Source organism: Aedes albopictus, chromosome 3, assembly GCF_035046485.1.
Source record: "Aedes albopictus strain Foshan chromosome 3, AalbF5, whole genome shotgun sequence".
In the NCBI taxonomy this organism is placed as follows: Eukaryota; Metazoa; Arthropoda; class Insecta; order Diptera; family Culicidae; genus Aedes; species Aedes albopictus.
Window position 1 is genome coordinate 163,219,332 of NC_085138.1, and position 144,179 is coordinate 163,363,510.

The 144,179-nt window shown below is 41.1% G+C and overlaps 3 protein-coding genes and 1 long non-coding RNA gene across 5 annotated transcripts; 2 read left to right on the top strand and 2 right to left on the bottom strand.

The window, feature by feature from the left end:
• The first annotated feature begins 9,230 nt into the window (after positions 1-9,230).
• Positions 9,231-10,323, top strand: LOC115271085 (uncharacterized). Its single transcript, XR_003899727.2, has 3 exons — positions 9,231-9,366; positions 10,130-10,196; positions 10,254-10,323. It is a non-coding gene; the product is annotated as an uncharacterized LOC115271085 (long non-coding RNA).
• Positions 10,324-12,840: 2,517 nt separating this feature from the next.
• Positions 12,841-33,463, bottom strand: LOC109401090 (polyserase-2-like). The gene is made up of 6 exons (XM_062857569.1): positions 32,675-33,463; positions 14,078-14,311; positions 13,936-14,009; positions 13,556-13,644; positions 13,261-13,499; positions 12,841-13,196 (listed from the first exon to the last, which is right to left on the bottom strand). Exons 1-6 carry the CDS (start codon positions 33,357-33,359, stop codon positions 12,841-12,843), a joined length of 1,677 nt encoding a protein of 558 aa, XP_062713553.1. The 5' UTR covers positions 33,360-33,463.
• Positions 33,464-47,213: 13,750 nt separating this feature from the next.
• LOC115260159 (prostaglandin E2 receptor EP4 subtype-like) lies at positions 47,214-118,303 on the bottom strand. 2 transcript variants are annotated; one of them, XM_062858811.1, is made up of 6 exons: positions 117,572-118,302; positions 76,804-77,020; positions 71,782-71,965; positions 48,074-48,345; positions 47,845-48,008; positions 47,214-47,633 (listed from the first exon to the last, which is right to left on the bottom strand). In XM_062858811.1, exons 1-6 carry the CDS (start codon positions 117,838-117,840, stop codon positions 47,555-47,557), a joined length of 1,185 nt encoding a protein of 394 aa, XP_062714795.1. In that variant the 5' UTR covers positions 117,841-118,302; the 3' UTR covers positions 47,214-47,554. The 2 variants fall into 2 exon arrangements, with proteins under 2 accessions (XP_062714795.1, XP_062714794.1); XM_062858810.1 differs by having other exon boundaries at positions 47,214-48,008; positions 117,572-118,303.
• Positions 118,304-138,099: 19,796 nt separating this feature from the next.
• On the top strand, positions 138,100-143,490 carry LOC134290428 (uncharacterized). The gene has a single exon (XM_062857570.1). It carries the CDS (start codon positions 138,100-138,102, stop codon positions 143,488-143,490), a length of 5,391 nt encoding a protein of 1,796 aa, XP_062713554.1.
• The last annotated feature ends 689 nt before the right edge of the window (positions 143,491-144,179 follow it).

The window sequence follows — 144,179 nt, forward strand, 5'->3', positions numbered from 1 at the left end:
TCCTTCGCAGGCCAAGCTCCGAGCTTCTACCCTGCGCCAACTGCTGAAGAAGTTTTGAGTGCACAACATTTAGCCGCCCGTCAAGTTGTATCCCGTGATCTTCCCAGATTTTCTGGTGATCCCCTTGCCTTGAGTGGCCAATGTTCATTAGCGCATATGAGTCCACGACGGCCATGTGTGGGATTCAGCCGGACGAGAACCTGGCCACGCTTCAGAAATGCTTGGTAGGAGGCGCCAGGGAGAAAGTTCTCAGCATCCTAACGTTGCCGGCTGCGCTACCCGAGATTATTGAGACACTGCGGGAAGAATGCGGACGACCAGAACAGCTGGTTCATTGCCTCCTGGTAAAGATTCGACACGCTCCTGCTCCGAACGTTAACAAACTTGACACGTTAATTAACTTCGGCAGGGAGATCAGGAACTTGGTAACCTATATCGAGGCTGCAAATTTGCAGGATCATTTGTCGAATCCGATGCTATTGTCAGAACTTGTAGGGAAGTTGCCCCCAAGTCTTCGGCTTGATTGGGGGCTTCATACGCAGAAGGTCCCCCAAGCGACGCTAAAAGCTTTTAGCGATTGTCACGTCAATTAAGGCTGCTGCGTGCAAGGTTTCATTGCCAAATGAAAGCAGTCAGGAGGAAAGCCGTCGTAGAAAAAAGGAGAAAGGTGGTTTCGTCAATGCACACTCCATCGATGAGAAGCGTGTGACCCAGTGCAGTACGAGAAACACGAATAACACATCGTCTTCTAAGAAGGAGTTTCTGCCTAGGTCCGAAACCTTCAAACCCAAGCCATGCCCTGTTTGCAACCGGAACGATCACAAGCTTCGAGAATGTGAAAAGTTTATCGGCTTCAATGTGGATCAGCGAAAGCGTCTTGTCGGTGAAATGAAGCTGTGCCAACGTTGCTTAGGGAGCCACGGCAAATGGCCATGCAGAATGAAGCAGTCATGCGAGGTCGACGGCTGTGCAGAACCGCATCATAAACTTCTGCATCCCTCGAAACCGAAAACCAACAGCAGCGTCCAACCAGCAGGTTCTTCTGGTGTTATTTCCGCCCACTGTTTACGGCATGCCGGCGTACTATTCAAGGTACTTCCCGTCATTCTCTCTAGTAACGGGAAATCCGTCTTGACCTTCGCTTTTCTGGATGACGGATCCAACCTCACGCTGATGGAAGAGGAAATTGCCGATGAGCTTGGATTGCAGGGTAACGTAAGTTCATTATGCATCCAATGGACCGGTAGCGTAACAAGGAAAGAACCGACCTCACGACAAGTTGAGCTGCGCATTTCGGGCGTCCATGGTGGACCGGAGTATACCATGTCCGAAGTTCAAACCGTGCCTCACTTGGATCTGCCTCAACAAAGCCTGGACTATGAGAAACTCTCCAAGGAATTCCCACACTCAAGGGGACTTCCAGTACGAAGCTTTTCGAATGCGGTGCCCAAGGTTCTTATTGGACTAGATAACGCGGGGTCTCCAGTTAGCCTAGTGTTTAGGGCTATGGATCGCCAATCCGGAGACGGCGGGTTCGATTCCCGTTATGGCCGGTGAAATTTTCCCGACTCCCTGGGCATAGAGTATCATTGTACTTGCCTCACAATATACAAATTCATGCAATGGCAGGCAAAGGAAGCCCTTCAATTAATAACTGTGGTAGTGCTCAAAGAACACTAAGTTGAAGCGAGGCAGGCCAAGTCCCAGTACGGACGTAGAGCCATAAAGAAGAAGAAGAAGAACGCGGCGTTGAAGCTGACACTGGACAAACGCGAGAGACGAAGCAGGGAACCAATAGCTGCCAAAACGAGACTTGGGTGGACGATTTTCGGAGGAGCACAAGGAGAACAACAACGGGCTGATCGCGTCATGCTACACGTATGCAATTGTAATGAAGACGAGACTCTTCACAATCTCGTCAACGACTACTTTTCGGTAGAAACCATTGGTGTTAACCCTACGATGCCTTTAGAGTCACCTGAAGATCAGCGAGCAAGGCAGATCTTGGCCCAAACTACTCACCGCACTGACTCAGGAAGATTCGAATGCGGCCTGTTATGGAAAAGCGACGACTTCGAACTCCCTGATAGCTACAAAATGGCGGAACGACGGATGGTTTGTTTGGAGAAGAAGCTCGGAAAAGACCCAGCTCTGAAAATGAAGGTGTTAGAGCAGATTGACGAGTATCTGGATCGCGGATACGCCCACAAGGCTACTGAGGACGAGCTACGAGATTCCGACCAACGTCGGGTATGGTATCTTCCCATTGGCATCGTCCAGAACCCCCGGAAACCCGGGAAAGTACGAATTGTATGGGACGCGGCGGCACGCATCGGAAATACATCGCTCAATTTAATGCTGCTCACTGGACCAGACCTTTTGACTCCACTTCTGAAGGTCATGTACGGATTCAGGCAACGACAATATGCTGCAGTTGGAGACGTACGACAGATGTTTCACCAGCTGTTGGTTAGACAGGAAGACAGGCAGGCTCAACGTTTTATATTCCGGACAGATCCGGAACAAGCACCGACAATCTACGAAATGGACGTCGTAGTTTTCGGAACATCGTGTTCTCCGTGTCTTGCTCAACATGTGAAGAATGCAAACGCTGAGGAGTACAAGGACCTGTATCCAGATGCGGCCTCGGCAATCATCAACAAAACCTACGTCGACGATTTCCTGGATAGCAGAGACAGTATCGAAAAGATGGTCCGTATAGTCAACGAGGTGCGCTGGATTTTCGACCAGGCTGGATTCGAACTTCGAAACTGGCAGTCCAATTCCGGGGACGTTCTTCGACGGGTCGGGGCCGACATCAACGAAACTGCGAAATCCTTCTCGGTGGAAAAATCTACGGTTGCCGAACGAGTCCTAGGAATGAGATGGGACCCCAAGGACGATTTATTCGTGTTCGATACACAATTTCGTGAAGATCTTCTACCGTTGCTGACAGGAGTCATCGTTCCTACTAAACGACAAGTTCTTCGCGTGGTTATGAGCCATTTTGATCCTCTGGGCATCGTAGCTACCTACACTGTGCACAGAAAAATCCTTATCCAGGACGTGTGGAGATCTCGCGTATCGTGGGATGATCCAATAACGGCGGAAGACTTCGAAAGCTGGCAGCGCTGGGTAAGTCTAGTTGCGAACCTGACGTAGGTTGAAATTCCGCGATGCTACTTCCCGAACTATGACCCAGCCAGTTACGATTCTATTGAAAACCACGTTTTCGTCGACGCTAGCCTGAAAGCGTACTGCGCCGCAGCGTATTTTAGGATCATCGACAATGTCTCGCCACGTTGTGCCCAGAGCCGTAGCGTGGGGTTGGCCAGGTTGGCCCCCGCCAAGGGCGCCAATCTCAGAGAGGCGCCGAAAAGGTCTAAGACTAGAAGGAAACAGAAGGATACTTAATATTGCTTTCTTGAATGTTATCTAGATTTGAACTGTTTACAGTATCTAAGATGATCATGTGTTTTCTAAGTCCTTCCGCATTTTCAAACATTAAAGATTTCTCTAGATTATTTTGCATCTTTATCATGATGTTACCTGGAAATTAATCTACTATTTAATTTGAGAAACTGTTTTAGTTTTTTTTATATATTTTTTTTAATTTTCGGTATTGTAGGTCTTTACACAACTAATTTATTTTTTTAATCTTCTAAAACTTACTTTAGAAATTCGACCGAATTTTCTGTTGGTAAGTCTTCTATACAATCCATTAAAAAGCAGAAATCTCTTACTTTACGCATCAAATCTCCCGTTGATTACTTCCGAAATTGTTCCATGTTCACTGGAGATTGCTCCATAAATTTTTGCTAGATTTCCTCTAGAAAACCCTTCCATGAATTTCTTCATAAATTCCTCCACAAAATCATAAATTTGAAATGCCTTCAAAAATTTCTCCAGGTCTTAAGTTAGAAAACCAGCCATTGATTTCATCCCAAATTTCTTCAAAGGTTTCTAATAAAAGCTGTCCATGGACTCCTTCAGAAATTCCTCCAGGGATTTCATCATAAAACCTCCTAAGGATTTGTTTTAGAAAATCCTCCATAGAAACTGTAAGAAATTTTTTCGGAGATTCCTTCAAAAGTTATTCTAAGTATTCCAAGAAGTATTCTTCCAAAATATTTTCCAGTGGTCTTACCTTGTTCCTACCTATTATTCCTTCAAGTATTTCTTCACGAACTGCATAGCGGTAAAGTCTCCCACAAAAAAAAAAACTGCTCCAGGAATTCCTGCAAGAATCACTCCATGAACTCCATTGGGTCTTGCTGAAATGTCTCTTGGATTTTCGTCAGGTATTTCTCCAAATATTCCTGCAGAAATTTTCTCTAGAGATTCTTGCATAATTTTATTCGGATGTTCCAGCAGAAATTCTTCCAGAGATTCCAACATAAAATCATATAGAGCTTTCCTCAGAAATTCTTCCTGGAATTCCTCCATGTTCATGGTTCGTCTAATGGCTTCTTAAAATTTTCTTACAGATCTTCTGCGAAATGTTTTGATTAAATTTCTGACCCAAGTAACACACTTGTCACAGAAGATTCACGGCGGCACAGATTTTTGTTGCGCAGAAGTCACTGTGGCTTACTTCTAACAAATAAACACTTACTTGCTAGAAGTAAGTCACAATGACTTCTACGCAATAAAAACCTGCGCCGCCGTGACTCTTCTGTGATAAATGCGTTACTTGAGGAAGAAACTTTTGGTGAAGTTCCTCAAAATAGAAATCTATGGTAAAACCAACAAATAAATGGCCAGAAATTGATAAAATAGATTGTATGAAGATTCTTGAAAACCCCAGAAACTCAATCAACCCTTCAGGACACGCGCCGTTGTAAAAAAAAGTACATGGTAGTTTAAGGATCAAATAGCCGCGTTCTGAAAGGTTTAATATTTTAGAAAACAAAATTCAATTGAACAAAAAATCAAGAAAAAAAAAACAAATACTGTAAGATTTCTTGAAGAAATTTTTGCAGCTTTTCTAATTATTATGCTAGTCTTAGTGAGATTTTTGAAATGCAAAATGTGTTCGTACTTATATTCGTGAAAATTTTTGAATGACTCCCATTGAAATCTCTAAAGAAATACACGAATGAAAAAAACTTTTATTTTCCAAATTAACAACGCCCAATTTGTCGTGGGGCGCCAATCTGGATGCTTGCCAAGGGCGCCATGGAACCGCGCTACGGCTGGTTGTGCCCTAGTAGCAGCAAAGACGAAAGTGACACCAGCGGCGTCATGGTCGCAATTTTTTCCGCAGTCAAGTTCGCAGATTGTGAACAATCCTCGGTACTCACTTTACGTAATTTATGTTTAGTCCCTTATTGTCAGAGCTGTCAGATCAGTGTAACACGCAAAATAAAATTTACACAAAAGGCCATTTACACGGAAAAAAATACACGGTTATGAATATTTATTGGGTACCGGACTGGTCACCGAAAAATTGATCGTTTTCTTTGGTACATCGAGGTCTTGAAATTAGTCTATGGTGACACCATTACAACCGCAATCAATTCCAAGAATTGAACTGAGTGCCGGAGTAATCGGAGTGCGACTGCTTAAAAGTGTTCTGGAGAATCACTCAATACCTGTCAAGAAACGGTACATGTGGACGGATGCAACAACCGTTCTGGCTTGGTTGAGAGTAGACCCTAGAAATTATCGGCAATTTTTAGCTTTTAGAGTTGCCGAAATTCAGACAGAAACACGCGTGGAGGAGTGGCACTACGTACCATCGAGTTTGAACGTTGCGGACAAGGGTACAAAGTGGGGAAGTGGACCCTGCTTCGATCCAGCCAGTCCGTGGTTCACGGGACCTGAATTCTTGTATCGCGCAGAATGTGAGTGGCCACGTCAACCAGCGAAGTTTGTGGAGCCACAGGAAGAAGTCAGAGTAGTCCATCACCACGCAGCAGTTTGCGATTTCGTCGTAGACTTTACGAAGTTTTCCAGTTGGGGAGATCTGCTCAAGAACGTCGGCTACTTGTATCATTTCGTTCATCGTTGTCGATCATCACCAAGAGTGATGACCAAGAGCAGAGTTGCAGTGTTGGAGCAGAAAGATTATGCGGCGGCTGAAAGAAGTGTTTGGCGAGTTATCCAAAGTGTGGAGTATACCGGTGAAATCGCCACTCTTCTCAAGAACTCCGAGCTTCCCAGCGACCAACAGATGCCGTTGGAAAGAAGCAGTCTCCTCAAAAAGCTGTCCCCATTTTTGGACGACGAAGGTGTGCTGAGGATGCGTAGCCGTATTAATGATGCTGCCATCTACTATTCCTACGACTTTCAAAACCCAGTGATCGTTCCAAGGAGAAATCACGTCACTGAACTGCTGATCTACAAGTGTCATCAACGCTATGGACACGCTAACGTCGATACCGTCGTCAACGAGTTGCGGCAACGCTATTACCAAAGATATCCGATTAACAAGATGGCCATGTGAGTGGGGTGTCCATATAAATCATAGGAAGCATGTCTTTTTTGTGATTGTGCTGCCACGTAGGGGAACAATATAGAACTATTAAGGAAACATTACAAGGCATACTAAGATTTTACTTGAAGCAAGTGACATTTGATTTGTTTTGAATCCGTAGAATTTTAGATCTTGGTAGTTCCAAAATACTTAATAGGAATGGGACAAAGCTTTCGGCAGGTTTTTCCTCAGAATATGGATACAAAATGTCTTATCATGTTTCCGATGATGCCAAGCGATGGTTGCAATCACTCGCATCCAAATGATGCTCGATTGTTGGAGAAGTTTCAAGAGAATGGCTGGCGGAATGATTTTAAATAAACAACATTTCTTAGTCTCGTGAGCGGCTACTGACTAGTACACAGATTATGTATGCGACATGACAACAGACTGAAGGTCGCGAGCGTCGCGAGAGTTTGGGAAATGATGGGATTCAATGTTCAGTTCGTCTCGCCCAAGCATGTTTATGCATAGCCATAAAAATATGTGTCCTTCTAAATCAATATACGCCCCTTGAATCAGATATTTCTATTTCGTCTCATATTGGCAAATTTTTATATTTTATTTAAATTATAAAGAAACGTTCATAATAAAATTATTTGAGTTTCAGAGTTCTTGCGCAGTTCTGGTATATTCCTCTCGAAACGAGTGCCACTTGTCGTGCGCAACGGCGTAGCACAGATGATCTGACACCTCCTCCGGGTTACTCCCACTCGCCAGGATGCTCCAAATTGTCCAGAGATCAGCTTTTTACTTCTTTAGCAACTCGACCTCAATGTAGCACTCACTTAGCATAAGCCTGAAATGGTTAAAAGGAAAGTTTTCAATAATAAATTGTTTAAATAAAACGAAGTTACAAACCTTTTCTTACCCCACAGAGCACAAACGTTTGATAACTGAAAACAGTGTTGTTTATTAGTTACTTAACCACCAAAAGCAAGGCACACTTCTACCCCTATACCACTATTTTGATTCTATATTCTTCCGCAAGCTTACTGATGGCGCTGCATTTATGTTTCCAGAAATGTATGTAAGTTGAGGGGGTCTGCTATTACATAGCCAGAGTTCGTTCCGTAGTGAAAAACGTAGTAAAGCAGTGTATGTGGTGCAAGGTTTATCGAGCGAAGCCGGCCGAACCAAGAATGGCGGATCTACCACATCCCAGATTGAAGCCTTACGTTCGTCCGTTCACATTCACAGGCCTGGACTACTTTGGTCCGTTGATAGTGAAGCATCGTCGGAGTAACGAGAAGCGGTGGGTAGCACTACAGTAGAAGTTCGGTTGGTGCAAATGGTTTAACTGCAATGCTTTTTAACTGCAAGTCCGGTAAGTGCAACAAATTTGCAGTTATCGCACCGCCAACCGTCAAAATGGTGCGCCATGTTAGCCCAAAAGAGCAGTTGGGTCACGTTCACGGTTATTTTATGTCGATTGACAACCTGTTGACATCGGTCAGTCGTTGCAGTTATCGAATTTCGTTCGCTAAGTGAAACGTAAACATGTTGCAGTTATCGAACGTCTACTGTATTTACGTGTTTGACCGTGCGGGCTGTACACGTGGAAGTAGTGCATTCGCTATCAGCAGAAGCCTGTAAAATGGCGATTCGCCGTTTTATTTCCCGAAGAGGTGCTCCGCAGAAAATTTTCAGCGACAATGGCACTAACTTTCGAGGAGCCGCCCGCGAACTTGTCAATGAAACAAGAGCCATCAATCGGGAACTTGCGGCTATATTTACCAACGAAGAAATCGAATGGGTTTTGAACCCTCCATCCGCTCCCCACATGGGTGGTGTGTGGGAGCGTAAGGTTCGCTCAATCAAAGAGGCGTTCAAATCATTGCACCACAGACAACATCTGAACGATGAGGAGCTTATGACCTTCTTTGCCGAGGCTGAAATGATGGTCAACTCCTATCCTCTAACATTTGTACCGTTGGAGGATTCGGCAGAAGAAGCAGTTACACCGAACAATTTCCTCACGCAAAAAAATCCGTTCCGATATACGTGAACTCTTAGTCACGGCAACGGGAACAAACGGGAACTATGCATAGCAACGATAACAACAATAAGAAATGTACACCGTGAACTAGATAGCACGGTTTCTAGAACGCCCATATTGACAGCTGGAACTAGTTCCAGTTGACGGTGTATATTTGCTTGTTCTCATATTTGTGTTTGTTTGTTCACGTTTATCAGAACGGATTTTTTTGCGTGCTGTTGATGAGTTCGAGTGGGGCCAACACGTCATCGAGGATACCTGTTGATGAAGAGGTGCCTCTACGGATAAATTGGAAGTTGATGCAACAGTTGTTAAACCAATTTTGGAAGCGTTGGATCCAAGGATATCTTCCGACAATTGCTCGTCGGACCAAGTGGTTCAGCGATATCCGCCCACTTCAAGTAGACGACCCGGTAGTCATCGTAGATGAAACTGTCCGAAATGGGTGGTTACGAGGCCGAGTTGTGAAGATCTACCCGGCAAAGGATGGTCAAGTAAGGAAAGTCGATGTCCAGACGTCTTCAGGAGTGTTCCATAGACCCGCGATCAAAGTGGCATTGCTGGATATCCTACAGGATAGTAAGGCCATTCAAGGGTAAGGCATTACGGGTCGGGGTGTTACGGGTTGCGCCCGATAGGCCCTTTGGATCGGATCTACACTGAAGCGGCGCGTACAATAGACGACGCGCTGCGGTAAAATGTCATCGTTGACACGTCGTTGGCAGATGACTCAAGGATGACATCAGCGAAATAGAAGATAATGATAAACAACCTTGTGCAAGCGAAGAGCTAATGGTTAAGCTAAATTAATTAAAATCTAAATATTTCGTTCTACCTCTTTTGAAAACGTAGTAATGCATTTGTTATTCTAAGCTTATGAGACTAAAAGGTTTGTAGTGTGCAAAGTTCGTGTAATTAATTGAATTTCATGCAAATAACACTACAACAAAACATGCCCACATGTATGATAACACAAGTTTACAAAATAAAACGAAAGTCGTGAACTTCTGTCAACGACCAAAATTTTTGAAGCACAATTTAGTGCTGATTTCGAAACCGACCTTCAAAAAATTTAAAGTAGAACAGTTTTTGAGATTTAGCTCAATATCGAGTTTTGCAACTTTTCAAAATATGTAATTTACTAAAATTCAAATATATTTTTGCATTTTGCATTTTGTTCAACCAATTTTAAATCTTTTTCCATAAATTAAAAGCTGAAGGTTTTGCGTCAGATTGATGAAATTCATGATGTTGGCGAGTTTTAGGGACGATCTTCTTAAATTTTAGCAAAATTCCCTAATTTTTTTGAAGAAATGTATTTTTTTCAATAAGAAAAAAACAACTTAAAAATTCTTTCTCGACGTTTATTTGACATATCATATGTAGGCGAAATACAGTAAAAAATTCAGCTCAATCGGAGCATTGATTACGGAGAATGAGGTGTGTGAAGTGAGCGACGTTGCTTAAAAATAGAACAAAAATCGATTTCAAATCATCAACCTTGTATGGAAAGTCGAAAAATTTTCCGCTCTACTGTAATTTTTTTCCTTCGCGTTTTCGAACTCAGGGCATGATTCTACACCAAAAACAATCATCAGCTTACCGAGTTCAAAAATGCTGTAAACTAGTGTAATCAGTTCTTAAAACTACAGCTTAAAATCAGTATTATAACTACAAACTATCTAAATTCCTTAATTGTAACCTAATTAGTACGGATATGTAAGTACGGAATGCTATACTCTTATGCAATATCTAATTGAAATCTTAATCTAATAGCTTACGTAACCTTCATAAACGGCAGCAGGAATTCTTATTGGATTTTCATATAGTGAGGAAACTAATTTGTAAGTAGCTTAAATTTATCAATGAAATCGCTTTGTTTATAAACTATCTTTCCAGTCGAGTTTTGCGGAAAATCCTGAACTGCGAAACAGATTTTATTACAGAGGCTGATGACATTAGCCTCATGGTATACGGCGAGTCGATAGAGGAAGTGGAACTGACAGCGGCGCATGCAATTGGCATAATCGAAGACTGGATGAGGTCTCGTCAGCTGGCACACCACAAGACGGAGGTGGTGGTGGTGGTGAACAACCGCAAGTCTGAACAACATGCGGTGGTCACCACAGGCGGGTACGAGATCAACTCCAAGCGCTCATTGAAGCAACTCGGAGTCATGATCGATGATAAGCTGAACTTTGGCAGCCACGTGGAATATGCTTGCAAGAGGGCAAGCATGACGATTATGGCACTATCGAAGATAATGTCAAATAGCTCGGCAATAGTCTCGAGTAAGCGTAGACTTCTCGCGACAGTAGCGGTTTCTATACTACGGTATGGTGCTGCTGCATGGTCGACTGCGCTAGAGGTCAAGCGAAACGTAGAGTGGCTCGGAAAGTACACACAGGTTGATGGGCCTTAGGGTCATCAGCGCATACCGTACGGTGTCAAAGGACGCGGTATGCGTGCTGGCGGGTATGATGCCCATAGCACTTGTGGTGTCAGAGGATGAGGAGTGCTTCACGAGACGTGGCACAAGAGGCGTGAGACGGATTGCCAGAACATCGTCGATGTTGAAATGGCAGAGGGATTGGTCACCCTCCAGCAAGGGCAGATGGACACACAGGCTCATACCGAGCGTGTCCAAGTGGACGAGCAGGCCCCATGGCGAGGAGAATTTTCACTTGACACAATTTCTGGGGTGCTTTAGGTGATATCTGCACAGATTCGGACATACAGGTTCTCCTAAATGTCCGGAGTGTGCAGACTGCGACGAGACCGCGGAGCATGTGCTCTTTGAATGCCCACGCTTCGTGGAGCAAAGGTCGAGTATGCAGGAGGTATGCGGTAGAGATATCACTCCCGACAACATTGTTGAAAGGATGTGTACGGGGGAGGACAAGTGGGATGCTGTTTCTTCCACGGTATCTCGAATCGTCCTTGAACTACAGAGAAAATGGCGAGCCTAACAACAGATAGTTGAGTTGGGTCCCCCTCCTCATCCAGGAGCTTGAGCCCAACGGGTAGTCTATGTACTAGCCAGGGCCCGAGCCTCCGGGGAAGAGCGTACAACTTAAGGCGGTAGCAGGTGGAACGCTTATCATTAGAGTGTACTCATTGTACGAAGTCATCCCCTTTCTCGAAGTCATCCCTAACGGGCGTATCGCGAAGGTACGGAAGAGTGAGAAAGAGGTTTTAGTGTCGACCCCACATAACCTGAGGACCCACCTATCGGGTATCTGTAGAAGCAGATTTCCTCTTTCTATAAAAAAAAAGAGGATCAGTAGGGATGAGTTTAGCTGCAATGCCGTTTCAACGGCTATCACCCATATCGTCTGGGAGCAGAGGAGGTGACGCGTGGACTCGGAGAACGGCTAGTTCAGATGCGGCATAAGAGGTGGTCCAGGGGTTCGGAGTCGGTCGGTCATACCGGTGCCCTGCGGTCGACATCGATCCTTACAGCGAGAGGAAGTCCTGGTGGCGTTGCTGTCGTGGCGTTGGTCTACTGGGTTGGAAAGGGGTCTCCGGTAAGGGCCAGGGCAGGTGGAGACCCTGCTGTCAGCAACCTTCTGGTGCAGCTGATTGGGCCTGGAGGGTAGTGATACTCTTGCCTTCAGCAGGTCAGATCTGGCTGCACGTAGGCTCAATTGATGTCTGCAAAACAGTTGGGCGCGGGTCCGGATTGATCCTGCCCGCCTTCCGAGGACAAAGGGAGTGATGAGGACCACTCGGAAAAATGGCTGAGCGCCAGCATGCTACCATGATGGACTCTCCAAAGCGAGTCATCGAAGTTCGTTGCTGCAGGCTACGCAGTTAAGCTTGAGGGTACGATGTGCAGTAGCCCCTCTCTGAAGCAATGCCTTCTTGGTGGTTCCGGAGAGACGAAGGGTTTGGTGACCATAGGAATGTGTTTAATGGATCGAGGAGAGAGTAGTACTGGCTTTTACTTTTGTTGTAGGAGACGACCTTAACTCCACACTACTCAGACCTTCCTGTTCTGATGTCTGGTGAGCAAATTTCCTCCCTATGGCTTAGAAGGAAAGAAAAGGTACATGATGGTAGGCTAAAACGAACGTGACCGGCTTCGTCTTCTAGACAGCAATGTCAATATAGACGGGGGTACCCCCAGGATATCCTACACTACCTTCGCCTACCTAAGATCTTCACTTACGGTGTTCACGTTGTACAGAAGCCAGAAGAGCAATAGACGAAGATACAAAGGAGTAGATCACTAAGGGGAGGCCTATGACTCCGCTGTAGGCCGTACACATCATGGCATTTTGAAGAGTCTTAAAGAAACGGATGGTCCGAATAGGACTGTTCATAATCCATGTATACAATTGCGTTCAACATACTGTCTTCTTCACTTACCTTTAGGCTGAACATTCCAGATTGAGTCTTCGATCCAGTCCAAATGGTAGGATATTCTGGCATACGCGTCCACCATAGGAAGGTCACTGTTCCTGGTAAAATATTTATCCGAACTTCTGGCTTTTACACCGACTACGGTGAACATGCAGGATCGCCTATTGCTCGACTGCAGTGCATCTCCAGTGGACGCACGTGTCCCATACGAAGCACGTCTCAGTGGATCGGTATTAATGACGCATATTGCGCTATCATTGTTGGTTTCTTCTACCATCCAGTACTCGAACATGGAATTGCATTTCTCAGTGGTTGTAATCCTGTTCTCGTCCGATTCGTATAACACTATCAGATCTGAAAATGATTATATTGATGGATAGGGCAGAATTTGAGTTTTTAAATTCAAAGTTCAGTTCACCTTGCCCCTCGTGCACAAACGTGCTCTGCAAAAGAATATCGTACAGGTTTTCCGTCCAGTCATTTGCCAAACAGGCAGGAATCAGACTGCTGGAGAGCGTGACAGCTCTGGACAATTTCAAAATCGCCAAGTCGTAGTGGGTTTTCTTGTCGATGAACTTCGGATGGCAGAACATTTCCGCCACTTCCACTTCGCCGTATGCTTCGATTCGTACCTTCACCGGTCGGTATTGCGCTGGACTGGAATATCGTTGCTTTTGAATGGAACAACGCGTTATTTCAATTTATAATCTTACCGAACGCAATTGCAAGTTGTAATGACATAGTTTTCTTCTACTAAGACACCATTGCACAGTAACTTTCCGTCAGGCTGGAGAATCATCACCTAATAAAAAACTTGGATTATTCATAATTTTGATAAACGTTTGCAGCTGTAATTTATGCTATATAAAATAGTTTTGGAATCTTTTAAAAAAATAGATTGCTCTGAAGACTATCTTTAAATCTTAAATATCCAATTTAAATTTTAACTTGTGCTAGCTCTATTACTCTCTATTCTATTACTATCAAAACATTACAACTATTTTGGAAATAGTCTGAACTCCAGTTGCAAACTTAGCTCTATTTCGAAATGATTTGAGTTTTGAAATAATAGGGAAATTGTTAAGATTCTCACATTATGCGGGTGTCTATTGTTGATACAATCGCCATTTCTTCGCTTTTTCGACAAACTGCGAAATCTGTCGCATTCTGAAATTTATCATAAACAATTCGTTAGTCATTCTCTCAACATCTCAATATATGTATGCTCAATATACCGCTTTCACTGATCCGTTTCTGCGTCCTGTCCCTTTGTGGTTCACTTTCAGCAAGAACTTCTTTTACCCACGTCAGATACTGTTGAACGTTAACGAACACGGTGTACTTGTACGGGTCCACATTGTGCTTCACTTCGTTCAGCTTTCCGAACGAAACGATACCTCTGAGAACCCAACGGTCGCCATCACTGACGTACAAGCCACCCCCACTGTCTCCCGGTCCCGGGCTGGTTCCTGTGGAGTACGGGAAATTGAGCAATTGGCTAACCCAAGCTACTATATAATTTGTCTGCTACTTGTAGTTGTCAAAAAGAATCCATCCGTTCACTCTACTATTGCTTTTCTTGGTGTTTGAAGGTCTTCAGCAGACCGCGGCCTTAAGGCGAAACTGGATCCATTTCCTCACTTTTTGGTTTGGTTATAAAATAACGAAGCAATATTTTCAAAATCGGTTTTCGTACACACGTGGAGTATGGATCAAGATATCCCCTGATTTTTTTCGTGGTGGATAATGTTTTTCGTTTTTGCAAAAACCATTTTTGAATAAAATTTTACAAAAAAATGGTTTCTGCAAAAACTTTTTCCATCACAAAAAAAATCAGAAGATACCTTGATCCATGCTCTACATGTGCACGAAAACCGATTTTGAAAATATTGCTTCGTTATTTAATAAAAAATCAAAAACCAAAAAAATGAGGAAATGCTTCCAGTCGTAAAAACTTGAAGTATTTTTAGGCAAAGTACGTTTAATTGACAAATTGAGAGATAAATTTGTGGAAAAAACCGCACCAAAACAAGTGGTAATTTTTTCACAAATTTATCTCTCAATTTGCCAAATAAACGTACTTTGCCTAAAAATACTTCAAGTTTTTACGTCTATTTCAGACATACTAGCCGATTGGTATAGCCGGAAAAGGGCACGTTGTCAATGCTTCCAGTTTCGCCTTAAGCACGGAAGCGAGCAACTACATCAGTCAATCCACCAGATTATTGTAAAGATTTGGGAGGATGAAGAATTGCCTACCAGCTGGTTGGATGACCTCATATGCCCAATATTCAAGAAAGGGCACATACAGGGGATGGCCAAAATGTTTGGGATAGGCAACTTTTTTTTCTTCCACAAAAATGTTCAACTTGTTGTAACTTTTCATAGAATGCATCAAAAATTCTGAAATTTTGACTGTTAATCTATTATATGTGCATGATTTGTTCAAATTTGAGCTCGACACTATTTTTAGACAATCAATTTTTGAACTGTCATATCTCGGAAACCAGTGAACCGAATTGAATGAAATTTTTAAATTTTATCAACAATATATTGATACTTGATACAACGCTATAAAATGAAATATTTTCTGACGATGAATAAAGTTATACCGGTTTGACATTTTCACCCATATAGAGGAAAATTAGTCAAATTTACAATGTCATACAAAAAATACTGAATGTGTTATTCTTTCAATCCAAATAGGCTCTAACATATCCATTGGCGTAGCTAGGGGGGGTTCCAGGGGTGCCTGGCACCCCCTAGACCAAATTTGGCACCCCCTAGAATTTTTCCTTGAAAGGCACCTTAAATTTAAAACTTCACACAATAATTCCAATATTTATCAATGTCACATTTGAACAAAACACACCTGGAATTACTTATATACCTGTTATATGCGTTTTGGATATTGATAAGAACAATGAACAGACTTCTCCATGGATTCCTCCAAAAATACCTCTATCTATTTATAAACTGATTTCTCTAGGCCTCCTTTTTGGATTCCTCCCGATATTTCTTCAATAAACTTCCCTTAGGTTCGGCTTCTTGATGGGGTTGTACATACAAGAAATTTCTGCAGAGAGATCCAGCAATTTCTCCGGTTATTCTTCCAGGAATTCCTTCAGAGATTTTATTCAGAGTTTCTTCCAGAACTTTCTCATGGAATTCCTCCAAGAGGTTATATTGGTCTTCCTTCAGGAATTGTGGCTAGGACTTCCCAAGCAACTCTTGCTGAGATTCTTCCAGCAATTTCTCTTAGAACGCTTCCAACAATTCTCACTCTGGTACCTTTAGGAATTCTACTAGGGAAGTTCTTCTGGAAATTCTTCCGGAAAATCTTCCTAGGATTTATCTTAAGATCCCTTCGATGATTCTTCCCGAGATTTCTTCAAAGATTTATCCTTTAAAAATTCCACAAGGGATTTCTCCAAGAACTTCTATTAATTTCTCCATGAATTCCAGCTGGAATTCCTCAAGCAATTCTTTTTAGAACTCCTTCAGAAATACTTCTAGGGGTTTCTTCTGGTATTCCTCCTGTAATTCCTCCCGAAATTCCTCCTGCGATTCCATTAGGGATTCCTCCAGTAAACTTCTACCGATTATTTCAAGGAGATCTGTAGGTATTCCTCCAGGCATTTGTTAGAGGAACTTAGGATACCCCCGACATTCCGGATTCAAGAATTTCTCTAGAAATTACTTCTATGATACCTTCCGAAATTCTTGGAATTCCTTCAGATATTCCAGCTGGGATTCCTCAAGCAATTCCTGGGGTTCTTCCTATGGGCAAGACACTGTGCAAACGAGAGCAACTCTGAGAATTTCTGAGTAACTCTTTTTAGCAATGATCGACGAAATTTATCGAAAGACATCCCCAAAACTGCAACTTTCATTCAGCACATGCAACACTTTGCAGTTTGACATTGGTGCCAGATCACACTTTGGCATAAATGGGAGAAATTGTGAGGAACTGTGAGGAATTCTGAGCAACACCTGGAACACAGATTTGCTCTCGTTAGATCTGTCCTGCCCCTAGTGTTCTTCCAGCTATTCTTCCTCCAGAAATTATAATTGTGGTATGTACTTCAGAAATTATGCTACGGATTCTTCTAAAGCTTTCTCCTGGCTTTTTTGCTGAGATCTTACCAGGTAATCTCCCTGAAATTCTTGCAGAAATTCATTTGATGGTTCTACCAGGGATTTCTCCAAGGACTCATCCAGTTATTCCTTTAGAGATTTTATCCAAAGATTCCTCTAGAAATTCCTCATGGAATTCCTTCAGAAACTTTTTTTGGCCTTCCTCCAAGAATTTTTCAAACAACTCCTCCTGCGGTTCTTCCAACAATTCCTTCAGAATTTCTTACTATGATATGTCCAGAAATTCTTCTAGTGTTTCCTATATGAATTTATCCTAGCATTACGGCTGAAATTCTTTTGGGAAATGTTCCTGAGATTCTTTCAGGAATTCCTCCTGTGATTCCTTCAGGGCCTTCATTACATATTTTTCCAGAATACCTCTACCGGTTCTTGCAGGGGCTTCTCTAGTTTTCGAAGGATTTTTTCTTTAGATTCCCCCAGGCATTCCTGATGGGGGTTCTCTAGAAATTCCTGTATATTTTACTCCAGCAACTCCTCCTAGGATTTCTGCTGAGATTTCTACAATCATACATCCCAGAATCCTTCTAAAAATACCTCCTGAGGTTTTTCTGTGATGTCTTCAGAAGCTCTCCGGTGATTCCTCCAGGTTTTTTTTTATTCAAGTTATTTTATCCAAGGATTCTCTCATAATTTTCTCATGGATTTTCTCCAGGAAACTCCTCTTGGCCTTCCTCCAGGAATTTCAGCTGGATTTCTCAAGCTATTTCTGCTGTAATTCTTGCAGCAATTTCTCCTAAGACTGCTCCAGAAATTCTTACTATAATACATTTCCGAAATCATCTAGGGATTCTTCTAAGAATTTTTACAGAGATTCCTACAAAAACTTACTGGAATTATTCAAGGAAATCTTCCTAGGATCCTTGCAGAAGTACCTTCGGTGTTTCTTCCTAGAAATCCTAAAGAGTTTTTTTACCTGGGATTTCTCCAAATATTTCTCATTGGATTCCTCCAGGAACTCCTTTTGACTTTCATCCAGGAACTCCTTCTGGGATTCCATAAGCTATTCCTGCTGCTTCTGTTTCAGGCATGCCTCCTAGGTCTCCTCCAGAATTTCTTACTGAACTACCTGCAGGAATCCTTCTAGGGATTTCTCCAGGCATTCTTGCGGAGATTCTTCTAGGAAATTTTCCTATGATACTTCCAGAAATGCCTTTGATTTTTTCAGGGATTTTTCTGAAGACTCAACCAAGAATTTCTTTAGAGTTTTTAACCATGGATTACTCTAGAAATTAATCGTGGTTTTACTCCTGGAGCTCCTCTTGGCCTTCTTCAAAGAATTCCACTGAAGGAATCCCAATAGAAATCTCTGTAGGAATTTCTTAACGAATTTCAAGAGTAGTTGGAATTTCCAGAGAAATCCTAGGAGGTATTACTAGACAAATCTCTAGTGAAATCCTATAGGAATGAACGGGAAAAACTAATTGGTTAGAAGGCAACGAATGTTGCTCATTGACAAATTGAGAGATGAATTTGTGAAAAAAAAAATCGCATTCTGGTGGGATTCGAACCTTGGATTCGAACCCACGACTCCGTATTCGCTAGACTTAGAGGGTTCCTTCGTCATGGTTGTTTTTTTTTTTTTTGAAAATTTCTGTGGTAGTCTTTAATCAGCAATTTCTTTGGATTTTTATTTCTATAATTTCAATGGCTATTCCTCTGAAATTATTTCATCAATGTATTTTTCAGTTTTTTTTTGCAATTTTCTTAGGCAATTTTAACGTGATTACTTTTGCCATTCTCTATGATTTGATTGTATTCATATATATTGCTTCCGTGAATTGCTGAACTGGAAATTCAGAAATTCTCAACTGGACTTGCTCAAAGAAAATCCTATGAAATTCACGAAAACCTTCCTGACAAAATCCCAAAGCAATAGGCTCCTAAAATGAAAAATATTTTTCCGATTTTGTTGTATAACACGAAAAAGCATGCTATTCTGATCTTAATAGATTTTTTTCCGAACTTAAACAATAACAGATTTGCTAATAAACTCGAAAATAGAGCTTGCTGACGTTTATTCACCTCTCTCTTTCAAGCATGCCGGCGGGACAGGATTTGTTTTCATCGGGAAACCTTTCCTGATGACAACAAATCCTATTCCGCCTGCATGTTTGAAAGAGAAAGGTGAATAAACGTCAGCAAGCTCTATAAAATAATGGTAAACAGTTCTTGTTTGACTTTCGAGGTCAACCTTGACGTAACGAAAGTGGACCGACGGGTTGCAAAAGAAATCACATTGGCTCACTTTTGACAACAAATGTTCCTGTTTGACATACACGGTAAACAAAATTTATTCAAAATTGAGTGCTGAACAAGAAGAGTTTTAAAAAATATGAAATTTTTGAAATAGTTATTTTATGAGCTTTACCTGAGCCTATTGCCTATTGCCGGAAAAAATTCCATCAAAATTACCTTAAAACTTTCAAAGTAGTTGCCAAAAGCATTTATATAAGAATTACCAGAGGAATTTTGGAAGAAAATATTGGAACTTTTCAATAAAATTGGCCAAATCCAATCTCAAAATAAATTGCCGAAATATATTCTAAAAAAAATCCACAAACAGTCACAAAAAAATCGAAGAAATTCTCAAAGAATTTTCCGGAATCATGAAAGGCATTTCTGAAGAAACTTTAATGTAATGCCAAAATTAATCGCCGTAGAATCACTGTGACAGAATTTTTAAAGAACTGGCAAAGATTTTTTTTAATAAATTCCCGAAGGAAGGCTCTAAGAAATTTCGCGAATGGATTTCCAAAGGAATTATCCAAGAAGTTCCCAAAGTAATAATCGAAGTTTCCTAAATTTCCAATAGAATTGCTGATGAAATTCCCAAATAAATTTATCAATGCTGTGGTATATCCAGTATTCCTGACAACACTTGCCATGCCATGCTGCTGCGATAAGCATTCGATGGAGTTGAATGTTTATGAACTGATCGAGTTTCGTCGTGTCAGCATTGCATGTGCGGTGCGGTCCCACGGTCTGGACTGACCGCAGTTCTAAGACACATCGATCGTATGATCGTCCAAGCCCCTCCCCAATCCAACTTTGTATGTGTTAGTAATTAAGTAGGTCTAAGAAATATCATGAATAAAGCACAAGCCATTATGGTCAGAACCAACGTAGAGTGAAGTCCGATTCTTCAAGAGAACTCCCGTGGAAAACGTAAACTACCTCAATGCAAGTAACATCGGAATTGCCGAAGATAGTCCAAAATCACCTGCTGCAGGAATTCCTTACATAATAACTGCAGAAATTGTATAAAGAATTATCATTAAAATAATAGAAGCAATTTATAAAAAAGAGTTTCCGAAGGGGTTCTCGAAGAAATTGGCGAAGGAACACTGATTAGCATAGATAATAAAAGTCCAAAAAATTGACGAAAATACCAAAAAAAAGTAGAATGACTTGCCGAAGACATTTCCATATAAAATGTGAGGAAGTTCCCAGAGTTATTGTCGAATGAATTACCAAAGACTTCACTAAAAGAATTCCCAAAGGAATTACCTGAAGAGTAATTTGAGAATTTTAAAGAAGCAAATATCAATAAAATTGCTGACATTAACAAAACAATGCTTGAAACACTACTAAAAAAATTGGCAAAGGAAATCCCGAAAAAACATTTCGAATGAAATAAAAAAAAGCCAAATAAACTCCTAACGGAATTGCCAAAGAAATTTCCAAAATAATTGCCAATGAAATTTTCAAAGGAGGTGTGAAAGGTGCTTCGTACCAAATTCAAATTCCAAACATATTACCAAATAAATTCTTAAAAAATTTGCCGAAGAGGATCCGAAGATATAACCGAATAAATTTACAAAACCCAAAGAAATTACTGAGAGATTACCAAAAGAAGTCTCGATTGAAATAAATTGCTAAACCATAGGTTCCCAAACTTTCAGGTCGCGCGACCCCCTTTTGCCAGCTGACGTAGTTTTCGCGACCCCCCATAGAAATTCCCTCATTTGTTGTCTGTTACAGTAAAAAAAATTACTGTCCCTCGCGACCCCTTGGATGAACGCCGGCGACCCCCCTGGGGGGTCGCGACCCACAGTTTGGGAAACCATGTGCTAAACAATTTCCAAATAAATTGACGGAAATATTTCCTGAGGAATTACCAAAAGAATGTTCTGCCGAGAGCACAAATTTCTTGTGTTATACGTATAAAAACCAGAATCAATTATCCAAAATGTATGGAGCTAAAAATTTGACTGATTACCACAATGTTGGTTTAACGTAAGTCAAAATTTTAGCTTTATACACCATTCCCTTCACCAGATATAATATCAATCCAGTCGAAATTGGAATTTGGTGTGAGCATCAGAACCCCGAAGAGAAAAATCGAAGGTTGCTCGCACCAAATTCCAGGTTTCAACTGGGTTGATAATATGTTCATGAAGCTTCAGAACGGAACTATAATACAAGTTACACGCAAATTTGTGGATATTTTATAATAGTTTCCGAGATATACACTTCTAATAATTGCTCTGAAAATATATTTTACGGACCTGATTGTTTTCTATCCTCAAAGCAAAGAGGTTATCGAGATAATTGTTAAGTTCAAACTGAAAATGCAAATTCCATGATTATACGCAATCAAGTTTTCAAACCTCACATGGCGGAGAAAGTGTTAAATCAGTACAATGGATTGGATTTTCCAAAAAAAAAGTTCTTTATAATACAGCGCGTTTAAATTTACGGGCTAATTTTTCCCGTGACGCAGTATATCATTATACTAAGAAATTGAGAGTGGATCGGTATTTCCCTTTAAAAAAACAAAACAACCTGGAATCCACTGAAACTGGCACCCCTTGGGCACCCCCTAGGAAAAAATCCTAGATACGCCAATGAACATATCTTATCAGAGATATCTTGAGAACAGAAGCGGAACATCTTTGGATCTCAACACTAAAATTTAATGACATTTGTATCGTTTACTTTACAACCATTTACCCTTTGGCTATTAAACATCAATCGTCTATCGTTATACTGCAAATAGCTTAAGCTACTCCAGACCCTACCAACATTATCCAATCCAAATCTGCTCGAATGTGGAACTTGAATGTGTAGGCGAGAGTAACGAAACTATAGTAAATTTCCACGACGCAGAATGATGTAATTGGTTCGCTAAAGGACACTGCGGATAACGATTAGGTTTCGTTAATTTACGGCGCAAATATATTTGAATGCCTACTCTAAAGTCTTGGGACTACAAAAGGGTAGCCATCTCATTCAAATCACTTTTGTTGGAGTGCTTGAATAGCTCGGATTGTTTTTAAGAGAAGTGATTTTTCCCAAATATTTAACACGTGTTCAATTTGTTTAATAGTAAAGTTTGAACTAGTAAAGAAAAGTAAGTGCCATCAAAACGAATAGTAGAATTTGTATTCAAATTAAGGCTTATTACGGCATCATCAGAATCGGCAGCCATGTTGGATATGTGGCTCGAAATTTCAAAGTGATATTCTCTGTTATTAAAGCGAATATTCTTATAAAAAAAGTATAATCCTTTATGCTCACTCGCAGTGATTACGATGATACTTTTTCTGCTGCGTTGCTGCAGAATTGACGATTTTTTATCACTTCAAAAACGCGAGGCAAACAATCATTGAAAAGCAAAAAATCAATGATTCGTTTGAAAGCTCAGTGATGCATCATAACACCTCAATATCTTTAAGGACAAACGTCTTGAAATCCCGCTTCAACAGAGCATCAGAACTTCAAACGCACAAATGTCAATAAGCAAGCTTCAAACAACAGTGCATTTTATTATTCTATTCTTGCTCACTTGTAATAAGCTTAAAATAAAAAGATCAAGTCCGCTGGTTTTGTTTACGAAAAGATTTGTGCGCTCGAAATCGTGAGTAGGTGCCAAAGTCGGCCATTGTGGTGGCCATTTTGGGATTATAACAAGTCTGTCCTTAACGCATTTAGGAATTGAAGGCCTGAAATAATAAAAACCTAACACATTTTGTAGAGTGAAATAAGCAACGGTTAAGAAAAGTCCAGGTGAGAACCGCGATGAGAAAATTCAAATAAGTTGCTTTACTGAGACCCCTCTTCACGTTAATAGATTTCCATTAACGTGGTAGCTGGTTCTGGATCGGATAATCCTCCGAAATCGGATCGGATTGTGAATTCCAGCAGTTCGCGCTTAGGCAGTGGTGGATTCGTGGTGTTTTATGCAACCAGCAATACAAACGAACTCCAAGCCTTGGGGTCCAAGGACACGGAAACGCTTCGAATCCGTGAGCTGTGATCAACCACCCACCACCCGTCGGAAAATTTGTTCTACTGAATTCCGATTAGGCGCCGAACTATTCTAACCTCTCTTCGTCAAGCCGAGAGAGTGAGCGAGTCGCGTAAGCGCCACGCGCGTGGGAGAGTATTTGTGGAGCGAGAACCTAAACCACACAAATAGGTGCGGAATTCGTTGCCCAGTCTCGTCGTCGAGGAGCTGTGTAGCCGAACAGGTGAAAAGGGTCTAATCAGATCAGTGGTCACTGTAGAATAAGAAATTGAGCTCAATTTGAATTTAGGAACCAATTGTATTAGAAAACCTCGTGTCTAGATCTCGAATGAACTATTAAACTAAATTGAATTACTAATGAATTCACGATCGAATCAGTGGCGTAGCCAGAAATTTGCTTTGGGAGGGGTTTTCGATGTTCAATATTACTTTTTTTTATTTGACGCTCACATTTCGTAAAAATATACACTGAATTTGAGCCATAGGGTCAAAGTAGCGGCGCAGCCGAAAAATTTTTTCATCACAGAGCGTTTTATACTGGAAATTTGTTCAAGAAATTTTGGCTCTGGGGGGGGGGGGGGGGGGGGTTAACCCTAAACCCCCCCCCCCCCCCCCGTGGCTACGCCAGTGGATCGAATAAATAGAATTTTAAATTGCAAGGTGAATTTGGCACTCCCACCGAAGTTATTGGGAGATTGGGAGTTTCAGGCCGGGCATCCCTGAAGGATCTTCCGCCAACGACCTCCATTAAGGAGTGGCGCATAAGTCGTTTGCAGGTTTTGAAAGAAATATTTCGTTCCGCATTTTCAGGAACTTAGCAATGTAACGCTCAGTCCGCAGTTCGTAAAAAAAGCGTTACACATTGATCTAAAAAAATACATTTTTTCAAGAAAGATCCAAAAAGTTTCAATTCATGATAACTTTTTTCAACGATCAAAAAGTACCTATGTTTTAATGCCATGAGAAGCATCAATGTACTGTTAATAAACGTTCAACAGTTCATTGAATTCGGTTCACTAATTTCCGAGATATGACAGTGCGAAAATAAGTTCTCTAAAAATAATGTTTGACGTCAGTGTATGAATAGACTAGGCAGAGAACACATCGTGTTTTTTTCTATCCGGCTATTTGTAGTCCTCTACGATATCCAATCGCGTTAAAAACTAATTTTCCTCACCGTAATTTTTTTTTTCGCGGCTTAGATACAAAAAAAATAACGGTCGTGACGGGAACAGTGAAATTATCAATCATTTTTGTGTTTGCAAAAGACGGTTCCACTTGTGGTTAAGGACAGACTTGTTAGAATCCCAAAATGGCCGCCACAATGGCCGACCTTGGCACCTACTCACGATTTCAAAAGCACAAATCTCTTCGGTAACCAAACCAGCACACCTGAGCTTTTTTATTTTAAGCTTTTTACAAGTGAGCAAGAATAGAATAATAAAATGCACTGTTGTTTGAAACTTGCTTCTTGAGATTTGTGCGTCTGAAGTTCTGATGTACTGCTGAAGCGGGATTTCAAGAAGTTTGTCCTTAACAAGTGTACGATCTGCAACCACAACAACCGTATGAAGAAGTCACCCGTGATAGTGCCATAGTGTGAAGAACAATCCGAACTGCATACAATGTAAATCGTTGGTCCCAGTAGTGTGTGATTGTTTTGTTAAAAAACTCTCAGTGAGTGTCCAGCGCTGGTTAGCACAAACTTCGGCTAGAAATAGAGAGATCAAAATAAACCCGATCTGCACAGTGAAACACTTCATTGACACGGTGGTCAAAATTTGACTGAAAACCTGATTTGGGGTAGGTAACAGGTGACTGTTACCCCTTTATCCGCCGGTTATCGGCGATCTTATCGGATGTCTGGTGAAGCAATAAATCTGTAAGTGGAAAGCTGGTAACGATGACACCCCCCAATGGGGGAGACCCCGGAGGGTCGTTAGGTCGCAGACTTCCGCTATTTATGGATCCTCGGAATGAATTCGGACGGATTACGATATTGCAGCTGACTGGTCGTGATGGCGCAGATCTTCCAATGGACCCATATCTGATCGGAAAAAGCGTCGAACAACTAGTTGGCGAAACGGCTATCGAATCGGCAACAAGCGAGCAACGTGGTAAACGGTACACGCTCAGAGTTCGGAATCCAACTCACGTTGAAAAGCTGCTTAATATGAGTAAGCTAATGGACGGTACAGAAGTCTGCATAACCCTGCACCCCATCCTAAACGTGAGCAAATGCACTATTTTCTGTTCTGATGCCATCCGCTATACTGAAGAAGAAGCACTAGCTAAGCTCAGTGCACAAAACGTAATTAAAGTGCAAAGGATCACCCGCATGGAGAATGGTAATCGGGTTAATACTCCGGTGTTAATTCTAACGTTTAACCAAACAACATACCCCGAGCACGTTAAGGTCGGCCTGTTGTACGTCCCTACCCGTCCATTCTATCCAAACCCACTCCTGTGTTACAACTGCCTCAACTATGGTCATTCGAAGGTACGGTGTCCAAGTTCTAAACGTTGTCATAACTGCTCTGCGGAATACCACGCAGACCAATGCGAACAACCCACCTTCTGCTGCAATTGCGAAGGTGATCATCGCCCAACCAACAGAAGATGCCCTGTATACCGGAAAGAAGCCGCTGTTGTGAAGCTCAAGGTGGATAATAATCTGACTTACCATGAAGCAAGACGGCGAATTGAAGAAAGAAATCGGCCCTATGCACAAGCCACTGCATAACCGCGGCTTGATGTACAAAAAATCGAAGCTCTGATGGAGGAAAACAAGAAGAAAGACGAATTAATCACCAAACTTCTCGCTGACAACAAACAAAAAGATGAAACCATCCAGAAGCTTTTCGACGATTTGAATCGGAAAAGTGAGCAGCTTGAAATTCTGACGCAGAAAGTGGACAACCTGCAGGCCAGTTTGAGCACACCATCCATCGCTACACCAGGTCCAGTCAAAGCTTCAACATCTTCAGAAAGAAGTCCTCCGAGGCAGCCTAAAAGCACTGCTAGAACCGACCGTGGAAAACTACGAGCAACACGAAACGTAAAAAGAGAGGATAAACAACTACGAAGATCAAAACGCCTGCTCTACGTCTCGCCGGATAGTCGAAGTCCTCCAGCCAAAGCTATTAGACCCGTTACATCCGACACCGAATTAGATTCAATCATCGAGTACGAGGAAGAAGTGGTTGATACCACCGACACCGAAATACTATCAGGAGATCAAAATTCACCAACCCAACATGTCGCCGACCCATAAGAAGTCACAAAACCCCGATCAACCCACTTCTACTGACCATAGCACCATCATCAACACCAATTCCACAATCAACACTACCAACCAAAATAGCTGTACAAACCCAAAGACCCCAGTCGTCAACATTTCTATGGGTTTGAGAAACCCTAGGCCATTCCCTGCACCAACCCTGACCGAGAATGTCCCACAATCCTGTGATGAGCTCTCGGCGGCAGTTGGTGTGGGGGGCCTGCTATCACAGGCAAGTACCATCGATATGAACCCAAAACCGTACAATACAATCCCGCGCAACTTTCCAGCTCATAATCACCATCAACAAACACCTACAGTGAGACCGGAAACAAGAAACCATTACAGAAATCCCATCACCTCAGTATCTGCATCCAACCTTAGTAATACTTGGATCACCAGCCCCGTCATCGATTCTATGGGTTTGCAAAACCCTAGGCCTTTCCCCATACCAACCCTGACCGAGGATGTTCCACAACCCTGTGACGAGCCTTCGGCGGCAGTTGGTGTGGGGGGCCTGTTATCACAGGCAAGTACCAACAATGTTAACTTAAAACCGTCCATTTCTATCTCGACCGACTTTCCAGCCCATAAGCAACGTGGCGAACGTCAAACCAACAGAACGAAATTCACGCAACGGCCCAGTCCCCCAAAAACTGTCCTCAGCCAAGATCGGTCTCAGACCCCGACGACTGCATCCAGCTTGCGAAACATCCGGAACAGCTTGTTCGTTAACGCTTCCATGGGTTTGAGAAACCCTAGGCCTTTCCCTGCACCAACCCTGACCGAGGATGTTCCACAACCCTGTGACAAGCCTTCGGCGGCAGTTGGTGTGGGGGGCCTGTTACCACAGGCAAGTACTACCACTGTAAACTCAAAATCGCCCAGTACAATCCCGCTCGACTTTCCAGCCTTCAAGCGACAGTTTCCTCGTGGCGAATACCAAGACCAGCAAAACGAAATTCAAGCAACGATCCTTCCCCTAACTAGACGTCCTCAGCCAGCATCCAACACAGACGACTACACGATGTTCGACTGAAACCAGACCATCCCGGTAACTCCATCCAACTCTTGCAATCATGCGATCACCAACCCCGTCAACGTTTCCATGGGTTTGAGAAACCCGAGGTCTTTCTCTGCACCAACCCTGACCGAGGATGTCCTACAACACTGTGATGAGCCCTCGGCGGCAGTTGGTGCAGGGGGTTCGTTATCACAGGCAAGTAACATCAACGAAACCCTGATTGCGCCAAATACAACCCACCTCAAACTTCCAGTCCCTTCGCAACACACTTCCGACTACGAGAGACATGATCGACAGGACGGCATGCGGACAACGAACTCAAATCGTACCAGACCCTCTCTGCCAGCTTCGGTATTGTGCGACGCTGCAGCCTACGACCGGTTGTTTCGGTGCCAACAGTTACCAGAAGCCAATCGACCAACAATAATGACTTCACAACCTGAATCGAACTCCACTTAGTCATTTTTGCCAACTTCGACCCCAGCTCAACGTTGCATTTCTCCACAATCAGCTGTATCCACCCTCTCTACTCGACCTGAAAAAGTGACTCGAATCGCACTGCAATGGAATATTAACGGTCTGTTCAACAACCTTGGGGACCTCCAAATATTGACCTGCAAAAACCCTCCTCAAGTCCTAGCTCTACAAGAAGTTCACTGCCGTGAATCAATAGGTCTCAACCGCCTTCTGCAGGGTCAGTATCACTGGTATGTAAAATCAGGCTCGACACGTTTTCAAAATGTTGGTATAGGTGTCCTCCACTCCACTCCTCACACTTTCGTCCCGCTAGACGCATCTTTCATAGCGCTGGCGGTTAAGGTTGAACTACCTTTTCCTCATACAATTGTTTCTATATATTTGCCACAATCGTGTAATAGTGACATGGGAATTCAGTAGAACTCGTAGAACAACTCGAAAGACCGTACCTCATACTAGGGGACCTGAACAGCCACCACTATGCCTGGGGATCATCTAAAACCGACAACAGAGGTGCTGCTATCCTTGAGGTTGCCGAAAGAAATGACTTGATAGTGCTGAACGACGGGAGCACTACCTTTAGTCGGGGTTTTTGTAGTTCCTGCTTAGACGTCTCTCTTGCCTCAAGCGAGATCGTAGGCCGTTTTAAATGGTCTATCCATGCAGATCCAATGGGTAGCGATCATCATCCTATTGAAATCCAAAGCAACGATCGTCCACCAGAAACAACTAGACGACGAAGATGGCGCCTCGACGAAGCTGATTGGATCAATTTCGAACAAGATATTCTCGCTCTAATCAACCCGAATCACACATACGAACCCGATCAACTTAGTGACCTGATCTACAAGGCCGCCGAATCCAACATACCTAGAACAAGCAACAAAACGGGATCAAAAGCACTGCATTGGTGGATCAAGGACACAGAAGCTGCAGTTAAAGCACGAAAAAAGCCCTTAGAAGATGCAAACGTACTCCAAAAACACATCCAGACTGGGGCCAAATTCGCCAGAACTATCAACAACTAAGAAATGAGTGTGGAGATGTCACCCGAAAAGCTAAAATGGAGTCTTGGGAGGCCTTCCTAGACGGTTTTGACAGTAGCCAACCTACTATAGAGTGAATGCGATGAGCGGAAAAAGGAGATCCCAAGGTATCGGGATCAGAAGTAATGGCGTTGTGTCGCGCGATCCAGCTTTTGTATCCGACACCTTAGGCGAATATTTTGCAGAACTCTCGTCTATGTCTGCATACAAAGATAGCTTTCTCGTTGCGCAGACTAAATTACAACGCACAACATTTAGTCCTATCCCAAATGGTGCAGAAGATTGTGACTTTAACCGGACTTTTTCAATGGCGGAACTGCTTTTCGCACTAGACTCCTCCAAAGGGAAATCTGCCGGACCAGATAATATTAGCTACCCTATCCTAAAGCATCTTCCGTTACGGGTCAAAATCTCTCTCCTTGAAAGCATCAACCACGTATGGATGACCGGCAGCTTCCCGAATCAATGGCGACACAGTTTAGTGGTGCCAATACCGAAAAAGAGCACAGGGTCGACTGAGCCTCGCGATTACCGTCCCATCGCTCTTACCAATTGTGCATCGAAAGTCATGGAGCGCATGGTCAATAGACGACTGATCACCTTTCTTCAAGAACTCAACCTCTTGGACCATCGACAACATGCCTTTATGAAAGGCAGGGGAACCGGATCGTATCTTGCATCTCTTGGACAAACAATTGACGACGCTCTAGCAAACAACCTTCACATCGATATTGCAGCTCTAGACCTGTCTAAGGCCTATAATAGAGTTTGGCGACCCGGAGTTCTACAACAACTTATCGACTGGGGGTTCACAGGAAACATGGGAAAGTTTATCCAAGGCTTCCTGCAAAACAGAACCTTCCAAGTTCTGATCGGAAACACACGCTCCAAAATATATGCAGAAGAGACTGGTGTACCACAAGGTTCTGTACTGGCAGTGACCTTATTTCTAATTGCTATGAATTAGGTTTTCGAAGATTTGCCGAAAGGTATCTTCATTTTTGTTTACGCCGATGACATTATCATCGTTGTGGTCGGTAAGAAACCCAAGCTTATCCGACGAAAATTGCAAGAAGCCGTGAGAGCCATTGCAAAATGGGCGAACAAAGTTGGGTTTACAATGGCTACTGCTCGGCTACTTCCCTTTCGAGCGGGGTGTTCCCGCCCATATGGAAAGTTGCCATTATGTTTCCTGTCCACAAAAAAGGTGACCGGAAGGACGTGAATAATTACCGAGGCATATCATCTCTGTGTGCTATTTCCAAGTTATTCGAACTCGCAGTTCTGGATCCTCTGTTATTTCACTGTAAGCAGTACCTGAGCGATGACCAGCATGGCTTCATCTCGGGAAGATCAACCACTACAAATCTTTTGTGCCTCACATCTCACGTCACAGAAGGATTCGCGGCATCTACTCAAACGGACGTCATCTACACTGATCTCTCTGCGGCATTCGATAAACTCAACCACTCCATCGCAGTCGCTAAATTAGAAAGATTAGGAATTAGCGGAAATATTCTGCGATGGTTCGAGTCGTACCTGGTCAACCGAAGATTCACCGTAGCAGTCGAAGGCTTTTGTTCTAAGGAGTTCGTCGCCTCTTCCGGTATTCCTCAAGGAAGTCATTTGGGACCACTAATATTCCTCCTGTACTTCAATGATGTAAACCGAGTGCTGAAATGTCCCCGCCTTTCCTACGCAGATGACCTGAAGGTTTACTTGAGAATACGTTGCCTTTCCGATGCAGCTCGGCTTCAGCAAGATCTGAACAACTTCGACCAATGGTGTACTTTAAACTGCATGGTCGTTAACCCAGAAAAATGCTCCATTATAACTTTCGCTCGAATCCGTAACCCCGTCATCTTCAATTACAAGCTTCGCGATAAAGTAATCCAACGTGTGGATCGCATAAAGGATCTCGGTGTTATCCTAGACGATAAGCTGCAGTTTAATTGCCATGTTTCGTACATCGTGGAAAAAGCGTCTCGTACATTGGGGTTCATCTTTCGTATCGCTAAAGACTTCACCAGTGTATACTGCCTCAAATCACTCTATTGCTCGTTGGTTCGATCAATACTTGAGTACTTCTCGGTTGTATGGCATCCTTATTACCAAAATGGGATTGAGAGGATCGAGTCCGTCCAGCGCCGCTTCCTCCGTTACGCTCTTCGCCGTCTGCCTTGGCGTGATCCTCATAGGCTACCCAACTACATAAGTCGATGTCGATTGATTCATCTGGACACACTTCAAGTACGCAGGAACGTCTCTAGGTCACTATTCATAGCAGATGTTTTACAGGGTCGGATTGACTGCTCCGCTATCCTAGAAGCTGTCAATCTAAACGTTCGTCCCAGGGCGCTTCGAAATAATTCTATGTTACGACTACCTTTTCGGCGCACCAATTACGGCCTAAACAGCGCACTATTGGGCATTCAGCGAACTTTCAACAGGGTGGCATCAGTGTTTGATTTTAATTTAAGTCGTGAAAATGTTCGTCGTAGCTTTTTCTCTTTTTTCTCTAGTTCGGATAACGATTAGTAACAAACTTTTCATGTTTTTTTTTGTACAAATGTATTTGTCTAGTTTAAGTTTTATTCAACCATTGGGACCATTATTGTCTGTTGGTGTTGTCAAATAAATAAATAAATACTGAAAAATGTGTGATTTCCCACTGTTGCGCATTTCGGCACAACCCTTGGATTAACCCAGTTAACGTCGCAGGAAAAGTCATCCCATTCAAAAAGGAGCTGCGAGTACTTGGAGTTACATTGGATAGTAAATGCGATTTCAAATCCCACTACAACACTGTTAAAAAGGAAACAGAAAGCAGAGTTCGTCTGATAAAGGCCCTTAGCGGCCGCCATAAAGTGAATAACCGAAGATCACTTTTGAATATTGGACGAAGTATCGTGATAAGCAAACTTATCTAGGGACTTGAAATCACCGTTCGAGCTTCCACAGCCATGATCGACTTACTCAGTCCGGTATACAACAAAGTTATACGAGTCACATCCGGGTTACTTCCCAGTTCGCCCACTTTGGTATCGTGTGTTGAAGCTGGACTTTTACCATTCCCGTACATGCTAACGATAGCCGTAGCGTCTCGAGCTATTAGTTACCTTGAGAAAACCTTCGGGGACATTTCAAATGTCTTTATTCTCGAAAAAGCTAAAACCCTTGTCAGACAATACGCACAGATGGATTTCCCCCCGGTAGCACAACTCTATCGAGTCGGAGATCGACGATGGGATCACACCAGTCCAAAAATTGACTGGACAATCAAGCTGGCAGTACGAGCAGGAGACTCTACAGCTAAAGTATCTGCAGTTCTCAACAACCTATTGAACCAAAAGTACCCCGCACACGCAAAAATCTTCAAGATTTGAGAATTTTTGATGCACTCTATGAAAAGTTACAGCATTTTGAACTTTTTTGTGAGAGAAAAAAAAAGTTGCCTATCCCAAACATTTTGGCCACCCCCTGCATGTTTGTGGCGCATTATTGTTGATTATATTAGGCATCATCCTAATTGTGATGTTGTGCAAATAAATGTACCTATGTATTAATAATTTTAAAATAAACCCAGCCTTGTATTACCGTTTCTATATCCAGCACAGAACACATTTTCGTCCAAAATGTTCCCGAACAGCAGTCGATCGTCTTTGAGGCACTGCACGTGACCCACTATGGGTAGCGAAGAAGTCCGTAGAACCTCCGATATGGTTTCATTCTCCGTCGTACCCCATCCGGCAATCCAACCGCGTAGGCCTTCCAATTCCCGTAAGTCACGGTCCACTTTCTGGTCCAAACAGATTGGAATGACGTATTCAAAGTATTCCACCGGCAACCGGAGCACCAGCACCGCTATATCATTCCTATGCACTCCGTATTCCGGGTGAACATGGGCCTTGCTAACGTCGCGAATCACCACGTTATCGGTCACCTTCGACAGATTGTGCTGACCGAAGTGCAGTTCAATCTCATGCAAGATCGCCGGCAACAGTAAGTTCCGAGAGATGCGTTTCACTACGCAATGAGCTGCCGTCAGTACGTGTCTCTCGTTCACCAATGTACCTCCGCACTTGTATTGGAACCCCACACCGTCTATCTTATGGAACACGGCCGCATGCCAGGGCCATTGGCCCTCTTCTACTACCCATCCCTGGTGGACCAGCGGAAGGAAGCCGTGCTGTCTGATGCCACACTGGTAAAATGCATCGGTGAGACGCAAGTGAATGAAACACAAAACACTAAATACCGGTAATTGCACTAAGAATTTCATCACTCGTTAGATCACGACTGCGTCGCAAATAGTACTGCATAAGCAATCAGCTTCTTAATCGAACGACTATTGCAAACCAAGCAGTGGCGTAGTCATAAAATAACCCTGGGTGGTTAAGGGGACAAACCGGTTCAACTAGTGCATTTTTAGTTTGAAATCCCCAACGTACACACTTAGATTTTTTTACAGTATTCGGTAATTTTTTACCGAATTCTCAACAGCTGAACGTTCGGTAATCCGTTCGGTAATCGAAACGGCTACCGAATGTCCGGTAAACTAAATTTTGGAATGCTGTCAAAAATTACCAAATTTCTCCGGTAATCTGCGTTTTAGAATTACCGTAGGATTTCGGTAATTCAATGTTTACTTTATGATATTTTACAGTTTTTTCGGTACTTGTCAAAATAAAAGATGCAGGCTAGAGAGTTTAAATGTTTTTATTCACAACATTTTTTAGGTATTCTGATGACTTTGTGAACAAATTTCGTCGATCTCACTAATTTTGTCCCGGAGTTGGGGGTGAACGCGTAGCTAATTTTCACTCCGTTTTACCTCGCAAACACCTATGCAGCAGCTGGAACAAAATGTTGATTATTTAATTGAGGGAAGGCAGATTAATTACATAAATGAACACTTACTCAAATGTCAGCAAATCGAACACTCCGCTTAATATGACCACAAATCGACGAGATTTTTTGACGAGAAGGTTTTTAGATAACACTAATTTTAAACTATAAAACCAAAATGAAAACTTCAACTTCCAGCAGTTTGACATTTCGAAATGTTGCTGGCAGCTTTACGGAACTTCGGTAAAGTAAGATGAGATTTACAAGCTTTTCGGTAGTATTTCTTACGGTATACGGTAATTGTTCGATTTTACTGTGCGTACTGTAAATTATTTGACAGATGATGCTGTCAATGAATCAAATTACAAACTAATCGGTAATAATATTACCGAACTTCTGTATAATGATGCATTTTTACCGAAAAACGGTTGTTTTTTCGCATTACCGAACTTTTCCAGCAAAATAATTACCGAACAACGAGATTGAATCTGAGTGTGTAATATATGTCATTTCTGGAGAAATTACATGGATTGATACTATAGACACAGTCCTTTTAGTATTGGGCGAACATGTTTCCGTGACTAAGATTTGAATCGAAAAATCACAGACAAACAGACGTCTCACTCTACTCACTTCCCATCGTTTCACTTTTTAACGGATTATTCAAATCTTCCGTAGTTCGCAAATCGCTCGCTCATGGCGCTCGCATCGTTTTTGCTCCTGTTTGACGTTTGCTCACTGCCGCCATCTACTCAGTAGGTTTGCGTACCACAGCATAATTAGCATTGGGCGATTATGTTTGCGTGACGATGATTTTTATCGCATTTTCTTCCAAGTGACACGTCAGTTTGTCTGTGCTATAGAGCTACTTTTATACATAGAATCGCTCAAGATTGAGGATCGCCAAACGAAGTATAGGGTAAACAAGTATAATATGCCCCCCTTAAGCAGAAATGGCAATATATCTAAAATTGGCGCCTTATTCCATCTATTGTCCACTGCAAATCGTTGTTTCTAAAGTCAGTGAAGTCTTGCATGAGAACTTTGCCTTTGGAGGGGCGGCTATGGAAGCTTTGAAACATTTTCCGAAAACTTTCCAAAATTTACCTTATCAAAACAAACGGGGCATTACGCCCCATCAAAACAAAAACGTCTAGCCCCGTGATAAAACTGTACCAGGGGATAATTCCACCACATGCTTATCCTAGGAGGGCCTTTCAACAAGTGTTTCACTGCACAAAAGTTGCAAAATAACACAAGCGAACAGAACTAGCTTCGTTTACAATGAAGTCAGCTTACAAGAGGTAAAATATTACGCCAAAAGCCTCGATTTCAAACTTTTTGATATTTTTATTGCTTTTCTGTACCAATCAACTAACGGACCAGCTTGATGGCAATTATTCTTTAATATTTAAGATTTCTAATCGATCACGCATGCAAAAAGCGCTTGAAACGCTAGAAAATGAAGGGGGGCGTTTTGCCCCGGTGGGGCGTATTATACCCTTTTACCCTAAGAAGGTAGGGGCTAGACAGTAATCAACGTCTTCTTCTTCTTTGTGGCTCTACGTCCCCACTGGGACTTGGCCTGCCTCGCTTCAACTTAGTGTTCTTTGAGCACTTCCACAGTTATTAATTGAAGGGCTTCCTTTGCCTGCCATTGCATGAATTTGTATATTGTGAGGCAAGTACAATTATACTCTATGCCCAGGGAGTCGAGAAAATTTCCTCGACGGGAACGGGAATCGAACCCGTCATCTCCGGATTGGCGATCCAAAGCCTTAACCACTAGGCTAACTGGAGTAATCAACGTATAGAACTTCATTATTGAGGGGGTTGACAGGGATGACTCCGCCACTGACCGTGATCAACGAAAGTTGGTCGTCTCGTTCGGTGCTGCGGTTATTGCTTCGTTTTGTGGTGTGTTTAGTGTACGTTAGACCGGTTTCGTAATCGGAATCCAAATCATTGCACATTAATTGTTTTCACTCACATTAATTATTTTCACTCATGCGGAGTACGCTTCTAGCTTGAGAAATTTGGGCATCATGAAATGTTGGTTCATGATAACACTGAATCAACAATTTGCCGCCATAATACTCGATTTGCAGCTGCAGCTCTCCAACATAGGTCACGCCCAACGCTCGCCTGATCACTCTCCACCTGGTCCGCCCATCGTGCTCTCTGAGCTCCATGCCTTCTTGTACCAACCGGATGGTTAGCAAACACCAACTTTGCAGGGTTGTTGTCCGGCATTCTTGTAACATGCCCTGCCCACCGTATCCGTCCAGCTTTAGCCACTTTCAGGGTGTTGGGTTCACCATATAGTGCAGCGAGCTTGTGCTTCTGCGCACACAACGCCGAAGATCGTCCTCAACACGTGTCGCAGAAATCGGTGATTGCTAATATAGCGAAAATCGCGATGAATTATAAAAGTCAAATTGGCGGCCAAATCCAAAATGGTTGCCAACACAATTTCAATTTCAAATGAAAGGTCTATACTTTCCCTTCATAGAAATGTGAAGTTGTTTACATGTTACAACATGAATTTCCGAGATATTACGCATTAACTAAGTGAAATTTGATAAATAATCGTCATTTTTGTGACCCTGTCAGTCCCTTGACAAGCAAAGAGTCCATCAATTTAACTTAATCAATGTAGTTTTCATTGTCATTCATTATCATTTAGCGAGCCTTTTCGATTGTTTATGCTGGTATAGAGGGCACCGATATGTCAAATGCGTTATACCATCACCACCATACCGTTTTTCAACATGTATACATTTTTTTACATGGGTGTAAGTTGACTGTTAACTGGGAACAAATTTCGCCTATCCTCTATCATGTTTTAGAGCCAGTAAAAAGACGTAACTACCAAACAAAAAAAGTTCAATTTTCGATTGCAAAACTAAAGTTAATACCGTTTCATCATGCTAAAAGCAAGCAAATATTTGAGTGCTGCGAATTCGCGACTTCGAAGTTGCAGAATGTGCGTGAAGGTTTACGTGAAAAAAACGAGAGGGAAATATTTTTTGTTTTTTTTTTTCACGCACATTCTGACAGTTCCTTACGAGGTTTTTCATTGGAGCGACAAAGAGTTGGAATCTCTTTTACCTTCGTAGTCCCGAATAGAAACGGTTTTATTTTTCAAGCTAGCTAATACACACCTACACACTCCCGGCGGCACACAGCTTGTAAACACGCACGAGCGTTCAATTTTCTTGCAACCACCTCTCTCAGCGCATTAGAATAACTAGCCACAGAAGTCCAATGTCGCGACTGTTCGTGTGACTAACATCTAGTTTGCCACGCCCTCATAGCGTCAGTAGCGGTACTAGAAGTGTCAAATAAATTTTGTTTACCAAAACAAAAGATCCTCTACCAGTTGGACACTTAAAAACAGTCAATTATTACAATTAAAGTTATTAATTTAATTAAATAGGAAAAGTGACTACAGCGCCATTGGAGTTCTAGTGTATTTCTATTCTCAGAGCGGTTGTCAAACACGCCGTCCACCATTATTCCAATTTTGTTCTCATGTTCAAAGTTTATTATTTTCCATTCGCGAAATTTTGATGGATAGTTGTTACAAAATTAGCTAACATAGGCTCAAAACAATGTTTATCCTTCTCCTCGCTTTCCAACGGCTTGACAGCGGCAAAAAGAGATATCGTGACAACAGTTTTGATTATATCCGCAGCACCTAGATAACAATACTATACAATCAATCACACAGGCTCAACAAGATTTAACATAACCTCCATCTTCAATGTTTGGCTCCCGCTGAGAGAGCATATTGAGTCAGTCCGCGACACTCAGAGTAAAACAAAGACTTCACAGATTCAGACTGGCGGCACGAGGAATTTAAAAATATGCATAACTTGTGATGGACCTTAACAAACTTTGGTCTTGAATACGTTTTACAGTCTCGAATAATCTACAGAATCTACCGCAATCACCATGCAATCTACGTTAGCGGTCATTGTTCTCTATGGTACTCCAAAATGTTACGAGAAAATCTTTCTGTGGTTGTACGACATTATTAGGTATGCAAAATGTCCTGGAGTTTAGAACTTTCAAGTTCTATAGAATCTTCCTCAATCGCCATTCAATCTACGTTTGCAGTTGTTGGTCTCTGATATCCATGGTGCTCCACAACCTTACAAGAAGCCCTTTTTTCGGTAGTCGGGTATTGTAAAGTTTGCTACATATGTCCTGATGTTCAGGACTTTCAAGTTCTACGAAATTTATCACAACCACCATTTAATCTACGCTTGCGAATAGCGGTCATTGTTATCCATGGTACTTCGCAATTCTACGAAAAAATGTTTTTGAAGTTGTCCGACATTGTAAGGTATGCAAAATGTGCTGGAGCTCAAGACTTTCAAGTTCTACAATATGTACCTCAATCGCTATGCAATCTACGCTTGCTGCTCACCTCTGCTGTTGTTCAGGGTGTTGCAGAATGCTAGAAAAAGTTTGGTTCACGATTAACAGACACTGTGAGGTTTGAAAAATGCCTGGAAGTTAAGAACTTTCAAGCTCTATAGATTTTCCCCCCGAATCCCGGCAATTTCGCTTGCTTTTCACCGAGATTGGCACCACCGAGTGCTCAGCAAACTTTGTACATTTATCCAACGAGGCTTGCCGAGTTGGATAATTACGACGAGTGCTGTAAAAATTGAGTTCTGCACCGAGTTGCGTACAACGTTTTTTGCAAGTTCATAAATTACCGCTTGAGGATAGTTTTGAACAAAACTTTTTCATCGAACTGCACACTGATGATCATAGCCAATAGACTCAGTCCCATGTTTGCTGGGTTTCCTATTCACATGGGACTGTTATGCGAATGGGGACAGTGTACAAGTTCTAAAGAACCGCCTCAATCGCTATTGAATCTAGATTTACAGTTACTGTTCACCGATATCCATGATTCTCCGCAATCTAACGAGAAGACCTTTTACGGTTGTCAGAAATTGCGAGATTTGCAAAAATCTTGAAGCTCAGGAAAGTTCTGAACTCCAAGACATTTTGCAAACCAAGCAATGTCTGACAACCTTAATAAATAACTTCTCTTTGTAATAAGGGGCATAATGAATACGGATTGAAGCAGCCTTCGTGGTTTGTAAAGAGTTTTTCATTAAAAATCTATAAAGAGTATAGTAAAATCTGCAACATGAGAGCAGGCCAGCAAGTTATCGAATGACAAACATCTGAAGGGTCTGGATAGAGAAAATTTTGAAAGGCACTTTTTGAATCATTACACAGCACCATAGATGGATAACTATGACCAAAACTGCAAGCGTATATTGAATGACAACTATAGTAGGCTCTGCAAAATATGAATGTTTCGAACTCCAGCACATATTGCAAACCTTTCAATGCCCTACAACCGTAACATGAATTTCTCATTGGATTGCAAAGCACCATCTATGACGAAGACGATTAGTCGCAGGAGTAGATACAACGGCGATTGAGGTAGATAGTTTTTAACTTGACAGTTCTGTATTCCAGCTCGTTTTCCACAACTAGTCATGTCCACCAATCCTAAAAAGAATTGCTTGTAATTTCAATATACCGGATAAGCCGCAACCGTTTATTGGAAATCTATTGTGACAGATTCAGTAGACCCTGAAAGCCCTGAGATTCAAGGAAATTTTGCAAACCTCACGATGTCTGATAACCCTAAAAGACTTCCCATTAGATATCGGTGATCAATTACTGTAAACGTAGATGCAATGCCGATTGGGATCATTCTGAAGAACTTGTACAGTACCATGAATAAAAAAGCCGAATACCTCAAGCGTAGAACACCATTTCGGTATATCCTATAGAGCTTGAAAGTTTTGAACATCAAAACATTTTTCAAATCTTATAATGTCTGACAACCGTAAAAAGAACTTCTTGTTGCATTGCGGAGCACCATGGACAACAACATAGATAAGTAGCAAGTGTAGATTCAATGAATAAAGTAGATTTTGCAGACTTTAAAAGTCTACCTCTAGAGCCGCTAACGTAGATTGCATGGTGATTGCGGTAGATTCTGTAGACTATGAAAGTCCTGAACTCCAGGGCATTCTACATACCTTACAATGTCGTACAACCTCAGAAAGATTTCCTCGGAACATTTCAGAGTGCAATAGATAACAATGACCGAGATTCAATGGCGGTTATGGTAGATTTTGTAGAACTTGAAAGTACTTCTCGTTCAATAAGAAAGCAACTCGGAACTTAAAGGTCAAAAGCCGCAAAGTTGTACAGTAGACGTTCGGTCGGTGCAAACGGTTTAACTGCAATGCTTTTTAACTGCAAGTCCGGTAAGTGCAACAAATTTGCAGTTATCGCACCGATAAAAGTCAAAATAGTGCGCCATGTTAGCCCAAATGAACAGTCGGATCACGTTCACGGTTATTTTTTGTCATTTGACAACTTCCAGACCAACAATTGAAAAGGCCACATCAACATTGCGTAAACAAACACGTTTCTGTCGACTTGAGGGCTTCTGAGATCCACCCACGCATCTCACCACCACTATCAGAAAGCTTGTTGTTTACGCTTTCTGTTAGTGGTGGTGAGGTGTGTGGGTGGAGTTCAAAAGGCCTCAAGTCGATGGAAACATGCTTGTTTACAAAATGTTGTTGCGGCCTTTTCAATTGTTGGTCTTGACTTGTTGACATCTGTCAGTCGTTGCAGTTACCGAATTTCGTTCGCTAAGTGAAACGTAAACATGTTGCAGTTATCGAACGTCTACTGTATTGAAATTGAGCTGCGGTAGATCCTGTTGACCATGTAAGTCTCAACTTGGATATCCTAGTACATCAAAATAAACCCAAAACAGCTGCCCGCTTATGTCTTGCGGCTCTAAGAGTATTCTGCATAATTGTCCCATGAATTTATTGCATTGATTACATTCAGGTGCCTTCAGAGCATATGGCTTAAATTTCTTAAATAACGTATTGGAGGCCTTGGGGTGATCTAGGTTTATTGGACGTGATTACTAAAGTAAATCGGACATCTATGATTTCCATAACCTATTTTTCAATGACGAAATACATGAATGTAAACAATTTCAAGGCACATTTCCAAAAAATACGAGAAAGCAGAGCGTTAATGATTAATCATAAATTTAATCATGATTAATGATTAATGATTAAGATTAATCAAAAATCAATAATCATAATCACTAAAAAAATATTTAATCATTAATCATTAATCTTAATCACACTGATTTCGCAATTTAATCATTAATCAGTAATCATAATCATGAGGAAAAAGAATTAATCAATCGTTAATCATTCATTACCAAAAATGATTCATTATATAAAATATATGATCCAACTTAAATTGGTTCAAATGCTGTTCTAAGTGTGATTCTTTTTTCAAAAATCTCCCAGACAAAGAAACTTTTACTTTTGAAACTTCAAAAATATTGTAAACAGCACAAAACCTTTTAATCATTTCCAGTTTTTATGATTGATTAATCATGATTAATCATGATTTTTAATCAATGAGCCGTTTTTAATCAATAATCATAATCAATAATCGCAGATAAAACCAATTTTAATCATTAATCATAATCTTTAATCATCCTAAAAATCAAATTAATCATTAATCATAATCAACAATCACCGAAATTAGAATTTTAATCATCAATGATTAATCATGATTAAAAATTTTGTTAATCATGAACGCTCTGCGAGAAAGCCACCTATTTCGACACCTCACCAAAAGGGGAGAGGGTGCAGGGGGATGCCCATCAATACATCTTATAGTTAGTACAACTATTCTTCTTGATGTACACTACCCCTCATAAGTACGAACTCACTTAAATAAGTATTGCGACACTCAGAGTTAAATATTGCATCACCTTCGAAAAAGTTTAGGATCACCTCAAAACAGCTAAATTGGTGCTACTTTATCTCGAAGTCCTGAAAATATGCAACGGTGCAGTCTTCACCAAAGTTATCCGGAAGGTCTTTGGCATCACAATGGCAAGCAGTTTGGTTCGCAATTCTGCCGCTAGGCGACGCTAGTGTGCATGGTTAAATTAGCATTTTTAACTTGTTCTATCACGTGATCATGATGAGATAGAAAGTTCAAGTCTTCAAGTTGTTCGGAAGGTCAAGGACATCTTAATGACAAGCAGTTTGGTTCGCAATTCTTAGTTCCATCTCGTGATCCTGATGAGATAGACAGTTAAAGTATTCGGCAAAGTTGTTCTGAAAGCCATGGACATCAACATTACAAGCAATTTGGTTCACAATTTCAATTGTGGGCTGCGTGGCCGTGCGGTTAGAAGCGTCAGTCGTCTAGCCGTTTCGTAAGCCTCGGAGTGTGGGTTCGATTCCCACTCCAGTCGGTGAAAACTTTTCGTCAAACGAAAAATTCTCCACTGGACCACTGGGTGTTCCGTGTATTGTCCGTTGTCTTATGTGTGTGATTGTTCAGTCTGTACAACATCTGGTTGAAGGCGGTGTAGTGTCTTTTTAAATTCTGTCGCTAGGTGACGCTAGTGAGCATGAAAAAATGAGTATTTGCCAATGACAAGCAGTTTATGAAGTGACTCAGACCTCAATCACTTGAATATTAAGTGAATCAGGCCTGAACCACTTGAATATCAAGTGAACCAGAACTGAATTACTTGAATATCAAGTGATCAGACCTGAATCTCTTGAATATGAAGTGGATCAGCCCTGAATCACTTGAATATCAAGTGGTTCAGGCCTGAATCACTTGAATAACAAGTGAATCAGCCCTGAATCACTTTAACATGAAGTGAATTAGAGCTGAATTACTTGAATATCAAGTGTATAAGACCCGATTCTCTTGAATATGAAGTGAATCAGTACTGATTTTTTTGAATATCAAGCGAATCAGGGCTGAATCGCTTGAATATTAAGTGAGTCAGACCTAAATCACTTGAATATCATGAATATCAAGCGAATCAGTCCTGAATCACTTGAACAGTGCTGAAAAATTCATTTCGTCATATCTAAATTCAATCACCTACAGCTCATTTTGGAGGCTGAACCTGAGAATATGGTATATGAAAGACTTGTACAGCTAGACCAGTTCTGCTAGAAAGTCACGGAAAAACCGATATTTTTCGAATATTTAACGTAAATGTCACGGGCTTCCTTTGAAAAATGCCAAATGATATTCACGGTGAATATCATTTAGCATTTTTCAAAGGTGGTCCGTGACATTTACCTTAAATATTCGAAAAATATCGGTTTTTCCGTGACTTTCTAGCAGAACTGGTCTAGCCGCACAAGTTTTTCATATACCATATTCTCAGGTTCAGCTTCTAAAATTAGCTGTAGGCGATTGAATTTAGATATGACGAAATGAAATTTTCAACACTGCACTTGAATATGAAGTGAATTAGACATTCACTGAATCACTTGACCATGAATTGATTCAGACCTATTGAATATGAAATGAATCAGACCTGAGTTACTTGCACATCAAGTGAATCGGGCCTCAATCTTTTGGATTAAAATGTCTCAGACCTCAATCACTTGAACATGAAGTGAATCAGAACTGAATCACTTGAATATGAACTAAATCAGACCTGAATCACTTGAATTGAAATGACTTATACCTAAATCACTTCAATATGAAGTGAATGAGCCTTGAATCACTTGAACATGAAGTGAATCAGACCTGAATCACTTGATTATGAAGTGAGTCAGACCTGAATCATTTGAATATCATGAATATCAAGTAAATCAGATTTGAATTGATTGAATATAAAGTGAATCAAACCTGAACCACTTGATTATGAAGAGAATCAGACTTGAATCACTTGAATATCATGAATATCAAGTGAATTAGATTTGAATCGCTTGAATTCAAAGTGAATCAGACCTGAATCACTTGAATATGAAGTAAATCAGACCTGAATCACTTGGATTAAAATGAAACAGCCCTGAATCATTTGAATATGAAATGAATCAGACCGGAATCACTTGAATATGAAGTGATTGGGCCCTGAATTACTGGAACATGAAGTGAATAAAACCTGAATCAATTGAACATGAAATGAATCAGACCTGAACCTCTTGAATATGACCCGAATCACTCGGATTAAAATGACATACACCTAAATCACATGAATATTAAGTGAATCAGACCTAAACCTATTGAATATGAAGTGGATGAACTGCTAATCATTATTATGTCCAAGACCTTCCGAGGCCCATATAGCCGAGGCGGTAAACGCACGGGTATTCAGCATGACCATGCTGAGGGTGACGGGTTCGATTCCCGGTCGGTCCAGGATCTTTTCGTAAAGGAAATTTCCTTGACTTCCTTGGGCATAGAGTATCTTCGTGCCTGCCACACGACGCATGCAAAATGGTCATTGGCAGAGGAAGCTCTCAGTTAATAACTGTGGAAGTGCTCATAGAACACTAAGCTGAGAAGCAGGCTTTGTCCCAATGAGGACGTTACACCAAGAAGAAGAAGAAGAAAACCTTCCGAACAACTTTGCCCAAGACTTGAGCTTTCTATCTCATCAGGATCACGAGATTTTCATTCATTTATTTAGTATTACATCAAATTCAAGATAAAACTGAATCAACAATATTTCTCCATAATACACGGTTCGTGGCTGCCGCTCTCCATCCTCGGTCGCGCCCGATGCTCGCCAAGTCACGCTCCACCTGGTCCGCCCATCGTGCTCTCTGCGCTCCACGCCTTCTTGTACCAACCGGATGGTTAGCAAACACCAACTTTGCAGGGCTGTTGTCCGGCATTCTTGCAACATGCCCTGCCCACCGTATCCGTCCAGCTTTAGCCACTTTCAGGATGTTGGGTTCACCGTAGAGTGCAGCGAGCTCGTGGTTCATCCTTCTCCGCCACATACCGTTCTCGTGCAAGCCACCAAAAATCGTCCTTAGCACGCGTCGCTCGAAAACTCCGAGTGCTTGCAGGTCCTCCTTGAGCATCGTCCATGTCTCGTGCCCGTAGAGGATTACCGGTCTTATTAGCGTTTTGTACATGGTGCATTTGGTGCGTGGGTGAATCTTTTTCGACCGCAGTTTCTTGTGGAGCCCGTAGTAGGCCCGACTTCCGCTGATGATGCGCCTCCGAATTTCACGGCTCACGTTGTTGTCAGCCGTCAGTAAGGATCCGAGGTAGACGAATTCCTCCACCACCTCGAAAGTATCCCCGTCTATCGTAACATTACTACCCAGACGGATCCGGTCGTTTTCGGTTCCACCTACCAGCATGTACTTTGTTTTTGAGACATTCACCACCAGTCCGACCTTTGCTGCCTCGCGTTTCAGGTGGGTGTACAGCTCTGCCACCGTTCCAAATGTTCTGGCAATAATGTCCATGTCGTCCGCAAAGCACACAAATTGTCCGGATTTTGTGAAAATCGTTCCCCGGCTGTTGAGCCCGGCTCGTCGCATCACACCTTCCAGAGCGATGTTGAAGAGTAGGCATGAGAATCCATCACCTTGTCGCAGTCCCCGGCGAGATTCGAATGAACCGGATAGTTCACCCGAAACCCTTACGCAGTTTTGCACACCGTCTATCGTTACTTTAATCAGTCTAGTCAGCATCCCAGGAAAGCCGTTTTCGTCTATGATTCTCCATAGCGCTGCGCGGTCGATACTGTCGTATGCCGCTTTGAAGTCGATGAATAGGTGATGCGTTGGGACCTGGTATTCACGGCATTCTGCCGTACGGTGAAGATCTGGTCAGTTGTCGACTGGCCGTCGATGAAACCAGCTGGGTAACTTCTCACGAACTCATTTATTTTAGTTGAAAGACGACGGAAGATGATCTGGAATAGCACTTTGTAGGCAGCATTCAAAATAATGATCGCCCTGAAGTTCTCACATTCCAAATGGTCGCCTTCCCTGTGAATGGGGCAGATTACCCCTTCCTTCCACTCCTCCGGTAGCTGTTCGGTTTCCTAGATTCTGACTACGAGCCGGTGTAGGCAGGTGGCCTACTTTTCTGGGCCCATCTTGATGAGTTCAGCTGCGATACCATCCTCACCAGCTGCTTTGTTGGTTTTGATCTGGTGAATGGCATCCTTAGCTTCCCTCAGCGTGGGAGTTGGTTCATTTCCGTCCTCCGCTGCACTGGCGTCGTCGTTTCTTCCGTTGCCGTGGGCTCCCGTGCCTACGTTCTCCACGCCGTTCAGGTGCTGATTGAAGTGCTGCTCCCACCTTTAGATTACCTGACGTCGGTCCGTCAAGAGGGCTCCGTCCTTATCCATGCATATTTCGGCTAGCCTCACGAAGCCGTTGTGGGATGCGTCTAGGAATGCGTCGAGATTCTGGTAGAACTTCCGTGTTTCTTGTGAACGCTACAGCAGTTCCATTTGTTCACATTCCACTTCTTCCAATCGGCGCTTATTCTCTCGAAAGAGACGGGTCTTCTGTCACCGCGTTCTTTTATATCACTCCACGTTCTGCCGTGTCCCATGCTGCAGCAAGACCGCCCTCGCTGCGTTCTTCTCTTCCAAAATCTCTCTACACTCATCGTCGAACTAATCGTTCCTTTGGCTCCGTTTCACATACTCAACGTTGATCTCCGCTGCATTGTTGTTGTTTTCTTTTATCGTATTTCAGCAGTCCTCGAGAGGGGCTTTATTGAACTCGTCCTCGTCCGGCAACGCTACCTCGAGATTCTGCGCGTACACCAGGTAGCGGTCAGAGTCGATGTTAGCGCCACGCTTGACGTCGATAAGTGAAGAGCCGTCCATCAATCAGGACATTGTCGATTTGGGATTCCGTCTGCTGTGTAAGTGTAAGTGTAACGATAAGGGTCATGTTCTTGGAGGCGGCGGAATCAATTAGTCGTAGGCAGTTTTCGTTCGTCAGCTGATAGGCACTGAACCTTCAAATCGTCGGTCTAATCCTGAGCATCTTGACCTCGTATTTTGAGCAGTTATCGTACTTGCGTTCAAGCTGCGCGTAGAATCCGTCCTAGTCATCATCATGCTTCCGGAGTGTGGACTGTGATTTCCATAACTCTGCGCGGTAGATACTTTCGCCGCCTTGAAGTTGGTGCAGATGATGCGTTGGAACTTCGTATTCACGGCGTTTCTGGAGGATTTGCCTTACAGTGATGATCTAATTAGTTATCGGGCGGCTCTCGATGAAACCTGTTTGATTACTTGTGCTGATTCAATATATTTTAAAACGAGTTTAACGATTTTCCCCTTTATCTCGAAACAATTGTGAATATAACTTACATTTATTTTCTTTTCGATACACTACTGTTAACTACCATGGATATCAGGATAAAAAACAAAACCAACACCGAGTTATTTCAACCATATCCAAAGGATAATATATTTCTCTTGATTTTGGTAACATAATGTATGTTGTTCGACAACGTTTGATCACATCCAAACTTGGTTTGTTGTTGTTACGTATTCTGTAATTTGAACTTTGACCAAAGCGATGATAATTGTAGATAGACTGGATAAAATTGCAATCCACCTTCAGGAAACATTAAAAAATAGTTCCTGAGTATTTTTCCTCCAATACTAGAACAGGTATGCGCGTTTTCAATTGCATTCTGGTACGGAGAATAGGCTTTTTTTAAAGCTTTGACACAACATCCCCATATCCCGACGAGAGGAAAGCAAGCGCATCCCCCTTCTCAGTCGCTGGTATCCGTCGTGGTAACCGTGTCTCGTCCTTTGTCCCTCGCGGGAGCTTTGCGCGCTGGCCACGCCAACCTAGGATAAGGGAGACAAGGGTGTGTAAAACAAGCGTACTGGGTTGTTTTGGTGATTTTTTTTTGGTGTGAGAAGTCATTCTTGGGGTCGTTAGTTTGGTTTTGGTTTGGTTTCGGAGGCTTAGGGCAGAGGCGACGAGTTGGTCTGAATTTTCTGAATGGGCGTGATGGCCGTGTCCATGATGTTGAACTGACTCCGGCTGAACACGTACCGGATCATGGTTCGTAAGTCGCTGCGGCCACTCTGTCTCAGCAGCACGTAGATGTAGGGATCGAGCATGAAGTGCAGCAGGATCAGTATGTCGGACAGAGCGAAGAACCAGGTAAACCGTGCCTTCACTTCCGGTTTCAACAGCTGAGCCAGAAGGATGGACACCTGGGGAGAAAGGGAAAGAAATCATACAATCCACCAGAAATATATGTATCACATTCGATACCTACCATCTGCGGGAGCCAACACGCGAGGAAACTGATGCTCAGGAACGTCATCAGTTTGGCGAAGCGGATTTCCTCCGTCGTTGGTTCGCCGACCATCCGGAAGATGGACGAATCGGTGAAGCTGGCCGATTTTTGCGAGCTCCTTAGGGTGGCCCTTTCCACCATCGGCATCGGCTGGATTGAGCGGAACTGCCTTCGCATCTTGTGGTGGGACTGATACAGTACCTTGCGCACGCTCAGATTGCATATCACGATCCCCGTGCACAGGATTATGCCTGGAGGAAAGATAAATAGTGTTTAAACATTTTTTATTTTTATATTGTGCAACTTGAAAGATGGAATACGACTATTGACCAAGAAAAAATGTACATATTATATTAAACAGGGGGTGGCCAAAATGTTTGGGATAGGCAACTTTTTTTTTCTCTCACAAAAAAGTTCAACATGCTATAACTTTTCATAGAGTGCTTAAAAAAATCTCAAATTTTGACTGTTTGTCAACCTATTATGTGCATCGTTGGCACAAATTTGGGCTCGATTGATTAATCTTTCGCAAAGTTAGAACCGTTCGGGTAAAACACCATTTTTTTACAACTAATTTTTGAGCTGCCATATCTCGGAAACCTCGGGCCCATATAGCCGAGGCGGTAAACGCACGGGTATTCAGCATGACCATGCCGAGGGTGACGGGTTCGATTCCCGGTCGGTCCAGGATCTTTTCGTAAAGGAAATTTCCTTGACTTCCTTGGGCATAGAGTATCTTCGTGCCTGCCACACGATATACAGATGTAAAATGGTCATTGGCAGAGGAAGCTCTCAGTTAATAACTGTGGAAGTGCTCATAGAACACTAAGCTGAGAAGCAGGCTTTGTCCCAGTGAGGACGTTACGCCAAGAAGAGGAGAGGAGGATCTCGGAAACCAATGAACCGAATTGAATGAAATTTTGAACGTACACTAACAATATACAAATGCTTCACAATCTATTAAAACATAGATACTTTTTAAACGTTGAAAAAAGTTATCATGGATTGACACTTTTTGGATTTTTCCCGAAAATGTATTTTTTTACATGAATTTCAATAAATTTCAGTGTTGATATCCAAAGATTTTCCATTTCTGTTCTCAAGTTATCTCTAATCAGATATATTAAAGCCTATTAAGATTGATGAAAGAACACATTTAGTAATTTAGTAAATTTGACTTATTTTCCTCTATATGGGTAAAAATTTCAACGCGGTGTAACTTAATTGGCCGTGAGAAAATATTATATTATATAACGTCGTATTAAGTATCAAAATATTGTTGATGAACGTTAAAAAATTCATTCAATTCGGTTCACTGGTTTCCGAGATATGACAGTTCAAAAATTAGTTGTCTAGCGGTTTTCAGATCGTGCACCGCGGTGCACTTTGGTGCACCGCAAAGTCTCGACAAGTGCACCGCAAGACATATCAATATCCTGCTATCACTACAACGAACAATTTTCGAAAATACCTTGTGGTCCACTGCAAAACGAAGATCCGAACGATCGCTTTAAAAATTGCCAAGGCTCTTGCCGAGGGAGAGTTTTGATTACCCTTGATTAACCAAGAGTGAAAACCCTTCCAGGCGTTTTCAAAGAAATTTACCAATAAAGGGTGAGTCGATAATTATTGTGCCATTTTCAAACTAACGTAACTTTTTTCCTACTTCACCAAAATCAACCAAATTTTGTACAGTTTCTCCTTAGAGTCTATTGTTTACATAAAATGAATTGAGCAGTTATCAGTGAGATTCCGCTCGATATAGAATAAATTTAGTTCACAGTTCTAAAAAAGATGTTGTACAATCACATGGTAAAATCTAAAATCATGGTATAGCGCCTTGGAACAATTGATGATTATACATTATCAGATCATCTTAATGTTCGTCAATAGGTTTCAGGAATGGTTGTCGGTGAAACATAAGCTTGGAGCTGGGTGAAAACCTGGCACGATGCGCATAAACAAACCAGAGAGCTTTAATTATTTGTTGCAAGTTGAGCCTGAACATGTCCACATGGAGGGCGTTAATTGAAAATGTCGTGAATTTCACTAAAACGCATCCTAAATTTGAACCTATACCAAAAAGTTGAAATACATACATATACGAAACTACAGTAAGAATTTGGTTTCATTTCGTTAACTGTAGACAATTTGCGAATCACTTGAAGGTAGGGTGGCACAATAATTAACGACTCACCCTTTAATCTCGTGAGAAATGTAAGAATTTTTAATAAATCCGGTAAGGATATTCCATCATAAATTATTGTACAAAGAATCTGTAGTGAATCTTCCATAACTTCGTTGAAAATCTCAAAAGAAATTCGATCTGTATTGCTACGAATTCTCGTATGACCTGGGAAAGGTCCTATCAAGAATCTCGCAAGCAGCTTCCAAACATTTCTCTCAATTTTCCATTGCTTTTCAAATTTGATATTTTTGAATTTTGATTGTTTTTGTATTACTTCAGATTTCCTTATGAATCGGCCAAAAATCAAGGATGAAATTCTTCGAAAATCTTGTCAATAATTGCAAATTTGCCAGGAATCTTCCGAGAATCCAGTTATAGTTGAAAATTCTAAAAATGATACAAGGGTAAACGCAGGAGTTCATCGAGGTTCTTGTTAACTTGATATGAATCCACCGGGGATTATTGTTGTCCGAAAATTTTCAAGAATACCCTCAACAACAGAAAAAATGTCTTAGGTTCATCAACAGTTTCATTCGTAGTAAGCACTGAAAAGTTATAAAAAAGCTAACCAATGTTATGCACGCTAACGCCGCTCAGCACTAAATTGCATAATTTCCAGACTACCAAAAATGTGTAACCCTTGCACATTCACAAAATCAGCTCCTGTGTCCGCAAAATCGTTAAATTCGCAAAAAAAAAAAATATACTGCAATCTAGCTAGGTTTACTAGTGACCTTGGAAAACTAAAAAAATATCGACATTCCACATCTAGATGAGTGTACGAGCTGTTTTTGAGAATGTGTAACTGTAACACAATTTTGTGTGGTCTGGAAATTATGCATTTATGAGTAGGGCTTACACATTTTAGTGCTGAGCGGTTTTACTGTGTGGATTACTGCACGAATTTATACTGGCCTGCTTACTCTCTCAAGAAATTTGACGTTTGAGAGGTGTCGGCACCGCTCAAACGTCAAATTTTCAGTGAGAGTAAGCAGGCAAGGCATAAATTCGTGCAAGTTCATACCATCTACCCCCTGTTCATTTGACCGCATCTAATCTAAACACTTTTTGCAGCAGAAGACACTTAGGTAAATATGACAGCATTTTTAAGAAATTCTCAAATCGGATTCTTTTACTATAATGAACAGGTGCACCGTGAAGCAATTTATTTCCCAAAAGTGCACCGCGAGCCAAAAGGGCTGAAAACCCCTGCTAAATAATAGTGTTTTACCCGAACGGTTCTTACTTCGCGAAAAATTATTCAATCAAGCCCAAATTTGTACCAAAGATGCTCATATAATAGGTTGACAAACAGTCAAAATTTGAGATTTTTTGATGCACTCTATGAAAAGTTACAGCATGTTCAATTTTTTTGTTGGAGAAAAAAAGTTGCCTATCCCAAACATTTTGGCCATCCCCTGTACATTAATACCATGATTTCGGGTGAAATTGATCGACGTGAGCTCCTTTTTAATTTGTCAAAAATAACACTTTAAACTTGAAATAAGATGTGAAAAATTTCCGTCATGTGGCGCAAGGATTATTGAATGATGAGTAGTAAATTTGAATTTGTAGTATTAAATTTGATATTTATTTTTTGCAAAATGCGAGATAACCGATATTGGAAGTCACGTTTAAACTTTTATTGCCTTTTAACCCTTAAAAGCCCTACACGAACCACTTTTTTTCAAACGGCTACTACTCAAAGACCATTCAACCAGAAAATTTGAAACCAATTTTAAATTAAATGCGGTCTTCCAATATCTGGGTGTGGCATCCCCCCTAACCTCTCCCCCCTTTCTGGGTATTGCAAAACGCCTTACCACGAGGGTATTTTTCTGCAGTTTCATTGATTCTCACACACATTTTCATTCTGAAACCTGTGTTGTAAAATGTATTTGGACATAAAACGATCGCTCTGTGCTATGAACATGCCACTGCTACGGAACCGGTTCCGGATGTTCCGGATTACGGTTCTACCTGGTCATTTTAACCCGTGATTCTTAGAAGGCGTTGTCTTTCGGCGCAAAGCGTGTTTCTCATTATGATTCGCACTCAAATTCTCTCTATTTTCATTACAACTTACACCTCTACCATCGAAATTTGTTTATAAGCAGTTTTGGACCGTTTAAAAACTACTGGATGTGGCCACCGGACCTAATAGACGGGCTTGGTGGTCTAGTGGCTACCGCTTCTGATTTATATGCAGAAGGTCCTGGGTTCAATCCCTGGCCCGTCCCTTTCCTCCTACTTTGTATCTTTCTATATACTTTCTCTCTGCTCCCTACATATACAACTCATGTATATAAACATGTTCATAGCCGTCGCTAGAACAGAAACGGGTTGAAAAAGCCGTTTCCCTTCCTTCCAAACTTTCACAGCACAGTGTCACATGCCTATTAGAAAACGCCTACAAGTTATGCAATCATGCGAACTGTGCCGCACATCTTCAAAATAATAAAAACACACAATTCTATCACCTTCCCCTGCAGGGGACCATGGTATCCACAAACCAATGTGTGAACCTTCTGCCAACCAATTCCCACCAACACTCCAACATCCGCATGAATTTGTGCTGGCGCAGAGGTATATTCGGCCAGATGTGGATACAAACGATTGCAATCATCACTTCCTTACCCCTTCCCCACATTGACCTGCAACCTGACGTGGCAGGCGCCATTGTCGCCTAAAAATAGAAGATCACCAACGCTCACACACTGAAGATGCCTGCTAGTCCCCGGCAGTTATCTCATTGGCCCTTGTGTGAGTGTAGCTGGTCTGGCGATACTGGAGTAGCATCCACGGGCGGTCAATCAAGCTCAAGCTCAAGCTACTGGATGTGGCCACCGGACCTAATCTCCGGAGGAACCTACTGTATACTGGTGCTCACATCTATAATACATTTTTGTGGCTTTATGTATTGAGTGTCTTAGAAAAAAAAGGTTTTATATACTTACCTCTTTATTTTGGAATTTTCACCTTTTTGATTAATCCACCTAAAAGTGCGATAGGAATTCACTTTTCTCATAAATGAAGATAGAGTATTGGTGTCTTCTGCAAAGTTGCAGAAAAGTGAATTGTTGGAAAGTTTGCCGAACAAACTCTTACCTTATTTGCTTAATTTTAAGAGTTATGTGTCATTTTTTGTGAACGACCCCTTGGAATAGGTTTTCCTGCATAACTTTTTGTATGGATCTTTCGGAACGTTCGTGTGTTCAACAAAGTTGTTCTTGTAATGAAATACACCTCCTTCTGCTTTTTTTCTTTTTACTACGATAACGATCCAAGTGGAACAGAGCCTGCATCTCAACTCTCCTGCAGGATTCCTGGAGGAAACCTAAGATTTTTGCAGAAATAATTGCTGGAATATCTCATGCAATTCAAGCCACAAGCTTCTACTGATTTTTATTCTCACTCATTCGCCTTCATAAACATGAGAAAGAGCGTAATGTAAGAGAGGTCAAGTACCACCTCTTCTATCCTTTTTTTTCTTGTGTTTGTTCAGAAGAATGAGTTAAAAGATGTCTACGCTAGTGATTACTGCTGAGATCCCTCCAAAAAAAAACCTGCTGGGATCCCTTCAGAGATTTATACAAGGATTATTTAAGTTTTCTTACAAATTTTCCAGCTGGGAATCAACTTGAGAGCAATTGGGATTGCTCCAGGAATGATACTAGGAACAGGAATTTAGAAATTCAAAAATTTAGAAATTTTTGGTAGAATCCACCAGGAAGTTTTGCAGATATTTCTCAGACAATTTTTTCTGGGAATCTTCCAGGAGCTCTAGAAGGACTCTCAAGAGCAATTTCCAGAGAAATTCCAACTGAAAATGTATAAGAGATTTCTGGAGAAATTCTAGTATGATTTTTTCTGGTACTACAAGGAACATTTCTAAGGGAATCCTTGAAAAAATCTCTGTATGAATCGCAAGAGAAATTGCTATAGAATACATTGGAGAAATTTCTGGAGGAATCCTTGAAGGTATCACAGAAGGAATATGCATAAGAATATGTATAGGATTCCATGGAGAAACCTCTGAATCAATTCAAAAAGAACCCCATCAGATATTTGTGGAGCGACCCCCATTGGCGTAGCTTTTCTTTTTTTCTCACTCATTCTCTTTATAAACACGAGGAAGATCTGAATAAAACAGGGGGTCCGTGTTCCTTCTTCCATCATTCTCATTGGCGTAGCTAGGGGGGGTTCCAGGGGTGCCTGGCACCCCCTAGAATAAATTTGGCACCCCCTAGAATTTTTCCTTGACAATCACTTAAAATTTAAAAATTCATATGATTATTCCAATGTTTATTAATGGCGTATTTGAACAAAACATTAAATACGCCTGGAGTTACTTGATTACCTGTTTTATTTTTAGAGATTTGGATTGGTAAGAACAATCGGCAGACTTACTTTCTGGAAATTAAGCACCAAAATAGTGTATATTCAATCTTAGCTGAGTAGTTTGTTTAGAAATCTCTAAAAGGATTTCCCTGAGACATTATATAAACTATGTGTATATATGCTGGAGGTATTTAGGCTCAATTCGTGGATTTTTTTGTGATTTCTCTGGGCAAATTCTCACGGTATTGGTTATTTGATTCAATTTTGTTTAGTTGGTTTAATTGGAATGCATTATTGTAAAATCCAGCGAATTCGTTTGAATAAAGCTTATAGTAATAAAATATTAAGTACGTGACGTCTCTAGTAATTATTTTCGGTCAAACAGACTAGAAGAGCTAAGTATGATGATGTAACTAAAATAGAACGTTTTAGGTTTTATGAGCGGTTTTGAAAGCCACGCTACAAGATTAGTTGGTCTCCAAAATGTTGGTTGGAATGTGGGTTTCTCACGGTTGACTTATTCAATACAAAATATGTAGACACTTTGTCAAACAAAATTTCAATATTTTTAAACATGATAAATTTCCAAAATAAGGTTCATTTCCATACAAACGAAAGTTGCAAACTTTGGGCTGCGTTTTCTCCGATGCCTACTCCTATTGAATATTAGTCTTATGCGATATGGGCAGTACAGGATGTTAGTATTTTCGGATCGATCACAACGTTCATAGCGACAATCTCTTTTTTATAGCTTGCACATGAAAATTATTTGCAAGAACAATTGTGAGAAGTATGAATTACAGGAATTAAAAAAAAAAAACAACAAAATATATGTGTTGTACAGAAATATTGTGTTTTCGGTTCGAACTAGACATTATTCGTTAAGCTACTTTTAAATAAATAAAAAGAAAATCGCGTTAAGTACTGTTCCTTTGAATTCCACTAAGAATTTGCATCCTTTGACAGATACGTATTTCGACCTCAACTGTAAGGTCGTCTTCAGTGTCTTGTACTTGACTCGAGTCGTGCTTCCTTCAAAGAGCGAATAGCTCACTGGAAGCATTGAACGTATTTTTTTTGTAATTCTCCATGATTTCATTAACTTTATATTTATTGCATTTGAAAATTGCTTCGGCAATTTGTTTCAAATTTTGTTGGCATATTTTTGAAAATTTATTCGAAAATTTCTTTGACAATTCCTTTAGCTATTTCATCGATAATTTTTTCAGCGGTCCTTTTGTGAGTTTCTTCACTATTTAACATTTTCCTGGAGAATTCCTTTGGCAATTTGTTTTAAAAATCCATAAGTAATTCTTTTTGAAATTTTTATAGGAAGCCTTTTTGGCAATTTCTCTGGAAATTCCTTAGGCCCATAATTTGGAAATTTCTCAAACAATAATTTTAGGGATTTATTTCACAATTTTTTTAGGTATGTTCTATGGATATTCTTTTGGTATTTCTTCAGGCATTTCTGTGGAAATTCTTAGACTATTCCTTTTGAAATTTAAAAAAATCTCATTTGGACTTACTCAAAGAATTTTCAAGGGAATTGCGATTTCCAAAAGAATACCCGAAGAAATACGAAAATGGAAATATCGGATGAATTGCAAAGGAATTCTCGAAGTGATTTTCAACTACAAGAAATACCAGTTTAGTTTTCCAAAGGAATTGCCAAATAAATTTCCATTAAAATTATCGGAGAAATTTTTAAAGCAGTTGTTCTAAAATGCCTTTAAGGATTTCCTAAGGAATTCCGGAAGAAATTATGAAAGGTTTTCAAAGGAAATTGGCCAAATCCAAACCCAAATAAATTGCCGACATATAGGAGTTACTGAAGAAATTTTCATAAACAAAATTGAATGTATTTAAAACGAAATTTTCAAAGGAACTCTCGAAGAATATGCCGAAGAAGGAATTACCAAATAATTTTCCAAAAAAAAACCATGTCAGAGTAAAGGAGTTGTTGGAGAAATTATCAAAGGAATTTCTGACGGAATTTTAGAAAGAATTCCAAAAGGAATTGCTGAAAGAATTTGCATGCAAATTCTGAATTCTGACTGTAAGAGCTCTAAAAAAATGCCGATGTTTAAAAAAAATCCAGAAATTACAAAAATTACAAGAAAAGTTCCCAGAGTAAAAATCGGAGAGGTCTTCAAAATATTTGTCTAAGAAATTTCCAAACTAATTGCTCATGAAATTCCCATGGAAACTTTTGAAGCAAGTTTCTCCGGAATTGCTGAAGGTATTCCGAAAGAATCTGCTGCAGGAATTTTCTAAATCATTACGGGAAAAACTCTCGAAGAAATTGCATAAAGAATTCTCATAAGAATTCTAAAAGTAATTCATACCAAAATTTTCGAAAGAGCTTTTATTGAAATTACCGAATACCTACTCGGCATACAGGGGATACTCAAAATTTTAAAACTGGGACAGGTAAAATTTTCACTTTTCAAAAAAATGTTCAACTAGCTGTAACTTTTCGGAAAAGGGCATCGAATATTCTCAGATTTTTACTGTGAGTTCATCAACTAGTTGTGTGCTGGTGGTCCAATTTTGGAAAAGATCGGGCTTTTTAATATGAAGTTAAAAAGATTCTATAAAAAGGTATAATAATCCGATAGTCAACTTTGAGCTGTTATATCCCCGGATTCAACCAACCGAATGCAATAAAATTTTAATCATTTATGACTAATATAATGAGCTATTTAAAACTTTTGACCAAACTTAAAAATCTTTACATGAAAGAAAATTAAAACGATTAGATTATTTTTCTAATATAACACCAATTTATCTGAAATTTCATCATCGTTTCAAAATTATGGATAGTAATTATAGTTCATTTAAATTCCCTCTAATTGACTTGAATATATTTATGTTTCGAAGGAAAGCAACCAAATGGCCGGCATTAAATTGAAAAAGTAATGGGATAAATATGAAAAACAGATAAATTTACTAAAAAAAAACATAGCATAAATTAAATCGCAATAACTTTTTTTTCTTATATATAATTTCAAATTAAGTCAAATGTTTTTCAGGGTTCCTTATATTAGTCATAAGTGATCAAAATTTCATTGCGTTCGGTTCATTGAATCTTTCTAACTTCATGTAGAAAAACCCGATCTTTCCCATAATTGGACCAGTGATACACAACTAGGTAATGAACTCACAGTGGAAATTTGAAAATATTTGAGGCCTTTTTCGAAAAGTTACAGCCAATTGAACATTTTTTGAAAAGTGAAAATTTACCTGTCCCAGTTATTTTTAGTATCCCCTGTATAAAGAAATTCAAAAAAATACCGATGAAATTCACGATAAAAAAAACGTTTGAGACATTTCCCAAGAAATGTTTGAGGTTGTTCTCAGAGTCATTATCGAATGATTTACCAGAAGTATCCTCGAAGAGATTCTTAAAGAAATGGCCGGAAGCGTTATTATAGAAAATACAAAAAAAAAAAAAAACAAATACCAAAATCATTGTTGGCATAATCAAAAAAGAAAAGCTTCAGAGACTGCCAAAAATGGCGAAGTAGCTCGCGAAGAAATGCCGAAGGAATTTAACAAAAATGCCAAATAAACTCCTATAGGAATTGCTTATGAAGTTTCCAATGTAACTACCGATGAAATATTTAGATAATGTACCGGAGCTGTAACAAATTCTTAACATATTACCGAAGAAATTCTCAATAATATTGCTAAAGTGGAACCAAAGAAAGGGCCGGGGAAACTTGCTGATTCCATGGGAATTATTTAAAGATTTCTAAAAGGATTTTGAATTGACAAACGAATTGCAAAACAGTTTGCAAATAAATTACCGGGAATAATCCCTAAACAATTGTCTAAAGCACAAATTTCCCGTAGTACAGACCGAAATCGATTAGTTGGAGTCGAGTTTCAAAACCTCCCAAAACATGTATCTTGCAAACGGAATTCTGTACGAAGCTGAAATTTTGACTGATTTTGAATCAAAACTGATTTTACAAGTCAAAATTTCATATAAATTAAATTTGAAACGAAAATAAAATAAATATCTCGTGTATTATGCAATTTTGTAGTTCTTAAGATTTTAATTTCTCATAATTACTCTGAAAATGTATTCTTGAACACATGATTGTTTTCAATCAACAAAATAGAGGGGTTGTCGCGATGAAAGTTAAGTTCAATAAGTACGCGAAGGCTAGTTTTTCCCGCAACGCAGTAGTACTGGAAGCCATTGGATCTGACACCCCCCAGGCACCCCCTTGGTAAAAATCCTAGATACGCCAATGATCATTCTCTTTCTCGTGTTTGTTTAGGAGCGTGTGTGAGAAAAAAAAAAGAAAAAGCTAGCTACGCCAGTAGGAATTCCAAGAGGATTTTTCCAATGATTTCTTTATGAATGCCTCCAGGAATACCTGACGGGCTTCTCTAGAGGATTACTGCAGGGATTGCTGAAGGAATACCATCAAGGGTTCCTCCAGGAATTTATCTTGGGAATCCACTGAAGATATTTCTTCATAAATTTCAAACAATTCAGCAATAATTCCTCCAGCGATTTCTCCAAGAGATACTTTCAGATTTTGCACTCAAAAATCCTCCAAGAATGCCAACTGGGATTCCTCCATAAATTTCAGCAAGGATTCACCCAAGCATTCTTCTGGCATTACCACTTAGGATTTCATGCTGGGATTCCGCCAGTAATTATTTTATGAACTACTGTTGGAATTGCTCCAGAACTGCTACTTGGATTACTTTAGTAGACATTTCAGATATGAGTCCTCCAGGACTTTTTTATGAGTTTCCCACACAATACCAGCAAAAAACGCTCAAAGAATTCCTCAAGACTCTCAAGATCAAAAATTATAGATATTACTGCTCAAAATGCTGAGAAATCTCAACAAGAATTTCCGAAGAAATTCTAGAAGGAGATTTTGAAGGAATCCTTGCTGTGATTACAGGATGTATTGCAAGAGAAACTGCTAGAGGAATCCTTGGAGAAATCTCTGAAGGAATCACAGCGGAAATTCCTGGAGGAACTTCAAGATTTAACTTTGAAGATTCTTAGAAAAAAAAATAGGAATTTTCGGATGAACCCCATCAGCAGGCATCCCTAGAGGAACTGTTAGAAAAAAATCTTTGAGAATTGCTCTTAGAATTCCTCAAGGATCGCTGATGGGATTCTGCTACAAATTTCTGCTGGGATTCATTGATTTATCAAAGGATTCCTCCAGTAATTCTTCCGATGATTGTTTTAGGGATTTCTTCAATTTCTACTCGGAATACCTCCAGTAATTCTTGCTGGGATGATCAGGATTTCTCCAAGCGTTCTGACTGAGATTTCAAAAGTATTACCAGGTAATATTTTTACAGTTCAGCAATTCCTACACAGAAAAAAAAATGTAATTAAAATTCAGCGAGAAATCATACACATAAAGGGAATGCTAGAGTTAGTGCACTTTTACATGAGACATAATGTAAAATTACATTACCATCGTGTAAATTTCCGCCAACCATCGCGTAAACCATCATGGACTCCAACCGGTTACGCGACTATTGGCGGAAATTTACACGAACGTAACGTAATTTTAAATGATAACTCATGTAAATATAAACTAATTCTAGCATTCCCTTTATGTGCATGATTTTTCGCTGAATTTTACATGAATATTATTTTCTGTGTAGAGGATTCCTGTGAGCAATAAAGGAATCCTCTTGGAATTGCTGGAAAATTTCCGGCAGGAATTGCTTGAGGAATTCCAGCAAGACTTCTTAGAGGACTCCCCCAACGAGCTTCTGGAGAAATTCCATCAGCATTGCAGGAACAACTCCAATATAAATCCTTAAAAGAAGCTAAAGAGGATTTCTAGTAACGAAGAGGAATTTCTGGGAAAAAATCCTTAGAAGCATTCTTGGAAAAATCCATAGAGAAATTCTTAAAGAATTCCTGAAAAAAAAATAACTGGGTGAATTTCTGGAGGAACCCATACAGAAGCTATAGCAGTGATTACTGGATGAATAATTCGGGAAATCCCAGCAAGAATGTTTAGAGGTAAACACAGAGAAATCCTTGGATGAATTAATAAGAGGTATTACTGGAGTAATGACATGAGGAATTCCTAGAGGAAACACAGAAGGCATTTTTGGGGAAATGTGTAGTGGAATTTGTGGGGGAATCTTTTGTAAAAACCTTGTACAAATCAGAGAGGACACTTCTGCAGGATTCCCTGGGGAAATCTTTTAGAAATCGACAAAGAAATGCTTAGGGGAAACCTTGGAGAAATTCAAGCGAAAGTCTTTAGAGTAATCCTTTTGGAATTCCTCCGCAAAGTCCTGATGGGGTTTCTCTTGAAATTCTTGCTGAGATTGCCCCACAGGTTTCTTCAAGAATAGAAATTACCTTTGTGATTTCTGTGGAGATTCTTCAGGGATTCCTTTAGGATTTTTTCTTGGAAAATCAGCTGAAATTATTGGTAGGATTCCTTCAGATATTTCTATCAAGATTTCTTCAGGAATTCTTGCTGGAAATTCTCAAACAACATCATATGGGATTTCTTCAGTAATTGCTCTTATGATTCCACCAAGAATTTCTGGAGGATTACCAGCAGGAATTGCCCGAAGAATTCCAACAAGATTTCTTTATTTCTATCAGAAATTCCTGAATGAATCCCAGAAGCATTACTTGAGTAATCTCAGCAAAAATATCTGATGAATTACGAGTGGATTTTCGGCAGGAATTACTGGGTAAATACTAAGAAAAGATTGTGGAGGCAATCCCTAAATCCCTGAATCCCTAAATGAAGCATAGCAGGAAATTTTGAAGAAATATTTGGAATAACCACAGCAAAAATGTTTGTGTGCAGGAACCTCACCTGTCATTGTATAAGGCGTTCCAGCAACAATACATGGAGGAGTGTTATAATCACTCCAGAAATTCCTCTAAAATTTCTCCAGTGTTTCTTTTTTGTGTATTATTTATGAGGCAAGCACAAGGATACAGTATGCCATGGAAATCGGGAAAATATCCTGATAGAACGGGAATTGAACCTTCCGTCATCGACTTGGCGATTCAAAGCTTTATCTACTAGGGTAACTAGAAATCTTAATGTTGATTGGTTATGGTAAATTAATATCATTTCTTACCTGAGACAGTGAAAATAGCAAATAACAAAATGATTTCATAACATTTTCCATCCATCCTTGGCCATGATTAACAAATTTCTTATGAGAACAACTCGACTGAAGGGTGGAAATTTCCATAAACATGTTTCAATTAATGATTACCACCATCAACTCCTACAGACTGGTAACGCTTTCGGTAGCCAAAACCGGAGTCAAAGATTGACGAGCATGGATCCACTGGCCGTCCTTGACCTTGTGTGGTTTTCGGATGATGTATTTGACGATTACCGGAACTGAAAGCTTCAAAGTAGGTGCACAGGCACGTGCCACACAGAGTCAAAACAGCTTGCTAGTAGCCGCATTCTCGGCCTATGTTACCTTTCTTTTAGATTGAAATGGGTTTTTCGAGGGTGTCCAGATTATTCCATAATCATTCGGAATCTTCAACCAAAATTGAATCGAAATGGACGGAAAGTTAATTTTAACTTCATTTAAAGTGTGTTTGGAGAAAACTTTTTCTTCGGGGCGAACTGTCATTCTATCGCAAGCCAAGGACTGAAAGTCTATAATAAAGATAAATCAATCAATCATTGATAGATTGAACTGTCGCTTTATCAACGAATATTAAAATTGTTTTGCTTATTTAACCATCAAAACAAAGGTATTGTAACGTGTTATACTCAGAAAAATGAGCTATTTCGATTAGGCTTTAAGAAAATGACAATATTTTATTCGCTAAACAACCAATTGTGTGCTTGCCAAACCATTGTACAATGCACAAAGTTTCTGGAGGGTGTTATTTAGGTTATATTTTTTTTGCCTTTCTCGTACACTAAGTGTGCTGGAAAGGCTATATATTCACTCCAAAAATGACTTTTTGATAGAAGGCCTGGAGGGTCGAGCCACAAATACCAATCGACTCAGCTCGGCAAATTGAGGTGATGTCTGTGTGTGTGTATGTGTGTGTGTATATGTGTGTACAAATAAACTCACATCAGTTTTTGGCAGTAAAGCTCATTCGATTTTAATGACCGATGGTTAATTCGACGCGGCATCTGGTCCCATTGTTTCCTATTGAAAATGGTTTGGATCGGTCCAGCCGTTCCGGAGTTATGGCCATTTAGGTGTTCCGGATTGGTACCCCTAGAAGGGGCCAGACATGAAAATGCACTAAACCCATGCATGCGACCCATCAAACCACGGCATTTACGATTATCTGATGAACGGTTAGCAGAAAAATAGTCTCAGACCATATCTGAACCGGTAGTTTTCCGGAACCGGTTCTGGGTGTCCCTCCGAAAGCGGCCAAATATAAAATTGAACTGAACCTATGTATGCGACACAGCAAAGCTCGGATGTTTTGATAACCTTATGAACGTTAGCAAGCAAAGAGGTTCAGACTGGTGAAAAAATGTTTTAAGCATATGGTCAAAACTCAACCGTTACGTATAATAATTGAACTTTACATGTTTTTGACTTTGCTTGCCTCAAACTGGCTATAACTTGAAAATGGTCAAACTTACCGCATTTGAAAGATTATTAAATTTGCTATCAAAAATGGTCCAGATCGGCAAAGGCGTTCCGGAGTTATGGATATTTCAGTGATCCGGACCAGCACCGGTAGAACTGGCCGTATATAAACTTTTTTTTTACTTTAAATTCATTTTATTCAGTTCATTTGTGTGTTGTACATTATAAGTTGTTTAAGAGATTTAGAACATTTTCTTTTCAGCCTTTGTTTTACATTTTGGTTTGTGTCTGTGACACTTATTTACTAGTTTTTAATGATTCTTGTGTTTTACATTTGATATTGTGGGATATCTTGTTTCTTTGAATTTGATAACCACTGTATATAAAACTGAACTAGCCCCATACATCAAACTGCGGCGATTTCTGTAACCTTTAGCATGGTCAGGGCCGGATCTAAGGGGGGGGGGGCGGGGGTGGCTGGGCTGGGCCCCGGGCTTCCACATTTTAGGGGCCCCCACAAAAACCTTTTTTGGTTGCTAACATTAGCTTAATTTTTCGTATTGCTCAAGTACTGTTCGAAAATAAGGAAAAACATTTTTGGTCATCTCTCTGAAGGGCCTCCACATCCGCTTGGGCCCCGGGCCCCCACAATCCTTGATCCGGGCCTGAGCATGGTTGACGAGTCTTGTGCGGAAATCAACACTGGAGACCAGAAGCTCCACGATGTCGGCCCAAAATTCAAGATGGCTGCCAAATGTTCAAGGTGGTGGCTCAAAATTCAAGATGGCGGCTGTTTAATAGAGATTTGGGCTCTTAAAGCATGCTATATGGGAATATTTGATAAGGGGAAGATATCTGGACTCCTAAAATGGCGACTACAATATCCAAGATGGTCTAAAATCCAAGATGGTGGCTTCAAATTCAAGATATCGTCTGTTTAAAGAAGTTTAAGGCTCTAAAACCATGCAATATGGGTATATTTGGTATGGGGAAGATGTACGGAGTAAAAAAATAGCGACTAGAATGTACAAGATGGCTATCTAAAATCCAAGATGGCGACTTCAGTTTCAAGATGGCGGCTGTTTGATGAAGATTTAGGCTCTAACTAACGGCTATTTAATGAAGTTTTAGGCTCTAAAACCATGCAATATGAGTATGTATATTTGGAATGAGGAAGATGTCCGAAGGCCAAAAAGGCTGACCAGAATATCCAAGATGGCGAACAAAAATTTAAGATGGCGGCTCCAAATATAAGATGGCGGCTTTTTAATGGAATTTTAGGCTCTAACCATGCAATATTGGTATATTTGGTCGGCGTTCAGTCAGAGTGGACTACGCGATTTTTAGAGCAGGTAAATATAAGCTAAGGAATTCGTTAAACCTGAATTTTTCGAAGGTATTTTGATGCAGATGTGTCATTACATAGAAGAATAATAGTATTTCTGAAAATAATCCCAAGTAACAATCAGCATGCCATGAAGGTTTATTCATGTTTTATCCTGGTTTTATACGAGCATGTCAAAAAGCTAGTAGCATAGCATAGCATAGCATAGCATGAATACTTGCACAAATCTTGGATGGAGTTGCAAAGTTGAATTTCCATTGACATTGCTGATGTCGCTACTATCTACAATGTCATAGATTCACTCAGCTCCACACACCTGGCCAAGTCCTTGCAAGTATTTATAAATCCTTTCATCAACTTAGAAAGAGCCCAGAACTGAAGCATCTTCCAATAGATGAAAGGATGTTGAAAATAGCGAATTTTCAACTTATATGCAGTTATAAAGTTAATATACTGAAGTAGAATTATTTATAAATAAATAAATAATATTGGAAAGATCTCACCAATTGTTGTGGGGTTTTTGTGGTTCAATGCCGATCATCTAATTGTCTTGATTAATGTTCTTCTCTGTAAAGAATAACACAATACTCGAGCATGTCAAAAAGCTAGTTGTTCTAAATTGGTTTTATGTGGTAGTTTTTTACTTTGAACCTTTGGCGTTCCATAAAACTATCATATAACTTCTGCTATAAACATCTTCAATTTAAGACTTGCAAGTAGACATGAATTGGTTTTATCACTTATTATATACCATTTCAATAAAACTTGCATTTGCGGTTGTTGTCGGAGAGATTTTTTTTTGTAAACAAATACACAAAACTGTGAGGCAATACATAAAACCAACAAAAGATTTGATGGTCGTAACATAAACCAAAAAATGCTGTGAAAAAACCGCTAGTTCTATCATGAGCTCAGTTATGACTACCTCAGGAGGGTTAGCCCTATTGGAGGAATCATCAGGAACACAGAGTTTTATCAGAAAAATATGTCGCCTAGCCGGGATAATTCATGCAAATACAAATTAAACCATACAACATGTTTCCGTCATTTTATTTTGTCAGAAAAATTACATAATGTCTTTTAAACTCCGCTGTGTTGAAAAACCTTTTTTTGCACCAAATTCCACCGAGTAAATTAAATGCATTTAACTTCCAAATTATGCATAGTTTGTGTGGCGCACTTAGTTTTTGTCATTATCACAGTCACATTCACCACAAATTTTCCGTGACATGTCTCCTGACACGTATTAGATAGGAAAACAAATCTGAATTCCATATCTGCATCTTTCCAATTGATGGCCTGATAAACAATCAAGCATAATTTATTCTGACGATCGAACATTGAGAGTGAAAAATAATCAAAACAATTATTTGACAAGTCAGAAGATGGTTTTATTTAGAAGATTGATAAAACTATGATATAACCCGAAATCCTAAGCCGGTTTGCATACAAAGTCCTGTAGACCCTAATAAGACTGGGCCAACTAGCCAGAACATGAGCTTATTGAGGCATACAAGAACTCGAGAGCATTTTCAAGTCGGCATCAATGGTTTTATGTTTAGGATTTTTGAATCGCTAAAAAACTTTGATAAAATTAAAATTGTTACTTGGGAATGCCAAGGATTTGAAAATTCAAGTGCTTGCAGGACATTTTCTCGAAATCATTGAAAAATAGATGGTCCGGTCTGACTTAACTCCGACCATTTGGTATGGAGAAGACGTCCAGAGTCCAAAATGGCGATCAGGATATCCAAGATGGCGATCTTGGAAATGGTGAGTTTAAAATCGCGGCTGTTTAATTGAGTTTTAGGGCCTGATACAATGCATTTGGTATATTTGGTATAGGGATGATGTCTGGATTCCAAAAATGGCGACTGGAATATCCAAGATGGTGGTCCAAAATCCAAGATGGCGGCTGTTTAATGAAGTATATTTTTCGTAGAGAAGATGCCTGGACACCAAAAATGGGGATAAGAACATCCGAGATGGCAATCTTAAATCCTAAACGGCGGCTTAAGTCTTTTTCTTAACAGTTTGAGGCTCAAACAGCAAAAGCCAGATAAACGATATGATTTCTGGTATCATGAAATGGATTTCTGTTAATTGTATAAAAGTGTGATATACATCAACATTTCGCTTGAGTTTTATTGAAATGGGGTTTTGAAGACACGAGAAAGGCGCCATCACCACTAGGTGGATTAATTAGGTTTTTTTTTTATTAATTGTGGTTGAAAATATATGTGTTTAATAGTAAACACAAACAAATTTTAGTTTGATTTAATCGGCATTTTGGATTGAAATGGGCAAAACCGGAATATTGGTTTGATTTTAACGGGTGGCCACTAAATAACGGGAATGCTTTGAATGTGCTCTTAAAAATATATGATCTTTAAAAATGGCAATCTGAATTTAACTATCATAAAGGTTTAACAATGTACGTCCATGGAAAATATAAAATTTAAGAAAGTTGAACGTAGTAATTTGTACAGTATTTTTTTGCAGTGATGTTGGAGCAACTGCTTTGTACGACTTTTCAGAGTTTACTTTCACGCATTTTCTGCGTCTGTGAAATCGTTGGTCAAAATAAATGGTTTCTCAGCTACCTTTAGCATCTACACATTCAAACAGTAATAAGAAAAAATGGGGATACTGACTTGTTTTTTTTTTTGCTTTGGTTGTAGCCTTTTCCCGTAAATGACATTTATAGAAATTTCCAAAAAATGTTATTTTTCTGTATCACCAAAACGTGTCGATGTAATTTGTGCACTGCGGTTCATTGTTGAACTTTTTTTGTGCTATTTTTTTTATAACGAACCATTTACATGTTGTTCAATGTGTAAATGTGATTTGATGTAAATATTTGTTATTTAACAAGGCATTCTATTGATTTATCCAGCCCATGTCACAAAAGAAGATTTTATTATGTGAAATGATATCATGCTTATTGGTTTTGCTAGTTTTCCTCTATTTCCTTCAGGATCTGTTTCTTGGGATGCCGAAATGTGGAATTCATTCAAAACCGGGCGGGTTCTAGTTTTATAATGGTTTACTATTAACTTTTTTTACGGTTGTTTTGAGCAATCAGTAGAGCCGTCCAAGGCGTTTTGGTAGTGCTTCCTGTTTCAATGTCGTTTTCTGCAGAACAGAATAAGTTGACACAAAATAAAAAATACGCTGACTTTGTGGATAGATAGACGATGGTTTTGTCTAAAAAATGTTTACTCTATGGACGCTTCTATTGTTTTTAATCAGCTGCTAAAAGCATTCCCGTTATTTAGTGGCCACTCGTTACTACCCGTGGTAGTTGAAACTAAATAATATCTAAGTTCGTTTCATCCTGGTTTAAATCTACTAATATTGGTTTGAAATTATTATTGTGTCGGTTGTTCCATTTTGATCTTGATATGGCTTTGATCACCGCTTACTTGATCTTGTTCGCTTTTAATTGGTGTTTCTCGGTGATGTTATTAAGTTAAAATCGTAATTTGGCTTTACGTTTCAACCTACTTTTATTTTTCGGTCATCCTCAGAACTATCATAGAAAAGGAACAATAAACATTTTTTCTGTCAAATTAAAAGACAACCAACGACGAACAAGACGAAACAGAGACGGAACATAACATAGATAATTGAAATTAAGTGTGCCGCCCCAAAGAACGCAGGCGCGGCGAAAATTGTAAGTGTTAAATCTAGAAATTTGAAAATTGTAAATGTTTGTGATTATGTGATTGTAATTAATGTGAAAAATTCTTTATTGTTCCTTTTATTTGACAGTTCTGAGGATGACCGAAAAATAAAAGTAGGTTGAAACGTAAAGCCAAATTACGATTTTAATTTAATAATCACCGAGAAACACCAATTAAAAGCGAACAAGATTGTTCCATTTTGACAACTGCGAATTCAACTGCGGTTTTAACTGACGCTTATGGATTGTTTCAAACAATTTGCCGTTTGAAACAAATCGATTATGTTGTTCAAAAATACTCGTAATGCCGCTTAAATCTACCGGCATTTTTATATATTTTTTCCTGGTTGGCCCTAATTAATTATTGCTATTAATAAATTATGGATAAAATTAAAAATAAAATCGATTTTTTAATTGTTTATTTATTGTAACAGTATTACATACATACATTTATTTGTTCAACATCATTAAGACAAGACATAATCAACAATAGTACGCCACAATACTCGGTTTGTGGCTGCCGCTCTCCATCCTCGGTCGCGCCCAATGCTCGCCAAGTCACGCTCCACCTGGTCCGCCCATCGTGCTCTCTGCGCTCCACGCCTTCTTGTGCCAACCGGATCCGTTGCAAACACCAGCTTTGCAGGGTTGTTGTCCGGCATTCTTGCAACATGCCCTGCCCACCGTATCCTTCCGGCTTTGGCCACCTTCTGGATGCTGGGTTCGCCGTAAAGTGCAGCGAGCTCGTGGTTCATCCTTCTCCGCCACACACCGTTCTCCTGCACGCCGCCGAAGATCGTTCTTAGCACGCGTCGCTCGAAAACTCCGAGTGCTTGTAGGTCCTCCTCGAGCATGGTCCATGTCTCGTGCCCGTAGAGGATCACCGGTCTTATTAGCGTTTTGTACATGGTGCATTTGGTGCGTGGGTGAATCTTTTTTGACCGCAGTTTCTTCTGGAACCCGTAGTAGGCCCGACTTCCGCTGATGATGCGCCTCCGAATTTCACGGCTCACGTTGTTGTCAGCCGTCAGTAAGGATCCGAGGTAGACGAATTCCTCCACCACCTCGAAAGTATCCCCGTCTATCGTAACATTACTACCCAGACGGATCCGGTCGTGTTCGGTTCCGCCTACCAGCATGTACTTTGTTTTTGAGGCATTCACCACCAGTCCGACCTTTGCTGCTTCGCGTTTCAGGCGGGTGTACAGTTCTGCCACCGTTCCAAATGTTCTAGCGATAATGTCCATGTCGTCCGCAAAGCACACAAATTGACCGGATTTTGTGAAAATCGTTCCCCGGCTGTTGAGCCCGGCTCGTCGCATCACACCTTCCAGCGCGATGTTGAAGAGTAGACAGTATTGTAACAGTATTGTACATTGCGATTAATGGAAAGTTGTATGATAAACCGATTCCATAAGGAATTATCGCTCAAACGGGAGATCCATCACATATGGATTGGTCGTCTTGAAGTGTACGGTGGCAGAATTCTAGCGACGACAGTGCAGATTCATCTTCCGATGAACCCGGTCTGAATGTCTGCGAAAAATGTCCGTTTGGGTTGGTCGGCTTAACGATAATTTTTTTTTGGCGGTCAAAATGGAAAGAGGCCTTGATTGTCGGCGATGAACCACGGTGATTGTGTCCTAGGCGGATATGAGATATTCTTTTAATTGCAGGCTATGAAGGCACTGTGAAGACATTAATCTTACCTTAACAACAGCTTCAGTTCACAAAACAGTCGTAGAAAAATGATTGTGTTTCTGAAATCACAAAACTCCGACACACAGTTCTACTTTTGTTCCCGAGTAGTCATCGAGCAACGCGAAGTGAAATAAAGATCAAAAACAAACTACAAATTTAGTTTGTTTGCCCAGATTTCAAACTGGATTGTTTGTTGTTTCGCCTTCAACCAAAGTATTAGTTTGATCCAACCGCCTCGGCGGTAAAATCAACCCAAAATTTTACTTTGAAAGTCGAATGAAAACAACCCAGATTTTAGTAAACGCAAATTGAGAGTTTGGTAGATATAACAACATATTTTGTTGAATTCAACCGATTCGATTGTTGTTTTATCGTAGCATGCGGTAGTTTAAACAACTAATTTAGTCAAGGTTGCGACCATTCATTTGCAAAGATTTACATTCATTTGCTATTATCACAGTTCAGAAGTATGCTATCGATAAACAATGTATGGATGAATTTAACCTTGTAGTTTTATCTGAAAGTTTGCCGAATAACATTGGGGTCGCAAACGTATACCAAAGTCGTGAGCGAGCTGTGAAGGCAACTCTCCACCAATGAATGTAAAATTCATTCACGCTGTGGAAAGTTGCCTTCACAGCTCGCTCATGACCTTGGAATGCGTGTGCGATCCCAATGTTATTCGGCAAACTTTCAGATAAAACTACAAGGTTAAATTCATCCATACATTGTTTATCGATAGCATACTTCTGAACTGTGATAATAGCAAATGAATGTAAATCTTTGCAAATGAATGGTCGCACCCTTGAATTTAGTAGTTTGTTTCCAACTTGAATTGTGGGTTCGAAACAACAAAAGTTAATTTTGAAACAACTATTTACTTAGCTTGTAATTCAACAAACGTGTTTGTTGATTCAAACTACACTGATTTTTCCCCGTGTAGCTTGAAACTCATGAATTAAATGAATTTTTGTTATTGAGCACGTCAGATAGGAAAATTTTTGAATCTATAGTGCGAAAATGTCAAACTCCATCACGTCAAGAGCGACCTCAAATGTCAAACTTGATTTTTTTTTTATCAATTTATTTATTTTGAGTTTTTTCGTTTTTATTTCGTTTTTTGAGTTGGGGAAGAGTTCTATTGCGATCACAATAATGTTGCTTGATCGTATTATTCAATAAAAACGGGCCTTCGCCATTAATATTAGGACTCTATTCATTAGTCAATCTCAAAGTGAATTTCAAAAATAAATACCTAATAAAGGGCAATAAAAAGTTTGTAAAAATCGACCGGGAAAGCGTGATGTATTGAGATTTTTCAAGATTATTGCAAACATTAAGTCCTTCTGTATACCTCTGATAATAGTTTGAATATAAGAACCCAACAAACAAGCACAAGCCACAAACAAGCATGCATCTGAATTGTTGCTTTGTAACAGTAACGATATAGCTAGACTAAAATTATGCAGTAATGTTAACATACTGCCTTTTTATATATTTTTATTCGACTTGTAATAATAAATTTACAAAATAGATCAACAAGACCTTTTTGTTCGAATCCGACGATATGATATCGTTTGCGGCTTGCTAATAATACATTCAAGCAGTTTTTAAAACAACATATTGAATTGTTTTGAGACTTTTAAGCGTAAACGAACAATCTTTTTTTTTCGAATTAACTCCTCTAAATAACCGCTTGGAGGGCCGGTCGGCTCCAAATTTATATTCCAACCTTCCCGAAAAGGCGTCAGATAGCCAAAAGTCATCGAATTGGGAGCTGAACTATGACCGGGTCGGAAATTAATTAACTACCGGTTTTCCACCCGACGACGACGAGAACACGCTGCTCAATTTTCACTTACCGACACTGAAGAACAGATAGGCGTAGGCGACGTTGGTGGGGTCGGTGGCGTCCCGATATCGGATGCACGTCTGCTTCCTCTCGTCGTAGTAGATCCCGAAGCCGAACAAAGGAAGAAACGTGAAGAATGCTCCCACCGCCCAGAGCAGGAATATCGATCTCCTTATCATTTTATCGGACACATGCTGAGAGGGTGGAAAATAGAGGGAGAAAAAAGAAACAAAGTGGAAAAGTGTTAAAATGTGATCAAATCAATCAACTTGGACGAGGACGGCTCAAGCGGTAGACGGAATAGTCTTACGACTACGACAGTGGTTCTCATTCTCAGTTTTAAAAGAATTGATACATTCAATCAACATGATTGGTGATTCGCCTATTAGTTTCAAAATGATCATTCATTTATTTAGTTCAACATCAAATTCATGATAACACTGAATAAACAATTTGCCGCCATAATACTCGATTTGCAGCTGCAGCTCTCCAACGTCGGTCACGCCCAACGCTCGCCAGATCACGCTCCACCTGGTCCGCCCATCGTGCTTTCTGCGCCTCACGCCTTCTTGTACCAATCAGATGGTTAGCAAACACCAACTTTACAGGATTGTTGTCCGGCATTCTTGCAACATGCCTTACCCACCGTATCCGTCCAGCTTTAGCCACTTTCAGGATGTTGGGTTCACCGTAGAGTGCAGCGAGCTCGTGGTTCATCCTTCTCCGCCACACACCGTTCTCCTGCACGCCGCCGAAGATCGTCCTTAGCACCCGTCGCTCGAAAACGCCGAGTGCTTGCAGGTCCTCCTCGAGCATCGTCCATGTCTCTTGTCCGTAGAGAACCACCGGTCTTATTAGCGTCTTGTACATGGTACATTTGGTGCGAGGGTGAATCTTTTATCGCCGCAGTTTCTTCTGGAGCCCGTAGTAGGCCCGACTTCCGCTGATGATGTGCCTTCGAATTTCACGGCTCACGTTTTTATCAGCCGGAACCGAGGTAGACGAATTCTTCTACCACCTCGAAAGTATCCCCGTCTATCGTAACATTGCTGCCAAGGCTTGTCCTGTCTCGTTCAGTCCCACCTAGCAGCGTGTATTTTGTCTTAGCCGCATTCACCACCAGTCCGACCACTGTTTTTTTCTGCCACTGTTCCAAATGTTCTAGCAATAATATCCATAATGATAGATGATCTGGGCACAAAGCCATTGCGAGATACGTTGAGCTTCTGGTAGAACTTCCGTGTTTTTTAGGAACGGCACAGCAGTTCCATTTCTTCGCACTCCGCTTCTTCCAGGCGGCGCTTTTTCTCCCGAAAGAGGGTCTGTTGTTTCCGCTTCTGTTTGTAACGTTCCACGGTCTGTGGGGTAATGCTGCAGCATTACCGCCCTCGCTGCGTTCTTCTCCTCCAAAATGGCTCTATACTCTTCGTCGAAGCGTTCGTTCTGTCGATTCCGTTCCACGTACCCGATGGTGCTCTCGGCTGTGTCGTTAATGACTGCTTTCACTGTACTTCAGCAGTCCTCTAGAGGGGCCTCATCGTGCTCGCCCTCGTCTGATAACGCGGCCTCGAGATTCCGAGCGTAAGCTGAGGCGACATCCGGTTGTTTTAGTCGCTCAAGGTTGTACCGTGGTGGTCGTCGGTACCGAACTTTGTTGATGACGGAATGTTTTGGGCGCAATTTGACCATCACCAGATAGTGGTCGGAGTCGATATTAGCGCCACGATAGGTCCTGATGTCGATATTGTCGGAGAAGTGCCGTCCGTCAATCAGAACGTGGTCGATTTGAGATTTCGTCTCCAGGTGTAACGATAAGGGAGGCTGTGTTGGAAAAAGGTGCTATGAATGGCAATCTTTTTGGTGGCGGCGAAATCAATGAGTCGAAGGCCGTTTCCGTTCGTCTGCTGGTGGGCACTGAACTTTCAAATCGTCGGTCTGCATTCCTCCTCCTGGCCTACCTGAGCGTTCAAATCTCCCATGATGATCTTGACGTCGTGGCTTGGGCAGCGATCGTATTCGCGTTCGAGCTGCGCGTAAAATGCGTCCTTGTTATCATCAGTGCTTACGGAGTGTGGGCTGTGCACGTTTATTATGCTGGATTTGAAGAATCGGCCCTTGATCCTCAACCTGCACATTCTTTCGTCGATCGGCCACCAACCGATCACGCGCCTCTGCATATCACCCATCACGATGAAAGCTGTTCCCAGCTCGCGTGTATGGCCGCATCTCTGGTAGATAGTATGATTACCTCTAAACGTTCGCATCATGGATCCAGTCCAACACACCTCCTGCAGCGCTACGATGCCGAACCTGTGGTCCTTCAGTAGATCGGCGAGTATGCGGATGCTCCCAATGAAGTTGAGAGATCGGCAGTTCCACATACCGAGTTTTCAATCGCAAGTGCTTTTTGTTCGCTGGGTTCGTTGCCGTTGGTCTCGGTTCGTATTATTCTGTTGCCTATTTTCCGTTACAATGGTTTTTTTTACGGTTGGCTTGTAGGGCCTGACACCAACCCCCTACTTTCCGGAGGACCATAGTGCACAGTTGAGCTTAGAGTCCTTCCCTGGCACTAGGACCACCGACGAACCGACGTGACAGCTAGAACAAATAAATTCAAATAAGTTGTCCCCGACGCCATGATGAAAAACAGCCGAACACTACCGCCTCCTCTATAACGGTTCGCGTTGTTTTGAAAGCTTGACTCCAAACCCCCGTGTATTCATATAGGAAAAGGTTCGCGCCTGAGCTGATTTGACAGAAGCGTTCGCTCGCTTTGCTGGTCGACCGTTAAATTTAGGGGGGACACTTTTGAAACACCACTGTCACGTCGGTTCGTCGGTGCTAGGACGTTGATCAGCCGCCCCAAACATGGGGATCAGACGCTGTTGTGAGCCGCTCCTGCTGGAGAACAGACGCTCAGGTTTGCCGAAGCAAACCCCCCCTTCCCTGTCAGCCTACGACCAAAGTTCCCACCGGGGTTAGTTACCCGATCTTCCCTAAGGTTGCTCATAGTTTCCGGCCGGTGCCGCGTGGAGGTAGGGATAGGAGTTGCTGGGCAGAGGCTAGTGGATCACAACGGGACCTGAATGGCGCAGCATACCCAACCTTTACCGTGCCAGGAATGTCCTTAACAGTTTAACATTGTTTAAAATCACATTTTCATTGTTAGAAAAAAAAAATCTTATCACACTATCATTATGCATCCATGATCCAATTGTTGAACACTGGCATAACCTACGATGTTAGCATGACTGCTAGAATTATTTTTCACTTTACCTAACCGTGCATTTCATGGGGTTTCAAGGGCGTTCCAGGGACGTTCTAGGGGTGTTTCAGTGGGCTTCAGAAAGATTCCAGTGGTTTTCAATGGATTTCAAGGGCGTTCCAGAGTTGTTCAAGAGGAACCTCAGAACGTTGAGGGGGTCCCAGGAGTATTTCAAGGCGTTCCAGGAGGTTCAGGAGCAACCCACGGGGTTTCAAGGGATTTCAGGGTAGTTCCACGAATTTTCTTGGGGGTTGAGTGGGTCCCATGGGTTTCCAGAAGTGTTTCAGGCGCTTTTAAAGGCATACTTTTCTTCTGTCGTTTTCGCTTCTAATCAAATCTTTTCAACCATTTTTGCATCTAGTCATGTTTAAAACGATTTCAGTCCACTAGAGCTCACTTCAAATGAGCGATTCCTTGTCATTTAAATGAATTGTCACTAGCTCGGACAAGCTGGGCACAAAACACGAAAAACCCGGAAAAATCCGCCAGAGTGAAAAGAATATCGGATGTCAGGTCAAAGTCGGGTCAAATTTTATCAAATGCTGGACCACTGTTGGACTCACATCGGATAACTGTTGGGTCTATGTTGGGTTTGGTGGCCAAAATAAAAACAGGTAAATAATAGGTGATGTCGGTTTACGTCATCAATTACGAACAAAGCTTCAACCGTTCAACAATTGGGTTTTTAAATTAAGAAAAATGTGATGATTTTTTATTTTATACGAAAGAGCACCTTTTTCTGAGTCACTATGATTTTTTTCAGATTTTTAGAACCTCATTTTGGTACCTAAAATCAATTTCAAAGAGATTTTTTGAAATCACCTTTTGACAGTTGGGCAACTGTTTGACAGCTCCGCCCAGTACAAACTGCGACGAGGGGTGATTCGACAAATCGCTCCCATACAAATTTCAAATTGATTTTTAAATAGGTTCCCGGGCTCCTAAATTCATGAAAATTTGGATTTCGGCTCAGTTTGACATGCAGATTCAGAATATCGAATTATCTCAACACCGTTAAAGAAGCCAATTGGCGAGAACCGTCCAATATTAGGATGAGCTAGCTCAAGGAAGCGTTCAATATTTGAATTACAGACTTCCCATACAAATGTTCTATTTTCTCTTAGAAAATGGAATTTAAGGGAATACAAATTCAATGGGCAGTATAAGGGATGAGTAGATCTAGACGTTCACTGGATATTTTTCAACTGAAGTGGAATTATACACGGAAAAACAAACGAAAACCAAAATGCCAGTACTAACCGTTCAACAATTGGCGAATTACCCTAATTTTAAAACTTTTAAGCTGATGAATAACATGCAACAAAATATCACAACTTAAGTTTTTTGTTACACATTCACTTTATTTATACTACGAGAAAAGCATTCGAAGTGGTAACTGCGGTAGTATGTTTATGTAACAGGGTTTGGCAGTTCATCATACGGGTCCAGAATAATCGTTGTAGTTGTGTTCACAGACCTTCCTACTTTTTTCGATCTGGAATTATTTTCTCAGTTCGGATGATTGTATGTCCAATAGAAGATGTATCAACTCCAAACCACGTACTATTTTCACCCGTGAAAAACCGTGTGAGAACCACTGTGCGTAAGAAAAATCGATTAGCGCCGCCAACAAACTAATCCTTTTTGTCGAACGACAGCGACCGACCAGTGCCAGTGTTCGTAGTCTAGCCAGGGCCGTTTAGTTAATTGGGCAAAGTGGTCTGTGCCCTGGCGAGCAGTCAGCGCCAGCAGCAGTAGCGTCCTTACCTTATGATAGAAGAACGGCTTCGTGAGTGCGATGTACCGCTCCAGTGCCATGACGAACGCGACACAGCCGGAACTGATCCCGAACACGCGCCAAATCACCCGGAAGAAGCAGAAGTGGTGCATGTTGGCGTCGACTATCTCCTGCGGCAGGTACCGGTGCAAGTACATCTGGACGAACATACCTGTCAGTCCGATTAGGTCGTTTGTGAGTAAACATCTGCAATGTGAGACCGGAAATGGACGCGGATTAGTGAATGCGATCTGTTGCGGTTGAATATATGGATTGGTTAACGGTAGGGGAGAGGAGTTCGAAATGCACATATATTTGGAAAGTGGCTTCACACATGGAATCATTATTAGAATTAAATATTATTCTGGGTAAATTGACCATATTTATACGAAGGTGAACAACGATGCATTAACATATAGTATTAGTACAGTATTTTTAAAACAGTTACCAGATGGCCTAGTGGATAAGGCTGTGGATCGCCAATCCGTAGACGGCGGGTTCGATTCCCGTTCCAGTCGGGAAACTTTTCTCGACTCCCTGGGCATAGTGTATCATTGTACTTGCTACACAATGTACAATTGTACAAATTCTTGCAATGGCAGGCAAAGAAGGCCCTTCAATTAATAACTGTGGAAGTGCTCTAAGAACACTAAGCTGAAGAGAGGCATGCCAAGTTCCAATGCGAACGTCGAGCCACAAAGAAGAAGAAGAAGAAGAATATGTAAGCTATTTTAGCTCGATTGTAAAATTTTCCGTTTTTTTTTTCTAGCAAGTACACTAAGGTCTTTTTTTACACGGTTTTTTTTACACGGTTTTTTTTACACGGCTTTTTTTACACGGTTTCGCGAATTAACACGGTTTTTCAACTTTCTCGCGCTAAGTGTCTAGAAGGGAACTCTTACTAAAAGGAAGAAAGGGGATTTATGGGAAAGGGTTGCAAGGGAGTTGAAAAGTGGTATGAGGTGGAGGCGGATGATGATGTAAGAGGTCTGCAGGAAAGGGATGTGTGGAGGGGGGGGGGTTCTGCTTGTTGAAGGGGGGGGGGGGGTTAATATATGGGGGGCTAGGAGGGGTTAAATGGCGGTTTTCCTAAAGATGATTTCTGGAGTATGGTTCAGCGTCCTACAGGTCCATGGAGCATAGTTCTGAAGAGAAGTAATTTTCAAGGATATTCTAGGGCATCCTAGAACTTCCGCGAATAAAGGTCTTAAGATCTACAAGCGTAATCGATGGATTGTAGTCACATTACTGATACGGTGCAACATCCTACAGGTCCTTAGAGCATAGTTCTGTAGAGACGTAGTTTTCAAATATATTCTAGGACCTCCAAGAACTTCCGAGAGTTCAGGCCTGAAAATCTAGCGTAATCAATTAATTGTTGCTATATTATTGATGCGGCATAACATCTTACAGGTCCATGGAGCATAGTTCTGAAGAGAAGTAATTTTCAAGGATATTCTAGGGCATCCAAGAACTTCCGCGAGTAGTGGCCTTAAGATCTACAGCGTAATCGACGGATTGTTGTTACATTACTGATACGGTGTAACATCCTACATGTCCATGGAGCATAGTTCTGAAGAGATGTTGTTTTCAAGGATATTCTAGGGCATCCAATAATTTCCGCGAATAAAGGCCTTAAGATCTACAAGCGTAATGGATGGATTGTAGTCACATTACTGATACGGTGCAACATCCAACAGGTCCTTAGAGCATAGTTCTGTAGAGACGTAGTTTTCAAAGATATTCTACGACCTCCAAGAACTTCCTAGAGTTCAGGCCTGAAAATCTACGAGCGTAATCAATTAATTGTTGCTATATTATTGATGCAGTACAACATCCTACAGGTCCATGGAGCATAGTTCTGAAGAGAAGTAATATTCAAGGATATTCTAGGGTATCCAAGAACTTCCGCGAGTAGTGGCCTTAATATCTACAGCGTAATCTATGGATTGTTGTTACATTACTGATACGGTGTAACATCCTGAATGTCCATGGAGCATAGTTCTGTTGTTTTCAAGGATATTCTAGGGCATCCAATAACTTCCGCGAATAGTGGCCTTAAGATCTACAAGTGTATCGATGGATTGTAGTCACTTTACTGATACGGTGTAACATCATACAGGCCCATGGAGCATAGTTCTAAAGAGAATTAATTTTCAATGATATTCTAGGGAATCCAAGAACTTCCGCGAGTAGTGGCATTTAAGATCTACAGCGTAATCGATGGATTGTTGTTACATTACTGATACGGTGTAACATCCAACATGTCCATGGATTGATTGATTGATTTGTCTTTATTAAAGAGACTTTCAGCCCTTGGCTGGTTCGCCATGTCCATGGAGCATAGTTCTGAAGAGATGTTGTTTTCAAGGATATTCTAGGGCATCCAAAAACTTTTGCGAATAAAGGCCTTAAGATCTACAAGCGTAATCGATGGATTGTAGTCACATTACTGATACGGTGTAACATTCTACAGGCCCATGGAGCATAGCTCTGAAGAGATGTTGTTTTCAAGGTTATTCTAGGGCATCCACGAACTTCCTGGAGCATGGTTCTGTAGAGAAGTTATTTTCAAAGATTTTCTAGGTAATCCAATATCTTTCGCGAGTAAAGGTCTTAAGATCAATAAGCATAATCAATGGACTTTTGTTGCATTACTGATGCGGTGCAACGTCCTACATGTCCATAGAAGACAGTTGAAAAGACACGGACACGTTTAATGCTTCCAGTGAAGTATTTGCTCTTTGAAGGAAGCACGACACTAGAAAACGGACTAGCATGCAACGCCCAGTGGCACAGCCAAAAACTTTTCCTGACAGCTGCGGCGGGAATCGAACCCGCGCTCCTTAGCACGATGCGACTAAAGGCTTGGTGACCTTAGCCGCACGACCACGAAGCAACAGTTCTGTAGAGTCTTGATTTTCAAGAATGCTTTGGGTCTTTCAAGTACTCTTGCGTATATAGACCTTAACAAACAACTATCGTTGGTAACATCACGCTTGTGATGTATATATTGCTGACTGCACCCCAAATTGGACTGACACAATAGTGTGCACACACCTTCAAAGTGTGATTGCAGCGCAGGGCCACGTCGGATCGAATTGAGGTCTTCGGTGCACTTATTCCTTGTAAATGGAGGAATAAGTGCACCGAAGACGTCGAGACGATCCAAGGCAAATGTGCACTTTTATCACACTTTTTAGGCGTACCAAAAAAAGTGTGATAGTCCAATTTGGGATGTAGTCTGCAATAATAAACGTTATTTTTCGGATTATCACTACACGATATGCAGGCATTGGGATTAAAATTTCAAACATTTGCATTATGGTAAACAATTGGACCGCAATTTCAGATGTAGTATTGTAACAATTCATTTGGAGATTTCTTATGCGGGAGACGTTATTTTCGGGCAAGTGATTTTTTCGGGCGAAAGAAATTCGAGCGTTTATTATTCAGGTATTTGGAATTCAGACGAATGGCATTCGAGTTTTGTTTCCAAAGCGTATAATGGAGTATAATGAGGTACTTATGGAGTATGTATAATCGATAAAACTAACTTATCAGTCAGCAACATTTATGTTTCGTAGTGACCAAACCCAAACAGAAATTACCCAATCATCTATCTTTTGAATTCTTTACCAATGCGAGAACTCAAAAATAAGTACGAAGTTGACCAAAGTTCATAGCTATCGCAGTCGCAGTTGACAACCGGTAAACCTCAAGGATGTTGCACCGCATCAGTAATGAAACAACAATTCATTGATTACGCTTAGAGATCCTAAAGGTTATTTCACGGAAGTTCTTGGGAAACATAGAAAATCTTTGGAAATTAGTTCGTTACACAACAATTCTCCATGGACTTGTAGGATGTTGCACAGCATCAATAATATAATGAAAATCCATATATTGCCCTTGAAGATCTTAAGGCCTCTACCCGCGGAAGTTCTTGGAGGACTTAAATTATCTTTGGAGATTTGTTCTCTTCAGCTCAATGTTCCATGGTCTTGTATGATCTTGCACCGTATAAGTTGTAACAACAATCCATTGTGCTTTTACTCATGGAAGTTCTTGGGGTACCTAGAAGCAGGCTTGTAAACATTCGACACTTTTCACTACCTTCGTTTCGTTGCCGCGGTCGGGTGTCAGCTTGCTTTGCTTCATTCGAGCGCAACCGCTATCTCTTACACACAACACGAGCGGCAGAACGAAGATCAATAAACAAAAAAGTGGATCAAATCATCGTCGTCTGACACGATGAAATTTGTCTAATTCCAGCTTTTTGCAAGATTTTAGCCAATTTTGATTAAGATTAGTATAATATTAGTTTATTCGTGTTTGATAAATCGATTACGACACTTACATTTATCCAAAACAGTTCTCTTTATAAGAAAGACAGAAATAGCAAAAACCGAACCATCTCCCGAAGACGCAATCGTGGTCAAGCGCATTCATTCGACATTTTTGTTCCGTATAGTAGTTTGATCGCTTGTGTTGCGAATGTTGGAGACAAAGGCAGTCGAATATCGACGAAAAGGTGTAAAAGACTGTGATCGCTAACAAGACTGCCTAGAAGATGTTTGGCAATTATTTCTCAACAGAACTATGCTCCCTGGACCTTTAGCACGCTATACTGTATCAGTAATGTGACAACAAACCATTGATAACGCTTGTAGATCTTCAGGTCTTTACTCATGGAAGTTCTTGGAGGTCCTAGATTATCTTTGGAAATGCTCTTTGGACCTGTAGGACGCTACACTATATCAGTAATGTGACAACACACCATTGATAACGTTTGTAGATCTTAAGGCCACTACTCGCGGAAGTTCTTGGAGGTCCTAGATCACTTTTGGAAATTATTTCTCTAAAGAACTACTCCCTGGACCTGTAGGATGCTACACTGTATCAGTAATGAGACAATAAACCATTGATAACGCTTGTAAATATTGAGGCCTTTACTCATGGAAGTTCTTGGAAGACCTAGAACATCTGTGGAAATTAGTTCCTTACAGGAAAGTGGTTCATGGACCTGTAGCATGTAACAACGTTTTAGAAATGTAACAACCATTCATTGATTACGCTTGTAGATCTTAAGGCCTTTACTCGCAGAAGTTCTTGGAGCTCCTAGATCATCTTTGGAAATTATTTCTCTACAGAACTATGCTCCCTGGACCTGTAGGACGCTACACTATATCAGTAATGTGGCAACACACCATTGATAACGTTTGTAGATCTTGAGGCCTTTACTTGCGGAAGTTCTTGGAGGTCCTAGATCATCTTTGGAAATTATTTCTCTACAGAACTAGGCTCCCTGGACCCGTAGGACGCTACACTGTATCAGTAATGTGACAACAAACCATTGATAACGCTTGTAGATCTTCAGGTCTTAACTCATGGAAGTTCTTAGAGGACCTAGAACATCTATGAAAATTAGTTCCTTACAGAAAAATTGTTCATGGACCTGTAGCATGTTACAACGCACACTGGGGCAGAACTGAAAATACATGGAAAAAACCTCTAGCTCGTCGAGATGTCGAGATACTCACTTGGTGTCTTCAGAGAAAATATTTCTATGAACATGGTCGATATTCTGAGCGGTAGTAATTTTTTCTTACGTTATTCGCATAAAAGTCCTATAAGTCATTTTGGCCAAATTACATTTTAGCGATATGGTGTCATATAGCCCATATAGCCGAGGCGGTAAACGCACGGGTATTCAGCATGACCATGCTGAGGGTGACGGGTTCGATTCCCGGTCGGTCCAGGATCTTTTCGTAAAGGAAATTTCCTTGACTTCCTTGGGCATAGAGTATCTTCGTGCCTGCCACACGATATACACATGCAAAATGGTCATTGGCAGAGGAAGCTCTCAGTTAAAAACTGTGGAAGTGCTCATTGAACACTAAGCTGAGAAGCAGGCTTTGTCCCAGTGAGGACGTTACGCCAAGAAGAGGAGGAGAGGACGATATGGTGTCTTCGGCAAAGTTGTTCGGCTATTTATGCTGTCAAAGTTTGCTGAACACGTCAAGTTTCCAAAGCCTACTATTCTTGAGATATTAACCGATTTATAAAATACCTACCTAAAATCGAAATTTTTCATTAAAATGCGTTTTTAAACAAATTTAATGTCCGTTTTCAAATTATAATAATGAAAAATACTAAAATAAAACATATATCGAGGAAGTTTGTTGGAAAAAATAAAATATACTTTGTTTTTATATAGAAAGTTCCCGAAAATCACGCAAAATGTATATAGGACGTTCTTGCAGTCGGGCAAGTGCGGGCAAGTTTTTTCTTCGGCAATCACCTAAAAAATACATTAGCTTGCATGTAAAAAAAATCACAGACATGATATTTAATGATTTTTTATAAATTGAGTTCAAAGTTTACTGTTTTGGGTACATTAGTACAACATTTATGTACACAAAATACTACGTTTTAAAATGCTAAGTGTACCATAAAAGGTATAAATACAATCTAGTCATAGATTTAGTTGCTTCTAATCTCCAAACAAATTGTAAAATACAAAAATGTCCCAAATGACGCCAATAAATGCATGCCTTGGTTTTATCATTCGTTAATGATTTATTCACACGTAATGGTGTATTTGCGTGAAGATTCAACGACTATTTTACAACACATCCAGATTTTGTAGAGATCTAGACATATGTTTGCTTCCTGTGATGGCCACTAATTTGAAAGACAGCTAAATAATAGAGGAATCAAATAACAAAGAATAGTTATTTACTGGTATATTTCTGATGAATTGTTATTAATTTTGCTTAGTACGCAAAATATTTAAATATTTAGTACGTACGACTAGGTTAAAATAATTAAAAAGCTTTTCTACATTTTTTTACCCACATGCTTTTGAGTTTTAAGATCATTGAATACATTTATTTATGCTAATAACTCTTCACATTTTTTTTAATATCTCTATTAAATAAGATAATAATCATACAATAAAAAAAAATATTCATGACGTGTGACTGTATAACGCATTGACGAATGATAAAACCAAAGCATGCTTTCACTGGCGTTTGAGACATTTTTGTGTTTTACAATTTGTTTGGAGATTAGAAACAACTAAACCAGTGACTGAATTTCATCTATTCTTTTCATGGTTCACTTGGCATCTTGAAACGTAGTATTTTATGAGCATAAATTTTGTACTTATTTATCCAAAACAGTAAACTTTAAACCCAATTTAGAAAAAATCATTAAATATCATGTCTGTGAAATTTTTTTTACATGCAAGCTAATGTATTTTTTAGGTAAATGCCGATGAAAAAACTTGCCCGCACTTGCCCGACTGCAAGAACGTCCTATATACATTTTGCGTGATTTTCGGGAACTTTCTATATGAAATCAATGAATATTTTATTTTTTTCCAACAAATTTCCTCGATATATGTTTTATTTTAGTATTTTTCATTATTATAACTTGAAAACGGACATTAAATTTGTTTAAAAACGAATTTTAATGAAAAATTTCGATTTTAGGTAGGTATTTTATAAATCGGTTAATATCTCAAGAATAGTAGGCTTTGGAAATTTGACGTCCTCAGCAAACTTTGTCAGCATAAATAGCCGAACAACTTTGCCGAAGACACCATATCGCTAAAATGTAATTTGGCCAAAATGTCTTATAGGACTTTTATGCGAATAACGTAAGAAAAATTTACTACCGCTCAGAATATCGACCATGTTCATAGAAATATTTTCTCTGAAGACACCAAATGAGTATCTCGACGAGCTAGAGGTTTTTTTCATGTATTTTCAGTTCTGCCCCAGTGTGCAACGCATTAGAAACGTAACAACAATTCATTGAGTACGCTTGTAGATCTTCAGGCCTTAACTCGCGGAAGTTCATGGAAGACCTAGCATATCTTTAGAAATGAATACTCTTCAGTACAATATTCAATGGACCTCTGGAATGTTACAACGCATCGGTAATGTAGCAAGAAACTGGCTATGTTTGTAGATCTTCTGGCTTTTACTCGCGGAAGTTCTCGGAGATCAAAATTAGAGGTCATGTTTGAAAATTATTTATTTACAGAACAATGCTCCGTAGACCTGTAGGATGTTGAACAGTATCAGTGATGTAACAATAATCAATCGATTACGTTCGTAGATATTAAAGCCTTTACTCGCGAAAGTTCCTGGGTGTCCTGGAACATCTTTCTCTACACCACCTTGCTCCGTGGACCTGTAACACCCCAAAATATCAGTTGCGATCTTCCTTGGTAATTATATGCACTCTGCTCCCCATGACACATCCCTTGTCCCCTTCCCCACTAACCCCTAGATTCAACCCTTACTACTACCACCCCCCCCCCCCCCTTTCCTTATCAACTCTCTAAAAGAAACCTCGAATGTCTGGAAGTGAGGACATTTCAAATATTTTCAGATTTCCTTTAGTTTTTTTTACACGGATTCGCGAATTAGCACGGTATTTTTTACACGGTTTCTCAAATTAACACGTTTTTTTACACGGTTTCGCGAATTAACACGGTTTTTTTACACGGTTTTTTTACACGGGACGTATCCCCCGTGTAAAAAAAGACCTTAGTGTATGCGTTTCGTTTGAATTTGGTCAAACCATGGAGGGGCATGATAGTTAATACTTCGATATTGGTTTCTTGAAAAAGTAAGTTTTTTCCGAGTTTTCAACTATGTAATTATATATGTTTCGGGAATGTGATAACTTATTCTTACCGTAAGTAACTTCAAGTTACACTCAATGTCTTAGAAATGTGAATATAGGCCACCCTTCGGAGACACTATACACCATCTTCCAAAACAACGGAACACATCACACAGGAGATTATTTCGGACGCGCATAATTGAGGAATAATGCTTTGGGAATTTCCCTTGCGCTGCAGCAGCGTCCCTTCATACCTATATTCTTTGTTGGGCTGCCTGTGCCGTCGCACAGATAGGTGGACAGGGGATTTTTGTGATGGAAATTTGTCAGTCTAAGCACGCAATAAATCGAAATAGGTAGGTGGTGGGTATAGCTCTATTCATGGGAAAAGTTTTACGGCGAAATAAACAACGTTGTTTACGAAATGATTCAATGAATCTCTTTTGGATGTGGAAGAAAAGCTGTATTGCATCTCTTTAGTGATATTTTACGCGACATAATGAAAAATATTATATTTGGCTGGATGCTCAATCCTGCTAAGGTCATAGAACCTATAGAGTATTCAATATTGTTTGAAACACTGGCCATCTTAGATGTCGAATTGGCTAATGTCGGTATCAAGACTACCTATAGACGAAACGGAGCGGAGTCAATTATTGACGTGACCTTTTGTAGTCCTGGCTTAACAAGTAGTTCGAACTGGAGAGTAGATGATAGCTACTCTCACAGCGACCACCTGGTGGTTCGCTACAGTATCGACTACAACAACAGCAGGCAGCGAGTAGAAGAAGAGGTGGCTAGGCCAAGGCCAAGCCCTCGCAGGTGGAAAACATCATACTTCAACGAAGGGGTATTTAGGGAGGCGCTCCGTCGTGAGCGAAACTTACTTGGTTTAGACGGTGAAGAGCTGGTAGCGGTGCTCTCACGTGCGTGTGATCGACCATGCCTAGGCGAGTCCACCCTAGAAATGTGAGGCCACCGGATTACTGGTGGACCGACGCAATTGCGGACCTGCGCCGCGCCTGCCTACGGGCTAGGCGGCGGATGCAGCGAGCACGATCAGAGGAAGGGCGAAACGAACGGCGGGTGTTATTCGCCGCTGCGCTGCGCTGAAAACTGCTTTGGCCTACTGTGAGGGTCTCTGTCAGAGTGCCAATGCGAACCCGTGGAGTGATGCCTACACGATCGTGATGGCCAAGACGAGAGGTGTAATGGTTCCTACTGAGCAATCTTCAGCGATGTTGGAGGGGATCATCGAGGGGCTTTTTCTGCGTCAAGATCCTAGTCCTTGGCTTTCTTCCGTAGGACAGCCGGGGACTGGGGCTGGCGATGAGGAGAGGGTCACCGATGTGGAACTTGTGGGGATAGCAAAGTCCCTTAGCGTAGGTAAGGCCCCAGGTCCGGACGGAGTTCCGAACCTGGCCTTAAAAGTAGCTATTGCAGAGGCTCCCGAGATGTTCAGGTCTGCTATGCAGAAATGCCTGGACGAGGGAGTTTTCCCAGAAGCTTGGAAGAGGCAGAGCCTGGTACTATTGCCAAAGGCGGGGAAACCACCCGGAGACCCGTCGGCATGTAGACCAATATGCTTGATAGACACGGCGGGAAAGGTGCCCGAAAAAAAACATCCTCAATAGAATGTTGAGGTTCACCGAGGGCGAAAATGGTCTTTCGAGTAACCAGTACGGTTTCCGGAAGGGAAGGTCCACCTGTAACAAGTTACAAACTTTTATATATAAAAAAAACTTAATTAAATTCCCTTTAAAAATTATCAAATAAAAGATATTCCCTTTTCCAATTCAAACAACATTTAAACGTGTCCTACGCCAATATTGTTATAGCGAAAGCGTTCCTTCTCTCTGATACGTACTCTACTGTAGAATCGAAGACAGTTTAAGTCGGCGGTTTTCGATATCGAAATTGAACGGATGTATGGCATGATCACTAAAACAATAGCCCGCGGAACGAACATAGGATGAAAGGTCCGTAAAGCGAGATTGAACGCCCTCTTAGTATTTGACCACCGAAGAGAAAGGTTGTGCCTAGAACATTACTCAAGATTGAACAATTGTATAATTCAGTAGTGAATCAAAGCCAAGTCAAGGGAAGAAATTGTAATGGTGCTCAGGAGAAGTGCAGAAGTGCATTCGAAAAATAATTTGTTATTGGACTAGTTAGCCATCGCCATGTGAGCCCGGCGTGGTTAGTTAAATTGTTAATTGAGGTTTGCAATTATAATGTGCCTAGCTAAACGAAGTTTAATAATTCGGTGGAGCAATCTGATCAACTACAGCACCCGAAGAGATTAAATTAGTTCTGTGCCAACACCAGGTAAACCTTTTAATTGTGCTCCCCAAGAATAAAAAGTTAATTTTGTGTAAACCCGTTTGAAGGTAATCCTTCACGCGAAGGTCTAACCCCCAGGACCAGTCTAAATCTGGAGTGTAGTGGCCGCTCGATACGCCCTGTGAGAAACTAGCCCACGAGGTTGGTCGATGAGGTCATCATCATCGTTGCGTCATAGAGCCGTTCTGACGTGACACTTAAACGAACAGACAAGTTAGTCCGACCCGCACTAATTCACCACGGCGGGACAACTCACCACCGACGTCACCGAGCGAGAACCGTTACTCGGGTAAGGCTGACGTGTGGCCTACCTAAAGGAGCCCGCCCAGCTGGTGCAACTACCACTGCAACCAGCAGGTGAGGAAACCGAAGCATGCACAGGTATGAGAAAGGGCAGCTGCTCGAACAAAACTGAACCCATGTAAATCGAACTAACCCTAGATTAAGTGAATCGAGTGGAGATAGGCAGAGTAGGGATTTTGAAATTGATCCAATAAAATGTTACCCCCGAACAATGAATAACGCTGCCCTAGTAGTATTGTGACGAATTGACGAAATTGTGGTCTGACTAAGGGATCTTTTAATCAAGTTTTACCTTCGCGATCGTGGTAGAATAGGCTCTGGATTTGGCAAACCTTCAAAGGAAACCAGTCCACCCTGGAGTTGGTTAAGATTTCGGTTGTTGTATTTAGTCCGTGCGATCAGAAGTTTCGGTTTTGGGATTGGAGACTTTAGACAAGGACTCGCCCTGAGGTCTCGGCCGGGTATGGGATTTTGAGATTGACACGCTCCTTCGCGGCAAGTTTCCGACTTGCCTGGCGCTTAAGCGGAGGCTGTTTTGTTCTTTCCTTTTGTTATCCTTTCGCTCCCGTTACACATCTTAGACGCTATCTTGTCGGTTACAAAAGCCGCCGAGAAAGCACTCGAGCCTAAGAGGAGGGGAATTCGTTTCTGTGCGGTAGTGGCTCTGGATGTAAGGAACGCGTTCAATAGCGCCAGCTGGTCTGCTATTGCCGATGCGCTCTTGCGTCTGGGGATACCGGGGTACCTGTATAAGATTCTCGAAAGTTACTTTCAGAATCGAGTACTAGTTTACGATACGGAGCTGGGTCGGAAGTGCTTTCGCATAACCTCAGGAGCCCCGCAAGGTTCCATCCTGGGTCCGGTGTTATGGAATGTCATGTACGACGAGGTGTTGAGGTTAGAGTTCTCCATGGGAGTGGAGATTGTCGGATTTGCCGACGACATTACGCTCGAAGTCAACGGTGAAACGATCGAGGAGATGAAGTTGACTACCGACCACTCGATCAAGGTTGTGGAGGCGTGGGTGCGGTCCAGGAAACTGGAGCTGGCTCACTACAAGACAGAGGTGACGGTTGCTAACAACCGGAAGTCGGAGCAGCAGACGGAGATCAGTGTAGGAGAGTGCACTATCCTGTCAAAGCGCTCCGTCAAACACTTGGGCGTGATGATCGACGATAAGCTTACCTTAGGTAGCCACGTAAACTATGCCTGTAAAAGAGCCTCCACAACGGCACTGTTCCGGATGATGTCCAATAGCTCTGCGGTGTACGCCAGTAAGCACAAGCTTCTGGCTAGTGTTGCTACGTCCATACTTAGGTATGGCGGCCGGGCGTGGGGCACCGCGCTAAGTACTGAATGCTACCGACGGAAGCTGGAAAGTACTTACAGGCTAATGTGCCTGAGGGTTGCGAGCGCGTACCGTACCGCAGAGGTTCCCAAACTTTTTGCTATCGCGGCGCCCTTTGTAATTTCCAAAAATGTCGCGGCGCACCAAAGATGTTTAAAAGGTTTTTTTTTAATTATAAACTGCTTTCACTTTAAAATGTCAAAGGCAACAATCGTGGAACACTTCTTATAGCATGTTATCTTAGGATTCAGAGAAAATTTGGATTTTTTAATAAATTTCTCAAAGATAATTTTAATATGTTTGTAGGATTTCAAAAATCATGTTGATTTCAAGCTTAATAAAAAGAAAAAAAAACTCAGATGTACAGGTAAAACAAACTGTTGCTTTTTAATAATTCAGCCAAAGATTCTAAAGCGTTTGCAATAATTAAAGAATTCCAATTGAAATAAAATGACTTCACAGAACTTGACCAAAGTTTCATTTTTTCGGAAATTGCAAAGCAACACTTTTATTTATTTTAGAAGATTTTGGCACATGAAGAAATTGTAGAGAACCTGTCAGGTGGGCTTTGATTGAACTTTTTTATTTTCATAAATTTTGACTTAAAGGGCCTCAGTGATGTAACCGAGCATGGCAAACATATTCAAAGTTCAGTTAGGTTCAAAAAGGTTAAAGCTAGCTCTTCACAATGTCACAACGGCAAACCTGCATGCCGCTAGCTGTCCCGAAGACCTTGTAATTATTCTGAAAAGAACGCAAATAAGATTCTTGAAATAAAAACTATGGACAAGTTATATTTAAATCAAAAGATAAGCTGAAGCTTATAAGATCCAAAAACAATTTTATTAACTTAAAATTTAAACATTTTAAAATTGTGTGTCAATTGATATATTTAAAAAGCATACCAGAAATCCTATGGAACAATCAAAGACTCAGGGAAAGATTAAAAAAATATGAAGCTACACTAGTTTTACCATACAAAACAAAATCAAAGATGTTCCGCAATACGAATTAAGAGTTTGTTTTTGTTTGTTTTGTCATAACTCAAAAGCCTGCGGCGCACCTGGGAAAGGTTCGCGGCGCACCAGGGCGCCGCGGCGCACAGTTTGGGAAGCACTGCCGTACCGTGTCACACGACGCTCTCTGCGTCATTAATGGTATGGTGCCTATCAGCATTCTTATCAGTGAGGGCATGGAGTGCATCGAAATGCGCGGCACAAGAGGCATACGTAGGACTGTCAGGATGCCCGAGCAGAGTCTGACAACAAAATGATAGCAAATCGAAAACTCGATCTGTATTCAACAGCAAACTGATATCACATTTTGATATCAGTTGGTCTTGATTAAATTTGATTTCAATCTTAGATTTCGTTTTGCTGTCACTTTAAACTATTCAAAAAAAAAAAGTTTTTAAGTTATTTCATAACTTCTAGGCAATCATGTATAATAACTTCAGGAATATACATACCATTAGTGTAGTTATCTTATGGCATTTAGGATTTGATATCAATCGAATAACCCCTATATTTAACGATTTTTCTATTTTTTCGTACTTATAGCAAAAACAGTTATCAATTTGCTATCGCTGGTAGCAGGAATTGTTTTCAACTTGCTGTTACGGGAACATTTTTCTGCTCTCATTTTTGATGTTTTAACCGTTAAAACGACCAAAACGACAACAACCTGAGTTATCATAATTTGCAATATCACAACATCAAAATTTGTTTTCAATTTGCTGTCAGACTTTGCTCGGGTGGCCTCTATGGTCAAATGGCAGCGCACGTGGGACAGTTCCACCAAAGGAAAGTGGACCCATAGGTTGATACCGAGGGTAGATAGTTGGATTAATAGGCGCCATGGGGAAGTTACATTCCACCTGACACAGGTCATGGTTGCTTCCGACAGTATCTACACCGTTTCGGGCATGCGGATTCTCCCGAATGCCCAGTGTACGATGGTTTAGAGGAAACGGCGGAATACGTTTTGTTCGTGTGCCCGCGTTTTCGCACAATGCGTGACCGCATGCTTGCCATATGCGAGGAGGACATAAACCCGGACAACTTGGTCCAGAGGATGTGTAGGGATGAGTTTGGCTGGAACGCCGTTTCAACGGCTATCACCCATATCGTCTGGATGCTACAGAGGAGGTGGCGCGTGGACTCGGAGAATGGCTAGTTCAGATGCAGTACAAGAGGTGGTCTAGGGGTTCGGAGTCGGCTTCGTAGATCATACCGGTGCCCTGCGGTCGAGATCGACCCTTACAGCGATTAAGTGGCCGCGGAGAGGAAGTCCCGGTAGCGGTGTTGTCGTGGTGTAGGTCTACTGGGTTGGATCCGAGCCCGCGGTTGGAAAGGGGTCCCCGGCAAGGGTCGGGGTAGGTGAGACCCTGCTGTCTGCAACCTTCGGGTGCATCTGATAGGGCCTGAAGGGTACGTAGTGATATTCTTCCTTTGCGGGCAGGTCAGATCAGGTTGTACGCAGGCATCAGTTCTTGATGTCTGTTAAGCAGATGGGCGCGGGTGGGGTTGAGCCTGCCCGCCTTCCGAGGACAAAGGGAATAGTGAGGTGGGGACTTCTCGGGAAACTGGCTACGCGCCAGCGTTCTACCGTGATGGACTCTCCAAAGCGAGTTATCGATCTTCGTTGCTGCAGGCTACACAGCTAACCTTGAGGGTGCGGTGTGCACTAGCCCCTCTCTGAAGCAATGCCTTCTTGGTGATTCCGGAAAGATGAAGGGTTTGGCGACCATAGGAATGTGTTCAGTAGGTCGAGGAGAGAGTAGTCCTGGCTTTAACATTTGTTGTAGAAGACGGTCTAACCCCACACTACCCGAACCTTCCTGTTCGGGTGTCTGTTGAGCAAATTTCCCCCTAATTTAAAAAAGTATGATCATGGCCATGAACTCAAAAACGACGTACCTGCGCAGGCTTTTTCGTTGTCGGTGCTTCGTCGTGACCAGTCGTCGACGTCGGTTCGCTCTCCAAAACGTTCGCCGGGCTGAAGGTGCGGAGGGGGAGTGTCGCCGGTCCGATACTCTGCCCGATCATGCTTAAACCGCGCGCGGGTAGGCCGGATGTCATCCCTACTCTCCGTTTGGCTGCCAGTTTTGGCGGGTGAGGAGCAGCAAAAAAGGCTTGAAGCCAAAATAAAAAGCGCCTCTTGGACTCTTTGAAAACAACAAATACGTGCACATGGAGCAGAGTATCTGCCCTGGCGACAACATAAAAAAAACACTTCAAACTAAAAACTGGGAGAAGATCGCCGGAGCTCACTTCTGTTCACCAGCTGACTCTAAGTCATGGAGTCAAGTCTAATTCTCTTGTCAAGTAAATTTCCCACTATTGAAGCAGTCGTCTATTGAATCTACAAACTATTATTGACAAGTGCGCCAAATTCAATCGCACATAGCCGCAAAACTATTTTACGCCATCGAAAAAGTCATATAAGATACAACATGAATCGTCATTAACTTAGCCTAGACACAAACCTTACATGAAACGGATAATCTCTACTAAATGAAACGGTTCAAACTCAAACGGTTCAAATACAACGAATCCAATTTAAATAAGATTATACTTAAATAAGATAAAAACGTCTGTTGGATTTCAAGGCTTTACACGATAGCTTTAGGTAGCCCACAGCTAGTGTAGACTTTCTCTGTGCTCTCTCATCCCATCTCTTACTAGAAGGCTGAGCCTCATCCTAGGTTCGTTATGTACAGAGTTTGAGTTTTAAGCCATCCACCGGCAGAAGCAGGTCAAATAAAACGATAGTGCATGTATCACCTTTTTTCCATCGCAATAAAAGTTTTTGAGTTCAGTGAACCTTAAGTGCATGAAAGTGTTTGCTTTGACCGTTGTAGCAATTGGGGCCGATTACGCGAAGTGAGCCGTTGGTGCATTACGTTGCCATTTGGAGGAGATAGATCTAGGTGAGCCCAGACCTGCCCCAACAACGTCAAAAGCTACAAATTAACTAAAATAGTAATAAATTAAAGAAACGAACTTTGAATTATAAATCTAAAATATATATAAAAAACAGATTTATCCAATTGAATTCAAACTTTATTTTATTTAAAAAGATAAAAAACGACAAAACGTTATAAGGTATTATTGGATAGCATTTTTAAATTTTTCTTTTAGCTGTTTTTATTTATTCACAAGGGAGATTAGGGTAGGTAATAGGAAAAAGTATAAGGTACATCGGGGCAAGATGAAACAGCGGGTTAACATGATGTTATCCAATGCTTGAATGCTATAACACATAGTTTTCGATTCAAACAATCTTAAGGAGAACGAGAAATTTACAAATTGTATTGAAATCTATTTCAAAACTTCATGTTTCATCTTGCCCCACCCGTTTCAACTTGCCCCGGTGTACCTTATACATATTTACATTTTTTGTAGTTGTATCTTATTATTAGAGCATACTTATTTACAGAATTTTAGAAAAATGAAACAAAAAAAACAAAAGGAAAAGAATACAACAATGAAAAGCAGGTATTGTGAGCTATTTTATAGGTAACAATGGGGACCTCTTAATTGGATCTCAACGAGTAGCTCCATCGCCGAAGTCATCAAAAGTCGATGGCGACTGTAATTCGGGAGCGACAGTGGAGATAGGTCGTTCACACTTTTCGCAGTTGCGGGAATGAAATCTGTAAGCAAGCGTTAGACTGGAACCCAGCATGACATCGCAGCAGAGGCAAGTCCAGAGGCTCATGTCTCAACAAGAAACTAAAGGAAGGAGGCAGAAATTGAACCTGGTCACAGGTGAAGGTGATGGCGGCCAATCACTCAGGATGAAAATCCTTTATTTCGGCCTTCTGCTCAGGAGTGAAAGTAAGAAAGTATGTGCTCTAGAAGTATGTACATATGTCTGAAATAATCTTCATTTGAAACTTTGTTTCAGACAAAAGACATCGTGGTGATTCATTTACATGGATATTTGGCACATCAGAAAACTAAACTGATGTGATGTGTTTATTGTGCTGGAATCTTGTGTTTATCCCTGCTAAACGATTTAGGCCGTCCGTCGTCGTTGTATTCAAACTAACCTCAGCGCACCATCAATAAACAATCCAACCCTTCATCGAAGCGGAAATGATTTATACTTCAGATACGGCACGAGCCCTTATCACCATAAGCTGATAATGGATCATCATTAATATTTCTCCAATGGGGGCGACGATAACAGCAAACCGTCCGTTAGCAATAATGTGATGGGTGAAATAAAAAAGTCATCCTGTGCCAAATGGGTCCCACCCTCGCCAGCCTCGTTGGGTATGGCTCGGGACCGTCGTCCGTCGATGACATTATCATTCATCTCAGACTTTTTTCAATCTACCTACCGGACAGCGCCGTGATCTTTGAGTCGAAAAAAAAGCAATGGAATGTATAGATACAAAAGATCACCCAAAATGAGAAACAAGTCACAAGAATGTGTGCAAGCCGGTGCGTGCGGGGGTGTAGGCAGAACAATCCGCGCCACGGAACTGCGAATCTACCCAACTAAAAATTCATTCTTCTATTCAATTGGTGGCGCACTGCCAAAACCGAATACGTTATGGGCAAGTTCGATTGACGTGACCGGCATGGAAAAGACGCGCGAATGAGTCTGGGGCGTTTTGTTGGCGGTATATGCCTAGTACATTTGCGCCTCAGAATGATTAATTTTGCTCTCTGCACTGTTCATTGTTTCAGTGATGTTTATAGTTTGAAAGTGTCATTTCTGTAATTATTGTCAGTTGTAGTCCAGGGAATACCAATATGGAACGAATGGGTAGATTAATAAAGATTATTTATTGCATGAATGTTACTTTTAATTTCCGGTCGATTCGGTGTAATTTCATCTACAATAATTTATTGCTCACGATTGAATTGATCTGTAGTTTTTTTGCCACTATCCTGGGCATAATGTCATGTTTCGTGGGTCCCTTTATGGGTCCAGCCCTGCAGCCACGGTTTTGCCCAATATTCTCCACATTCCGGTGCACTCGGTCCATCGCTGCACGTTTGTGTAGCACGTCTACGCCTTAAGAAATAATCTGACTCCCGGAACCACTGTTTAGAACCAGGTTGCACCTATAGCCTAATTCCCAAGCAGCAGGTCTCAGATATTTGCAACAGGTGGTACGGTCAAGACTGGGTATTGCGTAATGCAGACTTGTTTGAGATCAACTTCAAGAGAAACTTAGTTCACGAGAACAGCTCTTGCTCCTGGGCATTTTAAGTTGGGACCGAGGCTAATTTCTAGGAAGTTCCCACAGAGCGCTATAAAAGAGGGTTCCAAGGGGCTTCCTGGGGTTTCAGGTGGTAGTTTCAGGGGATTCGTGAGCCTTTTAAGGTTGTTTCTACAGGTGTCATTGGCGTTTCAATGGGATCAAGGAGATTACAGAGGAGTTTAAATTCGTGGCGAACTCGCCTAGGAGGCTTTCCACGAAGCAGCACAAAAAAAACCCAATTTGTTTAATTTTGCATTTTTGATTTGCATATATTTTTGCACACCTGTTATAATCAATATAAATAGGGGAAAGTGGGGCAATATGCCATTTTTCAAACTTTCATCGTTTTCAATGATATATAGCCTCATTTGTTAGGCTTTCAAAGTGGTAACAGCAACTAGACAATATTTGCTCGATGCTTCAGCAAAAATATTCACTAAATTATTGCATTTTCATTGATTTTTAGCGATTTTAGAAACTGGTTCGTAAAACGGAAGTGGTGCAAAAAGGCCATCTGCCATGGGGTAAGATGCCACTTCATGAAAACATTCAAAAATTACGTCCTTCAGTTTTCTGGCATTTTCGACTCACTTTCACCTATTTGTCACGTTTTTTCGTTTACTCAATACATGGAGTGTTACCCCCCTCCCCGCAAAACGATGATCGTAATATTTGAATGACCCCTAACATGGAAAGCGTAGACATCAACAACCATGCGACTCCATGCGTGCCTCAATCTCGTTGGAAACACTTGGCTGGTAATAAAATCACCAGAAAACCTTAATTGCAAGCACGGAAAACCGGAAGTTGCCAATTTTCATTGGGAAATCAAAAGATTTTCCGTGGGTTTGGCAGCCTAGCATCTAGAAGAATGTTCAATGCAAACATATCTTGATACCGTTCACCTATATCAATGATCAAGTCCCATTCAGGAATGATTTTATGAGTTGGGCCATTTTACCCCATCTTGGCATTTTGGGCTCTGTTCCCCTAACCATTTTTTCATATTAAAACTTTTTATGGAGTCTCGACTAACTTTCAAATAGGGCCTATGTCAAAATGGAATATATGCAAATGAAAAATAATATCACTGAAACTGCTTGTTTGATCGGAAAACTGTCTTCGGCAAAGTTGTAGATTAATAAATAACGACTCTCAGAAAAATACAAATTGAAAAATTTATTTAGTTTTTCTTCTAAAAAAACTGAATTTTGTTACTAAAAATTAAATATCTCAAAAAGCTATTTTTTTACCTTCGTGATATTTTGTGAGAATAAAGTTTATTCTGTTGGCTACTATTTGTAGAAATTTCATAATGGTAAAAAATGTACAAACAAGTTATGGCACTTTGAACATTTTTGGTTGTGTGTTTTTTAGAGTGTATGACGAATTCACGCAAACTCGCCGAAACTGTCTCAGAATCCGATGGAATTTCTTAGGTATAAAGACTATGTATTTTAAAGCAAAATTGCATACTTTATTTTTTTATTTATCTAGACAAATATTTGAAAAGGGCTAAAGTATTTGACCGTGTTTTACTCAACATAACTTTAAAATGACAATACCTACAAGAATTTTATGTATGGATGACTTTAAGGTAATCATGTGAACTTTCATAACATTAGAAAATGTCAATACGCTTTAAAAGTAAAAAAAAAATGCAAGTAAGAAAAATTATTTCAATTTGCAAACATGACATTTTTGTAATAGGACAGATCGGTGAAGTACTAGATTTGTAGTAATGAGCTGAATTTTAGTATGGTGAGAAGGTCAATTCTCCGTTTCTGCAGTGAAATGGTGCAAAAAGCGTGGGTATTATGATTCCTTGCCTAATTTGATGCAGTTACTGTTACTGTGAAAAGTGATTAATTGCATTCGAAATCACGGTAGCATTAGTGGCCAATTTTTGACCTTCTTCAAAGTACATTCTTACATACCTAATAGAAGGCTCCTAGCAATATCATAAACTTCCCCTAAAATGCTTGCTACGTCTTTAATGGACAACAAATATAGGGGATACTCAAAATAACTGGGACAGGTAAAATTTTCACTTTTCAAAAAATGTTCAACTCGCTGTAACTTTTCGAAAAGGGCATCAAATATTCTCAAGTTTACTGTAAGTTCATCAACTAGTTGTGTATTAGCGGTCAAAATTTGGAAAAGATCGGGCTATTGTACACAAAGTTATAAAGGTTCTAGAAAAAGGTGTCAAATTTGAGCTGTTAAAGACCGGTCCAGAAAGTATGGACGCAGTAAGAAAATACTGGCATTTCGAAACTATTGATGACTAGTTCTTTTTGAAAGCAACATCCTGTTGGTCAACCTATTTTCTCAGCATTTGTATAGCGGTTTTTGCGATTCCATTAATTTGTTTCAAAATACATGAGCTATCAGCGAAACATCATCGAAAAAATGTGCACAAACGATGTACAGAGTTTGAAAGGTCACTTAGAAAATGTGCAAAATATGATGGGAGTAAGGGAGAAAGTCGTGCAAGCAGTAATCAGCAACCATGGTGGGGATAACACGTTTAAGCATAGGAAAAAATTGGAAGAAAAATAAAGATCCTGCTAACCCTCGTTTGGATAAACAAATAATAAAGGTGTTTGAGCACAAGAAAAAACCTTCTAACTTACACAGAGCGGGGTATGACCAAAAATGTTATCATTTCGAATTCCAATATTCTTCGCGGCAAAGAACGTTTGAATTTTCGATCTTATAGTAAGCAGAAACAGTCAAAACAAAATCCGATACAAGAACCATCGATCAGGCCCAGACAACTCAAGACTAGGTGCGTCCATACTTTCTGGGGCAGTCTTTATATCTCCGGATTCAATGAACCGAATGCAATGAAATTTTAATCATTTATGTCTTATATAATGAGCTATTAAAAACTGTTGACTAAACTTAAAATTCTTTACACGAAAGAAAATTATAACGATTAGATTATTTTTCTTATATAACATCAATTTATCCAAAACTTCATCATCGTTTCAAAATTCGAGATAGTATTTACAGTTAATTTAAATTCCCTCTAATTGACTTGAATATATTTATGTTTCAAAAGAAAGCTATCAAATAGCCGGCATTAAATTGAAAAAGTCATGGGATGCATATGAAAAATAGATAAATTTACTAAAAAATCATAGAACTAATGAAATCGCTATAACTTTTTTCTTATTAATAATTTCAAATTAAGTCAACTGTTTTTCAAAGTTCATTATATGTGTCATAGATGATCAAAATTTCATTGCATTCGGTTCATTGAATCCGGAGATATAACAGCTCAAAGTTGGCGATCGGATAAGTATACCTTTTTCTAGAATCTTTATAACTTCGTGTAGAATGGCCCGATCTTTACCAAAATTGGACCACTGATACACAACTAGTTGATGAACTTACACTAGAATTTTGAGAATATTTGATTCCCTTTTCGAAAAGTTACAGCGAGTTGAACATTTTTTGGAAAGTAAAAATTTTACCTGTCCCAGTTATTTTGAGTATCCCGTGTACTTCATGTCATAATTTTGCGTGTTTCTCTTCGGTAGAAAACAAAAGTTTTTATCCAGGGCGTTTTTTACAGATATTTTCATATATTAAATTAAACATAGCTTCATATGTTTGATTCACAAGTCTTTCTAATGCAAAGTATTTATTTTATTCTCCTATGAATAAGGAAACTTTTAAGTTGAAATTGGACTTCTGGTTGATATTCTGAATTTCTGTGTAACAGATCTGGTGTTCTGATTCAAAAGAGAATCCTTAATTGTATTATTTTTATTGGATAGATTTATAATTGAAAAATATAAAGCTATGTTCATTGGCAATATGTGCAAATCCACGTATAAAAATACCCAAAAATTGGTTTGACTCAAAAAAAAAAAACATTTTGTGTTGTGTTAGATTCAGATAATAGCAATTCAATTACTTTGATCCATTTTGGATTCTATTGGGTATGTATTCCAAATTGACTTCAATTTATTTTTTAACTTTTTTAGCGTGCTGGAATCGATTTTTCAATATTTCAATTTTTTACTTGAAAGTTCACACAAATTCCTTAAAGTCACCAATACCAATCTTTTTTGTAAGTCATGTTATTTTTAAGTCACATTCGTTTTTAAAAGATGGTCAAAAACTTAAGCCCTTTTCAAATATTGGTGTAGATAAATTAAAAAAAAAACAGCAAAGTATGCAAAGTTGCCGATCGAATAAGCCGTTTGTGTGTTATGATTTTTTATTTGCATGTGTTCCATTTTTTCATAGGCCCTATTTGAAAGTTAGTCGAGACAAAATATGAACTTTATTTATTTATTTAACTTACGAAAAAAACGGTTTCTCACATAAAAAGGAATAGTATACAAAAATATCAAGTAGATTAAAAAACATCGATTAAAATGGATTCGTGCTGGTCCGTGGAAAGCCTCCTACGGCAAAAAGCCACGTTAGTAAAAACAAAAAAAAGGAGTTTCAATAGCGTTATGGGGGTTTCAGAGAAGTCTTAAGGAGTTTTCACTGCCGATTTCTCAACTTCATTGGGAGCACTCGCATACTCGCCGATCTACTGAAGGACCGCGGGTCGCGCTGCAGGGGGTGTGTTGGACAGGATCTGTTGATTGCGCCAAGTCGACCAACGAGCCCTGCGACCCCCAACCGACGAATAGTTACGACAACACCGGATCCAACAACGACGACCGCTCCGATAGTATAGCCGAAGGATTGACACCATTTAAAAAGGGTAGCTAGAGGGCATGTCGAAATGTCAGATAGTCATTCTAAAATCATTGTTGAAAAAGAATAATCTAGAAATCCTTTTCGTGAGGTAAAAGTTATAAACTACTAAAATTTGTTAAATTCCTATTTTTTTATACGCGACTAATAGATGATAACTAGTTTAGTTTTTGAGGTCCCACAGAAATCTCAATTGTGAATTGGTTATTCTAATGACAACAAAACCTTGAACTCTACATTGTAGGAACAGGAATTGATAAACATTGAATTGTATTATCCCCAGTATTAACCTACAATATCTATCTGCAAAGAGGTAAAATGATAAGATTTAGTTAAACCTATCAAACAATATTGAATTTGTCAATTAACAGGTTCTTAAATTTAACGACGAATACGTCGAGCTATAGGGTTAGAGAATTACGGTCGACGAAACGTAGCTCGTAATCACTAAAAGTAAGTCACACATCATTGCTCTAAAATTGTATATCAAACCATCTATTTATTCCGCAAAAATTTTATAATTTGTTTTTTCTACAAGCAGAATAAATTAATAGAATTTTCGAGTACGAGCATTGTCGACCAACAGGATCCATGGTGCGAACGTTTAGAGGTAATCATACCATCTACCAGAGTTGCGGCAACACACGTGAGCTAAGAATAGCTTTCATAGTGATGGGGGATATGCAGAGGCGCGTGATCGGTTGGTGGCCGATCGACGAAAGAATGTACAGGTTGAGGATCAAGGGCCGATTTTTCAAATTCAGCATAATAAACGTGCACAGCCCACACTCCGGAAGTACTGATGATGACAAGGACGCATTTTACGCGCAGCTCGAACGCGAGTACGATCGCTGCCCAAGCCACGACGTCAAGATCATCATAGGAGATTTGAACGCTCAGGTATGCCAGGAGGAGGAATTCAGACCGACGATTGGTAAGTTCAGCGCCCACCAGCAGACGAACGAAAACGGCCTACGACTCATTGATTTCGCCGCCTCCAAAAATATGGCCATACGTAGCACCTTTTTCCAACACAGCCTCCCTTCTCGTTATACCTGGAGATCACCCCAGCAGACGGAATCTCAAATCGACCACGTTCTGATTGACGAACGGCACTTCTCTGACATTATCGACGTCAGAACCTATCGTGGCGCCAACTTCGACTCCGACCACTATCTGGTGATGGTCAAACTGCGTCCAAAACTTTTCGTCATCAACAATGTACGGTACCGGCAACCGCCACGGTACAACCTAGAGCGACTGAAGCAACCGGATGTCGCATCAGCATACGCGCAGAATCTCAAGGCCGCGTTGCCAGACGAAGGCGAGCTCGATGAGGCCCCTCCAGAGGACTGCTGGAGTACAGTGAAAGCAGCCATCAACGACGCAGCTGAGAGCACCATCGGGTACGTGGAACGGAATCGACGGAACGAATGGTTCGACGAAGAGTGCAGAACGGTTTTGGAGGAGAAGAACGCAGCGAGGGCGGTAATGCTGCAGCAAGGGACTCGACAGAACGTGGAACGTTATAAACAGAAGCGGAAACAGCAGACCCGCCTCTTTCGGGAGAATAAGCGCCGCCTGGAAGAAGCGGAGTGTGAAGCAATGGAACTGCTGTGCCGTTCCCAAGAAATATGGAAGTTCTATCAGAAGCTCAACGCATCCCGCAACGGCTTCGTGCCGCGAGCCGAAATATGCAGGGATAAAGACGGAGGCATCTTGACGGACGGACGTGAGGTGATCGAAAGGTGGAAGCAGCACTTCGATCTGTAGAAGTAATGATGATTTCAATGATGTCATACCTTGTTGAATAGTTTTACTTATATCGCAGTAGTCTAGTCTGTAAGAAGTAGTCATAGCAACCATTGACATGTCATATTTTTTCATTCCTGTTAAAAATTTCCTCAAATAAAGAAGTGCTTCCAAGTTCTGTCCAACAGGTTATGGGCCCAGAAGTGAAAACTGTGTAGGAACGGTACTGTGCTAGCGCTTCAAGAGATTTCCGGTAGGAACAGTGAATCGAAGGCAGTTTGGTTCTGCGACGTCGAAGAAAGCGAAATGGACATGGAGCTGAAAACTGGAGCTGTTCGGTTGAATTTCGGTAACTATGACCTGTGGAAAGAGAGGACCAAGCAAATTCTCATCCGAGAGGGACTGTGGCGTGTAGTTGTAAATGATCTTCCGGCTAAACCGGAACTGAGAACTGAGGCATGGATTGATAAAGGCGAGCGTGCTGCTGCCACTATTGGGTACTTGGTCGAAAGTAGTCAGTTGCAACTCATCAAGAATGCCACAACAGCCCAAGTATCATGGAACATCCTGCGTGACTATCATGTAAAGCAATCATCGGCTGGTCGAGTGGGTTTGTTGAAACGTATGAGTCGTTTGGAACTGGAGGAGGCCGGGAATGTCGAAGAGCATTTGATCGCAATGGATGCAATGTTCGACAAGTTGGCGGAAATAGGCTATTTCACAGCGGATGAATTGAAAAGAAGTTTCATATTTGCGAGCTTGCCAGATTCGTATAATGGTTTTGTCACAGTGATGGAAAGATGGATGGAGGATACTCAATGAAATCGTTGAAATCGAAGCTTTTGAACGAGTTCTACAAACGTCAGCAGAAGTTTTCGAGCAAGGAGGAGACAGCGATGAGAGCAAGGGGTAGTCACTCTACCCCGAGCAGAGGAAAATATCAAAATAATAACAACGGAATCACAAAACCTGTTTTTATATCTTGGTTTGTTATTATCAACTTATTGAGTCATCACCGTTCCATAACATTTTCTGTTGGGCAATCTTATTTTGTTATGATCGTGCTCTTGGTATATTTTCTTTAAATTACATTTCAATAACATGTTTTGTTGCAGCACAAGTTCAGTTATTATTGTGTCATTGAGACTGTACAAATATTTGATCATTAATATTACAACATAACTAACTTTGCAATCAAAACTACACCATTCGAGATTTTCGTTGTTCACAGCATTCCGTGAGGAACTGTAAGTGAAAATATTTTTTTGTCATCCTCCAGTTCCTCTTTTTACTGACATTACGTTTTAACTGTGACAGTGCCAACTTATCAGCCTTTTGTTTTATAAGCACTTTAAAAAGTATACCTGTTTTTTTGTCCCAGTTTCAGTTAGGTATGAATACGAACATAGAGAGTGTAATAGAGTGTTAGCCATTTTATGAAACATTTTGGATCAACTGGTGGAATTCAACGACGAACAACACATTTTCGACAAAAAATTAAAACAATAAGTCATCCAGAAATCCATTGATTATCTTTGGACATTTTATTTTTATTGATTTCACTGCAACGAGCCCACTTAGATTCACTTGGATAAATGTGTCAATCAATGAGGTAATAATGTAAATTAATCTTATAAACAATGAACCACCTAATAAAGGGTTTCAAAACGACGGTAGTTTTTCATCGTCAGTTGTTTGGGAAATAAACAAAAACTATTGTTTCTCTCTGATTTCGATAATAAATCGCTTGCGACAACAATAGCATCCCAATTATGAATGAAATATTTAACAATAGATCCTATTGTTGCGTATCCCATTGAATGCATATGGGACTTTGGAGGAGTTCCTATCCGCAACAGAAAAAAAAGCATATTTTGTTTTCACATTGTTATCAATAACGTATTCATAACAAAATTTGTTATTGAAATATTCTAAAAAATCGCTGTTATTAAGTTGTTATTGAAACTAACAAAACATGTTATTAAACAGGTTTTCCAGGAACATTTTTTTGTTATAATTTTTGTTATTTTGCCGCTTATGACAGACAAATTTATAACAGGATATGTTATGTAAATAACATGAAAATAACTCTTTCCGCTACTCAGTTATTTTTCCAAAATAACACATTTTATTATGCTGTTGCTATTCCCTTCTGCTAGGGACACACTTCATTTGTGCCAACGTTTTTTCGATGTGTCTACCAGTGTGCCCTAGTGTGCCGAGGAGCTAAAGCGCCGAGGCTCCAAAATGTATTATAGTGGTTGCTATAATAAAGCGGCACCGCACTGGCATTATTTTCTTAGCAACCATAGAATTTATAGTACTTCATTGTTTTTGTTTCCCCAAAAATGTCAACGAAAATATTTTCTGGATATTATTCCAAGTGATATTCTGGAATGGTTCCCAGATGTTATGTTAAGCAGTTTTGTGCTTGGTATTGGGGGACATTTCAATGAAATTAGTGGAAAAATCTGGAGGAATTTCGGTTTTTATGCCTGATTGAGGAATTGCCATTAAATTTGTATACCCGTGTGCTGGGGAAATATTGTAGTTTTATGAAGGAAATTCTCGGAAGAAGCTTCTATAAGCTTTGGAAGGAGCTTTTGATGAATTTACAGGAAAGAACAAGTTGGGGAGTTTTAAATAAATAATGAAAGAAATTATAAATGGGTATATATGAGTTCCCTGGGGAAAAAAGAAAGAATTGAGAATGGACAGGTTCTTAAAGATTCTTAAGAGTTCGCAGCAAAATTTGGATTTTAATTAACGGTGTTGAAGATTCTAAGGCCATCGGCAATTGTTGATAAATACTTATTGAGACATTCTTGGTAGGGCTCATGGAAAAAAATTATTGCTTCTTGCAAAAAAAAAAAAATACATTCACATTTTATTACGTTCATATACTCTTCATTAAACATCACAGCAGCTATTTAGCATCATTTTGAAACAAAAACGATATGTTAAAATTGAATTTTGGAATAGTTAACAAAACTTCTACTGAAAGTATTGTTTCAACATTCCCTTGAATTGACAGTGAGCAAAAAAATCCACGATTGCCACGAATTAAATTCGTCATTTTATAGCATCCTTATTATGTGAATATGTGCCAACCGGTGCCACTGGTGTGCCGGGTGTGCCCAAGGCACACTGTGTAGAGTGACTACCCCTTGGATGAGAGCAGCTCATCAAAACCGCAGATTTGCTACGAGTGTGGGAAGGCCGGACACATACGGAAAAGCCACAGACAAACAGACGTAACACTTCGAACATTTTTCGATTCAAATCATAGTCACGGAAACATATTCGCCCAATGCTAAAAGGACTAAGTTTGGCCGACCACCAACTAGGTGGCGGTAGTGAGCAAACGTCAAACTCGAACAAAAACTATGCGAGCGCCACGGTTGGGCAGTTGGCCAACTATCAAACTTTGAAAAAGACCGTTAAATCGGTGTACGATGAGAATTATCAGAGTGTTACATCTGTTTGTCTGTGGAAAAGCTGCAACGAATACCTGTCAAGACTCGAAAAAGAACAACACAAGGATGAATGTGAAGGATATGGACGGATTCAGCGAAGAGTTTCCAATGCGAAAGTTGCGACCCAGGAGGAGACTGGTCGCTCGGTTTGTTTTTCTGCAGTTGAATGCGAACACGTGGATCAGCAATGGGTGATAGATTCCGGCGCCTCGTGTCATATGACCTCGGATCGAAAGCTTTTCACCAGTATCAAAAGACAGAGGGATGTGATTAAAATTGCAGATGGAAACGCCCTGGAATCATACGGAATTGGTAACGGTATCAATTTTGGCATGGGTGACGATGGACAGGCAACCGAGATCAGACTGAAAGATGTGCTTTACGTTCCTGGTTTGAAAAGCAATATAATTTCAGTTAGTAGAGTTACACAGTCAAGTGCCAAAGTGAGGTTTGGATCAACTTTCTGTTTTGTGCACATTGTGGTAGAAATCTATTAGTAGGTACTAAAATGCATGGTGTTTACAAATTGAAAGAAGTAGACATGTAAACTTGAAACATCAAGGAGGAGTGTAGAAGTCGTGGTAGAAGTAATGATGATTTCAACGATGTCATACCTAGTTGAATAGTTTTACTTATACCGCAGTAGTCTAGTCTGTAAGAAGTAGTCATAGCAACCATTGACATGTCATGTTTTTTCATTCCTATTTATTGTGTATTCAGTTCAAAGTTGGATTATCCCGACTATTTGTGAAACTGTTCAGAACAGTCGTCGAATTTCGAGGGGGTTCTCGATGTATTCTATAGAAATCGATCAATCAGCAAATTGGTTCCGAGCACATCATTATTCTAAATATTCAGGTCTTAAGAACTTAAAACATAGGTAATTATCTTGGTTATTATGTAAATTGCGAGGTAAATTACCTTTATTACACCTTATTTTAGAAAATGCAAAACATTTATCGCGGAAGAATATCCTCACAAATTTATTATTTGATAAACATTGCATCTGAACACCCCCCGACTTCCGCGCCAAAAAGCTGGCGACTTGGCTGCCGGCAACAGCTGATCAAGGAATCAGTTGGCGCCCGGTCAGCTGTCCTTGTTTCACCAATTGAATGTTTTTAGATACGCGTTTGCGCGCGAAATCTTTCTCGCTCATTTCTGCTGTAAAATCCGCCAGCGACCGTTCACCGACCGTTTGAAACGTCGACTGTTTCAAACGGTCGTGAACAGTTTGGAACTGGACGGTCAATACAATTTCCTCAAATAAAAAAGTGCTTCCAAGTTCTATCAAACACGATCAGCACCTGAATGGCGTGGAGAACGTAGGCACGAGAGACCACGGCAACGGAAGAAACGGCGACACCAGTGCAACGGAGGACGGAAATGAACCAACTCCCATGCTGAGGAAAGTTAAGGATGGCATTCATCAGCTCAAAACTATCAAAGCAGCTGGTAAGGATGGTATCGCAGCTGAACTCATCAAGACGAGCCCAGAAAAGTCTGCACTGGCTGATAGTCAGGATCTGGGAAACCGAACAGCTACCAGAGGAGTGGAAGGAATGGGTAATCTTCCCCATTCACAAGAAAGGCCACCATTTGGAACTTCAGAGCGATCACAATTTTGAATGCTGCTTACAAAGTGCTATCCCAGATCATCTTCCGTCGTCTGTCACCTAAAACGAATGAGTTTGTGGGAAGTTATCAAGCTGGCTTCATCGACGGTCGACAACGGACCAGATCTTCACCGTACGGCACCTGTTCATCGACTTCAAAGCGGCATACGACAGTATCGACCGCGCAAAGCTGTGGAGAATCATGGACGATAACGGCTTTCCTGGGAAGCTGTCTAGACTGATTAAAGCAACGATGGACGGTGTGCAAAACTGCGTAAGGATTTCGGGTGAACTATCCAGTTCATTCGAATCTCGCCGGGGACTGCGACAAGGTGATGGATGGTGATGGACTCTCATGCCTACTCTTCAACATCGCTCTGGAATGTGTTATGCGACGAGCCGGGCTCAACAGCCGGGGAACGATTTTCACAAAATCCGGACAATTTGTGTGCTTTGCGGACGACATGGACATTATTGCCAGAACATTTGGAACGGTGGTAGAGCTGTACACCCGCCTGAAACGCGAAGCAGCAAAGGTCGGACTGGTGGTGAATGTCTCAAAAACAAAGTACATGCTAGTAGGCGGAACCGAACACGACCGGATCCGTCTGGGTAGTAATGTTACGATAGACGGGGATACTTTCGAGGTGGTGGAGGAATTCGTCTACCTCGGATCCTTACTGACGGCTGACAACAACGTGAGCCGTGAAATTCGGAGGCGCATCATCAGCGGAAGTCGGGCCTACTACGGGCTCCAGAAGAAACTGCGGTCGAAAAAGATTCACCCACGCACCAAATGTACCATGTACAAAATGCTAATAAGACCGGTAGTCCTCTACGGGCACGAGACATGGACCATGCTCGAGGAGGACCTACAAGCACTCGGAGTTTTCGAGCGACGCGTGCTAAGAACGATCTTCGGCGGCGTGCAGGAGAACGGTGTGTGGCGGAGAAGGATGAACCACGAGCTCGCTGCACTTTACGGCGAACCCAGCATCCAGAAGGTGGCCAAAGCCGGAAGGATACGATGGGCAAAGTTGGTGCTCGCGATAGATCCGATTGGCACAAGAAGGCGTGGAGCGCAGAGAGCACGATGGGCGGACCAGGTGGAGCGTGACCTGGTGAGCATTGGGTGCGACCGAGGATGGAGAGCGGCAGCCACAAACCGAGTATTGTGGCGTACTATTGTTGATTATGTCTTGTCTTAATGATGTTGAACAAATAAATGTACCGTCAAGTCGCCATTCACTGTGGGTCTAAGAAAATTTGAGGCGCATAAAGGCTGTCGTTTTACACCAATCTTATAAACATTGTTGGTACCGCTGTTAACCCGCAAACACCCGGGACGATCTACTTTTGGTAGAAATGCAATATTTTCTTTGTTTTATAACTTATTAGCCCGGATTTTTTTATAGTCAAGAGGAATAGTTGTGCTAAGAAATGCATGGTACCTCCCCCCTTTGAACCCTCCCCCCTTTTGCGGGGAGCCGAAAATACGTGGCTTTTTTGTATTTTTTATAAATTCTACATGTTTTTGCTCAAATTTTATCGTTTTGCTAATCATCAATAGGGTAATTTTCCAATTGTTGCACGGTTAAAAACTCGCCTATTGTTGCACACTCCATGTTATTCTTATGGGGTGTGCAACAATTGGCGAATTTTTAGCCGTGCAACAATTGTCGATTTACCCTAGTTTTTACTGATCCTAGACATGTAATGTATTACTATTCATCATGGTCTGTTGAAGTTTTGATCCCAGAGCTATTCTAAGGCCTCCAAAGTACTCCGAAGTTGGTGACACAAATCTAACATTCTCAACCAAATTTTATACACGATGAATAATCACAGAACATAGTCTACGTTACTCAAAAAGCCTCAAAGCACACCTAGAAAATTCATGGTACATGAATTGGATGTTCTAGGTCATCCAAACTACTCTGGAATTCATTTTCTTAAGATCTAAAACATCTACCATCGTTTGTGTTCACTCTGTTCAAGAAATTTAGTCACGTTGATGTCTTTTAGACCTCACAATGCTATGAGCAACTTGATATTGTGGTAGTTGGACATTCCGTGAAATATAAATGGCCTCCAATACACTTTGAAGTTTGGGTTACGATATTTACATACTGTATCATGCTTAAGTCGTGAAGAATTTTTGTGAAATGTAGTCTATATTACTGATGGAACCTCAGTGCACATCTATAATGCTTTTGGTACATTCATGGGATATTCCAGGCTTTCCCAACTATTCTGGAGTTAGGAACTTCAAGGTCTACAAGCTCTACTCTAGTTTTTCTTCACTCTAACGGCATAATTCTTTCACGATTGTGTCTGTTGTACCTTATTTTGTTACGAATATCTCTATTTGTTGCTATTTGGTTGTCCGCTGGCATACAAATGGACCCAATGTATTCTTAAGTATGGGTTGCAATATCTGTAAATCTTAGGATATTTTTATTGTAGCGAATGCTCGCGGAATATATTCTACGCTACTCTCAGAACCTCAGAGTGCAATTCTGATAACTTAGCAACATTCTCTTGGTGATCTAGGTCACCCAAACTATTCTGGAATTAAGACCTTCAAGCTACACCTACAAGCTCTACTCTTGTATCTCTTTACTTTATCGATGTAATTCTTCCACGATTACCTCTGTTGTATCTCATAATATGTTGAGTATTACTTTGTGTTACTTGTGCATCCACTGACATACAAATGATCTTTATGGTATTTGGAAGTGTCGGAAATTACCCAAGAATTCCTCTAGGCGTTCCTCGGAAATTCCACCAGGAGTCCCCCAGAAATTCATCGTGATGTTCTCCGAGAACATCTACGAGTTCCTAGGGAATGCCTCAGGGCTTCCCGTGAAATTCTCCAGGAGTTTCCCAGCAGTTTCTCGAAAATTTTATCAGGAGCTATGCTGAATTCCTTCAGGAGTTCCTCAGGAATTACTTTAAGAACCTTTCGAAAAGTCCTGCAGGAGTTCTTCGGGAATTTCTCCAGAAATTCCCCGAGGATTCCACGTGAAATCAAAGTGAAATTGTCATACGGTATCATTGTAATATGGAAATAATTGAAAAAATATTCGAAGGCCCACGGTGAATGGAGCCCCCACGGTGAATGGCGACTGGACGGTATGTATGTTGTGAGAAAGCTGGAAAGTAAAGATGGTGTTTGCAAGAGATCCCGATGGTACATGAGGACCTGGACAGCAGCGGCAAAATGGGAGGACTAGAAATTTATCTGTGCCCAGCAAGCATTGTCATACTTTTCCGGATTATGACTCAGTTGTACAAAAAAAAAAAAACAAAAAAACAAAAAACAAATGTACAACAGAGATGATTATAGGGTAGCGAACCACTTGGGCAGCGGCCGGTATTTTGAGCACTCTTCGTTATGACTCAGTCAATTCCCCCAATTGACTTGAAATTTTGTACACAGCTAGATACTATACGTATCTCATCGCCTTCCAAAAATTGTGTCAATTGGTTCAGAATTGACTGAGTTATAGCAGAAAAGAGCCCAAAATAGATGCCCTGCTGAGATGGTTCCATTTCCTTATTTGCGATTATATGATAAAAAAAAATATGATGGAATATGATAAAACAAAAAATCCACACACCGTCTTTAGCCACAGGCTGTACAGACTAAACATAACTTACCAGACAACGGACAACACTTACGACACCCAGTGGCTCAATGGAGAATTTTCCGTTCGACGAAAAGTTTTCTGCGACTGGAATGGGAATCGAGCCCACACTCCGTGGCTAACAATAGGCCTAAACGGCTGGTGCCGCTAACCGCACGGCCACGAAGCTCACCAAGTGATTGATGAGATTTAAATTACATTATAAAAACTAAAATTATTTGAATTGGCTCGTTAGCTTAGTTGGTAAAGCACATGTCTAGCGTAGAAGAGCCGTAAGTTCAAATCTCACCAAAGTGTGGTTTTTTTTCGCAACTTTCCATTAATTTACCCATCTGTAGAAATGTGCGCTAAGTTTTTTGCAATTCATAACCTCGCTCAGTTTTATATGGATTTTTTTTTTGTTTCTTTTTTCGTGAATTTTAACTTAGGCTAATTCTTCCCAACCTTATATCCCTTTCGTGACGAACCAACACAATCGCGCTGTTTTTCGGCATTGGTTTTACACATTTTTTTCAATTGTTTTTTCCTCAAAATATGTGATGTAAATAATTTTTATGATCGAGTTATTACTCTAACTTGTATTTCTGAGCCTCAGCTTTGGAATTGTTTATAAAAAACGCCACGATTGGTTAAACAAAAAGTAAACAATCACCCTAGTAGTTGAAAAAAAAAAATTATCTGTCGTATTTTTATAAATATTTGTTTAATCCAGGTATGCAGGGATAAAAATCGATAGAAAAACAGTAGTTCTGCAAAACGGCGAAGAAAAAGTGGTGCTTTATTGAAAAGCACAAGATTTCTGGGTGGTCGAAATGGGACCAGCACAATTGTGCTGTTCCGTCCCCAAGGCTGTCCAAGTCCCATCGGTAATAGCATATTCTTAGGCGTTTTATGGTATAGAAGATTGATTTTAATTATTAAATCAGTACAAAGTGTTAGTTTGTAAAAACCTAGACGAATAATTTCAACTCAAGGAACACGATATCAGCTTGTACGAGTTTTTTAAGGAACTTTGAATACTTGGGTGAAAAATATTACTCCATATTATCGAAATCGTGAATTAGATTGGAACAGGGATTTGCTGTTCTTATTATCTTGTTTTTATTCACTTCTTTGATTTAAATACCCTGTCAAGCTGATCTCGTGTTCCTAGATTTAAAATTGTATAAATTTCTACAAACTAACACTTTGCAGTGATTTAATAATCTTCTGTACCAAAAAACGCCTTAAAGTAGGCAATTTTTAGCAATTACAGTCAACTTTCGCTCGTTGCACTAAGCTCTTAGCCCAGTTAGTGAAAGACTTTGACTAGGTGGGCTGAGTTTTGAGCTATCAAATAATCTTTAACAATCATGTCGGAAATGCGTGCATTATGGTAGAAGCAGTTAACCTTTGATTGTTTGCTATTCAACAAGCTGAGATAGCCGAGAGAGCTCGGGCGTTCTACTCACACCCCAAGGATCTGAGTTCAATTCTCGCTCGGAGGTTAATTTATCTTTATATTTTCTAACAGATATCTGCAACGTAATTTTAAGATCGCACAAAAATTTCCATCATATATGACGGGGTCCTTTGGTTACATTCGATCCGTCATAATTTTACAGGTTTTTATCGAACTGTGTGGGCTATAGCCCACCTAACGGGCGCCCAGTTAAAACGTAGCCCAACGACCGAAAGTTGACTGTACTTAGAGAACATCGACCGGCTTGAGGACGGACCAGCACAATTGTGCTGGTCCTAATTGGAAAATGGCGGCGATATGGACGACGGGTAAATACCCCGTGCAGAAGTTGGTGTCTACTACCTACGAGGGCTTCGTGGTCGCCAAAGTAAACGGGGTCTTCTTCTGTAGCTGTTATGCGCCTTCGCGGTGGCCGATCGAGCGGTTCACGCAAATGCTGGACCGCTTAACGACCGTGCTAACAGGGCGAAGGCCGATGGTAATAGCGGGTGACTTTAATGCCTGGGCTGTGGAATGGGGAAGCGGAAGCCGTTTCACGAACCAGCGGGGTCAGATCCTGCTAGAAACACTGGCCATCTTAGATGTCGACTTGGCTAACGTCGGTACCAAGAGTACCTATAGTCGAAATGGAGCGGAGTCAATTATTGACGTGACCTTTTGTAGTCCTGGCCTAACAAGTAGTTCGAACTGGAGAGTAGATGATGGCTATACTCACAGCGACCACCTGGCGGTTCGCTACAGTATCGACTACAACAACAGCAGACAGCGGATAGAAGAAGAGACGGCTAGGCCAAGGCCAAGCCCTTGTAGGTGAAAGACATCATACTTCGACAAAGAGATATTTAGGGAAGCGCTCCGCCGTGAGCGAAACTTAATCGGTGTAGACGGCGACGAGCTGGTAGCGGTGCTCTCACGTGCGTGTGATGCTACCATGCCTAGGCGAGTCCACCCTAGAAATGGGAGGACACCGGCTTACTGGTGGACCGACGCGATTGCGGACCTGCGCCGCGCTTGCCTACGGGCTAGGCGGCGGATGCAGCGAGCACGATCAGAGGAAGAGCGAAACGAACGGCGGGTGGTGTTCGCCGCTGCAAAAGCCGCGCTCAAGACCGAGATAAGAGCAAGCAAAAAGGCCTGCTTTGAGGGTCTCTGTCAGAGTGCCAATACGAACCCGTGGGGTGACGCCTACAGGATCGTTATGGCCAAGACGAGAGGTGTGATGGCTCCTACAGAGCAATCTCCAGAGATGTTGGAGGGGATCATTGGAGGACTTTTTCCGCGTCATGATCCTAGTCCTTGGCCTCCTTTCGTAGGACAGCCGGGGACTGGGGCTGGCGATGAGGAAAGGGTCTCCGATGTGGAACTTGCTGGGATAGCTAAGTCCCTTAGCGTAGGTAAGGCCCCAGGTTCGGACGGAGTTCCGAACCTGGCCTTAAAAGTAGCTATTGCAGAAGCTCCCGAGATGTTGAGGTCTGCTATGCAGAAATGCCTGGACGAGGGAGTTTTCCCAGAAGCTTGGAAGAGGCAGAGCCTGGTACTATTGCCAAAGGCGGGGAAACCACCCGGAGACCCGTCGGCATATAGACCAATATGCTTGATTGACACGGCGGGGAAGGTGCTCGAAAAGATCATCCTCAATAGAATGTTGAGGTTCACCGAGGGCGTAAATGGTCTTTCGAGCAACCAGTATTGCTTCCGGAAGGGGAGGTCCACCGTAGACGCTATTTTGTCGGTTACAAAAACCGCCGAGAAAGCACTCGAGCATAAGAGGAGGGGAATTCGCTTCTGCGGGGTAGTAACTCTGGATGTAAGGAATGCATTTAATAGCGCCAGTTGGGCTGCTACTGCCGATGCGCTTTTGCGTCTGGAGATACCGGAGTACTTGTACAAGATTCTCGGAAGCTACTTCCAGAATCGCGTACTAGTTTACGACACGGAGGTGGGTCGGAAGTGCTTTCACATAACCTCAGGAGTCCCGCAAGGTTCCATCCTGGGTCCGGTGTTATGGAATGTCATGTACGACGAGGTGTTGAGGTTAGAGTACCCAGTGGGAGTGGTGATTGTCGGATTTGCCGAAGATATTACACTCGAAGTCTACGGTGAAACGATCGAGGAGGTAAAGTTGACTACCAACCACTCGATCAAGGTTGTGGAGGCGTGGATGCGGTCCAGGAAACTGGAGCTGGCTCACCACAAGACAGAGGTGACGGTTGTTAACAACATGCAGCTGGCGCAGCAGACGGAGATCAGTGTAGTAGAGTGCACTATCCTGTCAAAGCGCTCTGTCAAGCACTTGGGCGTGCTGATCGACGATAAGCTTACCTTCGGTAGCCACGTCGATTATGCCTGTAAAAGAGCCTCCACAGCTATTGCGGCACTGTCCCGGATGATGTCCAATAGCTCAGCGGTGTACGCCAGTAAGCGCAAGCTTCTGGCTAGTGTTGCTACGTCCATACTTAGGTATGGCGGCCCGGCGTGGGGTACCGCGCTAAGTGCTGAATGCTACCGACGGAAGCTGGAAAGTACTTACAGGCTTATGTGTCTGAGGGTTGCAAGCGCGTACCGTACCGTGTCACACGACGCTCTCTGTGTCATTACTGGTATGGTGCCAATCAGCATTCTTATCAGTGAGGACATGGAGTGCTTCGAAATGCGCGGCACAAGAGGCATACGCAAGACTGTCAGGATGGCCTCTATGGTCAAATGGCAGCGCGCGTGGGACAGTTCCACCAAAGGAAGGTGGACCCATAGGTTGATACCGAGGGTAGATAGTTGGATTAATAGGCGCCATGGGGAAGTTACATTCCACCTGACACAGGTCCTTACAGGTCATGGTTGCTTCCGACAGTATTTACACCGTTTCGGGCATGCGGATTCTCCCGAATGCCCAGTGTGCAATGGTTTAGAGGAAACGGCGGAACACGTTTTGTTCGTGTGCTCGCGTTTTCGCACAATGCGTGACCGCATGCTTGCCACATGCGGGGAGGACACAACTCCGGACAACTTGGTCCAGAGAATGTGTAGGGATGAGAATAGCTGGAATGCCGTTTCAACGGCTATCACCCATATCGTCTGGGAGCTACAGAGGAGGTGGCGCGTGGACTCGGAGAATGGCTAGTCCAGATGCAGTACAAGAGGTGGTCCAGGGGTTCGGAGTCGGCTTCGTAGGTCATACCGGTGCCCTGCGGTCGAGATCGACCCTTGGATCGACCCTTACAGCGATTAAGTGGCCGCGGAGAGGAAGTTCCGGTAGCGGTGTTGTCGTGGCGTCGGTCTACTGGGTTGGATCTGAGCCCGCGGTTGGAAAGGGGTCCCCGGCAAGGGTCGGGGTAGGTGAGACCCTGCTGTCTGCAACCTACGGATGCATCTGATAGGGCCTGAAGGGTAGTAATACCCTTCCTTTGCGGGCAGGTCAGATCGGGTTGCATGTGGGCATCAGTTCTTGATGTCCGCTCAGCAGTAGGGCGCGGGCGGGGTTGACCCTGCCCGCCCTCCGAGGACAAAGGGAGTGGCGAGGATCACTTGGGAAACTGGCTAAGCGCCAGCACGCTACCGTGATGGACTCTCCAGAGCGAGTCATCGTGTTCGTTGCTGCTAGGCTACGGCAGCTAACCTTGAGGGTGCGATATGCACTAGCCCCTCTCTGAAGCAATACCTTCTTGGTGGTTCCGGAGAGACGTAGGGTTTGGCGACCATAGGAATGTGTTTTAGTGGGTCGAGGAGAGAGTAGTCCTGGCTTCTACCGGCATTGTAGAAGATGGCCTTAACCCCACACTACCCTAACCTTCCTGTTAGGGTGTCTGATGAGCAGATTTATCCCCCTATGGTTTAGAAGGAAAAAAAAAATTGGACCCCAAAAAGTGCATAGGTGGATAAAGTAGCCGAAGTGTTTATGCGTAGATAGAAGTTCTCAATAGGAAAGTGGCACTGTAATAGTTGGTAGCGATCTCTGTAACGATTGTCGGCATAATCGATGCAGTTCCAATGCAGTGTAGCTGATACTATATATTTATGTAGATGTAGACAACATTTGTATTCAGCCCAGTATTGTCTTAAAATACTGCAATATTTGTTCTTCCAAAAATGTTTGTGTCTATAAAACCGCCATAGAACCGTTGTCCGAATAATAGTCTATAGCAGTCATTAGTCGTCCATAACAGTCCTAGTTTAAGCGCACAGGATGAAATATACGCGCGCGCAGTTAGAACAAACCGAGTTTGTACCGTTCCGTAGTTAGAATAAACTATCGCCAGTTCAGTTAAGTAAACGTTTCGTGTTGTGAATTTAACTACCTCAAAATACAGTGCATTTGAACTACAATGTCGTGTGTGTACATTAGTTGCCTTGGTCACAGTGCTAGGTCTCGATTATTACCCATTCCTTTGGACCCGACAGTGATCATGCCATGAACGCTGGTATGTGCGTCAACACGAAGTGAAGAAAGTTTTATTCTAGAGGATGGAGATAATCATTCTTTTATGGTCCGTCACGAAAGGGATATGGAAATCTAACTAAAGGTGAACAAAATGGTGGGAGTGGCAATGGTAAGAAGGATAACGATCTCTCCAATTTGCCTGGAATTAGGATTACATGGCTATAACGTCATCCAAAAGGTTTCCTGAAGTCTGGATTTCTCCCGAACAGAAATTACTTTAATGTCTGCCAATTTCTTGGAACAGAAGAGAGAAACACATGGGATTTGCTTGAATCACCCGCGAACTACTAAAAGCACACGCTAGTATCGGCAAAACAAAATACGCAGCGTTATCAAGAATAACAGCATCATAGAGGCCGTGCACAAATTACGTCACGCTTTAGCAGGAGAGGGGGTTTTACAGAACGTGACGACCCATACAAATGCTGAGGTCCCGTACAAAAAGTGTGGCATAGGGGAGAGGAATGTGACATTCTGATTTGAAAACGCAGATAAATGGCGCCTTTTGGCAAGGTCTCGAAATCTCAATTACTGTTTGTAGGTCCTACAAGCATTTGTGCAGTAAAATTGGAGGCGATGGCCCGGATCTCGTGGAGGAGAAGTTTCCATTGGGCGTAAATTCAAAAATTCAAACGGTGGTAACAAACTCTATCGATCAGCTGAGTTGCTATTTACGGCATTAAAACTTACATCAAATTAAAAATTAGTATTCCCATCAGTAGCACTACCAAATAGACAAAGTCCCACTTCCATAAATCAATTACCCAATGAAAACTTACTTCAGCATAAGGGAATGTTTGGTATTCCGGACGTTCTTCCTGTTCCATAGATAGATTAGCGCTATGAGATTCCCGACGCATCCAAAGAGATATGACAGCGCTATCACTATGATGTAGTAACTGGGCCTGATCAGCGAACGTGTGACTTCCTTGGTGAGGTTTCCAGCGCCAACAACATCTTCAACGAGACTCACATTGTTCAAATCACCCGGCGACGACGATAACACCAAAAACTCGGCCAGCGAGTTATTCAACGGAAAGTCGCCCATTTTCACTTTATTTTATTTTTTGAGGTTGTGGAGCACTGACCGTTCCCGAACAAAATCACTTGCACCAAATTCTAATTAATTTTCTTCTGGAAATAGCTTCTTCATCTGTTTCAATTAACACTCATCCTTGATTAGATCCTGGGAATCGAAATAGGCCCGAATTTATTTGTGCATCTAAACCACCGACACGTGCCAGGCTTCCTAGAAATCAACCGTCTTCATCGTGCGAATGCGGTCGTATGTCACTCGAAAGCAATCTATTCTTATCCTGAAGCCAAATTAATTTTACACTTGCACTCTCGGGGCCGCGGTCGTCGAAGTGGACTGCGAATGGACCGGACCGAGCGTCGTCGTCGTCGTTGTGTCCTGTACGCCTCCAGACGAGGAACCGGGAAAACGCGTTCCGGGTCGTTCCGCGCGCGGTTGAACCGAACCGAACTCGCGCGCTTTCAAAACCAAACTAAACAAGCCACAAGGAAAGCCAAAGAATTTTATCCACCCCCACACACGGCTCCTCGCTGAACGGGAGGCAGCCGCCGACCCGAAGAGGCGCAGGAATAGATGCGATGATGATGACGGGAGACTTATGGTGATGGCCAGCCAGGGATGGAAAATAGTGAGGAATGCAGCTGAGTAGACACAAACGCAAAGCTATCCTACTCGTGAACAACAGAAGCCAGAATATATTCGCACTTCCTTCACTCGCGAGCTAACGAAGCTGGTCGCACTCGTGATTGATTCGCGAAGCAACTCTGAACATTTTTCAATTTTGTGAAAAATGAATTTACACGGCCGACAGATTAACTTGTCAGGAACAATAAAGCACAAAACACTACTATCTGATGGATACTTACTTGTTTTGCCATTAAAATCGCACTAAAATGCAATTCCCGCATCTCCACTTGTTCTTCGCGAATAAAAATTCATGAGTGTTTTTGTTTTTGTTTTGCTTCATACTCGTGAAGCAAGCGGGTGCGAATAAACCCACACACGGCTTACTCTCGGCACCGTGAGTAAACCGTTTGTTGCTTTTACACTCGCGAGTTGATTCACGATGAGAGTGTTTCCATCTCTGGCTGTAGCCTAGCGGTTCTCAAATTTTACGCTGTGGTTTTGCCTGGAAAAGGTTGGAAACATTAGAGGCCTAGATAGGTTAGGCGTAAACGCACAGCCTCAAGCAAACAAGATGTTTTACGCCAAACAAATTATTTTCTTTTTGTATCCATTGAACCTACGCAATAGTCTATTTTAAGAACCGTTTTTATGAATGAAATTTTGATAGGAGGTGGCGCCCGAACACCTGAATACACTGGAGCCTCCCCACTACACCTGTGTCAAATAAGTTCTCATCAGGGATGGGAACACTCACTTGCAAAAAGTTACACTCACTTGCTGTTTTCTCAGCTCAGAAGCCTACAATCAAAAAACGATGTATGGACGACTTGTGTCTTGTGGTTTCGTCTAAAAGTTTGCCGAATAGAGTAGGGGTCGCACACGCATGTTTAAATTGTGAGGGAGCTGCGAAGGCAACTCTCCACGAGGTGATTGTAAATTACACTCACCTCGTGGAGAGTCTCTTTCACCGCTCTGTCACGATTTTTATACGCGTGTGCAACCTCTACTCCATTCGGCAAACTTTTAGACAAAACCACAAGGTAAAAGTCGTCCATACATCGTTTCGTGATTTCACGCTTCCGCGCTGAGAAAATAGCAAGTGAGTGTAACTCTTTGCAAGTGAGTGTTCCCATCCCTGGTTCTCATACAAAATACAAATTTAGAAAATATTATTTTATTTCACCTCTGTGATTCATATTTTCACAATGAATGCATGCATTGAAGAGCTAAATCATACTGAATTAAATAAAGTATACGGTTTAGAATAACTTTATTTTCTATTAGTTTTTATAAGCCTAGCACTGCCCATAACTGCATAATTGTAGCAGTTTTTGCCAATATTGAGTTAATACCGGGGATCGTCTTCTAATCATCATTACTTTCATCCACCCAAATGAACTTAATAAGTTTGTTCTGCAAAATGTGAAACAAATACCAAGTCGTTTTGTCTCATTAGCTAATATTCATGTAACCGCATAACAGTCACACTGGAAATACACACTGGCCTCATAGCGTACCATCAACAGAGCCGTAGCGTGGTCCCATGGCGCCCTTGGCAGGCATCCAGATTGACGCCCCTCGACAATTGATATTGTTAATTTGAAAAAAAAAGTTATTCATTTTATTTTCCAAACTTTAATTGAATTTTTTTTATCTGTATTAACGAGATTTTTGGCTCTAGAGTAGTTCATCTCGGGACCCACGCTTTACTTCCCTTCCGAAGGAAGAACTCACATTTTGCGAGTTTGTCGGGAGTGGGAGTCGATCCCAGGTCCTCGGCGTGATAGTCAAGTGTTCTAACCATCACACCAGGTCCGCTCCACTTATTTGAAATTCGTATACTAAGAGCGAGGTTTTTTGGGCGTCCTGAAGAGTTAATTGAGTTTCAGGGGATTTCAGAGTTTACCAGAGTTTTCTAATAAACATGCCAAAGGTTTTTTTTTCTGAAGTTTAATCAAACTATTTGCCAGAAAATCTGTAAGAAAATTTTCAATATTAATCATTAACCATGGACATGGAAAAATGCCAGAAGGGACTCCTGAAGAAATCTCTAAATGAGTTTTTGTTAGAATCTTCGGAAGATGTTTTGTTAGAATCTCTTGAGGAATTTCTGCAGCAATATTCGGAGAACATTTCAGTAAGAATTTTCAATGGATTTCGTGGAGGAATTCTTGCAGAAATTTCTGAAGGAGATCATGAAGAAATGCCTGAAGACTGGAAGATTTTCTGAAAAAAAAAATACTTGGAAGAACTTTGAAGGAATCTCTGAAAAAAAAGTTTCTTAGGAAATGTCTGGAGGATTTGCTAAAACAAACCTCTAGAAAGTTATATGGAGGAAACACTGGAGGAACTTTCGAAGGAATCCATTGAAGACTTTCAAAAGAAACCTTTGGAGAAATTTGGGATGAAATCAACGGCAGGTTTTCTAACGAAATATGTACCTGGAGAAATTTCTGAAAGACATTTCAAATTTATGATTTTTTGAAGAAATTTATTAGGAAATTCATGAAGGGTTTTCTACTGGAAATCTAGCAGAAATTTATAAGGCAACCTCTAGTGAACGTGGAACAATATCGGAAGGAATCAATGGGAGATTTGATGTGCAAAGTGAGTGATTTCTTCTTCCTAAAAGAATCTATTGAAGATTTTCTGTTTTTTTCTGGAGAAACCCAGAGAAAAATTTGTGAAATAGAAATATAAACCACTAGAAGAACTTTTGGAGGAATCTGTGGAGGACTTTTCTTGGAGAAACTTTTCAAATTCAACCCTGAAAGATTTTCTGCAGACATTTGGAAACTGCAGAAGAATATCTAATAAATAAATGTCTAGATAACTATCTGGAAGCCTCCCTGGAGGAATTACGGGTGGAAACGGTTTCTGTGAAAATTTCTGGAGCTATGCTTTGAAAATTTTCCAAAGAAATCTCTTGAGGATTTTCCGAAAGAGTTTCGGAAGCACTTAGGCCTTTTCGGCGCCCCTCTTAGGTTGACGCCCTTGGCGGGGGCCAACCTGGCCAACCGCACGCTACGGCTCTGACCATCAATCATATTTTGGTCTGATAATTTTTTTTAACTATTCGTCCAGCATACAAAGAAGGGCTGTAGAAAATTTTATTGCAAAAGGATAAGCTTTGAATTATTGTGAAATTTTTGAAATTGGGTTTCGTCTCCATACTAGCGCATGTTGCAAACTTTAAATTCCATTTTCTCCAATGCCTACTTTTGTCGAATGTGACTGTTATGCAGTTATGGGCAGAGCACACAGTGGTCCAGATTTGAAAATATCTGGCAAAAATTGCCAAATCATAGAACTTTAGCTAGTTTTAGCCTATATGAATGTATTGGTACATCCCATTTTAAAGGCATTTTCATTTTTCGTCGATTTCTCTTGGTAGTTGCATTTTTCTTTAACCGTTTCTGCATACATAAAAGAGCATTTGAACGGAATCTCCCCGTGGGGAGTAGCGGGGAGCGACTTGTAAGACACTTTAAAGTCGAACTGTAAGAATTTCTCGTACTAATTACATGTAATGTCAATTTTGAAGCCAAGAGTGTTATTTTCATCTCTTGCTCCATTGCAGATGTCTGATATACACAAGAACTTACAAATAAACTTTTGAAAGCAATTGTGTTACTTATATCAATAGACTTTTTTAGTGGTTGAACTTGTTTGTGTTCTTTATCAAAAATACTGCACTTTTCCCATCAGCAGCTATTTAGTGGTGTAACAAGATACAAAATCAATATTTCCAATATTTTTAAAGGCCAGTTAGTGCTCCTGGTATTATGGATGAATGCTCAATATACTATATCCCATATAAGACATGTTCAAAAATTGAGTTTCTGCCAGCTTTTCTCAAAATTGGACCTCTAAGAGAGCAGTACACTTCAATTTTCTGAAATCTGTTTTCTCCGGCACGCAAGAAAAATGTTCGAAAAGTTTTTTCATTCTACGGTAGCTGAATGAAGTCCATAAGGTTAATTTTTGAGTTTTTATTATTAAATGGATATGTTAGGGATAAAAAAATACAATTTTAGGGATGATATGGTAAGAAATTTGCAAAAATGTTCAACTTGGGCTAATTTCCTTGAAAATGACATTTATATCAGGGATTTAAGCATGTTTTAGAAGTGAGAATACAGGTATACCTCGATTTAGTAGACCCTCGATTATATAGACCCTCGATTTTATGTACTTCGATTTTATGTACATTTTACCTCGATTTTATGTACATTTTTAAAGGTAAAATTTTTAATATTCAATCAGTTTAAAACTTGTAGTTTGTATCATAATGACTTATAATGCAGGGGTTTTCAGGCTTTTGACACGCGGAGCACTTAATATCAATAAATTGTTTTGTGAAGCACCCATAATAGCGCCAAAGCATACCTCATGACATACTTAGTTCTATATATTAAGCATAATCTCATACTTCCCTATCTGACATCATTTTTTTATAAATATCTCGGGTTTTGTGAATGATTACGATGAGCGGAGTATATGGGGTGATTTGCTGGCGATCTGTTTTTACTGATCCCTTAGCAATGACAAGCAGCAAACATTTTTGGCGGGAGCATGCAAGCTGCTCAAACGCCAGACTTTTCTTCAAAGTTTTCTAACAAACTTTTTTCAACATTTCTTATGACTTTCTCACCGAGAATTGTATCATATTCCTGATATTTTTGGTAGATGCCTACCCAGGTAACCAATAAGCATTTGAATAAGCCGTATTTCTGTTTCATATCTGCATTCGGCCTGCTTATTGCCGTATCATAGCAGTCCGACTGCTAAACTGCCCTATATTAGCAATTCAAATGCTACTTAAAATCAGACAGCAGTTTCGTAGCATTTCAAATGCACTGTATGTTTTGGTCAACAGGCATCCATAACTGCTACTTTATTGCCATGAAACTGCTGAGAAAGATGGGTGATGCTAAAACCATAACACATTTCCACATCCTAATTTACGTGCCACGGCTGTAGAAGCCATCATTATTCGCATGTCCAGTCAATCATAGGTAACAACGAAGAAAATCAATGAGAAAACATGCTTTGACAAATTAATTCCATGGTTGGTTTCCTATGATCGATTTTATTATCAGCACCTGCCGAGCTAATAAACATAACGAAGTAACTGCCGCCGGTGTAATACCCACACACTTAGATTTTTTTACAGTATTCGGTAATTTTTTACCGAATTCTCAACAGCTGAACGTTCGGTAATCCGTTCGGTAATCGAAACGGCTACCGAATGTCCGGTAAACTAAATTTTGGAATGCTGTCAAAAATTACCAAATTTCTCCGGTAATCTGCGTTTTAGAATTACCGTAGGATTTCGGCAATTCAATGTTTACTTTATGATATTTTACAGTTTTTTCGGTACTTGTCAAAATAAAAGATGCAGGCTAGAGAGTTTAAATGTTTTTATTCACAACATTTTTTAGGTATTCTGATGACTTTGTGAACAAATTTCGTCGATCTCACTAATTTTGTCCCGGAGTTGGGGGTGAACGCGTAGCTAATTTTCACTCCGTTTTACCTCGCAAACACCTATGCAGCAGCTGGAACAAAATGTTGATTATTTAATTGAGGGAAGGCAGATTAATTACATAAATGAACACTTACTCAAATGTCAGCAAATCGAACACTCCGCTTAATATGACCACAAATCGACGAGATTTTTTTGACGAGAAGGTTTTTAGATAACACTAATTTTAAACTATAAAACCAAAATGAAAACTTCAACTTCCAGCAGTTTGACATTTCGAAATGTTGCTGGCAGCTTTACGGAACTTCGGTAAAGTAAGATGAGATTTACAAGCTTTTCGGTAGTATTTCTTACGGTATACGGTAATTGTTCGATTTTACTGTGCGTACTGTAAATTATTTGACAGATGATGCTGTCAATGAATCAAATTACAAACTAATCGGTAATAATATTACCGAACTTCTGTATAATGATGCATTTTTACCGAAAAACGGTTGTTTTTTCGCATTACCGAACTTTTCCAGCAAAATAATTACCGAACAACGAGATTGAATCTGAGTGTGGCATGTCTTAAATAGATCAAAAATTCAACGCGCTTTATCTAATCATCCACAGCTTACCCTGTAGCGCGGTTCAGCACCATCGTCAACCCGAGGATCGAGGAATCAAATCCCAATTTGCCCGAAAGCAGCAAAAAAAACCAACAGCAGTTCAGGATGCGCCCCAAGCCTCAAAAGTTCCACAGGAGAGTGAAAAAAAGAAAAGAAAGGGAAGCCGTGAAATGGGCAGGGGAAAATATTTGTTTTTATTTTTGACAATTTGGGGGATAGGAGGGATAAGCATTTAATCAGCCGTATATTGGGCCAAAATCTGCATTTAATTAGCACTAATGGCGCATATACGGCAGATTAGCATTTAAAGACCTGCTGTAAAGGCGCATATAGTGCCGAATTAGTGCTATTTTAACTGCTTATTGGTTACCTGGGTACTGATTGAATTCTAAAATTTGTAGCAAATTTCATAAAAAGGTCATTGTAATGCTTCGGCAGATTACTGACAAGATGTGTGACAAATTATTTCTAGTGCTGCCATGGTAGAATCAGAGCTAGTTAGTCGAGGTTCCCCGATTTCAGCGTGCCTTCTCGTGTACTTTCCCAAAAATGAATTCCTGGATGAATCTTTCAAGGAACCGTTTGAGAAATTCCTGAAGGAACTGCTGGAACAACTTTTGAAAGAATCCATGGAACAACTTTTGAGGAATTCCTTGCTGAAATTTCTGAAGTAGTTTAAGTAATATTGAAAAAGTCTCTAATGATATTTCCGAAAGTATCGCTTAAAAAATATCAGAAGAAATTTAAAAAAGATCTTAAGAAGAATAATAAATATATTCCTGAAAGGATTTCTGAAAAATGGTATATTTTTAGAATCCATAGATGGATTTTCTGAAGAAATTCCGGAAGGAATACCTGAAAACTCCTGGTGGAATACCAAACAAAACCTCTTTTGATACTTTTGAAAAAAAAAAACTTGGAGAAATCCTCAAATAAAAATCCAAACATTTTTTTAATGAATTCCTGGAAAATCCATAGAGAAATTCTTAGAGAAACCCTTGGAGCAAATCTTGAAGGAAATTTTTGTGAAAATACATAGTAGAATACCCGGCGGAATGTCTAATGAAATGTCTGTGTCAATTTCTGCAGGAATCTCTGCAAGAATTTCTTCTAGCTTTTTCATAGCAATCCTCTGCAGAAGTCGGCAAAATCTGTAGAAAAATTTCTTAAGTAATCCTTGGAGGATTTCTTAAGCTATTTCTGGAAGGGAGATGTCTTGAAGAAATATATAAAGGAATGTAAAGAAATTTTGGGATATTCCTTAATAATCTCTTGCGGAATTCCTAAAGCAACCCTTGGAGATAGTTCTTTGGAAAGCTTCTGAGAAAATTTTGAAGGAGTTTTGAGTTTCGTGAATCATATTCTAAAAAAAAGTGCATGGAGTATTTTTGAGAAAGATTATGGAAGGTTTTATAGATAAATGTTTTGGAAAAATTCTGGAGGAATCTCTATTAACCTTCCGGCAGTCGCACGGTTGGCCATCCCCAGTAGCACCATGCTAATGCTTAGTACAAAAAGCGAGAGTTTTTGAATATCTTGTACAAAATACAACAGCGCGATCGCTCGAGGGCTAAAGAAATCTGAAGAAATTCGTAGATGAATTTCTGGTACAATATATGCAAGACTTTTTGAATCCATGCAACATTTTCGGAAGCTATCCGTGCAAGGCTTTTCTAAGGAGTTCTTTAAGAAATTTCTAAATGACATTCTAAAGTCTAAAGCAATCTCTAGAAGATTTTGTGAAAACATTTCTGACTGAATTTCTTTAGGATTCCCTAGATGATTTTTTGAAGTTACTCGTTGCTCGTGAATGCAATTTTCAAAGAATCTCTTTAAGAATGCCTGGAAGATTTTTTCAGGAATTCCTGAGGGATTTTTTTTTTAAATAAATCCTGGGATGGATTTCAGTTAGAGTCCATGAAAGAATCATCGAAAAATCTGTGAAAGTTTTTACAAAGTAATCCTTGGAGAAATTTGTAAAGAAATCTCTGGAGGAAAATCTGGAGCTATTTCTTGAAGAAATAATTAGTCGAGTTTATAATAAAAGCCATAGGAGATTTTCAGAAAGAACCCCTTGAAAAATGTGTAAAGGAACCGCCAGGCACAGACAAACAGACGTAACACTTGCGAAATTTCCATCGACCACACTTTTAACGATCATTTTAAATTTTCATAGTTACCCAAGTAACCACAAGCATTATATCGTAACATTAATTCAACCGTATTTGAGTATAGCTAATGCAAGATAACTTCTATTCAACATCTGTCAAGTGATATAGCATTAAACCTACATTATGAATGCATTGAAGCATTAAGGGTTTTTGACAGTTCAATATAGTTCTAAAGTGGCGTTGTTTAATGCTCCACAGCATTGCCATTTTAAAAGCTTTATAGCAAACAATAACGCAAGCATTTGTTGCTTTATGTATACCATTACTAAAGTATGCATCATTTTTTAAACATGTAAACAAAAAATCCACATCCAGGAGAAAAATGCAGAAAGGTTTTGGATGGAAGAACCATTCTAAAGAATGCAAAAACTTGAATCAAAAATTTTCAGGGATTGCATCAAGCTTTGATTTGCTTGCTTTAGATGTTTAGGTTTGGTTGATAAACCTAAATGGTGTTTGTCCTCAAACTATACATTAATAACTGTATTTACTTTGCTGATTGATAGAATGAATCGGGTGTCTAATCAATCACGTTCAAGGATATAGAACCATTCTAGGAAAGTATTTTTATATGATAAATGATGTTGCTGAATGAAATGGTTTAATATTTCTTGGTTGGGACATAAACGAAATTATGCACTGAGGGAGCCAACATTATTCAAAACAACTTTTTGGAGCTGTTGAGAATACAGTAAAATTTGGGTATACTTCCCTTAAATTGAGCAATTTTCCCGATAGACAGGCATGGCAATTGTAGCACACATCGTACGCGCGTTCGGATTCCATCGTAGAACAGCATCAGCAATCAAGGTTCGATTCCCGATACAGAAAAAAAAACTCCTCAGAGTGAGAAAGTTGAAGCAGGATAAAGTAGACAGACGATAAACACTTTTTTTCTTTTGTCACATACGATTTTATTGCATTAGCTCTATTTGACTAACAGCTTCTATATGGTACAAGCCTTTTATATACTTTAGCAATGACTAAAGAAAAGCTAGTTGTTGAAGCATTATATACACAATAGTAGCGCCACTTTCAACTGTAACTGTACTTTAATGGTACCTATATGACATAGCAACTTTATATCGCAAGTCATATAACACACTATAAAGTGAAATTAATGCTCAATATACAGCTCCATGGTTACTTGGGTATGGCTTTCACAACCAGAGGCGCGCGCATCGTTTTTCTATAGACTGTTTCAGAAATTATAAATACACTTTGTTTAATAAATGAAATGAACTGTTCTAATGATTTTTACTAACTTCTTTCAGAATATAGCATGTTGTACTCCATATTTTTATATTTCCTTTCAATTGTGTTGATATTTTAAAGAACAGTCGAGTTCTCTAACAAATAACTTTTTTTTTTCAAATTTGCATTTGCACAAAGGTGTTTTTTAATGATTTCAACATTATTTATCACTAAATACCAAAAACCATCTAAATGTTTATCACATTCGCTTTGTCAACAAGTTGTCTAAGGAATGCCTTGATCAAAATTTGGGTAAAATCGATAAAGGCATTTCCACAACATTTTTTCGGAGATCAAGTTTCTTATTTTTTAAAGTTTTCTACGGAACATAAGAACTACTGCACAGTTTTTTAGCTTTCCTGAACGCATTTAATCTAAACAAACTTTTTTTTCAGCTCATTCGATCCTTCGGATGGCAAAGCTTGTCATACCATAAAAATGAATGCAGTAAGTAGTAATTAAGACATTCGTTTGCTTAACGTTTGTTGCTACTGGTGTTGTTGAGAAATTTGAAACAAAAAATTTTGTATTGAGAAGACCCGTAAAGGTGGTCCTTGATCAAATATTCCAGTAAAAATTACTCTTACTAATCGAGAAATATCTTTTATTATCGATACAATCATTTTTATTGTGTTTGGAATTGAAATATTTTATCTGTGAGATTTTTTTCTTATCTACTATGTTACATTTTTTGACCACTTTGTGCAACTTCAAATTTTAATCATCTAGTTTATAGAGCCCTATTTTTTAACTTTTACCAGAAACATCAACAAAATTGGTATTATTTGCTTCGTTAGCATGTTTACTATAAGAGCTAAAAGAAAAATTTTTGGATGTTGTGCTCAAATTGAAATGGCAGTTAATCGTTAGTGTATTTATAATTTCTGAAACAGTCTATATGCGTTTGACGTTTCACACTAGCGCCTTCTGTTGACGATTTGGCACAACACAGTGATTTGTGCAACTTTTCCAACAGGTGATGGTAGTGTGAACTGGGCGATGGATTTCCATGAAAATCGTTCAAGGTGTTACGTCTGTTTGTCTGTGCCCCAGGGTAGTCCTATATAGCAATCCCTGCAGAAAATAATTCCCGAATAATCTCACTTTTTTAAGAGCCCTGGAGAAAAATTCCAGGAGGTTTTTCTGACAGAAATTCGGAGTTAAAAAAATCACTGGAGTATTTTCTAAACAAACCCCGGAGAAAGTTTTGGAATAAATCTTTGGGGGATCGTTTGATCGCATGCTTAAAATAAAATAAACTATAACTTGTACCTATAACGTTAACTACGCAATATGTAATTCATAAAGTTTTGAACCTTATTTAAAACATAACATTATGAACTATTTCGAGGAAAAACAGCATTCCTTTAAAAAACTTTTCAAAATCACTGTTTTCAATTTATTAAAAAAAATCAAATATTGAAAAAAAAAACGTTTTTTGTGATGTCCACGTGGAAATATGGGAAAGGGGTAGGGGTAAATGAAAAGTCCACGTTTGTCCACGGGGAGAGGGGAGGGGGCCAAAAATCATGATTTTTCATATGATCATTTTTATTTTGTAGTGCTACAATATAGATATTGACTAATACACTATCATGAAAAACTAGTCATATATACAGGGTGTTAGGTTCGTGAGTGCAATTTTTTTAAAGGGTGATTGTTGAGCACAACGAGGACGAATCAAAAAAAAATTCTATAAACTTCCTACGATTCGTTTATTTCCTTAGCACGAAAGTTATAAAATTCTTTTAGTGACTCTTATTGTCTTCTGCTTCAACTTTATTAGGAAATACAGGCATTTAGGGCACTCTATCGACGGTAGTACTACGGCGGAATGCACTCCCAGACTTCTGTTTGGACACAATACCTTTTTTTAAGCCCTCAGTTGCATTATTGAAGTAGGCAGATATCAATTTTAGAGGCAACTCTAGAGCCTAAGCATTACCCAATTCAGTTAACAATATTGATTTAGAATAGTATTTAAGTAAACTAGATTAAGAAAATAGCTTTCAAGGTAATTCAGTTTGCTGTAGATTTCTAGTTTATAATTCACTTTTGTTCCAATCTGTCATCTCATAGCATATGAGTGTATCTCGGGACAATCCCCCGCACGGCGACGGATGTGATTGATAAAGATCAACCTGATAGACTGGCGGCAAACTTCGACGAGGTACTTTCCGATGGGGCGTTACTAACAGTGATAGAGGACCATAAATGGTGAAAAAAATTGTCCTCGTATATGGTCATATCTCAACCGTTACGCAGTTATTGAGCTTTCCATGTTTTTGATTATTATTGCCTTAACTGGCTGTAACCTTAAAATGGTCAATTTAATCGCAGTTTTTTTACCCTTATTCGGAAGATTATTGAATTTTCTATCAAATGGCACCTTTGATTCGATTGGTTTAGTTAAATAACTAAGTTTTTTAGAGCAAATTGCTCAAAAGTAGTGTGTTTTAATTTGTTTTTGTCAATATCTTTGAAAAAATGCGTTATAAGTTAAAATTCGTTCTTGAGCAAAGTTGTGGCCCCTGTTCCACTCTACAATTCGTTCTTTGAAATCACACTTCTAGCTCTTATCATTTTCTTGCAATTTCGATTTAAATGTGCGGCACAGTGCGCAAAAAAGTGCTAACCTTGACAGTTGCAAATTTATGATCCGAAATGCGATGTTTAAATCCAAATTCCAAAAAAAAACGATGAGAGATAGAAGTTTGACCATCACCAGATAGTGGTCGGAGTCGATGTTGGCGCCACGATATGTCCTGACGTCGATAATGTCGGAGAAGTGCCGTCCGTCCATCAGAACATCTGCTGGTATCAGGTATCAGAAGGCCGGCTCCAGAGGCACGTTATCCTTCATTTGGGACATTTGTGCCATCGCCATACATATGAGCCTATTTCATCATTTACCTGAGGGAGAATGGGACAAGGGATGGGAATTGGGAAAGGGAAAGGTGATGAAATAGGAAGGGGTGCCCTAGAAGAGGGAATGAGCGCATAAGAGCAATGAGAGCTCATAGCTTATACCACAACGGGGTTAATCAGTGCCCTGAAAAGGACACTGTAAAACGCATAAGCGTAAAAAGAGCCTATAGCTCATTGGAGGTAGCTTGCGACGTCATGCGACTTTCAATATGACATAGAAAGGCACGTCATCAAAAGCACCCTCAATATTCAAGAAATCATCCAAGCAAAAACTACGTTTGAGCGAGTGCTTTCTTGAAAACGTATACAACTTTATGTAAAAGAGTCACTGTGGACATCCCAAATTGGGAGACATGTGAGTTCACATGAACAGGCATGTTAGCCAGACGAACATCACAGATGTGATAATCGATAATGCGTTTCGAGCATTTCAGAAAGAACGACGTAACCAGATAAATCTGGAACTTATTCCTTCTTTTTACAACGCACGCACCCTTTCGGGATAAAACTACAGAGTAATTTCATGCCATGAAAATACCCAATAGAAAACTACATGAGTTAAAAACATGTTTGAAAAACTCAAATCCCTCTGGAGAAAAATAGGATAAAGCCCCTTTTGCTCCAGGAGATTTGAAGTAAGCAGAGCTTTTTAGTGCTCACTAAATCGATTCTATAGCTACAATCTTCGGGGTAGAAGCTAAAGATTCGTAGCTATACAAAAGACTGGTTTATCCGAAGATATTTAGAACTTGAACAGGTCCGAGTTCCATTCAGGAATACCTCTTGCGGTCCGCACAGACCGCAGAGGACAAGCTTCTTTCAAAGCAGTAGCTATGGTATACCACAATGAAGGGCGTTGTAATAACAAAACCATAATGAAACTCTCTTGGAGTAGCAATGGAAGTGATTTATCCATAAAATGTGATCGCAACCAGTTATTACAGGTTCCCTAGCTTGTTGAGCAGGGACGCCTGAATACGCAAAGCTTGCGAACGAACACTCCAAAGTGCAAAAAGGTCAAATGGAGAGTCCTCATCTGACACATGCCAATCAGTCAACTCATGACAAATTCTGCTCATGCAGAGTTGGGTTAGGTGCAATTCTATGGCCAGTAGTACACAGGGTCAAATATTTGACAAGGAAAGAACTCAAGAAACAACATCAGTTTGACACTAATGAAAATTTGATCGAGTCAAACAAGATGTTTGAGCATTGGTTTCTTTTCGGACAAATATTTGACCCTGTGTACTAGCAGCTTATGTTAAGTTAACCATGAACTATACTACCTAAGTATTCCATCAAATTGAAGCATCTCAAATCAATGTTTGAGCTACTTCAGATGCCAAATATCAGCGAAAAGATGCTGAAAACAAGAGCTTGCTTGAAGGCATCCATAAGGAAAGGTTGAAACATACTGTTAACGTTATTCTAAAATAGAGCATGCTCGAGGCACGACAGTTCATCTATAATGAAAAAAGCAAAGCTGGGTTCACAAGGTAACCTAATCAGAAGTTACCCTACGAAAATGAACTTTTTGAAGTAGATCCACTTGGGCTACATACGCTTTTTACGCTGAAAATTGATCTGAGGTTTCCTTGCCGTAGCCACTACCCAAACTAGACAGGATTACACTCTTCACAATCACAGCACAAAAAGGAAACATCAACGACGAACCAAATCGTGGTCAATTGAAAAACGCCAATGGCGAAAACGCATTAAGAGAACCCATATAGGCAGTAATGTAAGCTAATTAACAACATTTGAATAACCCCGCCCTTATTTAGCCTCAAATTTGAGACTTAAGAAGGGCAACTGATTATCTCGGAGAAACGCAAGGTCCACTGCACCATTGCTCCGGTTAGCGCAGTAAGGGCGTAATACTGTGGAGGACGCCCTAATTCTCCACAGGCTCCGTTTGTGGTTAGGTTTTTATTAGACCCCCTCAACCATTCATTCTTTGGCACGGTAAGCATAAAGCCGCATAACACCATGAATTATGGGTAACCTGTTTAGTGGATTCTTACCACTGGATCAGGCGGTCCGTAGTGTTATTCTTAGCCAATTGAGACAACCGCTACCGACACTACACAGCTATCTAGGCTGATCGGGAAAAGAAGTTAACATTGATGGTCAACTTCCAAACGAACCCGAACAGCCGGCGAAGTGCCGTCCGTCCATCAGAACATCTGCTGTGGTGATCTCCAGGTGTAACGATAAGGAAGGCTGTGTTGGAAAAAGGTGCTACGTATGGCCATATTTTTGGAGGTGGCGAAATCAATGAGTCGTAGGCCGTTTTCGTTCGTCTGCTGGTGGGCGCTGAACTTACCAATCGTTGGTCTGAATTCCTCCTCCTGGCCTACCTGAGCGTTCAAATCACCTATGATGATCTTGACGTCGTGGCTTGGGCAGTGATCTTACTCACGTTCGAGCTGCGCGTAAAATGCGTCCTTGTCATCATCAGTACTTCCGGAGTGTGGGCTGTGCACGTTTATTATGCTGAAGTTGAAGAATCGCCCTTTGATCCTCAACCTGCACATTCTTTTGTCGATCGGCCACCAACCGATCACGCGCCTCTGCATATCACCCATCACGATGAAAGCTGTTCCCAGCTCGCGTGTGTTGCCGCAGCTCTGGTAGATGGTATGATAACCTCTAAACGTTCGCACCATGGATCCTGTCCAACACACCTCCTGCAGCGCTACGATGCCGAACCCGCGGTCCTTCAGTAGATCGGCGAGTATGCGGGTGCTCCCAATGAAGTTGAGTGATCGGCAGTTCCGCGTACCGAGTTTCCAATCGCAAGTCCTTTTTGTTCGCTGGGGTCGTTGCCGTTGGTCTCGGTTCGTACTATTCTGTTGCCACCCGTAAAAAAACCATTGTCACGGAAAATCATTATAATGGTTTTTTTTACGGGTGGCTCGTAGGGCCTGACACCAACCCCCTACTTTCCGGAGGACCATAGTGCACAGTTAAGCTTAGAGTCCTTCTCTGGCACTCGGACGTAGATCAGCCGCCCCTAACATGGGGATCAGACGCTGTTGTGAGCCGCTCCTCCTGGAGAACAGACGCTCAGGTTTACCGAAGCAAACCCCCCCCCCCTTCCCTGTCAGCCTACGACCAAAGTTCCCTCCGGGGTTGGTTACCCGATCTTCCCTAAGGTTGCTCATAGTTTCCGGCTGGTACCGCGTGGAGGTAGGGATAGGAGTTGCTGGGCAGAGGCTAGTGGATCACAATGGGATCTGAATTGCGCAGCATACCCAGCCTTTACCGTGCCATTTTGTTGACGCATTTGGTTTTTTAAAGATGAGAAAATGATTTGTCGAAGTTTTAAAATAATCCATGTGTACCAAATAAACCAAGTGGAGGTAAGCCAACATTTCATATAAATGTAATCTTCTGTTATTCACTTGCTGATTTGCTGTTTTGTCAAGATTTGTCCTGCTGTTACTCCCGGATGACGAAGGCCTCAATAGTCATCGGTCCAATTGATGATTTTCCGAACTAACAAAGAGTTAGTAACAAGTTTGAATACGTTGATTACAAAATAAGTTCATTTAATTTGATTGAAAATGTGATTTTCAGGATTGGTATTACACACTTAGATTTTTTTACAGTATTCGGTAATTTTTTACCGAATTCTCAACAGCTGAACGTTCGGTAATCCGTTCGGTAATCGAAACGGCTACCGAATGTCCGGTAAACTAAATTTTGGAATGCTGTCAAAAATTACCAAATTTCTCCGGTAATCTGCGTTTTAGAATTACCGTAGGATTTCGGTAATTCAATGTTTACTTTATGATATTTTACAGTTTTTTCGGTACTTGTCAAAATAAAAGATGCAGGCTAGAGAGTTTAAATGTTTTTATTCACAACATTTTTTAGGTATTCTGATGACTTTGTGAACAAATTTCGTCGATCTCACTAATTTTGTCCCGGAGTTGGGGGTGAACGCGTAGCTAATTTTCACTCCGTTTTACCTCGCAAACACCTATGCAGCAGCTGGAACAAAATGTTGATTATTTAATTGAGGGAAGGCAGATTAATTACATAAATGAACACTTACTCAAATGTCAGCAAATCGAACACTCCGCTTAATATGACCACAAATCGACGAGATTTTTTGACGAGAAGGTTTTTAGATAACACTAATTTTAAACTATAAAACCAAAATGAAAACTTCAACTTCCAGCAGTTTGACATTTCGAAATGTTGCTGGCAGCTTTACGGAACTTCGGTAAAGTAAGATGAGATTTACAAGCTTTTCGGTAGTATTTCTTACGGTATACGGTAATTGTTCGATTTTACTGTGCGTACTGTAAATTATTTGACAGATGATGCTGTCAATGAATCAAATTACAAACTAATCGGTAATAATATTACCGAACTTCTGTATAATGATGCATTTTTACCGAAAAACGGTTGTTTTTTCGCATTACCGAACTTTTCCAGCAAAATAATTACCGAACAACGAGATTGAATCTGAGTGTGTACTACCACGCTGCAGTAAATCTGGAATAGTTACAATAACTACTTTCTGTTGTATATTCAACTGTTGAATGGTATATTCAATAGTAGAGACAACAACCTTAACAGCAACACAAAATAATTGTAAAAAATACTATATGTTTTCTTATAATAAGTATGACGTCTTTTCGGTTGAAAAACGTTGGTGCGAGTCTGTCAATTACAACCCCCATTGTAGTAAATTCGACTATAAATCTGCTTTCAGTGTAGAACAATTTTTTCATTATTTGAGGGCCCCAGATGCCAAGGGGTGTAAGTGACCATTTTGTCGATTTTGAGCTGAGCATATCATAAAATTCTTCAGATTTCAAGCTTTCAGGAACTTTTTTAATTTTGTTTTTACGATGATTAGAAAAATTACAATAAATCGGAGAAAATTTGGTCGATTTTACAACTCCATACATTTTGTATGGGATGAAAAATTGGTGAAAAACTTCAAACCTAATTTACTCGAAAGTTGGTTTTTGTCACTTACACCCCTTTGCTTCTAACCCCCTCATTTATAGTCCTCTTAAAAAGTTTGCACTCAGGAACCTAACACCCTGTAAATATTCCATATTACGCCTGTTATAGTTCCTTGAAATTTTCGCATTTTTTCCTGCCATACCCTGTAAGTCAAGATTATTTTTATTACAACAAGCTCCTGGACTGATGGGGAATCAAACCAAAACACCTTAAGCATGATCTGGCAGCTTAACCGTGCGTTTACCCCCTAGGTTATATTTGACCTGAGTCCCCCTAATCTACCTATACAAATAATGATAAAATAGGGTGACGATGGGTATTATCGGGAGGTTTGTTCTCTTCGTCATGGGGGGTTTTTGTGGGCCGAATTGCCTGAAATTTGGGCATATAACTCAGCTTGGTTGGGAAGAATTTGAGGCCAACTTTGAGATCAACAGGTTTCAAAAAACCCCCCATGACGAAGAGAACAAAACTGCCGAAAATACGTAAGTTCCCCTATACAAAACAAAAACATAAAAAAAAACTTTCTTGGGCATAAGTCCCTATGAGCCAGAAGAACAGTTGGGAACGTCTGCGATATTCAACAGGGCGCGTAGTTAGTAGCACGTCGTCGAAGATGACCGATGGTGATGGTCGAGCCTGCTAATCCCGCCCGAGTGATGTCGATTGCAATGATGATAGGGACCAACCATCCAGGACAATGACAATGATTGGCTGCGTTTGTTTGGTTCTCAAGTGCTATATAGCTGCTTCGCGGAATGACAAAACTGAGGGAGAGCATAAAGAAAATCGTTTAATTGTTTTATTGATCATTTGTATTTAAATTAAATTGAAAGGCGATACTTTTTTCGGAGGATATGGCGTTGTGACTGCGTGTACTCAGCCTATGCATTAGAGACAGACGGTAATAGCAGGACTGGACGACGACGGTCGTTTGCCAGCGGGACGTCATTATACTTGAAGTCGCGCAAGGCGTAAATGTCGGGATGACTTTGCCACCCGGTTAGAAGACGATTATTTTTGGAGGTTGAATGAACGAAACGTAAACAGCTAAATAGATCTGTTAGATATATTAGATATGATTATTCCTTCCCGCGCCACTGTGCCAAGAGATAGACCGGTCTCTGAGTGACCGCATCTCTAAAGTACATGCAGCAGATAAGAACAGAAGATGATAATGTGCTCTCGCAGCATCTCCACCATGAGAAATTGTAATACAGTTTTTAGTTTTATTTCGATCATCGAACGTCTCGGTAGCGATCGTGGGATCGTACGTCGGTGGTTTAATACAGTCCACTTATAGTTGAAACAAACCGTGTTTTAGTAGTGCAATTAATAAAGTTCATTTTCGTGATCGTATCACATTAGTCGTCGCGTGTGTCGTCCGAAATTCCTATTCGCGGGTGCATTCGCTGAATTGCGAACCGGGAGTTATCCCACATTTTTGGTCCTGGCGATCCGGATTTGCCAGATCTGTGAAAAAGAATATCGGTGATAGTGCGCGTCGCTTGGGTTTGATTCGGTTATCGACCCGGTGTGATATACAATAGACCAGTGCGGTCTGATTGTTCGCCATTGTACATTGGCGCAGTGCATAGCGATATTACTCCGCCGGCGTGGAGATCGCTGGGGAAAGTGTTTTAATTGCTGTTGCTGCTGGTGCTGATTGCTGCTGTTGTGGTTGGTGCTGACTGTTGCTGCTGTTGGATACGTCGTCGTCGTCGCGGTGCGGTGCTTGGATAACTGCATGCGTGGTTGCAGTTGATTGCCATCGAGGATCGAGAAGGATCCTGTTCGTCTGCTGTGGACATCACCATCGGTACCCAAGGCCCCTGGACGGTTGGATTCGTCGAAATTCAGATAAGTACAGTGTGCGTGAGATTGTGTGGTTGAGGTGGTTTAGCCTGGCTTTTATTACATTCGCCAGCTAGATCGAAAGCTCTACGAGCGGTAGAGAAATTTTAAGCTCTGATAGAGACTTAATTGCATGCGACACTGTACTCATCAGTAGCATTCTGTGGAGAAAGTGTTTGAGTTTCTCCGGTTTGATAATTTTTGGGATTTGAGATTGTTTGATTTCACAGAGATTTTATCATTTCTGGTAGATTTAATCTGTCATCTGTCAATCGTTCGGTCGCTTGAGGTCTCGGGAGTGAGTTGTGGTTGTGGTGATTCACAGTGCGTGATAAGTGCCTGCCTAACGATGACGATGCCTGAGCTGAGACAACTTGTGAAGCAAGAACGACTTGCTTGGATATCTTTGGAGAATATCGAGGAGTTCTTGTCGTTGTACCAGGCGGATCGAGATAGAAGTGCAGTGAATCTACGATTGAAGAAACTGGATGAAGTGTATGATAAATACTGTGAAGTGAGAGTGAATATTGAAGTGATTACCGATGACTTGGACGTCGATCAAGGAACGGAAAATACCTCTGAGGATGGAACCGTAGGACAAGCTGATATGGCCGAGGCTCGCCAACGAGAAAACGAAGAGATCTTCAAGGAATTCGAAAACAAGTACTTTCGATTGAAGCAGGCGCTACTTTCGAAGGTCAGTGTATCAACGGAAGTTGTTGAACGCCGAAGGGATGAGGTCCAGACTTACCAGTCATCGCGAACGAGATATCCTGAACTGAAGCTACCCACTTTCTCTGGGAGACTGTCGGAGTGGATGAACTTTCGGGACAACTTCAGATCACTGATACACGATAACATCCAACTCAGTGCGATCGATAAGTTCAACTACTTACGCACATCGCTGAAGGACGACGCTCTGTATCAGATCAACCAGATTCAGGTTACAGCTGCCAATTACGATCTTGCTTGGGGCATTCTGGAGTCAAAATTCGAGAACCACAAGTTGATCGCCCAGGAGCATTTGAAGGCATTGTTCAATGTTGCTCCAATGAAGTCTGAGACTTTCCAAGGCCTGAATCATATCCTGATGACGTTTAAGATCAACCTTCAGCAGTTGGAGAAGTTGGGAGAAGATACTGCGCAGTGGAGCACGCTGCTAGCCTTCATGCTTTCCCAGAAGTTGGATGATGACACGCTTCGTCTTTGGGAAACTCATCACAGTTCGAAGAACATTCCGTCGTATACAGCGATGGTTGACTTTCTCGAGAATCATTGTGCCATCCTACAATCAACGTCGGCACGGAAGACCAATGAGTTCAAGAAAGCTTCGAAACCCCCATTTGTTCATGCTGCGGTATCAACCAAAAATTGCACGGTATGCAATGGAGGTCCACATTCCGTTGAGCAGTGTTCGAGTTTTGGCAGAATGAAGATCGTGGATAGGAAGGTGCTAGCCCGGAAGCTTGGATTGTGTCTGAACTGCTTACGTTCTGGACATTTCGTTGCGGACTGTTCGAGATCATCGTGTGGAAAGTGTGGTCAGCGGCACCACCATTTGCTGCATCCATACAGCAACCCTGTAGGCCAAGGGCAGAACGTGAATCAGCCCTCCTCCCAGAGACACACGAAAGGACCTCAAGCCGCGAACTCTCAATCTCTGCAATCCAATCAAGCCCAAAACCGGAACAATTCTCAACACTCACAGACTACACCAACCCCAAGTACATCCTCGCAAAATGCATGCTTACCACCTCCCACCAATCCTTCTACTGTACACCACACTGCTACACCATCAAAAACACACCACCATTCAAATACTGCCTTATTATCTACTGCAATTGTGAAGCTCGGTGATCACCATGGAAACACCGTACTTGCACGCGCTTTGCTGGATAATGGTTCTCAAGTCTGTCTGATGACTGAGAATCTCGCTCAACGGTTGAGCTTCCGAAGGATTCGGGAGAACATGCCGGTGAACGGAGTTGGTGGTTCGTGTTCAGTTGCTAAACAAGCTGTATTAGCAATAGTTCTGTCATGCAACTCGTCGTACGTGACAGGGGAAGTCAAATTCCTGGTTCTACCGAAGATTACTACAAGTCTACCGCAGCAATACATCGATACGTCATCGTGGAATCTGCCATCAGGAGTATGCCTGGCGGATCCCGGCTTCAATGAACCTGGTTCGATCGATGTGATACTGGGAGTAGCTGTCTTCTACGAGTTGCTACTATGTGAGCAGCTGAAACTCTCCAGGTCAGGTCCGATTCCCCACAACACGGAACTAGGATGGATCGTCGCTGGAGAGCTACCGGAAGCAGCTATCGTGAGCTACAGTGCAGTAACTTCATCGTCGGTAACAACTACAGAGGTGTTCGAGGAGCTGACAAAGTTTTGGGAATTGGAAGCTTGCAACACGAAGAGCTGTCTGTCCATCGAGGAGTCTGCCTGCGAAACCATCTTCGAGGAGACAACCACCAGAGATCTGGATGGGAAGTTCCGAGTTCAGCTACCAAAGAAGAAACACATGCTGGACAAATTAGGAAGCTCAAAGGCAATAGCTAGGAAACGCTATTTGTCAATGGAGAAGCGACTAGATGCCAACCCAGAACTAAAGACCATGTATACGGCATTTATGCATGAGTATCTTCAGATGGGACATATGATGGAGATAAAGGCGGAAGAGGAAGAATCAGGTCTAGAGTACTACATTCCTCATCACGCTGTCCTGAAGCCGGACAGCACAACAACTAAGCTAAGAGTTGTTTTCGATGCATCCTGTCCAACGGATACGGGTGTGTCCCTCAACGATGTTCTGATGGTTGGGCCTGTTGTTCAGGATGATCTGCGGAGCATCCTACTACGTTTTCGACTGTTTAGGTATGCTGTTATAGGAGATGCAGAGAAAATGTATCGAATGGTATGGCAGCAAGCGTCAGACCAACTTCTCCATAAAATATTCTGGAGAGATTCTTCGGAGGAGCCACTGCGGACGTACAAGCTTACTACCGTTACGTATGGTACATCATCTGCACCATACCTCGCTACTCGCTGTTTGAATCGATGTGCCGAAGAAGGGGCAGAACGTTATCCAGTTGCTGCAGCGATAGTCAAGAAGACCTTTTACGTGGATGATATGCTAGCGGGCTTCCACACTGTTGAAGAAGGGAAACTTGTGTGCAAGGACGTCCGAGAACTTCTGCAAGGATCAGGCTTCAATCTGAGGAAATGGAACAGCAATAATCCTGAAATTTTGTCGGAAATCCCTTCTCAACTACGTGACGACCGTGAAGTTCTTGATCTGGATGAGAAGGCGACGGTGAAGACGTTGGGTCTAACTTGGGAGCCAGCTACGGATACGTTGCGAATCAAGGTTCCCAGCTGGAAGCCTGAAGGGCCAGTAACGCATCGAATCATTCTCTCAGAGATCGCACGGCTTTTCGACCCATATGGACTAGTGGGTCCAGTAATAGTTCAAGGAAAACTATTCCTGCAAGAACTTTGGCAAGCAAAGTACTCCTGGGACGAGCTCTTGAGTGACGATGTCCAGTCTCGATGGCTAGAGTTCAAGAGAAACCTCATTGAGCTTGATGCAATCTCTGTACCCAGATGGATTGCATTCGGGAAAGATGTGATCTCTTGCGAAGTTCACGGTTTCAGTGATGCTAGCGACAAGGCCTACGGGGCAACGGTCTACCTGCGATGTGTGAACCTGGACGGAGAAATAACGGTGAACCTGTTGATGGCCAAATCAAAGGTTGCGCCGTTAGAAGATCTCAGCCGAAGAAAGAAGAAGCAATCTACGCCTCGTCTAGAGTTGTCTGGCGCACTGTTGCTCGCCCATCTCTATGAATCCGTTATTAGTAGTCTGGAGCTTTCAGCAGCGTCTTTCTTTTGGACGGATTCGACAATCGTTAAATGCTGGATTTCGTCACACCCCTCAAGATGGCAAGCTTTCGTCGGAAATCGTGTGTCTGAGATACAGCATGCCACGAAAGGTGGCGTGTGGAATCATGTGCCAGGAATTGAGAATCCTGCTGACATTATCTCGAGAGGAGCAACGCCAGCGCAGATAGCAAACAGTTCCCTTTGGTGGAACGGGCCACAGTGGCTCAGAAAGGATATCGGATGTTGGCCGAAGAATATGCAAGTTCCAGATAAACACTTCGACTCGGTGACCCTGGAGGAAAGACCGCTCATGTCTGCAGTTCTACAGGCACTACCTCCAAGTGAAGTGTTCATGCTTCGATCGTCTCTTTTGAACCTTGTGCGTCTGATTGCCTGGATTCGTCGTTTTGCGAACAATTGTCGACAGAGGAGTGGACAACAGAGGATAATAGGGTCGTTGACAGCAGAAGAGCATGATTCAGCGCTGGTAGCTTTGGTACAGCTAGCCCAGTCAGAATGCTTTCCGCTTGACTTGGCAGACATCGCAGCTAAGAACGAGGTGAGACCAACTTCAAAGTTGCACAATCTACACCCCATGATGATCGATGGGATACTTTGCGTTGGCGGCCGGCTGGGAAACGCTCCGGTTTCACCAGGCCGTAAACATCCAATGATTCTGGACAGTTGCCATCCGCTTACAAAGCTGATTCTTTTGGATTATCATCATCGGCTACTACATGGAGGACCACAGCTGATGATAGCTTGCGTTCGAGAGAAGTTCTGGCCATTAAGCGTACGGAACCTTGCGAGGAAGATCATGCACGAGTGCGTGAAATGTTTTCGAGCAAAGCCACGTAGCCATGAGCAATTGATGGGAGATCTACCACTGGAGCGAGTATCGCCAGCCCCTGCCTTCCAGCGTGTGGGCATCGACTATTGTGGCCCTTTCGAGTTGCAACCAGCCACCCGAAAAGGAGCACCGGTGAAGTGTTATCTTTGCCTGTTTGTGTGCTTGGTCTGCAAAGCAGTTCATGTTGAAGTTGTGATGGATCTCACAAGCGAAGCTTTCCTTGCCGCTCTAAGGCGATTTGTCGCAAGGCGTGGACGGCCTGAGATGATTCTGTGCGACAACGCCTCCAACTTTGTCGGAGCCCGACGAGAGTTGAACGAGCTGCATAGACTATTTCAACAACAGCAATTCCAGGAACGAGTTTCAACGAGTGCAATGCGAGACTTGATAGAGTTCAAGTTTATCCCAGCGAGATCCCCGAACTTTGGCGGCCTATGGGAGGCCGCAGTCAAATCGCTGAAAGGGCATATGCGGAGAGTAGTCGGTAACAGAACGTTGAAACTGGACGAGATGCACACTGTCGTGACGCAGATTGAAGCTTGCCTCAACTCAAGGCCGTTAACACCGTTGAGCAACGATCCGCGTGACTTGGAAGTTCTAACGCCTGGGCACTTCTTAATTCAGCGCCCTCTTACCGCTATACCTGAGCCAAGCCTCAGTGAGGTATCGGAGGGAAGACTTAGCAGATGGCAGCGTGTCCAAAGCTACAGTCAGCAGATTTGGAAACGTTGGTCAACGGATTACCTGTCGACGCTGCAGAGCCGCAATAAGTGGACAAGACAGCGAAATAACCTGAGCGTTGGAACAATGGTTCTTCTTAAAGAAGATAATATTCCTCCACTGAAGTGGAGGTTGGGAAGAGTAACGGAGATTCATCCCGGTCCAGACGGAAATACAAGAGTTGTCACCGTCCGCACGAAGGATGGTTCGTATCGTCGAGCCATTTCGAAGATTTGTATTCTGCCTATGCAAGATACCAGCGCAGTTGCCGAAGAACAGTGAAGCCTGTTCAACAATAAGTATTATCGCCCCCGTTGGGGCACTTTGGCATCTTGCGGTGTAATTCCGCCGCTTTCGCCAGGGGGCTACCCCTAAGTTATGTATTTCATCTGTATGTATCCAGCAACCCACTGATCGGCTCTCCTTCGACAGCAATATCCCGTTCTACGTATTCCTAGACATCCTGTTCAACCAACTACAATGAAATTAAGTCATCATCGCCCCCATTGGGGGCAACCGTTGGCAACTTCGTGGCAATCTGGCCACAACTGCCGAGGGGGCCGACGTTTAAGTTATGTTTAGCACAATTGAATTTGTATTCCGGATCCAAACGCGTTATCATTCTTTGGCAGATTTGGATCCACCACTCATCGTTTTCGTCCATCAATATGATCGAGGAAGATCAGCTCAGCTAAGTTTGGCCCCATATGGGGCAAAGTTGGCGGTTTACGACGGCACAAGTCGTTTATGCCAGGGGCCGCTATTCAAGTTACGTTAGACTAAGTCAGAATCAATTCGGAAGCCAATCGATTTTCCTTCCATCAGGATCAACCCACGGACTCAACGATCATCGCTCATCTAGTATGTGTTCTCCTACGGATTTCAACAACTACAGCTAAGTATGGCCCCAGTAGGGGCACTATTGGCAGAAGGCGGCGCTTCTTGCCGCACACGCCAGGGGCCGCCCTCAA

Coding starts and splice junctions, on each gene's coding strand:
- LOC109401090 (XM_062857569.1), bottom strand. CDS start 33,359: ATGAAATTCTTAGTGCAATTACCGGTATTTAGTGTTTTGTGTTTCATT. Junction 14,312..32,674: donor CTGTGCTGGATATAGAAACG/GTAATACAAGGC, acceptor CGTACTCCACAG/GAACCAGCCCGGGACCGGGA. Junction 13,500..13,555: donor ACAACTTGCAATTGCGTTCG/GTAAGATTATAA, acceptor ACGATATTCCAG/TCCAGCGCAATACCGACCGG.
- LOC115260159 (XM_062858810.1), bottom strand. CDS start 117,840: ATGGGCGACTTTCCGTTGAATAACTCGCTGGCCGAGTTTTTGGTGTTA. Junction 77,021..117,571: donor AAACATTCCCTTATGCTGAA/GTAAGTTTTCAT, acceptor CTCACATTGCAG/ATGTTTACTCACAAACGACC. Junction 48,346..71,781: donor CTATCTGTTCTTCAGTGTCG/GTAAGTGAAAAT, acceptor TCTTTCCTCCAG/GCATAATCCTGTGCACGGGG.
- LOC134290428 (XM_062857570.1), top strand. CDS start 138,100: ATGACGATGCCTGAGCTGAGACAACTTGTGAAGCAAGAACGACTTGCT.